The sequence below is a fragment of the Balaenoptera musculus genome, chromosome 16 (assembly GCF_009873245.2).
Source record: "Balaenoptera musculus isolate JJ_BM4_2016_0621 chromosome 16, mBalMus1.pri.v3, whole genome shotgun sequence".
In the NCBI taxonomy this organism is placed as follows: domain Eukaryota; kingdom Metazoa; phylum Chordata; class Mammalia; order Artiodactyla; family Balaenopteridae; genus Balaenoptera; species Balaenoptera musculus.
Window position 1 is genome coordinate 47,962,410 of NC_045800.1, and position 142,639 is coordinate 48,105,048.

Genomic DNA, 142,639 nt, shown 5'->3' on the forward strand with positions numbered 1-142,639 from the left:
TGCTCAGAGATTCCCAGTCTTGGCCCAGAGCTGCATTAAGTGAGCTCTTGTAGCCTTTTGACGTGTTCCCATAATTTTTGGCTACTTCCTTCCCTCCTGGCACAGCAAGATACTTCAGGCTCACAGTGTACTGTCTCTTCTTGAGTTGGAATCAGCCATTCCTCTGAGTCGTGTTCCCCCCCACCTCTCTCTCTTTTTATTCTGAAACAATTCCAAACATACATAGCATTTGCGAGCCTGACTCCTGTTTTAGTGGGCAATGGTACTGAAAAACCAAACACTGTATGTGCTCATTGCTATTGGCGTATCATTTGTATTCCATATTTATTTTCAGTCTATCCTCAGGAACACAAAGATACTGGGTTTATAATAGTGCTTTAAAGTGATTATTTAAAATAAATTTTGGGTTACCAAAGTGATGTGATGTATAGAAAAATATGAAGTCAATATTATGCACTGAATTTGTTGTATCACATTGCGAAGGTGGGAAATAAATGAATGAACTCAGGAAAACCCCAGACCACATTGTACTGGACTTGGTTTTGAACACCAAGGGGCACTTTGGCGTCCCCCCAAAACACTGAATGCTGGGAATGCCCAGCTTGTGGGGAAGTTGGCTTGGGCTAAGAAAAATAGCTCATTCATATCAAGTCAAAGGAATTTAATATTCTCAGCAAGCCTATGAGATTTATACCATTCTTGTTGCCATTGTACAGATGGGGAAACTGAGGCACAAAAGGCCATTTGGTGGGGCAGGGCTCTTTGGTGCTGCAGTAACTCAAGTCTGTGATGGTGACCAGGGATGCTGATCTCTACTTTCTTAATCTGGGGTGTGGGTTGTGGCACTGAATGAAATGTAAGGTCTCTTCCATTGCTAATATTCAAAGATAAAATGTTTATTGGGATTGTCTTTCCATTAAAAACATGCACTGGCTTGGGTCTGCTTAGGCAGTAAAACATGACTTGCTCATCTGGTTTGTCTTAAGGAGAACTGGTGCATATTAAAGAAATTTACTTATCTCAACACATCTTATTTCTATCTCAACACATCTTATTTCTAAGTCTCAGATTCTTTATATGTAAAACGGGGATAAATATAGCGCCTACTTCATGAAACTACTGTGAAGATTGGTTTCAGATAATGCAAAATATCAAGTGCCTGGCACATAGAAAGTTCCCATTAAATGCTAACCATTGGGGGAAAAAAACCATTCAGCTAATAAGACCCAGAGTTTGGACCCAGGTGGTGCGGTCGCAGGGCCATCCTGTTTGATTCCTACCTGTTGGGACCCTGCTGTCTCCGGGTGTCTGTCTGGATCCAGAGGAAGGCCTTGGCCAGGAGCTTTCTGGTCCTGACCACAAAGAACGTGGGTATGCCGCAGAAGGACAGCTATGGCAAGATCGACGGAAAGCGGACAGGAAAGAGAACGGGAACGCCTTGCTTGTCATCTACACCAACAGCAGGGCAAGGAGCCCCCGGGGGTCTAGCCAGCCCTGCCCAATGGTGAGGACAGCTTCACGCTCCGCCTGAGTGGGTGAGGGCTTGGTTGACAGTGCGCCGGGTGTCACGGGCCCCTCTGACGGGCACGGGAGGCATCAGAGAGGAAAGCAGTCAGGTCCCAGCCCTTTGCACGCTGAGAATATAGTCAAAGTCCCAGATGAGCAGGACCAAAGCATGGGTGTGCTGGCCACTGGCCCAGAGGGAGTAGAGGCTGCATTCAGAGTCCTTCCCCAGCCCTCCCTGGGCTCGGCCGCACCCCTCTCTCCCAATCACTTTTCCCCGCAGGGTCCTGCCTGCCCAGCCAGCACGAAGCTGCTCAGGCTCCACTCGTGGCATGACTCCTGAGCCCACGGACCCGGGTTCCCGTCCTGGCTGTTTTTTCCATCAGTCCATCGTGATGGAGCTGGCGCGGACTGACACTGCCTCGTCCTGCCCCAGCTCAGTCCCTCCACGGCTCTGTGGTTTCACCCTCCTCTCATACCTTCTGTGGGGCTGGGGCCTGCAGAGTGGCTTGGCAATCAGAGACCCTGGCCCATGGGCCCCCCAGCTCCCAACCATCAGTATCCCCATCGCAGACAGAAGCTTATCATTTTGCAGGAAAAACCCAACTGCAGAGGCATGCATGAGTCTATGGGAACACTGGCTGTCTGCAGAGCAAAATGGGAACAGATTCTGTAGATCTGCAGAGCCTTCTGCTGCTTTACTGTGGAGGTGCCCTGACAGCAGGACGCCTCTGGGCGTGTCTGGGCCCCTCTAGCCTGGCAACAGTTTGTTGATTGAATAGATGAAAGCACCCCCAATACTCATTTTCTGCAAATAATCCTCTGGCTGTAGTGGGGGACCAGACAAGGCTCCTCGTGCCCCTGTACCCCTCCAGGTTTTTGTGTGCCAAGGACCAGGGTCAGGCTGAGCCAGGAAATCCTGTGCAAGGGGGCAGCTGTGCCTTGTTCCCAGCGCCCCGGCTCTCTGAACGGTCGGGGGCAGCTTGTGGGTGATGGGCTGTGGCTCTGCAGAGCTGAGTGTTGCCTGAGGCCTTGGCTGTTTCCAAGGTCCCCCCACCTTCTCTGCAGCTGACACTGCCTCCCCAAATTCCTCCATCAAACACTCCTTTGAGGGAGGGCAGATGCTGAAAGCAGCGCTTACTCTTCCTGCTCCTAGACTGGCCCCTAGTTTAGAAAGCTTTCCGTGAACACGACAAGGAAGACAAGCTGTCGTGCAGGGAGCCTTCAGGCTCATCTGTGTGGTTTTCTGGATAGTTCCTTTCCCCTGAATTCTCTCACGGGTGTCCCAGGGCTGTCTTTTCCTTCTCTAGTCCCCTCCTAAGCAGAAACAAAGATTCGACGGATCCAGGATCCTAAATGTAAGACTAGAATAGAGGAAGTGTCTGGAAAAACAGGGATGTGGGCGTGCAGGATGGAGGGGAAGTGATGGGGCTGATGTAGGCAAGATTGGGGTCCTCCTGGGGGCTGGGGAGGAGGGGTTTCCCTTTCTGGGAAACCAGACAACCAGCGCCCGACTGAGGAATGAGGGCTCTGCCTCCGCCTGACTCATCACGAGGGCAGTGGGGGGACAACCCCGCCTCATCCAGGCGAAAGCCCAGAGGGGGTGGGATTGTCCTGGGTAGACACACAGACACTGCCACACAATAAACTAAGAAAAACATTTGCAACACAGATGACAAACAGAAGAGTGAACTCTTTTTGCATTTAAAGCTCTTACAAATCATTGATCCTCCAGTAGGAATCATGAACCCTCCAACAGGAAAATAAACAAGCCCCCACCCCCAAAACCCCAAAGAAATACAGTACAGTAGAAGCAATATATGTACAGTAAACTGTTTAACCCCATAAAAATGAAAAAAAAAAAAAGCAAGATGCCTTTTTTGTGTGTGGCTTATCAGACTGTCAGAAATGATTTTAAAAGTTGCCTGCTGGGCTTCCCTGGTGGTGCAGTGGTTAAGAATCCACCTGCCAATGCAGGGGACACGGGTTCGAGCCCTGGTCTGGGAAGATCCCACATGCCGCGGAGCAACTAAGCCCGTGCGCCACAGCTACTGAGCCTGAGCTCTAGAGTCCGCGAGCCACAACTACTGAGCCCACGTGCCTAGAGCCCATGCTCCGCAACAAGAGAAGCCACCACAATGAGAAGCCCGCGCACCACAACAAAGAGTAGAGTAGCCAGAAGCAGGGAGGGATGAGTGAGTGATGGGTTTCTGGGCACAGAGAGGCAGCCGGCTGACAGCAGATGAGAGCAGGTAAGACTCTCACTCACCAGCAGCTCCGCACTGGTGCCTCCCCTAAATGATCTCCTTTCATGCACCCTCACCATAGTTTAGTTATGGCTCATTAAACAACGATAATTAAAACAAAATATATTAGATTTGTTTATCTTGGACTTCATAAGGGAATGAGGTTTGCAATGGTGGTGGTGCAGATCTAGGACTTCAAGACTTACAATCAGCAGAGTAATTAAGGGGAAGTTGCCTTTGTCGTGCAAAGATGCACTTCTCAGGGGTAATGAACCCTCCCTGGTGGTGGGAGTCCTGGCTGGGGTGGGGGAGGGGACCAGGGGCTGCCAGAAACTGGTCCAGCTAGGGGAGGAGCTGGAGTTTGTTGGGTCAGCAGAATGCTGTGTTCCAGGTGCTGTTCTGGACACTGGCTTGCTCCACTGAGCTTGCATGGTAGCAGGGAGGTGGACCAATAAAACACGCGAGAAGGTGTTGACAGCTAAAAAGGAAATTAAAGCAGGAGAAGAGCAGAGAGTTGGGGGGTGTGGGAAGAGTGGGGCTGTGGTAGCCCTGGGAGTCTTCTCTTGAAGAGATGACTTGGAGGTGGGAATAGATGATGTGAGGGCCAGAGGCTTGAAGGTGTCGACTTGAAAAAAATGCACAGCGTGGGAGTTGCCAGTTAAGTTTTATTTGTGGCAAAATGAGGACTGCAGCCCAGAGACAGCATCCCAGATAGCTCTTAGAAACTGCTCCAAAGAGGCAAGGGGGGAAGGTCAGCATATATGTGATTTTGGTGAAGGGGGAATACATGTAATCAAGCACATATTTTTTGTGAAATTTTCTGCTAGTCTAGTGAAGGTTACTGCTAGTCACGAGGAGCAGTTGTCACCATGAAGGATTTTAGTGCTTTTCTAGATATGAGGAGATACAAGAATTGGGCTCATAAAAGTGGCTCCTGAAAATATCTAACTATCTGAAGACCTGTTCTGCCAGTTTTTCCCAGAGCACAGAGTACCTCATTTCTGCTCTCCACCTGAGCTCCTTTCAGGGGGTGTTGAAAGTCAGCAGCTGCAGCAGCGCATGATTTAATCCTTGTAGAGGTAGATGGCAAGTGTCAGTGGAAAATACCAATTTGTAGTTGACAAAGACTTCCCAGGCAGAGAGAAGAGCCAGGAAGAGGGTGGTAAGATGGCTGGCCAGGCTGGGGTGGGGACTGGGTACAGGAGGGGCTTCTCTGATCGTCCCAGGTGAGATGCCCCATTAGGACACCCCCAGCGACCTCTTGCTCTTCACCCCCTGGCATGGAGGTAGACCACCAGTTTGTATAATAAAGACCCTCTCTCCAGGCTGTGGACCCAGATGGAGCCAGAGGCAGAGGCAGCTGGGAAGTCCTGTTCTTGAGCTGGAGCTACGTGTGAGGCCCGGGGTGCACCCGCAGCTTCATCTGCAGTGCCCACTTGAAGGAGAAGATGTGTCCAGCTCCTGCAGTGGGAATCAGCTCCATCCTTCCACCTGTCCATCCTGAAACCAGAAGACATTCACATATTCTGAGCCCTCACTCTGTGCCAGGGCCTCGGTGGGAGCAGGCAACATACAGATAAATCAGCCGGGGCTCCAGTTGTGCACGTGAAGCTGTCTGTACAGGATTTTGAGCTGAAGAGGAAGGAGCTACTGTCTTTGCAGTTTGGTGCCACCTGGTGGCAGTTTTTGGCTCCGGCTTAAATCAATGGGGGCGACTCTGGGTTGGGGGGCTCCATGGGACATCAGGATAACAGCAGCAATCTCAGAAGTTGCATAGTCGGTTGGTAACACTTTGCCAGCCCAGTCTGAGGAAATTGGGCTGGGAGAACTGGGGACACACACAGAGCCATCCCCCATCCCCTTTTCTGCTCCCCAAGATGGGGTTGCCTAGGGTTTTCCCTTCCTGCCTTCCTCCCACTCCCTGTGTTCTCCTCTTAATCTGGGCTTACATTTTCATGGAGTCTGCAGTACTGACCTGTGAACCAGGATGTATGGCCACTCTGTAGGGGTGTAAGCAGAGTGCCCCGTCTGCTGGTGGCAGCCCCCGGTGGTGGAGGAGTGGTGAGTGGGTTCAGGGAGTCCTGAGGACCGCTGCCAGATGTCCCTGCCTTAGGGAGAAATCAGCCAGCGGCCTAGCGTATTGACTCCCCTGGTGTTTGACCTCCTGACCATCTTCCTCCTCAGCCTGGGAAAGAAAGCCCTGATCTCATGCCTGTCCCAGGAGCTGCCCCCACCGCCTTCCTGTCCCCACCCCAGTGTCCTCTGGCTTCGGGTTTCCTGATTGTGACCTCTCTCCCCAGCCAGCCTCGCAAGGGTCTGTTTGGGGGATCAGGGGCTTCCATCCAGACCTTTGTCCCATGGTCCGTGGGTTCTCACCGGCAGTATCTGACTTTCTGGACTGTCCCTGAGACCCTGATTGGCTCCAATGTGGCCACCCGCGACTAGAGGGGGCTGACGCTGGCCTGTGGGATTTGCGTTACAGATGTGGTTTTCATTTGGGGGTTATGCCCACTGACGTCTACTACCCGTGCAGGCTGGTCCCCTTGTTAAAGAATGGAGAGCTGAATGTTGTTCAAAGTGGAAGGGAAGCCAAAAAGAAAAATATGCACGTGGGCATGGGCTTTCACAGAATTGGGAAGAAGTACAAATGACTCTCGGGAATCTTCAGTATGCTTATTGTTTGATCAATAAGAGAATACTGAAAATGTATCTTAAGAGAATAACAACGGCTGTATGAATGTTCCACAAGAGTCCCCCAAATGAAACAGCACTGTGACAGATACTGACAGTTGTCTCCCAATATCCACTCTCCTTTCTCCAGTGATAACAGACCCTGCGATATTTCTCTGGGCACACGGATGCCTCCCTAACAGCTGGGTGTAGCCACAGTCTTGGCCAAGGGGACGAGAGCAGAGGTAACATGTGCACCTTCCAGATGCTGGAAGGGCTGTGCCCTCCAGTGAAGGGTGTGCCACCCACCCTCCTTCTCTACTCTCCCTGGTGGCTGTAAGGCAGACGTGGAGAGGGGTCCTCTTGGGCCATGAGGACAGGGCCTCATCGAGGGATGGTGGAGAAAGCAGACTGAAGGGAGCCCTGCCACCTCACGGAGCAGGGCCACCATACTAGAGTGCACATCCTCATGTTCTCTTAGGTTGTGAGATTGTGGATGTTTTTAATTTCATTGCTCTGTGTGCTTTTTAGAAATATCTTAACATTTAATTCATTGATTGATTGATTTTTCCTTTAGACAACTTTTTCTGAGGAGCAGAAAAAAAGCAACGTCAGCCATAAACCTACCACTTTAAAAAAATCTGTCCAGGGTTTGTAAATTCAGATGCCTTCAGATGTCAGATAGAAATCATCATTGTGTGAGGTACCCAGTGTTACAAAGGGGCAGGACATGGACCTTGATCAGTTGTGTTCCATACAATCGTTTTCACATTTTAAAGAAAATGAAACAAAGCCAATATCAATTCTGATTGAGCAAAAAAATTTTCACCGCAATAGCCAGGTGGCCACCCCTTCAGAAAGTAAAAAATGAGGGTCTCCTCCTCTTCCCCCATTCTTCACTCATACCTCCCCACATCCAAACACTATTTCTTGGTTAAAAGGGTGAAGGTGGTGAGAGGTCAGAGCCCGAGCCCACGCAGACACTCTTGGGAGAGTTACAGCAGAGAGGGAAGGAGATAGGCATCCCTTGGATAGGACAGAATTTAGCATAGGGAGAGGGACAGAGAGAGAGAGAGAGAGAGAGAATGCGAAAGTGGAAGGGCTATTACCCATTCCCCACCCTCACCCCTCTTTAGTTTTATGAAAGGGAGCTCACGCAGGCTAACCTCCACCACCAAATCTGCGGAGCCTTTTACCATTTCATAAGGTACTTCTTCTGAGATGGGAATCATTTCTCTGTTGCAGATGGGGAAGATAATGTTCAAAAAGCTGAGAGGACCCAGGAGCTGGAAAGAACCACCAGGGATTTCGGACATGAAACACCATGTGCATTCTATACTGCAGGCTGTGGAGTGGGCAGAGAGAAGGCTCTAGAATGGTTTGTGAGTAGAGTCAGGCAAAACAGCCCAGGAGAGTGCTTTCATCCTGTAAGACTGGACAAAACAGCCCAGGAGAGTGCTTTCATCCTGTAAGACTGGACAGAGTGTCTGATTTGCTTGTGACCATCTTGGAGGTGACTGCTTGTAACTGTTCGAAGGCCCTCAGCAACATTTAGTAAGAGATACAGGAGAGAGGAGACGATTGATTGCCCCTTGATTCATGTACTTATTTTTGTCCTGACTTGTCCCAGGGAGCATCGAAGGACACGGCCCAGCACTTGAAGGGAGAGGCGTTGATTGCCAAATGCTCTGTTCATGCCTATGTCCTCCTGGACTTGAGCCCCTAGATCTCGTTTTATTCTTATGCGTTCTTTCTTTCATGTCTATTAGGTGCCAGGCATTGGGCTAAGGGCTTAAGAATATCATGATGAACCCACTCTGACCTGTTCTCTAACTTTGTGGCATTTAGTCTACTTGGGGAGATAATGTTAGTAAAAAAAAAATCACACAAATAAACGATATTAAAAGGTTTAAGCACAGGGAAAGAAAAGACATCTCTTTTCTCTTGCCCACAGTGTAAGGCTGGCACAAACATGGTTCTCTGTGAGCATCTGTTGGAGGAGTAAGAGGTGAAGGAGAAGAGGAATGTTGGAGCTACAGGATGGCATCAGGGAAGCTCTGCTGGGGCCCTCCACCTCCCCGGCAAAGCTGAGGCCTCATCCATCCCTGCTTCAGCTGCCCTTCTGCAGCAGCTGGGCTCAGTCTCTCTGGCTGGGATTCTGGGCCACACGGCTGTGGGACTGGGGGGCAGCCTTGGGCAGCAGGGATCCTCTCCAGGGGTACAGCCTGTCGCTGGAGACTGGGCTTTAGCAAGCTCTGCTATAATGTTTATGAGAGGCTTTCCTGACACACCTACCTTCTCTATCCCTGGATCTTGTGTATAAGTGCATCCCCTGAATGCAGCTGGCACGAAACTGGTACTCCACAGCTACTTGGGGAATGAATGAAGAAGCGGATGGATAGACAGGTACATGGAGGATGCCCCCAGTTGTATCAACATGTCAAGCTGAGCCTTGCCCATCACCAGGCTGGCCTGTGGGGCACTGTGGGCTGATTGGTGACTGGACTGAGAGGTGGGAAATGCCTGCAACAGCCTTGCTCAGACACCAGTCAATGTCATTCAATAAATATTTATGTTGGGATTTAAATGTGCTCTGAGTCTGCCGTTGAGTGAGGCTGAAGCCAGCAGGAGGGAAGGGAGGCAATAGGACCGTACCCTTGGAGTGTGCTGAGAATTTCTGCTGTATATACACATGGTCTCTCCGTGCTGGGCAAGGCCATGGTGAACTGAGTCACAAAAGGAGAACCAGACAATATGAGCAGAGCTGTGGACTGGGTGTGGGGCTGGGGGCAGCATCCTGGAGAAGGAGGGGAGGGTGTAACCATGCACAGGAGTGGGCTGGTCAGAGGGAGCGGGAGGTTCCTAAAAATCCAGGTTGGCAAGGGTGTCACGGAGAAGTCACAGTTTTAAAGTGCCTACTCTGTGTGTGTGTGTGTGTGTGTGTGTGTGTGCGCGTGTGTGCGTGTGTGTGTGTGAGAGAGAGGGAGAGAGGGAAAGAGAGAGAGGGAGAGAGGGAGAGAGAGAGAGAGAGAGAATAAGGTACTGATGTTCTGATGTACTGATGGCTGGCCAGATACTGAAAGGCAGGCATTGTCAATCCTGCTTTGCAGACAAGGAAAGGGGGGTTTAAGAAGCCAAAGTTAACCCCAAGTCTGCTTGATTGCAAACCTACCCCCCTCCCACCGTAGATGTTTACAGAATTCAAGTCTATTAAAAATTAGAAGGCTTTCATTGTGCTTACTAATATTCATGTTGTAAACCTATTTCATTTCTTTAATAGTCATTTCAATTAAATTCTGCACATTTATTAAACATTTAGCATGGGCAAACGACTGTGTATTTTCTTTCAGGAGAAACACATCTCATTAAAGAGGGCACAGCCAAGAGCACCGGGCTTGGGGCTGGGGGATGGATTCCAGTCCTGCTTCTGTTGATAACCGGTTCCTCCAGTTGCCATCTCCCCACTCCTCCTCTTAACATTCTGCACCTCTGTTATTTTATTCTTACAGACAACTGTTTTACACCAAAGAGCTGACCTTGAAAGTTATTTGTCCTAAAGGTTTACTGGTGAAATAATTTAGATTTGGAGACAGATCTTTCTTCTATTTTTGGCTGGATCCTATTTGAGATTTCCTTGGATTGACTTCGTTTTCTTATCAGCAACTTATTATGACGTCTTTAATAATAGTGGGCTGGAATTAACAACTAAATGTTCCTAAAATGATTTTGCTCCAAGTCAGTGACTCCAGTAAATCCTGCAGAATAGTCCTGGATGTTGGGATCTTAGAAACTGAATCCTGCAGGTGCACCTGTAGGATATATCCCAGACTGTGGTCCAGCTCCCTGAGATTTTTCACTGTAGCTGAAACTGGGAAGCAGGAGGCTGAAGGCTGTTGTTGAGCCTTGTCAAGACTCTTGGATTCTGGTGTGATGGCCTGAACACTGGGGACCGAGGGGAGACTGGGTCTGTGGGCTCTGGGGAGAGAGGCCGCTTCTCCACTTGAAGCTGCATAAGGATGCAGGAATATGGGAGCCCCTCCTTCAGCTGGGGGTGGGATGTATTCTGAGAGCTGCCCTTCCAAAAAGCTCTCGAGGGCAGAGGAGGGAAGACACAGTGAATCCAGTGCCTTTCGGTGTGGTACCAGAGGTGTCAGTTTCCCTTCTCCCTGCTACCCAATCTCATTTCCTAGCCAGAATCTCTAGTGGCTGGCTCCTGAGGCCAAGAAATCAGTTCTGTATCTCCTGTGCCTAGCACAGAGGGGGTGCTAAATAAGTGTTTATAGAAGTGGACTGAACTAGACTCTGAAACTCCAGGGGCTGTGAACTTAGTCTCCCGCAATACACCCCTTTCCCATCCTAACATTTGATAAGAAGGCATTATCAGTTGGGAAATTGTGCTAGACTCACACAGAATTTATGTCAGGGGTAGGAAAGTCAGATGTCTGCAGGAACCAAGTGTGTCACACAGATGTGAGAGGTGACCTGGAGGAAAGTAGTGTGGAATAGTGGGGCCTGTGGCTAAGTAGAGTTGACATGCCCAGTCTAAAGGCACTCAATTTGAATTTCTAAAAAACTTCTGTTGGCCAAATAACATACCTCTGATACAGCTTAAAGGCCCTTGGTTTAGGTTTTCTAGTCAAATAGTTGTGTGCTGTGTAAAACTCAACAAACCAAGCAATGAAGCATGAAGGGAAAAATGTAAGGAAATAAGCATGGCAGACTGGCAGACGAGTAGGAGGAAGAGCCACAGAGGAGCTCTCCGCATGGTGGTACTGCTTTGGCCCAAGGTGGGCTCATCTTGGAGACAGCCAGAAGAGGCAGATGCCATCTTGTAAGTACCCAAAGCAGCTCAGGGTAGCATCTCTCCAGGAATGTGGCCCCCTAGTGGGCCATAGTAGTGACAAGACAATAATAACAATAATGGTAGTAGAACAGTTGTAGCTAATGAGTGGTTGTTACGTGCTGGGCATTATTTTCAGTTCCCCCCCCCTCCCTTAATTAAAAGAAAATAGACTATTTTTTTTAGAGCAGTTTTTTAAAAAAAATTTTTATTTATTTATTTATTTATTTATGGCTGTGCTGGGTCTTCCTTTCTGCGCGAGGGCTTTCTCCAGTTGCGGCAAGCGGGGGTCACTCTTCATCGCGGTGCGCGGGCCTCTCACTATCGCGGCCTCTCCTGTTGGAGCACAGGCTCCAGACGCGCAGGCTCAGTAATTGTGGCTCACGGGCCTAGTCGCTCTGTGGCATGTGGGGTCCTCCCGGACCAGGGCTCGAACCCGTGTCCCCTGCACTGGCAGGCAGACTCTCAACCACTGTGCCACCAGGGAAGCCCTTCAGAGCAGTTTTTGATGCACAGTCTCCCCATTACCAACATCCCCCATCAGATGTTACAGTCAATGAATCTACATTGACACATCATAATCAGCCAGAGCCCAGAGTCTACATTAGGGTTTATCCTTGGTGTTGTACCGTCTATGGGTTTTAACAAAAGTATAATGACATGTCTCCACTACTGTAACATACAGAATATTTTCTCTGCCCTAAACCCTCTAGCACTCTTCTTAATCTGCCAACCAGCACTTGATGTAAGCATTTTTATCCCCCCTTCATAGAGAAAGTCACGGGGGTCCTGAAGGAGTACATGACCTGCTCAAGCTCACCTTTCTCATGAGGGCTGGAGCCCGCTTGAGCGAAGACGAGTATGCACAGACTCTTCAGGAAGCGGGCCTGCCTCAGGTGCAATGCTTTCTTACCTCGTGAGGATTAGGCAGACTGGAGCCAGCTGTGCGATTCCCTGAGAGCCACATGAGAATACACTTTGTCCTGTGGCCACTGCAGGTGAGATTATTAGAAGTTGGCTTGTATTTAAGTAGCTGCTGTTACTTTTACATGACAGTAAAACTAATGAATGATAGGACATTTCCAAGATAAAATGCATATTTATCCCTTGCTATATATATATGTTTTTTTTTCTTCCGTTCATAGTCCCCTGTTCATCTGGAATTTCAATTCGCTGCTTTTTTTTTTCTCTCACATATTCCATTGTGTTTAGCAATTGTAAACTTTCTTGGCAATTTCCAAAACTACAAAATGACAATAGATTTGCAGACAAATAGAGGATGTGTGGGGTCCATACTGAACATGCATATGCTGCACCTTCTGTCTTGGGAGAGCTGTGTGGCCACTGAGTATTACACCAGAGAGGCTTTAAAAAATTTAATAACGGGGCTTCCCTGGTGGCGCAGTGGTTGAGAGTCTGCCTGCCAATGCAGGGGACACGGGTTCGAGCCCTGGTCTGGGAGGATCCCACATGCCGCGGAGCAACTGGGCCCGTGAGGCACAATTACTGAGCCTGTGCGTCTGGAGCTTGTGCTCCGCAACAAGAGAGGCCACGATGGTGAGAGGCCTGCGCACCGCGATGAAGAGTGGCCCCCGCTTGTCGCAACTAGAGAAAGCCCTCGCACAGAAACGAAGACCCAACACAGCCATAAATATATAAATAAATAAATTAAAAAACCCACACATTAAAAAAAATATTTAATAATGAAACAATATTACAAAACACCCAGACACTTTAAAAACACATAATTAGAAATTCAGTGTGTTTTTTTTCTCCCTGAAAATGGAAGTATTTTATCTGCTTTAGTCCACTGTTATGGTTTTAAACCGTGTTTACTAAAACTGTTTCTGCTAAAGAAAGTTTTAAAAGGGAGGTTGGAAAAATCTCTTCTGAGCACAGTCGAGATGTCAGTTCCAACATATGTTCATGCATTCAGGCTCAGAAGATGTTGACAGTGGTGTTTCCAAATGTTTCTCTGTTTTCCTAAAACAGAGCAAATGGTAAGAAATAAATACCATGTGTGGTGTTTGAGACACTGACCTGGAGCCTCAGCTCCCTACATTTTCTAAGGATTTGGGATTCTTTTCAGGAATCAATTAAAAATAACTCATAATTCAAATGAAAGACAATTTAGGGCTTCCAGGTATAGATGCTCCAATTTCCAGCATTTTATTGTTGCTCTCAGTGTTTTTGAGGTGACAGTTCTCCCTTCATAGAACAAGCTTAAAATTAGAAAAATCAAACACCCATTAGAGAAAGCAGATTTACTCTCATTAATTGATACAGAGATGGAAAGCTACCATCACCCAGATGGGAGCCCAGTGCATCCCCTGCAGACATTCTCAGGGGCCAGAGCCTGGGTCAGCAGCAGCCCACTTGGCTCAAGCCGGAGCTGTCTGTCTAAAAGCAGAGGCTTGGGTTTTCAGTGGTAGGGATGAGCTGCACGGGCGAGCCTCTCTGCAACATCCGCACACAAATCTTAGGGTGTGTGTTACTCTCTTCCCACTTGGTTTTATTATTCTTTTAAAGTGAACAACCTTGAAAGTTGAACTCCCCACTCTGTTCCGGCTTCTCTCTGCTCTGCTGGACAGGAGGTAACGTAGCATGCCTGTTTAGTAACCAGAAAGTGATTGTTAGAGGGAATGGAGACTGTGACTGCTCTGCATTAAATATGGAGAGAAGGAGCCTTTGAGGACCAACCACAGAATTGTCTCCTTCCAGAGGCTGGAAGCAACCCAGGTGGGGGTAGGGAGGGCAGCGGTGGGTGTGAGAATCTGTTGAAATATGACCCGTGGTTTTAACTTTAAATAAGCATTTCCGTCCTAATAGAAGCCCCCTCTAATGTCTCCTGCAGCTTTGATTTTGGAACACGTCACATTCCTCATTAAAGCAATCACTGTTAAAACATAAAGCAACACAGGATTTATTTCTTCATTAAACTGATGATCCGTATATGAAGCCAATTAACATTATGAGTCTGGTGAACATCAAGTGTAAAGAGGTTAGAGAAAATTAAAAGCAGTCACCTTGGTCTTTAGATAAAGAAAGTACATTTTTAGTTTGTAAATTATCAGAGTGTCCAAGCAGGACAGATCGGTGAATTTGGTTAATTGGAAAATACATTTTACCGCACAAGAATTTAGGAAAAACAACCTTTTCGTTGCCAACACTCTTTTTTAGAGGGGAGGGAGATGGTAGCGAATACACACATGTTAGTCGCCTCTCTCCGGCCCCGAGGGTCAGAGACAATCCGAGGAAAAAAAGGGGCCCGCGTTGTCATCAAAGTTTGCTGTAGCCTTTCCTCTCTGCAATTGCTTGGTTGGTTGTTTATTCGCTGTTTTGCCAACAGGAACGAGCCCGGCCTCGCTGCTGGGGGAGAGGAACTTTGGGGGAGACGAGGCCGAGGGTCCCGCTGGCTCTGAGCCCCGCGCCAGGTGGGTGTTTTGCGGGAGGCTGGCTAAGTGTCCCATCAGGGAGACAACCAGGCTCGCGTCGGGGACGCTGGGAAAGCCGGGACCAGGCGGCGACCGGCAGCGGGAAGTTTCCCGGCCGTAGCCGCGGGGCAGGAGCGGGGCGTGGGTCTGCGGAGCCGAGAGTTTGGTCCTTGCTGCGAGCACGGAGCGCGCGTCCCAAGTAACTTTCTCAGGTTTGGACCAGGAGAGGATTGGGATCGGGCCCCCAACACCCAGAATCCGGCGGGGCGCGTCCGGCCGCGGCGCAGCGCAGGGCCACAGAGCGGCCCTTGTGACTGGTCGCTTCCCTTGCAGCCCAGGAGGAACAGGTGCCGCTGTCCAGGGTCCTGACTGACTGGGAGGCTCTGGGAGCGCGTTGCCCGCAGACCCAGAACAAGCCTGTCCAGCCCCCGGGACATCTCTGGGCCTTGCCAGGAAACTGCTTCGGCGAATGTCAGGGATGGGGAGCTGAAACTGGGGTTTGGACCTCGTTGGTTTCTGGGGCCAACGCGGCGCTGGGCGCCTGGTGCCTTGAGTTCCCGTACAGATACTCAGGTGCTCCTTGGAGCATCTTGGCCGGGTCCGCCCGGATGTCTTCCTCACCCTGCTTCACAGGCACTAGGCTCCGGAGCGCGCGGGGCTCTTGCAGGAGAGGGGATGCCGCCTAGGGCAGGTGGGAGTTTGAGGGGGCTTTTGGCAAACCCAAGCGCGCAAGGGGAGACTCGGGCTCTTGAAAAGAGATCCAGAGAGCAAGGGTGCTCTGAGGGAGACAGGGAGAGAGAGCGCGCCGAGCTTCCTGGCCTGGGTTGAAATAGGGTCGGTTCTCAGGGCTCCATCCCTTTCTGGATGAAGTGGAAATGGCCCGCCGGCCCTGCCTGTTACCGCGCCCGCCGCCCAGACATGCATGCGTGCTCCCCGCCGGCGGGTCACCTGGACTCGCGGAGTCGGTGGCCCTGGCGGAGCTGGCGCAGCGGGCTCTCTCCGCTCTGAACCCAGCCGGCGTTTCCAGCGGTTTCTTCCGCGTGACTGGGTCGACTTTCCGCGCCTGGGCGGGCTGAGCCCAGGAGGGGACGCTGAAGTGCACCAGCCCCGACTTGCCTCTGCAGGAGCCGTGCTGCATCTTCCTCCTGGCGGTTTTCGGAGGGGCGTCCACGGGCCGGTCAGGGCCTCAGTAATCTGCCCTCCGGCTCTATGCGCCTCGCTCGGGGCGGGTGTCCACGTGTGGCCCCGCCAGGCCTTTTGTTTCCAACTCACTGTATCTTTAAGATCAAGGCTGGATCCCAGGCAGTGCAGGGACCCGACCCACCGCCTCTCCAGGGCTCCTGAACGCAGCATTAGAATGTTTATAAAATATTCAATTTATGCAGTCTGTCCAAGAAGCCATCGTCCCAAAATAAAATCAGCAGTCTAGACGGAACACAGACACCAGAACTTATCAACAGTTGTCTGACTTGCATCTTCTGATGCATCTTGAGTGGGTCATAATACCAACTTTATTTTCAGTGGTGCATAAATTAATTACACGCATTTAATAACCAAAATATCATTATATTCCCCCTTTAATATCATAAAGGCTTTCCGCCAGGGAAGCACTTAATAGTGCAGGGGGCCGTAACGGGCTATTATCCTGGTGTAATGCTATTACAGAACCAATTATGTGCCATTAGACTTGCTTTTTTTGCAGTTTATGTGATTTGATCCAATCCCGCGCCCCTGACTTGAAAATTTCAGCCCGGTACTTCAGAGTTTAATTTTCACCCAGGCAGAGGGAAGGGCGGTCTCTCTCCGCTGAGTGTCTGCCTCGGATGCATTTTAAAAGTAATTGCGAAGGGTCCCACTGCATATCATTTGCATGGAGAAGCGAACATAAATTCTGGGACCCCTTGCTGAGAAGAAAATCAAACTTTCCTTTTGTACGGTCGCTTGGAAAGGAAAGCCGTGTGCAAAGAGTCCCCCCAAAACCCATCCGGTGGTGACAATTAGCAGCGCTTTGTCAGTTTGCAGCCCAGGAGTCACCAGGCCTGACAAGGGGAGCTTAAAACCAAGCTCTCCCCGAGAAAGAAGGTTTGAGTCAGAGGGAACTTGGGGTGGGGGTGGGGTGGAGTGTTCAGAAAATAATGCTTTTTGGGGGATGGTGGTGGTGCTGATTGTTTCAACCTTCTTTTAAAAGAAAAGAGGAAAAACATTCCTGATGTTTGCTGAGAAATGACGGATTTTTTTTTTTTTTTTTTTTTTTTTTTTTTTTTACACCACGTGGGCCATTTGTAAGGCCCAGTAGACCTATCCAAGTTACTCGCTGTAGACAGCGCTGGAAATAATCAGATTAAGGCCAATTACGCGTGAGATTATAAAGGCGAGTGCTGAGCGGCGGCGCGCGCTGTAGACAGACAGCAAGACATCTGGCCACTTCCCGAGTCACTTTTCTGGTCCTGCGGGCGCCAGCCGCACGGAGCCCCGCCCGTATCCAGTCGAGCCGGGCGAGCGGACCAGAGGCGGTCACGCTCCGGCCTTCCTCGCCCGCCGCCCGCCGAGGTACGCGCGGCTCCCGACCCACACACCGAGCCCTGCGCGCCTGGCCTTGGGGCTCGGCTGCCTTCCTGGAGGGGGCTGCCTTTCGCGCAGATGGCCTGGCGCGCTCGCCGGACTCGGCTGCATTGGCTTGGGTGCAGGATTGTGGCAGGGACCCCTGAGAGCCGGGTACCAGACTGTGTGGGCTTGGTGTTGGGGCCGAGGTGGGGGGGACGTCTGTTCGGGTGGTGGACCCGAATGGAAGGGCTGTCCCACGGGGTCTCCGGCTTGCGACGGCGCTGCCACCTCCCCTCCAGTCCCCAGAGTGGGCTGAAGGCGTTGGGAGGGTCTTTCCAAGAAAGGAGCGCCCGAGGCGCTCCAGGGCCGGGCGGGGGGCGAAGGCAGAGGGAGACTGAGGCTCTGTCGCTGTTTGCTTTGCAGCCAGGCCAGATCTACGCGTGCCTTGTCGGTCCCGCAGTCACCCTCCCGAGTCCTGGCCGTCCGGTCGATCCGGCCGTCGGCGATGTTTTATTTCCACTGTCCGCCACAGCTAGAGGGTGAGTAAGCGCCGAGCCAGGAGCTGCTCCAAAAGGCCGGCGCCGGCCAGAAAGGGCCATAGCAGCAGCTGGGGCTGGTTGGTGGTTGGGTCCCTGCTCAGCGAGGGGCGCAGCCGCCGGAGGTGGATAGAGGCGCCCTTGGCCCTCTCCCCACATCCGGCTCCAGCCTTCCATCCCGTCGCCACCTGCCTCCTACCTCGCCCCCCCCCCCGCCCCCCCGACCGGGCCTGGGCGGGTTGGCCCCCGGGCTATGAGCGCTGCCAGGACCGGCGGATCCTCCCAGCACAGATGCTGGTGTCACGCCTCTAATCCGGGCTCCCCTGCCCAGGGGGCCGCATCAATCTTTCACGGTGTTTTGCAAACATCCCGATAAGCGGAGGTGGACTAGGTAGCCCGCATGGTCCTGGGCCGGACGTGAGCAGGAACCCCCGCTGCCAGGCTGCTCTCACTCCCTGCCCAAGGCGATCTTGCTCGGCCAGGCCAATGTGGCCCTCAGGAGCAGGGTGGCCCTGCTCACCACTGCCAGAAGGGCCCTGGCATGGCTCCTCCTCTGTGACTCACTGGGTTTCTGACCTCAGATGCTAACCACTTCCCGCTCCCAGGGCCAGCCCACGACCAGGGTTTGGGTCTTTGAGGGTCTCCAGTTCTTAGAAGAAATTTTGCTTCAGGATCCTTGGTATGGTCTCTGCACTGGGTTGTTAGGCGGGGGTAGGTTGGTGAGAAGGAAGTAGCTTGGATTTCTGGTCTTGGGGGCTCCCCAGGGGTGGGCCCTCCACACAAGAAGGGGATTATTATGTATCAGGCAAATGCAAAGCCACACACTCTGGCCCTTTAACAGCGCCTTCCTCAGACCAGTAGTCTCAGCCATGGGCTACTGGGACTTACATAACTGGGAGCAGTACCAGGACTTGGCTTTGGCAACCTACTCCTCTGCGGGGGGGGGGGTGGTGGGCAGTGAGTGAATTTTGGAGGGGAAGAAATCGAGAAAGGCACGGGGCAGGGCAAAAAGTGGTGAGACACTGGGGGGACCTGAAACCTCAGAGCATGCTCCTTCACCTTGCCCTGGTTACCTTGAGCAGTAGCTGGCCTCAGCTGGCCAGTGTACACAGGGATTTCAGAAAGTTTGTTTTGTTTTTCCCATGGAAGCTTTTAAGAGTTCAGTAGGATTTTCTAAAGGAGGCTAATGAGCACCAGGGTTCAAGCCCTGCCAGCCTGGTCAGCATTCCTAAGAAGGGAAGGCCAGGCACTTGGCTGCATTTCACCTCCTTTTACTTCCAATGACCCATGTGGATGGGCTTTATAAAGGTCTGAGAGGTTCATCCCCTGACACCTAGGACTGCAGGGAGATCCTCTGCTTGTGCAGTGGACACACCTTTTCTGCATCTCTGAGCCTCAGGTTTGGACTGACTGATACTCGGCAGCCCACCCTTCCAGTTAAAGTGGGAAGGTTGAGGTTTGGGCATTTAGCAGATGGTGGGCTGCCTGGGTGACTGAAGGGGAAAGCTCTGTCTGCGGGGTGGGTTGCAGAAGTCACCTGGGGAGAGCCCTGGCCAGCCTGTCGTGACCCCAGCACACTGAGCTGCTTGCTGCCCTCAGCTCAGCTTAGCTCACCTTTCCTTCCCACACCTGGGGCACATCCCACCTCAACGCTTATTCTGATTGCTGTGACCAGAAGAAAAGAAGATGGGTCTTTAAGAACTTTTTTATTCCTCTGCAGATGTGTTTCAAAGGCAGTTTTACAGAATCGGGTGTTTTATTTTAGTTTAATATAGCTGGGGGGGAGGTGACCTGCTGCCGATGGAAAGGCTGAGGACAGACCCTTGGAATCTGACTTCTCATTATTGCCTATCAGCTTTTTAATTGTAATTTCTTATGAATCTAGAGAGGCATATAGGAGAAAGCAAAGCATGGCTCATAATCTCACTTCTCAGATAATTTTGCTGATATTAAATTAAAAAGTATTACATCTACCTGCTTAGGAAATTCAAATAGAACAGAAACTTATACACTGAAAAGTGAAATCCTCCTTCTCTACCTCTTTTTCTAAAGATATTCCCTGTTGTTGGTTTCTTGTGATTCCTTCAAGAAAAACATGCTATCACCTGCGTTTACCCTCATTTATGTATTTTTCCTCTATATGTTATGCCTTATTTGTGCTGAGATCATACTGCCACATCATTCAGGACTTTCCTTTTTTCACTTCATAATACAGATTTTGGTGATTTTTCCATGTCAATGTATGCAGATCTACTGGCTTCTTTTATTATTTTTTAAATTTATTTTTAAAATAAATTTATTTACTTATCTGGTTTTATTTTTGGCTGTGTTGGGTCTTCGTTGCTGCACGTGGGCTTTCTCTAGTTGCGGTGAGTGGGGACTACTCTTCGTTGTGGTGCGCGGGCTTCTCCTTGTGGTGGCTTCTCTTGTTGCGGAGCCTGGTGCACGGGCTCAGTAGTTGTGACACGTGGGCTTAGTTGCTCCGTGGCATGTGGGATCTTCCCCGGGCCAGGGATCAAACCCGTGTCCCCTGCACTGGCAGGTGGATTCTTGACCACTGCGCCACCAGGGAAGCCTGACTGGCTTCTTTTAAATAGCTGTGTAGTATTCCATTATATATTGTTCAGAAGATGCCTACAATTGTGCACTTTGGTTGTTTCCATTTTTTTTTTTTCTGTTACCATGTTACCAGGAACAATATTCTCACTCCATTTTGGCATACTTTTAAAGTATATTCATAGACTACATACCTGTATGTGCACTTAAAATTTTTGATGGATATTGTCAAATTACCCTCTAATAAGGCTGCACAAATTCATGCTCCTACAAATGGTGAATAGTGTGTACAATTCATTATGCTTTTAATTGTACTGGGTATAATTGTGCAGCTTATTTTTTTGGCAAAAATGTTTTGTTTAATTATTGCAAGGTTTAACATTTTCATAACATTATCAACCATTCTATTTATTTTTAAGTAAGAAGGCTGTTCTCAAAATTTCCTCTTTTCTATTACGTTGTCAATCGTTGTTCTTATTAATTTGATGAACTGTCAGCTTTTTTTAGGATCCAGTTTGACATGCAGTGTTTCACTTAAAGATATTATATGTACACTTTGTGAAACAATTTGGGACAAGCAGGTAGAAGTTTGTGAGGCTGATTGTGATTTGAGAGCCTCAGAGATTGCATTTCATCCTCACCAGTCAAGTGCTTTGTTTTAAAAGGAAACTGTTTGGTTTCCCACAAAATAATGGAAATAAGACCGCTTTGAGGCTGTCCCTTTGAAGTTCCCAATGAGCTGGAGAGAAATATTTGTAACTAGGATTTTGAGGAAGAAAGCAATTTGGATGGGATGGTGGAGGGAGAAGTCTTCACCAGAGAGTGGAGGTCTTGTGACAAAGGATGTGCACTGGGGAGTTGAATAATAAGTAGGAGGGACTCCCTTTAGTAGATAGAATTTTAAAAAGCCGAAGGACCTTGCTTCTTTGGGACTGAGGTCCTTCGGAGGGATGACGCCTGGGCAGTGTCGCTTGCCAGCTCCTAATGGCGAACGTGCAGTGATTCTGAGACCGGAGCCCATGGCAGGTACAGCGTTCACTGGCTAATGGGAACTAGCTCATTTGTTTTCCTAAGAAGCCAAGTAAATGGTGGACTGTCAAGTAAATGGTGCACATTTGGAAAATGATCTGAATGCACATTTGGGGCCAAACTCTGTTGTGGCTTAATCCGAGCTTTAGAGGCTGGCAGGGAGGACTGTGGAAAGGATGGCTTTCTTTGCACAGAAGTGGGAGTAGTGGGTCTTTTATGAGCCTGGCCAGAGGCTCCTGTTTAAGTCTGCTTGGAATTCAGGACAGTCACTATTGGTGCAGATTTCTTGTTAATTGACATCTATATAACAGATCCACTAGAGTGCTGATGAGCTGTGACCAACGGTATTAATATTCATTTATAAACTTCTTACCTCCTCGTGTCCTGAAGTTCTAGGAGAAAAGTGCTGGGAAAAGCTCTTGGTGATTTCTTTCCTCCCCTATCCCCAGCCTTTAATTCTTATTGTTGTAGAAACAAGGGAAAGTAAAATAACAAGTGAGCAAAAGGGAAACGTAGAGGCTTTTATTAAAGGATCAGAGGTAGAAGGGATGAGCTGAAGGCACATTGGACAGAGGTGCAGGCAGCTGGGAGCCACAGGGCCGATGAAGGCTCCATCTCAAGTTAGTGACCCTTCCTGGCTCAGAGTCTAGAATTTCACAGGTGGACTTGGCTGTCTAGGGGAGTAAGGTCTCCACTCACCCTGTGAAATAGGCATAGCTAGGCCTAAAGTCAGAGGTTACTGGGAGAGAGAGAGAGCGTGAGAGAGTGAAAAAGAGGGAGCCTTAATTACAGGAGCAGAGAAAGATGCTTTAGGACAGACAGGGCTCCGTCTGGGTGGGATGGGTCACTGAGTGAGTGTGCATGGCAGGGGCTCAGTGTGAAGACTGGGGGGCCCTGTGCTCAGGCTGATCCAGTTTGCTCCCTGTAGGCACTGCGCCCTTTGGCAACCACTCTACAGGAGATTTCGACGATGGGTTTCTGCGGAGAAAGCAGCGCCGGAACCGGACCACGTTCACTCTTCAGCAGGTAATGATGCTCCCCTTCTGAGAGCCAGCCACTTCCTGCCTCCAAAATAATCAGAGTTTGAGCAGCAATTCTTTGTCTTTTAAAATAAAGCCAACGGATCATGTTAACTGGATCTTTCTGTTTTCTTGAACAATTTATGTGTCAAGGAATCTGTCTGGGGAGAGGGCAGAGGACTGTGACGTTATGATCCCAGATAGTCAGTGAAGAGGCAATGATGACGGCTCCCTTTTGTCTCAAGTTGAGAGTTTGGGGAACATTTCCACGTCAGCAATACAGCAACATCATTTCAACTTTGAAATAACCTTTTGAGGAAGGCAGGTCAGGTATTCTCATCCCCAGTAGATAAATGAGAAAACCGGGGCCCAAGAGGTTGACTGATTTGTAGAAGGTATTGTCGTCCATAAGTGGAAGGGCTAAAACTGGAACCTAGATATTGTGTTTCCAGGGCCGGGGCTCCTTCCCTTAGATCCGTTTGTCTCCCAGAGCACACTGGAGCAGAAACCCTAGGTGGTTTCTGTGGGACTGACCCAATGAGGGCTTCTGCAAGTTGATTCTGTTCTTCCAAGCCCTATAATGAAAGCTGCGTGGGTTGCACTTTAAATGTAAATGCATTCAGATGTTTGTGCCTCTCTTATTTCTACCTCTTGGGGTAGCACTGAGGTTGTTAGTAAGTCTTAGCTCCCAAGTCTTCCGCGGTTGAAATTTTAATACTGTGGGATCTTTTCAAAGAGCATTTTTCTCCCTCTTCTTCCCCTACTTGATCTGTGAAACTACTTCCTCACCACACATAGCAAATTTGAAATATGCATCTGCTTCCTCTCACCTAGCCACATCCTCTCACCAGTAAATATTTTTTTTCCTTTTACCAGCTGGAAGCTCTGGAGGCAGTTTTTGCCCAAACACACTACCCTGATGTCTTCACCAGAGAAGAGCTAGCCATGAAAATCAACCTCACAGAAGCCAGAGTGCAGGTAAACCTTCTTTTTAATTATTTAACTCTCTAATATTAAAACTGGCAAACTTTTTTTTTTTTTTTTCTTGACATCATGACTGCAGAGTGCACATTTGGCCAAAGAAAGCAAATGAAGACTATCTGTCATTTTCATGATGCACTTTAATAACATCAACATAATGTGGAATATTAGATTAGGTTGATTAATCGGTCATTCATAATTAACTAGTGATAATGTTCTACACTAATTTGTCCGCGTCTCTAAGGTACTAAATTACATCAATGCACATCCATTTCCTTGCTTTGAAAAAAAAAAAAAAAAAAAAAAGAGCTGAGATGCTATTCTCAAAGCAGCTCTGACCGCTCTGGGGTAAGGCCGGTCAATTGCAGAGAACTGTGTTTTCATATGGGAACAGAGTAGGATCTGCTTTCCAGAAATTGCATCATGTCCAACTTTTCCCCAGCACGCGGACTCTTTCAGCGAAGTGGTCCGAAGAACATGGGCAATTTAAAAGTCTTTAAACGGCAGCAGCAAAAGGGCTGCCTCAGAGCCGAGTGTGGCCCGTGATGACTGCCTCTAAGCAGGATTTCTTTTTAGAAGCTACACGGTGATTACGTTTAAGTGCACAAACCCGTCGAGCCCAGCAGATGTGCCCGAACGCAGGAGGAACAGATTCGCAGCAGCGCCTCTCCGGGCGAGCTATTCTTTGAGCACAATTATATATTCATTTTATTTATGGGGTTTCCTCCATGCTGTTTCTGTTCTTTTTTATGTAGGGGCTTGGGGTTAAGACTATGCAAAGATCTAATTGTAGGAAATATAATAGTTTGCTTTCGGTTCCCCTGGGTCATGTTAGTATCTCTTAAAAACCTATGGCTGAAGAGAGATAATGGAATTCTGAACAGTAAATTGGGGGTTGTAAACAAATTATTTCCCCTATAATCAGATTATGTGATCCTGATTATTAAATCTGAACATGAATCATTGGTCATATGCGGGCAAATTAAACTGATTATTATTTGGAAATGAAAATCTCCTTTGGCCAGGATGCCGTTTATCCTTTCTTTTTTTAATGCCAGCTTGCCAATAGCTGCCTAAAGACTGAACTGCAAATTGAGATAAATGGCACAATTATTGAGCATTCAGAAGTGGAAGATCATAACTTCTCCCTGAAAGGTGCAAGGGTGAGATAGGGGTGGTGACAATTAAAGCTGGGAATTGTTGTTCGGGCTATTGTTGGCTATTATGCAAACAGACAATGGCTGTGAAGCATTTGTTTAGTGAGACTCCATGTGGGGACACGGCTTTGGTGGCGGGAAGGGAGATGTGTTTACATTTATACCCCTTGCTCATTCAAATATGATTAATGTTCTATAAAGCAGGGTCTTAATCGAAGCTGATGTTGTCAAACAATAACTAAATAGGGAAATAAACGACTCCATCATGCTCTTTCCTCAGAAGCAGGCGAACTGTCAGTGCAAAGTCATTAAAATATGATAATGAAAAATAGCTCAATTAAATGTTGTTATAGCTGTGACCTTCATTCAATTAAGACGCCAGAAAGTGTCTGCATTTTGCTTTGCATTTAACTGCCCTAAATTTAGAATATAGATAAAATCATTATTCAGTGGTTGCTGATATGTGCAATTAAAAATCAACTAGATTAAAAAGAAAGAAAGAAACCCAGTTAAAGGAGAATGAAAATTTGGAGATGGGGTGAGCCTGGAGACCGAGGCTCTCTCCTGGGCCAGTCTGCTGACAGGCAAGGAGGAGAGGATGCCCAGGGGAATAGGAGGGAGGTCTAGCCAAGCCCCCCCCCCTTTTTTTTTTTTCAAAAGCCAGGAATTATCTTCCAGGAGAGAGGGGGAAGAGGTTTAGCTGCACACAGAGTAAAGGGCAGCAGGATTTCACTGACCTCTGGGAACACCTTGGGCCCAGGCTGCCTGACTGCCCTGAGGCTGTCCTGCAAATGCAATCTTGGTTTCTAAGGCTTAAAGAATTCCACACCCGCCTCTAAGAAGGCACTCAGAGCAGGTGAATCACAAGCCACCTCCTAACCTGAGGATGGTGGAGATAATAACACTAGCTAATGTTCACCGAGTGATTGATTGCTGTGTGCCAGGCACTGTGCTTAGTATTTTGCATGCATCTCCATTAAATTTCCTAACAATGCTTGCGGGTGGCTGTTATTATTACTCTCAGACAATTTGGATCATGGTACCCAGCCAAGCCACTGGGCTTCAAATTGTGGATCTGCCACTTAGCACTTGGATGACCTCAGGCAAGTTAATTAAACTGTCTGTGCTTAGTTTTCTCATCTGTAAAGTGGGGGTAGTAGAACTATCTGCCTTAAAGGATTGCAGTGGATTCTAAACCAGATTCACCGGGGTCCAGAATTCTCAACCAGGACTGACTCCAGAGTCAGTGTTTCTAGTGGATGCACTAGGCTGATGGTCACGAGCTTGCCGTGATGTGTCAGTGTTAAATCACACGTGTGAGGCCAGACACACTCCGGCCAAACCTGCTGGATGAGAGAATGAGTATTTTTTGATGAGGAAACCCCAGGACAGTGTTTCACAAACTGCTTTGATGATGAATCCCCCCTCTCCCCCTAGGAAACACATTTCACATCAAATAAGTGTACTTGCATACACTGAGAATTTCCACAAGATAGTGCTTTTACCCTTACTGTGGGCAGTGCATTTGGATACTTTCTATGATTTCACACTCATTAAAAAATGCCTGTCACACCTTCGAGTCTGATTTTCTGAGCCACCCGTGAGTCTGAAGCTGCAGTTCGGAGGGCACTGCTTGGCTAGATCTTTAGAGAGAGGAGGCTGTGCTCCCGCACACCTGCTGCAGGGGAGCCGTGAGCCGGGGGCATGGGGACCAGGCACTTGGGTTTAGGTTCTGGTTGCCTCCTTCTGTCTGATTTTCTGCCTCTGTTGGGTGTGTGCTTCCTTCGGGGACTCAGGTTTGGTTCCAGAACCGAAGAGCCAAATGGAGGAAAACGGAGAGAGGGGCCTCGGACCAGGAGCCAGGAGCCAAAGAGCCCATGGCAGAGGTGACGCCACCGCCTGTGAGAAATATGAACTCCCCGCCCCCTGGGGACCAGGCCCGGAGCAAGAAGGAGGTCCTGGAGGCCCAGCAGAGGTGAGGCTGGCTGAACCCAGGGCCTGGAGGGCTGGCGGGCACCCAGGATTGGGAACTCAGTGTGTCATTTTCCTTCTCTGCCAGCCTGGGGCGAACTGTCGGTCCCACAGGGCCTTTCTTCCCCTCTTGCTTGCCGGGGACCCTCCTGAATACAGCCACGTACGCCCAGGCCCTGTCACACGTTGCTTCCCTGAAAGGTGAGTTTGGGCTCTGCTGCCTGCTGGTGCGGGGCAGGGGCTCTGCCTGCCTGTGCCACCTCCAAGGGCATCATGGAGATGGTTTGCCTCTTCTGTTTTCTTGGGCGGGCCCATCCTTGCACCGGGGGCTGGTGTAGCTCCTTTCTCCTTCTGTCAATCACAGCCAGGGTCATGAACAGCATCTGTTTCCACACATGCTATCTTGTTTGATTTCTACATGGCCTGAGAACGTAGGTGAATGTCGTATCACTGCACCAGCTGCGGAATTGGTTGAGAGGTGGCTATTTCAGAAGGGGCCGCTGCATGTTCACAGACTGCTGCCTCCTGTCGGTACCAGTTTTAGGTGCTAGCTTGCAGCTCGTGGGTGAGGCCTGCAATGGACTGTTGTCCCAGCTCGTGAGGACCCTCCCCATACGTGCAGGCTCCCCACCTGCCTTCCCTGGGGCCTCCTGATGTCAGGGGTTAGGATTTGTGGTTTTCTAAGATTTGCTGTCTTCTCAAAGGCTGTGGCTGTCTGAAGGATGGAAACCATTTGGGGCATTTTTGTCAGGCCCAGAGAGAAGGACTCTGGTGGGGCTGTCCTTTGGGGGTTTCTGGGTCAACCCCACTGGATGAATGGGTCCATCCAGTGTCTTTCAATTCTTGGCCCCAAACTCACTCCTCCTGTGAGGAGACCAAGCAGCTGTGCTGGCCGGGAGCAGGGCTGGGCCCCAGAGTTCGTCTGGGGCAGTGAGTGTTAGTGTTGGGGTTTGTCTGTCACAGCGGGTCTGGGAGATGGGGGTGCAGGTGCGGGCTGTAGGCTTTTTCCCCATAATAGGCAGAGGGAGAGGCTCCCCTAGGATGTTTCCTGTGTGCTCTGTTTTAGGGTCTGGGGTCTCCTGCCCTCGAGAGGTTCTCCCTCCTGCAGGTTGGTCTTGCATGTGCGTGTGCACACGGGCGTGCGCACACACACACACACACGCACACGCACACGGGCAATCTGCATTGCAAATGTAGTTTCTGGAGCCTGAATAAGGGCATGATGGAGCCTCTCTAGGGGATCTCTGAAGGGAGAGAAGGGTGTTCTACGCACAGGGAAAAACACGTGCAGAGTGCCAGGAGCAGGGAGAAGAACAAGGCTTGTCTGGAGAACGGCTGGTATGTTGGGTGCCCACAGGAGAGTGCCCAGAGATAAGGTGGAGGGGCCAGAGCTTGCAGGCCTTGGATGCCACACTCCTGCATTTGGATTTTCCACTGTAGGAGGTGGGCCCCTGAGGCCTGGAGCCACTTCTGAGCGGTCCGGGCAGCTGGGCAAGTCACCGTGCTCAGGTGGCCGGCATGGGTTGATGAGGTTCAATCCATGAACCCATGGTCCAGCTCTGCACCCCGTGCCCTCCTAGTGCTTCCTTCAGCTCCAGGGTCTGTGTGCTCCAGGGGCTAAGTAGAGCCCCCTGCCGCAGAGTGGCCTTGGGACATATTCACAGACACAATAGGCTGATAGGGCACTGTGAAGATGGGGTCCCAATTGGAAGGGGCTTCCAGAAGGAGATTACCAATGGGACTTGGGTGTCATTCAAGGAGCTGCTCTGGGCAGAAGAGCAATCCTGTGTCCATCTATGAAATCCTCTCTGCTTCGGTGAGGCCCAGCTCAGCTCCTGAGAGTAACCATCTCTTTTACCAATGTTTTCTGCTTGCCTCACTCCAGCCTCACGAGTTGAAGGTGAATCCCACGTCTCTTCACTGGGGCAGCTGGGAGGGGTCTGGGGCAAAGCCCAGGCCCTGGTGTAGGCCTGAGGTGGCTGAACGAGTGGAGAGAGGGCCAGGCTGCTGGCAGGGAGGGTGGGAGTGCCCGCCTGCCACTGAGAGGCTGAAGGCACTGATAAGAGGGAGACAGAGGACAGAGCAGAACGAAGCAGGGCTGGTGGGAGGGGCAGGTAAATCTGTCATTCTCCTCTTCTTCCTTTACTCATATGTACTCCCCCAACCCCAGCACTTCCCTTGGGGCCTGACCTGTGCCTGCTTCGCTGGAAACAGACTTTCCTTTGATGGAGGGATGGGGCGTTGGGGTGTCAGGATTCGGCAGAAGTGATGGAAATCACAGTGTGCTCACCAAACCAGGGCACATCTTTGTGCCTTGTGGTGGCACTTGCTCGGGAAGCTTGCACATCCCCACTGGAAGGTCTTCCTGGCTACGATCAGGGACACGAGGTGTGCTGGGGCAGGTGACACACTCTGATAGTTCCAGCGCCAGGCAGGCGATGAGCGAAGCGAGTATGTGCAGGCTTTGTCTTTGCTCCCCCGGAGACAAATGAGCTCTTGCTCATCTGGGACACGCAGCCGTCTTGGTCTATACGTCATTCTCCCACTTGTGAGAAAGGGGTGGGGAAAAGGCACGTTTCTCTACGTCAGAAGCAGCTATGTGAGGAGCACGCTAAAGGGCTCCCTGAGATACGGCAGAGGTGGGCTGGGGAGCATTTGTCCACTCAAGGGTCAGCTACTGCTCACGTCAGCCGATGGTGGCCAAGTGGGTCTGTGGACCCAACATTGCCAGAACTATTGAATTTCAGGAGAAGCTGGAAATCTGGATTTTTATTTGAAATAGTCCCATCTTTTAAATGTGACCTCCAAGTCTTTGGGCCAAATGGGCGCATCATTGGTCAGACCAGCCTGCGGACTCCCTTTCCGTGGGGGGCACTTCTTCTCCTCCACCCCTCCCATCTCTGCTTTCTGTGTTCTTCTCCCTGCATTCGTAGCTCCTCCTCAGGCCTGCCCCTGGCAAAGGTCCCCTCCTGTAGCTCATCCTGACCCCTTTACCCACCAAGGCCCTTGCTCTCTGGCCCCTCTGAGCAGCTGGCTTTTTAGTCTCTGGCAAGCTAAGTGGTGTTGGAAAGGGAGGGAAATGAGTGATAATTGAAAACCTTTTCTGTCCTCTGCCCGGTGGTCTCACGTGTAGTCCCATTTAATTCTCACGGTAGAGGAGCGTAGCAAACGACGTATCAGGGAGGCTCCAGGGCTGCACAGCGGGTCAGTGGAGCTGGGATGGCTCTGAGGTAACAGCTGGCATTGGTTGGGGTATCTTTGCATTCTAAGAGTGCCTGACCCTGTGAGGTGGCAGCACAGCCTCGCTCCAGCCCAGGTGGGCTCGGCCGTCCTTGGAGATGTGCTTGGGGGACCTGCCTCTGCCTCAGAACCTGGGGTAACAAGCGTGTACCTGCAAGTCAGGTTCTGGATGCCCCGGGATTCAACTCTCGATTGTTTTCCGGAACATTTGTTAAGTGGTTTGAGGCCTACATCTTCCAGACTCTTGCAGCCTATGTCTTCTTCTCCCAGGGTTCCCCAGCTACAGAAGTTAAGTGCATGGCCCAGTTTAGGCCCAAGAGAGGAGCAATCCCAATTTTCTAGGCCTGGCTCAGTGCCCGGACCTCTGGGCTGTGACCTGGCCTCCCTTTCCTGAGTTCACCCCCAGAGGTGGCTGGGCTGCCAGGTGCTGGCAGAGCTGGTGGCCTGAGCTCTGCTTCCAGGGGCCTCTGGCCAACAAGGGGGCCCCCTCAGCAAGCTGCGAGGAGCTTCATGCACGTGTGTGCTAGAAGGCACACACCTGGGATTCCATGCCCATCCCTCTTTTTACAAATGAGAAACTGAGGTTCCTGGAGGGAAAGCCACTTGCTTACAGGTCACTCATATCAGCGAGGTCTCCCCTTTGAGATCTAGGCTGATCTCCACAGGATCCTGGTGTGCTCTTTCCTCCAGGCATGATTTATTCATTCATTCCTCTGGGTGGGCACCTGTTGGTAGGGGCTTTTGACCCCCACCCTGCTTCTGCCTGGCAAGTGAGGACAGCTGGCAGTCCACTGGGCATGAGCCCTGGGGGAAGAATCTGGACTCACCCAGAGACCAGAACCATTGTGAGCTGAGCACCGCAGCCCCTTCCAGCCCAGAGATCCCAACCCACTTCTCCAGGCCTGAGGCGACTTGCAAATCATCCCCAAGAAAGAAACAAAGTGAATTTCAGCTTCTGGACTCAAACCAGTGTTCAGGTTTCCTTCCCCAGGCTTTGTGGTCCTAGTGGGATCATATGGCTCTGGGCTAAAGACAGCAGGTGTCCTGGAGAGGCCACCACTATTCTGGCCCTGCCCCAGACAGCACTCTCGGTGTCGATCCCGAGACTCCAGACCTGAGACTCCAGACCAGGGCTTGAGGATCCAAGCCAAGGCTGAGCTGTTCTACACCAGCACACCGTGCTACACCGGCCTGGGTGTGAGGGGAATCCGGGCTCCCAGTGCCCAGGCAGGATCCGTTCTCCCTGGGGGCACATGGAGCACCCCAGCGAGTGGTCCCAGAGCTAACTGCCTGCAGAGCATTTTATAGAGTTACAAGTCAAAGGACTCTGAGTTGGGGGTCCTGGTCTTTCGGTTCTAGGTGTTGTTGTGACAGATGTGAAGTCTCTTCCGGGGAAACATTGAGAGAGCCTCCAGGTATGATTGTAGGGGAGCCTGGGGGTTGCTGAATTCCTTTAAGTACCGGTCCTTGAAGTCCTTAGGTCCTTTAAGTAGTTGTTGAATTCACTTCCCTGGAAACAGTTTGGCTTTGAATGTGCTCTGAAAACAAGGGCCTTCTTGGAATATTGGCTATCAGCTCCTGGAGCAGGTGGCACTGGGGGGAGGAAAAGGGCAAGCAGGGGCAGATGGGGGTGCTGGCTATAGAGGGAATGTGCTGGCGGGGGAGAGATGCCCAAGAAACTGACTCCCAGAGCACAGAGCTCTGGGGTGTCGTCAAGCCCTGCCTCCAATGTGAATGGCTGGGTGGGCTGGGCCCTGGCAGCTCCATGACTGTGGCCCAGAACATGCTGGTGGATCTAGACTCTGCTTTTTTATTTTTAGATTATGCGGGAAGTGGCCCAGAAAAGGTGACGAGGAACAGGTCACTCAGCCGCTTTGCTGAGCTTTAGCACCCAGACTGAGAAGTCAGTGGCAGATTATGGTTTTCTTAGGAAATTAGAGGCCCTAATTTTCATTCACTGGAGACACCTGTTGAAGGCAGGGGCCTGGGGTTCGGAAGAAGCTCGAGAGCTAGGGAAACCAAGATGAGGCTGGAAATGACCCCTGGCTTTGGAAAATCTGCACAGCTCAGAGCTGCCACAGCGCACACTGAGCTGGCTTGGCGGTTCTGCCTCGGGCCAAGGGGTGAGGGCAGAGACCTTCCGGAGCTTCGCCCTCTGCCACATCCTGTGCTGGGGGACTGTGCTCTGCTGCCAGGTCCCCAGGCTTGGGCAGGTAGCTGAGATGCAGCTCTGGGGCTGGAGCCCTGGGGACACCTATTCAGCAGGTTCAGTGTTGCGGCGTGTGGATGGGGGTGTTCACAGAGGGATGGGTCTGGCTAGGTCAGCAAGGCTGCTCAAGCGATCGGGAGCCTGGGAAGGGTGGGAGGTGGGGCCGGCGCCCTTGAAGGACAGGAGGTTATGGCCCCTTCGGGGTGGCTGGATAAGCAGAGTGTCTCTATGTAAAGGTGTGGCAGACTTGCCTCCACGCTCTGCTGGGCAGGGAGATGTGGATGGGCATTGGGCTGTGCCCATCAGAGGGGGCCAGAAAACTGCCCACCAGCGACAAAGCCAGGTAACTGAAAACCAGGCACTTGTGGAAGTTTCCTCCGTTAATTATCCTTTAATTATCAAGCAGTCAACTAGCACAGCAGCGTTGAGCAAGGGCTCTGGACGGCCTGCCTGGTGTGAAGCCTCATTCTTCCATTCTCTGGCCATGTAAGTCTTGAGTTAAGTACTGGGAATCTCTACCTCTGCTTCTTCATCTGTAAATTGGGGATCTTGACCATCACAGGACTGGATTTATAGGACCAAATGGGGAGAGTGTGAGTCGGACCAGTGGGAGGTGTGAGTTAACACCGTTATTATTAATCAGATTCCTCCATTCTCATCTTCAAGTCACTGGGTCCCACTCATCTTTAAAAGACCAACTGCAATGTCTTTTCTCCCACACTTCTCCCATTTTTCTGAACTGTATCGCTGCTGACATTCACCTTTTCCTCGTAACCCCTCGTTGTTCTGATTTTTGGCTGTGATGGGAGCTCCTTCCCGTCCCTGGTAGGATTTGCTGGTCAGGGCACCCATTCCCTCCCTGGGGCTTCATGCAGCCAGTGATGTGCTTTGTACTCTGGGGTGGTCAGAGAGGGCCCATCCTGGCCAGGCACGCAGTCAGTGTGTTTCCGGATTGAGTGTTCCACGGAAACTTAAAAATTAAAAGGCAGCGGGACCCTACCCCATGAAGTCAGGGTTTGCATAACAATAATGGGTGTCCAGAGAAAAAGCCTTTGCAACACAAAGAGCTTTCCTGCACTGTCTTAATGGCCAGCCTCCTGTTCACAATTCATTAATGCAGAGGAGGTTATTAATGGCCGAGGGAAGCGCTTGGGTTTGTTCCGGGGAAGTGCTGGCCACAGAACGGGCCACAGTCAGAGGAGGCCTTCTCCCTGGTGCACTTAGCCCGGCTGCCTCTAACCTGTGATTCGGAGAGCTGGGTGTGAGGTGGAAACTCATTACGGCTGCCAGGGGAGAGCTTTCATAACTCAGTCCGCGCTCATGCCCGGGAGTCACAGCCACTCTCCCTGGCTGGGCGGGGCATCACGGCTGACCTTTCATCGGCTCCTGGCGAGGCCAGATGGCTCCTGTGGTCCCACATGCGGCCCGGGCAGGGAGGAGTCTGGAGGCAGACAGACCTGGTCCCACCTCCGTAGCTGAGCTCCATCCATCCAGGCCTCGGAAGCCGTGAGGACTGACGGAGATGTCCTGACACGCAGTGGGTGCTCAGTCAATGCTAGCGATCAGAGTAGCAGTCCTGGGCCTGCATCATGTGTGTGAGGACGAGCAGGCAGGCGAGGGGCAGGGTGTCCAGTGCTGGGAAGGGGTCTGGCCATGTCCTTCTTGAGAGCAGGGCCCCTTAGTTACCCAAGAATGTGCCTTCCCTGCTTCACGCTGGCATGGGCCCTTGGGCTTCCAGGCCAGGGTAAAGTGTCCAGAGTCTGAGACTGGAAGGGCTTTATTGGCCAATGAACGTTTGCCCACCAGGGCTAAACTCAGAGCCGGAGGCAGCCTCTCCCTCCTTCAAGTCCCCTGAAAACATTTTCCCCCTAATTCTCTTAATCACTTTTTCCTGTGCTGTGATTAAAGAAAAAAAATCACAATCTTAATAAACTATTAAAACTGTTTTATTATGAAATATGATAATCAAAAACTTAGAAAACATGCATCTAGAACTTAATGAATGATTTTAAGCACCCATGTGCTACCCTTCCTTTGGAACTATGCCTGCACCCCAGAAGCCCCCGAATCCCTGTGCCCCTTTCTACTAATGTCACTTTTCTTCCCCCTAAAGGAAACCACTATGCTGACTTTTATGGTAATGCAGCTTTGCCGACCACCTGCGTAGGCATTCAGAAACGCTACTGTCTAGTCTGAACTTTTTTGAACTGTACATGTATATACATATAAATGGAATCATACACGTTGTATTTTTCGTGCCTGGCTACTTTGACTCGGCATTATGTTTGGGAGATTTATCCATGTAATTAGATTTAGCTGTCAATTCTTAATGATATTCTGTGTACATGCTCAGATCATCTGCAGATAAAGACGGTTTGTCTCTCCCTTTCCAATCCTTATACAGTCATCCCTGGGTATCCGTGGGGGATTGGTTCCAGGGCAACCACCCCGACCCCCCATACCAAAACGCACCCATCCTTGAGTCCTTTATATAAAATGTTGTAGTATAATGAATGCAGTTGGCCCTCCATATCCGTGGGTTTCATATCCCTGGATTCAACCAACTGGCGGATTGATTTCAACTGGTCGGTTGAATCTGGGGATGCGAAACCTGCGGATACAGAAGGGCAGACTATAGTTTTTATTTCTCTTTATTTTTGTCTGGCTGTGCTGGCCATAACGTCTAGTACAGTATTGAATAGAAGTGGTGATAATAGGCATCCTTGCCTTGTTCTTTTTTTCTGTCAATAACAGATTTATTGAAATACAATTCACATACCATACCATTCATCCATTAAAATGTACAACTCAGTGATTTTTAGTATAGTCAAGAGTTGGGAAACCATCACTACAATCGACCTTAGAAAATTTTCATCACCCCAGACCTATTAGCAGTCAGTCCCCATTTCCTCCAACCCTCCCTGCCCCAGGTTACCACTAATATTTCTGTCTCTATAGATTGTGGACATTCTGCTATTGCCATTGTGGATATCTCATTGAATGGAATCCTACAATATCTGGTCTTTGTGACTGATCCTTGGCTTATGCCCTTATTCTTGATCTCAGGGGGAAGCTCTCACAGTTTTACAATCATGTTTGTTGTCTGCCTTTTTATTTTTAAGATACCCTTTATCAAGTAAAGATATTTTTCTCTTGCCCTAGTTTTCTAAGAGTTGTATTTTAATTATTATTTTAAAAAATCATGAATATAAGTGGATGTTGAATTTCATCGAATACTTTTTCTGCTGCTGTTGAGACAATCACATGATTTTTCTTTCTCAATATATTAATACAGTAAATTACACTGATTGATTGTTTAATGTTAAACCAACTGGGCATTCCTGGAATAAACCCAAATTAGATGTGACATGTTATCCTTTCTATATATAGCTGGATTGGCTGCTATTTTGTTTAGGGTTTTTTCATCTATGATCATGAAGAAATTGGCTCATGATTTTTTTTTTCTTATAATCTCCATTCCAGGCTTCAGTATTGTTTTACTTTACCTCCCAACTTAGTATAATAAAAGCAGCAGCAGAACTGCCCAGCTGTTTTATTATCTCTCCTGATTCCAAGGACTGGCTGGGCTCAGCCGGGCAGTTCTGCTGCTGCTTTTGCCTGGGGCGTCTCATGAGGTTGCAGTCAGATGGCAGCTGGGGCTGATACATACAAGATGGCATCACTTCTGTGCCTGGTGCCTTGGCAGGGATGCTGGGAGGCTGGGAACACTCTCTCTCTTTCTCTCTCTCTCCCCATGGTGGGAGTTGGATGGCAGTTGGATCCTGAGAATGTAAAAGCAGAAGATGCCAGGTCTTGTTAAGAGTTACACTTAGAACAGGCACAGTGTCACTTCTGCTGTATTCTATTGATTAAAGCTGCTCACAGAGCCAGCCCAGACTTAGGTGGAGGGAACTGCGCACCGGTGTGAATACTGGGAGGGTGGTTCATTGAAGGCCCTCTGTAGAGACTGACTCTATAGGTAATGAGGATATTCTGGCCTCGTGACATGAGTTGGGATGTTTATTTTTGAACCCACCCAACTTCCCAATCCTGACTATAAGTACTTTAAGGGCACTGGCCTTATCTGACTCACCTCTAGATCTTTCCAAGCCACTTACCTCTGCCCCTTACACAGGGTCTGGTCTGGTGCCGAGTAAAAGGTAGTGACGTTTGGGGAAAGAAGGAAAGAAAGTCGTGCTGCTCTGGGCCTGCGAGACCCGCCTCACTTAGGAGACCCCAGTCTACTGGCCTTGGCCCTGTACTGTGGGCCACTTGCTGGGCCCTTCTGTTCTTCATTCAGTACCCACTGAGCACCCTAGTTTGCCAGTCTCTGAATGGGGGGCTGAGCATCCTTTGATGAATTAGATACAACCCTACCCTAAGGGGCTCAAGGCTGGGCGTGGGCTTGGAGAGAGAGACACTTGTGACACTGTCACGTGCCCTCATACAGGCCAACAAGGGCATGCAATGTGTGGGGGAAGCCCAGAGGAGGGAGGAACTCTTTCTCTGTAGGAATGAAGAAGGTTTTCCAGAGGAAATGCTTGAGTTGGGCCTGAAGGAGCTGTAGGAGCTGACCAGTGGGTGTGGGCACTCCAGGCATCTGACAGAAGAGCATGAGCAAAGGCACTGAGGCTGGCTGGTTGAGGAAAGGACAAAGTGTGAGGTTGGATGGAGCCACGGTCCTTGGAGGGGATGGTGTGGCCTCAAGATGAGCCCAGGCTCTGGAGTCAGACCAGCCGTGGCCCTTTACTGCCTCCTTCCCTTTATAAGGCCAACTTAGGGGAGACCCCAGTCTCCTCACCTGTAAAATGAGGGTCGTCATGGCCATACCCAATATTGCCTGTGGTCTCTCGGGAGTGTATCTGTGCCTGGCACATCCAAGTGCCCGGTAGGCGCTGGTGATTGTTGTTAGGGTTATGAGGATGAGGCCAAGGGGACACTTGGGATCTGATTAGGGTTTGGGTTTGGGTTTCTGGGGCAGAGGATTCCGCTTCCTGCAGGCGTTCACTCCTCAATGGGAGAGGCTCTCAGCCTGAGGTCCACAGTGTGTGCAGCTTTAGGAAAGCAGCACAGCCTTGCAGGGGCTCCCGGCTTGTTTCTGAAGGTGCAGGTGTTTGGGGAACAGGGCACCTGAGGGCCAGGACATGGTCTGTCCTCATGGGGGAGGTGGTTTGGTCAGCCCTAGCCTCTCGGTGCCTAGCCGATGTCAGGAAGGCAGGGGTGGAGAACCCCAGCACTTAACATTTGGAAGGAATCTCCTTGATGAGTATATGCTACCAGCACTTCTCCAGGATACAGTGGGGGAAACTGAGGCTCAGAGAGGGGCTAGGACTGCCCAAGGTCACACGGTGCCTCTGCCAGAGGTAAGACAAGCCAGACACCCAAGTGTCCCACCTGCCAGCTCCCCACACCCGGTATTGATTCCGTTCCTTTTACAGGCCCCTGCTGTCATTCTCTGGCTTTAAAAACTGCAACTCACTTTCCAGAAGCCATTTCCTATGGGTGCTGATGGGTTTGCCCTTCCTGCTAATCAATGGGGCCCTGGAGTGCAGGGAGCTGAGCGGAGGGCTCCTGGCTTGTGCCCAGAGGCAGCGGGGAAGCAGGCTGCCCGTCCAGAGTTCTGGCAGCCGCCGGAAGGAGGGAGGGTGACGCTCACTGGCATCGGATCACCTAGAACGCGTGTCCCTGCTGCTCCTCTGGCTGTGCCAGGGTCCTTGAATCTGGGTGCTGTCATCATTTGCTTGCCCCTTCAGAGGTATCCAAGCAGAAATGGGACATTGGCGCTGGCCCCGAGACTGGGTCACAGCATGAGGGACGGTCGAATGAGCCGACTCCTGTCAGGGAGCATTTGCTGAGTGAATAAGCAGATGTTGGGACAGTGCGTGCACACGTGGAATTAAGACAGGGAGGGATTTAGAGTCCACTCCTCCTGCGTAACCTGCTGAATTAACCTGGGGATTTTGGCATTAATCAGATTGGGTAACTCTGTGATGACCATAGTTTTTCTTTCCATGGGGTATTGAGGAAGCTTAGAACCTGGGAGTTGGCAACCTTTGAGGAATTAAAATATGCCCCCTCAGTCAGGAAAGATAGACTCTCCCTCCTTTTCTCCCTCCCCCAAATATTCAAGTGCTTACTTTGTACCCAAATTGGAAAGTTTAGCTCTGGAATCAGGGCTGTGTGGGTGAGGGTAGGTGAAAGCTCTTACTCTGCATGTTTGGGAGGTGTGGTGGGTACAAAAATAAACACAACTCATGGTAAAGAGGCAATAAAAACCATAACACAGGTACAGGAGAAAGCACTTTGGGGGTTCTGTGGTAGTAGTCACCCAGGAGTGAATTGGACCCTGTTGTGTATTTGATTACTGGTGAATACACTTAGCCACTGCATCTAAAAATCTCTGCCTAAATACTGTAGGCGTCTACTAACACTGCCACCCAAATATTCCTTGTAAACTGTAAGGAACTGGTATTAGGAATCACAGAATATGTTTATTCATTTATTTACTTTGCTATAAAGCAAAAAAAAAAAAAAGAAATGAACTGTAGTATTTATGTGAAAGGTCTCATAAATCCACTTACTCATTTCCTTGCTCCATACTCCTACCTTTAACCTGAACGTTCAACAAGAAATCGATGTGTGAGAGCTCTACTTGTAACCAAAATTATCATTCATGTGCCTTTCTATGGTGAAAATGTGCTTTCGGCAGAGAGGAGACAGAACGGACTTAATTTTTCCTGTCAGTCTCTGTAGTAGATCAATTAAATTGCCAAGGAGATCAAATATTTCAGACTGTATTTATTACATTAAGTATTTATGTTCAGGCCAAGCCTTTAAAGCATGATGTCATATAGGAATGTAGGCCGATTCGACCAATTCAGCAGAATTTGCTGTAACTTAATGGAAATCTAACTGTGTGTTTTAATTTAGTGTCCAAGAGGTAGCAAGTTCTTCAAACAAAATAATTTTCAGGCTGCATTTGGGGGCTTGGAGGCTCTTGTACAGGCTTTGGTGATGGCACACAAGGTAGGGTGAGAGGGAAGAAATTGTGGCCTTTTAGGGACTTTGCTGGCTAATGGTTGGTCGCATCCCATGCCAGGGATCACTGACTTCGATCCCGGCCGAATGGGAGATAGACAGAAAGTTCCTGGTGGGTCTTCCATGGTCAGCCCTCAGCTCCATGTTCACCAGTCAGTAACTCTAGTGCAGACTGAGGCCATTAGCAGTCGTGGAGTCTCAGCTGGGTGCTGAGGGTACAGTTCTTATTCCTTAGAAACCTCAGTGGAGCTCTGTCCTAAAGGAGAACGTCTATCCCATCATTTGAATGAAAGGAGGCGGGAAATCATGAGTCACAAAAAAGACAGTCTTATTGTCAGAGTAATACTTGGTCAGTTTAGAAAAAGTGGAAAGTACAGCAAAACCCAAAGAAAAATATAAAAATCATTCATAATCTTAGCATCCAGAATCAACCACTATGAATGTTTGTTACTGGTACGTTTGCTTTCTTCCCATTTATAAATATATATCGCCAATAAATTTATGTATTTTAGAGAATTCCCTGGTGGTCCAGTGGTTAGAACTCGGTGCTTCCGCTGCCAGAGGCCTGGGTTCAATCCCTGGTCGGGGAACTAAGATCCTGCAAGCCATGCAGCCAAAAGAAAAAAAAATTTATTTATTTTAGAACTTAGTTAGAATTTTAAAATTTTAATTAAAAAGTTTAAATTTATAGATATTTTCTGTTACTAAATAAAATTATATATTATACATACTTGTGACCACATATGGATATGGTATATGGCTGTATGTATGCATATATATGTATGTACTATGCAAATATATGTATGTATTGTGTATACATGTATATGTATGTATATAAATATACATACATACACCAAAATGGGATCATTTTGACTTACTGTTTCTTAACCTACTTTTTAAACCTAATGTTTTATTATTACTATTTTTTATGGCACCAAATATCCTCCTACAACATCATTTTGTCATAGCTTCAGTGCGTTCAATATGGCGATTATAACTTATTCAGTCAACTCTCTAGTATTGGGAGGCTAGGTTATTCATAGTTTTTTGGTGCTATGTGCCACATGGGGATGACTTCCTTTGTAGCTAATTTAATTTTTAGCCCATTGGTGATTGTAGCTTTTTGATAGATTAAAAAAAGAAAAGAAAAGAAAAGAACTAGAGCCCCAAGTCTGGAAATCTGGTCATTAATAGATGAGACTTTTAAAGTTTGTTTGGCTTACTCCTCAAGGTTCTATTGGCAGAATAAATTTTTCTACTTTCTGGTCTCATGGAAAAGACTTCGCCAATGAACCCACACAGCTGTGAAAACAGTGTAGGGATACGCAGGGTGAAGGACGCTCACAGCACAGTCACGCATCTCGAGGCACTGTTCATTCTTCGCGTCCTCCCGGGGATGTTCAGAGCAAGTGAGTTCTTCGTTGGCCGCTGAATTGAATGGGTAACTTGAATAAGCTGTGAACTGTGACTTATTCTTGCCCTTTATTTTGTACGCGGTCATGGAAATAATAATTGTTGGAGGACTTAGCGCTAGGTGCTTTATAGAATTTCTCCTAAGGTAGGTGTATGACCTCCTCTTACAGATGAGGAAGCTGGAGCTTGGAAAGATGGTGAGAAGTCCCATGACTAGTTAATGGTGGAGTCAGGAGCCAAACTTCAAAGCCCACTTTCTTCCTCCTCAGCAGGCTTTCAGACCCCAGAGATGTCTTATCGCCACTCTCATTTTATAGGATTTCGATAATTATGACTTGGTTTTGGGGTAGACATTTTCTAAAGTGTCTGTCACCACCCTGACCTAATAAAGAGGAGGACAGAGCCTCTCTCACGGCCGACTCTGTGTCGCCCCATCATTAATAGACACAAGCTTTGTTCGGTTTTCAAAGCCCTTTCAAACGTCATCTCTCGTGATGGTTCCTGTGGTTGTCCGGTGACGGACGGCTTCCGGCCATGCTGAGGCGTGCTACTTTGCTTGCCTTGTACTAAATGGCCCCAGGTTACTGTGCATGTTAATTTTTGGGGCTGTTTTATAATTTTTTGTCTCTTTTCTCAATATTACCCATTAATGTTTCTGCTATTACCTTTCAAGCTCACTTTCAAGCTTGTGGCAGCCTTGTAAGACAAACAACTTATGTTAGCAGTGCACTTGGAAGAGTCTTTAAGCACGTGGTGAGGGCTTTGAGACTGCTTTTCATGGGAAAAGCGCATGCGTTGTGGAGTCTGGATTTTTTCTCGGTAACTATCTGTTCATCTGCTGCCCTGAGCATTGCACAGGATGCATCCCTATTTTGCTACTACTGGTTTTCAGTGGTGCTCCAGGTTGATGAAGTTGTTTAGGCAGGGGCACGTGGAGAAATCTTGTATTGCTGTTGGTACTGTGAAATCATGGAGAAATCAAGAGTTAGGTCTAAAAGGATCCTATTTGTAGAAATCACTTTTTTTTTCCTGTGTTAAAAAATGGTTAAGGGAGATGCTGGTTGTTGGACAATTTAAGTTCAACTGAAATCAATTGAAATTCTGAACACATGTTAAAGTTGGAAGGAAAACTTAGCTTTGTAATTCACATCCCCTTCTAAAACCACTCATTTTTTTGTTGAAAGGGATTAAAAAACTTGTCCAATAGCCCATATTGTGCATGAAGATTTTCTACAACATCCTGTCAAGGGAGCTTCAGGATATTATGACCAGAAACCCATCACCCCCCCAGAGAGAGCCCACCACACATGCATAGCATGCTGACGGTAAAGAAAAGAAAATCCTTCTTTTTCTCACTCCACCCACTGCTTCTATTCAACCCACACCCAGAGAGAGGCAGTTACCTCATATCCACTGTACCTAAATGGCCCCGGTTCTTTCACTTTTCCCTCCTCCCCCCAACTCCCTCCCTCTGGCCTGACGGTCTGACCATGACTTTACCCTCCCTTTTTCTGCAGCTTCTGCCTCGGCAACCCACATAATACGGCGTCACAGTGAACTTACTGTGAAGTCATATGGACCACATGCTCTGCTGCTGAGACACATGCCCCTCTCGACAGTCGGTTCCTTGGGTGCAGAGCACAGACTTCACACGTTTCCCTGATAAATATCATCAAATTAGATTTGTCTCCTTGTTCGCCTTTGATCTTGTCTGCTGTCCAGATGGCCTCTCTTAGTCTTGCCTGCATCTGCCTTCTGGATTGGCACGTCTTCCATGTTCTCCTCCAGGGAGGGCAGGGCAGTGTGGAGAGGAGGCGACTCCCAGTGGTTCATGTTTTCAGCATTCCTCCAGGTAGCTGTTCAGAGGTTTCTGAGTCCACCTATGAGTATTGCCCCCCTTTGATGGACACTCAGCTGTTGTTCAGACTTGGGGTGGTGATGAGGAAAGAGGGTGACGTCTGTGAGGGGCTTCATGCCAAAGACTTTTGTTGGCCTGCGTGCACCTCTCAGGGTCTGTTGCCCTGCTTTAGGAATGCCCACCCAAAGGGCACAGTGCAGCCATGAGACAGAGGCAGGGCTCAAGGGAGGTGTACAAACCGCGTGATGCTTCCTCAGCCGGAGATGGGCTGGGTGGGGTCAGCTGAGGGTGCCTCTCACGGATGTGTGTGGGTGGCCTGAGGCACTTTGGGGGTCCTCAACCACTGGAGGGGCAAGAAGGAGTTCCAGCCTTGAGCAGTCCTCATTTTCCCGATGACCTTGACCTGAACTCTCTTTTAGCTCTTACAGTTTTGTTTTTAAGAATTTATTTTATTTTATTTTGTTTTAGTTTTAATTGTGGTTAAATACACATATGATAAAATTTTCTGTCTTAACCATGTCTAAGCATATAGTTCAGAAGTGTTGAATATGTCCTTATTATTTTACATGTCCTTGATATTATACATATTATACATTATTAGCCATCACCACCATCCATCTCCAGAACTCTGTCATCTTCCCAAACTGAACTGTATACCCATTACCCCTTAACTCCTCACTCCCATACCCTCAGCCTCTGGCAACCACCATTCAACTTTCTGTCTCTGAATTTGATTACTCTAGGTACCTCATACAAATGGAATCATACAGAATTTGTCTTTTTCTGACTGGCTTAGTTCACCTAGCATAATGTCCCTGAGGTCATCCACGTTGTAGCCTGTGTCATAATTTCCTTCCTTTTTAAGGCCGAATAATATTCCACTGTATGCATAGCCCTTACAGTTTTAAACCAGGGTTTCCCAGAGTCGTTGGGTTCATCTGGTCCTTGGTTTCCCCGTGTCTAGTGTAGGGGGTGAACTAGGCGAGCCACACAGACTCTCTCCCTCCTGCAGCCTCCATTCTGTGAGTTAACTTCTTTCTTTACCTCTGAATCTGGGTTTTGTGGGCCAGGAATACACTGACAGTTACTGGTGGCTTTCGCGGGGACTTGCCTGCTGCAGCTGTGACCTAGCAGGTGTAGGCTGTGGATCCAGGAGGCTCTGTCTTGTCCAAGGGGCACTTCTTCATCTTGCAGGTGACATGTTCATCACTGAGTCACAGACCAGTTAACTCCCTCTTTGATGTTACATCAGAGCAAGGCCTTGCTGGGGACAAGAACAGCCCGAGACATGCACGTTGAGTCTGCACCCCTCTCGGGCTGGCCTGACTTAGGGTCAGCTGCTCAGGCCTGGGTCTGGAGACGGTGGCCCCTCCAGGTCCCCCAAAGCCCATAGCCTCAGTCAAGCGCCCACTGCTGAGGGGGTTCACTGGGCTCTGTATTCTGTTCTCTTCCCACATGAGCTCCCCTTGGGAGGGACTTGGAGGGGAGGAAGGCCTCCCCTGAGGGGAGGGTCCTCGCCCTCGGGATGACTCCCCAGGCTCAGGGCACAGGCACTGTTCCCAGCCAAGACCGAGCCCACCCAGGGACTGAGACTGCTGTCAGCATGCAGCTGTCTGTTTGAGCCACTGGGAGAAGGGGAACCGTCAGGATAACGGGGTTTGACCCCATGTAACTTTGTGTTTGTTTCCTGCTATCTCTGGAAACATGACCAGGCTAGAGCCAGCCAGGGGTGTGGGTTGTGGAACGGGCTCTCGGAATTTCCTGTGTGAACTGGGCACTTGTGATTCGTCTCACGCTCGTCTTGCCATCTGCCGCCTGCTGTACTGGACCCTCCATCAAAACTGAGGCAGGAAGTGATGGCTGCATGTTAACCTCCTATGACACTAGAGGAGAAGGGAAAGGCCACCAGAAGGTTCTGGTCCCACTTCTGTCACGAACTGTGAGAACTTGGGCAGTTACTGGAGTCTCGTTTCCTTACGTGGAACATGGGGCTGAGTGATGCCCAGCCCTCAGGGCGGCCAGAATGGTGACGAGAGGCCACACTAGGTGCTGGTAAGGGTGAGCTTCCTTTTGCCTCTGAGCAGGCTTGGAAAGGAAGAGAAAGATGCCCAAATGTGCTTCAAGAGAGAGAAAGGAGGCTGGCTCTGGCACAGGGAATCCTGTCCCCGGGAAAGGAGGGTGGTAACGTCCCAGCTGCTGGCGTAGCTGAAGGCTGATTCTACACGTGGGCCCCGGGGCTGGGCGGCCCTCCCTTGCCTCCCTCCTTCCTGCCACAGATGTTTCCCATAGGCCTGGCCCGTCCCAGGCACTGTGCTAGGTGTTGGGGACAAAGCAGTGAATGAAGCAGAAGATACTCGCCCCCTTGGGGGTTTGCAGGGGCAGGCAGACAAGAAACCAGTCACAAGCCATTGAGGATCCACTTACGGCTCGTGGCCAGTGCCTGAAGAGGTGAGTGTGGTGTTCTGATGGAGCATAACCGGGAATCCCGCCCTGGAGGAGGAGGTCCCGAAGGGCTCCCTGAGGACATGGTGGTCCAGTGGAGCCCTAAAGAGAGAGAGGGAGCCCCAAGCCGGAGGGAGGGTATCTTCACTCCCAGGCAGAGCTCGGCGAAGGGCCCAAGGGAGGGAGAGGAATGTGTCCTCTTTCCAGACGGAGGGACACACTGGTTAAGGAGCCAGCCCTCTGCCTGGTGTGACGTCCAGCTCTGCCACTTACTATTCAACCTCAGTCTCCTCATCTGCAAAAGGGGATAATCACAGAGCCACCTTCCTAGGATTGTTCCAAAGCTGAGATGCGTGAAGTCATGATGTGCTTACAAGCGCGGTGCCTGGTACTTATGCGTGTTTGCTCTAGTGAGTACAGCTCCTGTGTAGGGCTCCGCTGTGACGGTGGTTTGAGCATCTGAAAGGAGGCCTGGGTGGCACATGAGAAGGAGGACGAGAGGGCGGTGGGGGCCCCAGCACTCAAGGGCTTGAAGGCCACAGGGAGGAATTTGGATTCATTCAACAAATACGGATTTTGGTCCAAAAATACTCCCCATTTGCAATGCTGCTTCTTCCAAAGCTGGTGTGCACTTTCAGAAGAGCCGAGGGGTGGGTGGAGCCTGGAGGGGCTGGCTTTGCTGGCCCCTCCCAGGTCTTAGGCCTCCGGGACAGGCAGTGACTCCCAACTGTCCTTGGCAGGGCCACGGTGCACCATCTCCTGCTACCCTGGTGGGATGGGGCTCCGGAGCCGGCTGGGGGCGGAGGCTGTGGCAATGCTCGTCTTCTGCAGGAATCACACGTGGTGCGTGGGGCACGGTTTGACCTGTCCAGAGGCTCAGGAAGCCTCTCAAATTATGTCATGCCAGCAGCCGTGTCCACCCACCCAGTCTGGGTGCAGGTCTGTGTGACTCCTGCCACCACACCTGCACTTTTGGTGGTGACAGCATTGCTCAACTGTCCCCTCAGAACTTGGATGGCCATCAGGACCTCAGGATTCCACGGCCAGACTCTCCATATCCCCTCACACACACACACACACACACACACACTCACCACACACACACCCCTTTCTCTCTGTTTGCCCCCATCTTGGAAATGGCACCTCCATTCATTCATTCCGGTGCTCAGGCCCAAACCTAGGTGTCGTCTGTGAATCCTTCTTTTCCATCAGCCTCCACCTGCAGTCCAAGGACAATTTGCACAGGCGCTAACCTTCAGCATAAACCCAGCATCTGGCTACCTCTCATCACCTCCCCTCTAGCCACGTTGGGCCCAGCCGCCATCAGCTGGGACTGCGTTATTGCGGTAGCCTCCCCATCCTCTCCCCAATGCAGTGAAGCTCCAGGCACTCTCTACTCAAACTCACTGGGGCTTCCCCTCCCTGCGTCTCGCCTGGCCCTGGCGGCCCCCGACTCATCTGCTGTCCTCCTCCCCCGTAGCCTCTGGCTTTGGTCACTCTGAATGCCCTGCTGCTCTCTGAGCCGTGCTCTCCCCACTCCGGTGCCATTGCACTGGTCTTCTCCCCAACTGTCGTGCTCTCTCCTGGGCCTTCACGTGTCTGTTTCTCTGACGTTGCACTCACGTATCTACCAAACATCACACTCCATTCCCGTTTTAAATAGCACTCACTGCCGCCTGCCTTTGCATGAGGGATGCCTGGGCTATGGTGTGCCTCTCCACTGGAACTGCTCCATGAGGCCGGGGATCTTGCTGCCTTATTCCTGCTGAGTGGTCCCTACGGTCGAGACCAGTGCCAGGTGTTCATGGGCCAGTCATTGAATAAATGCACAGTTGAGAGTGACCTGTGAAAAGGGAGGCTCCTCAAACCCGGCCGGCAGAGGGCCCTCCCGGCTCTGTCCCTGGAGTGGTTTATGCAGTGCTGGCCGGCAGGCTTGGGGCCAGGCGATTGTTCCTAAGTCCCATTTCACACATCGGACTTGTGCTGAGTGCTTTCCAAACTGAGGACGTCAGAGCTTCTCAAACCTTAGTTCACGGTGCCCTGAGGGTTCCTTGAACCTCAGGTTAATGTTTCGTGACTCTCCTGGGCCATAAAAAATACCTACTAGTTCTGTTCATTAAATGGTTAGGTCCAAGTAACTCAGTGAGTGTTTATGTCCCAACAACTTAGTAGCCATTTGAAAAATATCACTTATAAATTGAAAGAAAAGCAATATTTTTCTTTTATTCTTAAATAGCTACCACTACTTTCTAATGGGACGTACACCAATGGGCTCTGCACGGCTTCTCTAAACTTGGAATCACGTGGGATGCCACCACCCCTCATTTTATGTTCCGTGTGGATTTTTGTGTGGTACTTGCAAAATCCAGCTTCACAAATGTATGACGTCCTTGAAGGGAGTGCAGTGAGATCTCCTGCTGAAGCCGTGAGCTGCCTCGTCCAGCAGCTTCACGGTGTCCGACAGATGTGGCTGGCTTCCCCTTGCCTTTGAAAATTTAAAACACCCCTGCAGGGCCCTTATGAGTTCTTAGGGGTGCTTTGACACATAGTTTGGGGTGTGTGGCATTACTTCACTGGATCCTCATAATGATCCTGTGAGGTGGGGATCATTTCATTTTACAGAAGGAAAAGCCCGGGCTCAGAGAAGTCAAGATATTGGTCTAAGGCCACACAGCTGGTTGGTAAGGGAACCAAGACTGGTCGGTTCTCCCTGATACTCTGGTAAACCCTTGGACTATCAACTGGATCTCTTGAGTTGTGCATCTTTGGGGTCCTGAGCACTTGTCACCTGTCCCTTTAGCGTTTGGAACCAAACAGGATCAATCAGCCCCTTGCCCGCACCCAAGTCTGAGAGACCGAAATGTGGACAGTGATGGCAGCCTGTTGTTTCTCCTTCTTCCAGGGGGCCCACTGTGCTCTTGCTGTGTCCCAGACCCCATGGGGCTCTCCTTCCTCCCCCCCTACGGCTGCCAGACTAACCGCACGGCCAGCGTGGCAGCCCTGCGCATGAAAGCTCGCGAGCACTCGGAGGCCGTCCTGCAGTCGGCCAACCTCCTGCCGTCCACCAGCAGCAGCCCCAGCCCTGCGGCCAAGCCGGCGCCCCCCGACGGCAGCCAGGACAAGGCCCCTCCCAGCAAGGAACAGAGCGAGGGTGAGAAGAGTGTATGAGGGTCCCGAGTGCCCAAGCCCGCCGTGCCCTCCCCCCTTGCTTCTCCCAGCCTCAGCCCCCATGGAAAACTCTCCAAAGAGCAAGGAAGAAGCCTGCTGTCCAGGGCCTCCTCTCGGACTCAGGAAAGGAAGCGAGACCCACAGCTCCCCGGTCTCTGGAGAGTGCCTCTGGAGTCCTGCCAGCGGGGCTGTTTTGTCCTGGCTTCTCTGGCGACAGGTACCGATGGTACTCATGGGTACCAGAGTCTGCTCCGTGGTGAGACCCCTGGGGTTTCCATCTTGGCCCAGAAGTCTGGAGGGAAGGAGAGTTATTCACCCCATCACCTTCCTGTCCCTCTCCTGGGCCACCTTTGAAGGTCTTGTCAACCCAAAGAACCATGGCATGGGTCATCTTTGAGAGACGCCCAGAGCTAAGTCTCATGCTATGAAATGGGACTGTCCCCCCTTACATTAAGAACCAGGAAACTGGTGTGATCCCAACCAACTCTCTTCCCTCCGCCAAGACTAGCAGCAATGCCCTCCTTACTCATGCTGGAGGATGCTGGTTGTGGGCTTGGTTAGGTTAGAAGGTGAGAAGACGTGGAGTAGGGAGGGGCTGGCAGGACACAGCCTGCCCCGGGGGTACATGGTAGCTCTGCCATTGGGCACCTCTGGCCAGGGAGGCCCGGCCGGTCAGACAGACTGTCAGCTCCAAGACCTGGGGCCACCATCTTGACGCTGCAGGCCCAGGGCGAGTGTGGTCCCCACAGCAGCAGCGCCCACCTGCAGCCCTTGCCTCTCCGGACTAAATCTCTAGGTGGGTGGGAGTGGACCAACTGGAAAGCAGCGCTTTGCTCCAGGGGATGCTGAGAGCCCTCAGAGGAGGAAGAGAGCCCTCAGAGGAGGAAGAAACCCCCCAGGAACGCCTCTGAAATAAGCACGTGTCTGGATGAACTACGTGTCCACGGGTCCCTGGCACATGGAGGGGGCTCTCTAGTTGTGGTTTTTTGGTTTGTTTTTATTTTTTTTTAAGTGGAAGAAAAAAAAAGTAGGAAATGAGACAAGAATGGCGTACATGCAGAAATGGAGCATGGGGAAGAGGGCTTCCTCGTGGTGTGAAGAGAATTAATTCTAAAGGGCCAAATTTCATAAGAGGTTTCAGTTTCAGTCAAATGTGTCTGTTCTCTCTCGTGTGGATAGTGAACTTGAAGCGATCAAAGGGGAAATGTGCAATAGCGTGATAGTTTGCAGTGTCTGCTGGCTTGCTGATGGTGTTTCCATGCAAACTGTTATTGCTTTTATGATTATTTTCCTTTCAGTTATTATAATCAAAGGTTCTACCTTCAGGTCACCCTGCCCCCTTTTTTTACCCTCCCTCCAGAACCCCCTCAAATAATACTCTTAAGTGTATTGTGCCTCGTCTCTGATTACTGCAAAGCATTTGATAAAATACACTGTCTCCTTAAAAAAAAAAAAAAAAAATCAAGTCCTTCTTCCTGCTGTATTTTGCTTGTTGAGTACAGAGATGAAACGATTTGCCAAAAAGCGGCAAAGTCGCTTCCGTTTCCCTGTAATTATGAATGTTCTGTTGAACGATGTAAGCTCAAGCCCTTATGTACACTAACTCTTCAATCTAATTGTTTGATTAAACTCGTATTTCCTCCAGAAAGGTACATAAATAAGTGAACTGTTGAGCAAATTAAGAATACTTAACAGCATTGCATCTGAAAAGTAGTTACGCTGATTAAATTTTGTGTCCTTGAGGACTTTCAGGAAATTACTTTTGATCGTCAATAACACAATTAAGTAAACTACACACACATTAGCATGAATAATTGATAAGAAATTATGTATTACCACGAAGCACTGATTTAATAATTCATGATGCGACACTCTAGTGACTGTGCAAAACTGGATAACATCGAAAAGTCTGCCTGATGTTACTGAAAGAAAGGAAAAAAAAACAAGCACCAAGCCTCTTCAGAGATATGGAGGACTTAGTTTTGTTGTACAAAGGCGAAAAGTCACTGTGCATGATGTAGTTTCTGTTTGTTTAAATACCCGAATAAATTTAGAAGAGTTAAAAAGAAAGATATAAAGAGTTCAGGTTCTCTCTGTTTCTCCTGGCCCCCCGGCTGCAGGCCTGGGAGGGGCGTGCTTCTCCACTTTGGCCAGCATGCAAATGGAATCTTTCTGAAACTTCCGGGGGGGTGGGGTGGGGTGGGGTGGTTGGAGGCCTTGGCTCGGGAACCTTTTAGCAGATGCTGGGACAAGACAGGCCTCTGTGCAGGTCAGAACCTCCCCCAGTGCCGGCGCATGTAGGAGCCAGCCTTCTGTCCTGGGACAGACGGATGGATGGATGGACGGACACGGCCTCACTGGATCCCCTCGCTGGCTGTCCTTGGTGAGAACTGTCCTTTCGGGCAGTGAGAACAGCCGTTGATGGAGCCCCTATAGGTTGTCCCATCTGCAGAATTTCATAATGTGACTCTAAAGAGGCAGCCAGGCTTCAGTCTGGGAAGGAGGCGCAGGCCCCAGGGATTGAGTGATTGAGTAATTATTATTATCCATCTATTGGTTGAAGCCCTCTGAAGAGCTTTCTTTAATGCACTCCAGGTTATAGGAAAGGAATCTGGAGTCATGATGGGGTCAGCGGTCCAGTCTCGTTGGGGGTGACGACCTACGGGGACTGGAACATCAGTGGGGGTGGCAGGGAATCAGAGGTGGGTGGCCCTGGCATAAGACATTGGGCGGGGGCTCCCTTTTCCATCCCTCAGTTGGTGCTTGATTTAGGAATACCCAGAGCTTGGTCTCTCAATTGAGGATCTCCCTTAATAAATAATCCCCTTTATTAAGACTCTGCCACTGTCTCATTGTCTGGGAACTTTATAGAGGTTAGTTCAATTAATCCGAATGATCAACTCACAAGGTAAGTATTACTACCCCATTTCACAGATAAGGAAACTGAGGCACAGTAACTTCTCCAAAGTTACATGGATGGTAGCCTCCAATGGGAAGAAGGAGAGCTGGGCCTCGTTACCTGTCACACAGAGAGTGCTGAATACATGAATTCATGAGAGTAACTAGGCTCAGTCTTTAGGCCCCAAGAGGGCAATGGAGGCATAGCTAGGGCCGGTTTGTCCTGGCAGGTTTGACAGGTGGAGAGTTCGGGTAACTCTGCTTTGCCTTTGCTCACTGTCTGTGGGCTCTGTCTGGGGCTGGGCTGGCCTGTGAAGGGGAGGACATGCCATCCCAGCATCTCCCTCTCCTGGGTCCAGCCTGGCAAGGACAGAGGTCAGCCTGAACCCATTTTATCCGCCCCTGGGCTAGCACACCTGGCCTTTGCATCGTGCCTACCTGTCCAAGGGCCCACCCACCCAGCAGGGATTGCCAGTGTTGATGGTGCCAAGAGCTACGGGGCCCCTCCAATGGCTTTTCCAGCAAGAGGAGCACCAAGAAGGGGCCAACCACTCCACATCATGGACCCTCACTCTCTCTCCTTAATTTTCTGGCTTCACTGGGAAAAGTAGAACTTTGATGAATTTAGAACCTGACTAAAGTGGTCAAAAGCTCATTCTACCTGTCCAAAATCCCAGCTCTTACTGGCTGTGTGACTCTGGGCAAGTCACTTAACCTCTCTGTGCTTTGGTTCTCTCCTGTAAAGTGGTACCAGCCTCGTACGGTAGGGGACAATAATGGTACCAGCCTCGTAGGGTTCTTTGAAGGTTACACGAATCGATCCCTAAGTGCTGCCTGGCACAGAGGAAATGCAGTATAAATGCTAGTTCTTCTTCCACCAAGCCTCACACATATCAAGGGCTTGAAGACCTTTTTCGGGTAAAAACCTCGTATTCTCAAGAAGGAAACAGGGTGGTTTGGCTCTCAGAGCCTGAGGACGTGCCTTCTCCTGGAAGTCATGCCCCCTTCCACAGCCCACATAATTTGCTTAGGAAGTGGGTGTGGCAACCCCCAAATCCTCTGCAGACTCATCCGTGGCTGAGAGCCTGGCATCTTGCCAGCTGGGTCTTGGGACCCGAGAGCTTGGATGGGAACCTGCAGTGCTGGGAGGCATGTGTGTGGGATGTCGGGTGAGAGGCAAAGAGAATGTCTTACTTAAGACTCTTTTAGTGGCCAGTAATGGGAACCGCCGGAGTCAGTTTAAGTCAAAAAAGTGACTTTGAGAGAAGGAAAGGAGATACACCATGGAGCTCAGGACGGCAGGGACTCTGGTCCTGGGTCTCTAGTAGGACAGGCACTAAGGACCAGGGGCTGTGGGGCCGTCCCTCCTTTCTGCTCCTCTCTGGTTGTGCGTTCTGTTTTCCTCCCTGCAGCCTGCTTTATCCCTCACAGAGCGCCTCACTCAGGTTCTCCACCAGGCAGAGGTTCCCTGTAGTTTTGGAACCCCTGCCAGACACCTGGGAGAGTGGATCTGCTTGGCCCAGCTTGGCCTGGCTGTTCACCTCTGGTCCTATCAGCTGTGGCCAATTGTGGCGGCCCCAGTCCTGCCCTGGGGCATGCCATCTGGGCGGACACTGGAAATATGCCCACTTCTGGGAGAGCACACCAGAGGCAGAGCAGGGCACAGATGTGAAAAAACCAACCCGTTTAGGCACATCAAACCCAAGGAGGATATTTATTTTCTTTAGAGACAAGGGCTATAAGGGACTTATAATATTCATTAAAAAAAAATGATAGCTCCATTTCTGGGCTCCACTCTTGGACACAGCCAGGCTTCAGTGAATCCAACATTTGGTGTTTTCTCTCCAGGACTTGGCTAAACACCTTGGCAGTGAGCTTGTGTACAAACATAAATCATGGGGGTGTGCCTGGGCTCTGCACCCAAGAAGCTCATGGATCCTGGGGCTGTGCAACACCCCAGAGATCCCCTTGAGCCATCCTCGGCGCCTGTCCTTGTCTAGAACCCCCTCCCAGTGACAATAAGGCTCGATTCAGAATTTGGACCCCCAGGGCCCCAGCACCACCAACTGCTGTCCGAGGTGGGTAGTGAGCTAAGTGCTGGGGAGTTAGGCTCAGGGGTCTGCCATCTTTGTGTGGAGAGCAGGATCCTTTCCCCCAGCATGAGCTGTTCTCCTGGCCAAGCCAGGCCCATATGCTCCCTCAGTCCCGCGGCAGGAGGCAGGGTGATCGATTTGGATAAACCAAGATCTATCCCCTAATCCACCAGGAAGGACATTCTAGAGAAGAGGGCTGCCCCCTACCTGTATGTGTACTATCTTTTTTTTTTTTAATTTTATATATTTATTTATTTCTGGCTGTGTTGGGTCTTCGTTTCTGTGCGAGGGCTTTCTCTAGTTGCAGCAAGCGGGGGCCACTCTTCATTGCGGTGTGTGGGCCTCTCACTATCGCGGCCTCGCTTGTTGCGGAGCACAGGCTCCAGACGCGCAGGCTCAGTAGTTGTGGCTCATGGGCCTAGTCACTCCACGGCATGTGGGATCTTCCCAGACCAGGACTCGAACCCGTGTCCCCTGCATTGGCGGGCAGATTCTCAACCACTGCGCCACCAGGGAAGCCCCTGTATGTGTACTTTTAAGTCACCTTTCTCTGAGTCACTTTGAGGCAAAGCGGGGTATTGCAGTGGAGAGCAGCAGCATCTGGGTACCCTAGGAACATCTTGGGTGTTATCTTCGTGCTTTCTCGGACAGGTCACTGGAGGCTGGGCTTTAGGGTTGAGCCTTCCCTTGCTGCTGCTGTCTGCCTTCTGTTCTCCGGCTTCCGAGCTGGAAGGGCTGCCGCTGCTGTGCAAAGCTGCTTGTTTTCTGAGCCTGGCTCTGTGCAGGAGATGGGCCATTGCGCTTCAGTGCTCTTCCTCAGGACGTGGGCACTGCCCCTTCCCACCAGCCCCTGGTTCCCTTGACTCTGCTGGATGCATCCTGGCTGCTATGCAGGGCCGGGGACCCGGGCACATCGTCAGACAGTGCTGGGGCTGCGGCTGTGGAGCCCTGGCCTGGATCAGTTGGGTGCCCCAGATGTCCCAGCAACCTCTATGCTGAGATGCCTGTGCTGCTGGTGGGGAGAGGAGGTTTGCCAGCTGGTGAATGGCTGTGAAGCCCTGCCTGAGGCACACGGGTGGTAGAGGCACTCATCCAGCTTGAGTAAAGGGTCCAGAGAGCATGGGAGGTGTAGGATGAAATGACCCAAGCTGGGGCCTCCAGGTCAAGGGCTGCCCAGGCTCTGCCAATGGGAAGTTGCTGCTAGGGGGCAAGGCTGCAGACTCTGGCGCCTGATGCCTCTACTTGGCAGACAGGAGCAGCCCTTACCCTTCCCCTGGCCCTGGAGACCCTGCTTTGAGGCTGTTTGAGTTCCCAGCACAAGGTAACATCCCAACAGGGTGATGGCAGCATGGGGTGGGCGAAACACCACAGACCTGGGAATCAGAGGCCTGAGGTCAACCCCTTCTATTGGCTGGGTGACCTTGGGCAAGCTGTTTAACCTTCCTGCACCTCATTTCTTAACTGTACAGTGGAAGTAATTATCCTGATTTTGACTTCATAGGGTTCTCGCGAGGATCAAGGGAGATGATGCATGTGAAGGCAGTTTGTGAACAACTCTCAGGGTGACAAGGTCATTGGCAGCACACTGCAACCACGTTGTCTGAAGCCGCTTCCTGCTGCAGCAACGTGGGCCAGGAGAAGTGCAGCCTAAGGGCAGAAAGGAGGCGGGTGGCCGGGAAGTGAATTGTGTGGACCCTCCCCAGGGCTTTGCACGCCTCGAGGCCCCTCCCCCTCCAAAGGTCTGGATGGGGCAGGGAGAGGGGCTAAGTGATTGTGTAATGGCCACATCTGTCAGCCCTGGCCAAATGGTTTTTCCAGGAGTCAGCCAGCTAATGGCCCTGCAGCCGGGAGAGAGCTTCTCCTAAGTAGAGCACTTTATCTACCCGAGAACATAAGAGCAGCGTGGCCCCAGGCCACCAGGACTCAAAGAACAGCTGCTCTGCCTGCAACCTTGAATTAGCACACTGTCCCCATTGGCTTGCCTCGCACCTGCTGCCAGAGGCCAGTCTGCAGGTGGCAGCTGAGGTAGCCAGTAAGGGGGCACAGGAGGCCAGCTGAGGGTGTCACCAGATCTGGCCTTGAATCCAGGACCCTGTACCACCCGCTGTCAGTGGGACCTTGGCAAGTCCCTTGTTGTCTCCAAGCCTCAGTGTCCACATCTGTACAATGGAAGCAGTGAGGCTTAGCTGTCGGGGCACTGTGCCTAGCACATGAGGGTGACTGCTGCCCAGGAGGGCCGTGAGCTCTCCCAGGTGATGATGATGACAAAGAGGGAGGAACAACCCTATGGGCCGAGGGAGAAGCCCCTGTAGGTTGAGGGGACCCAAGAGTGCGGTGAAATGGTGCACCCAGCGTGCAGTGCAGACAGGCCTTGTTTTCACCTGAGTCTTGTGGGAAGGCATGAAAGTCCTGTGTACAGAGGTCCAGCTGCAACTTATACCTTATAAAGTGGGTTCTGTCTCTGGAGAGCTACAAAATATCACCAGTTCTCCAAATATTGGATACATAATTTTTAAAGTCTTTTTATTTTGGAATACTTTTAGACTCATATGCAAGTTGCAAAAATAGTACAAAGTTTCCTTGTCCATGTCACCATTTCCTCCAAAGATAATGTTGACATAACCCTAGTACTATGATCAAAACCAGGAAATTGACATTGGGACAATACTATTAACTAAACTACAGACCTGATTTGGGTTTTACCAGTTTTTACATGTGTTCATTTTTTTATGTAGGAGGATAGAGACATTTTATCACTTGCATGTTTTCGTGTAACCATCTCCCACAATCAGGATACAGAACTCACCATCACCTCTAAGAGACTCTCCCCCAACCCTAAGCCTGGCAACCACTGGTCTGTTCGCCATCGTTTCAAGGATGTTATATACCTGGGATCATAGAGTGACTACATGCTTTTTAAACATCAAGGGTTCAACATGATGTGCTAGTCATCATGATTTAAAACATTAACTACAGAGAGTAAACATTAACTATATACAACATAACTTCTAAGGGGCTCTGTCAGATAACCATCAGTACAGTGACATTTATGAGCCAGAGGAAATTTATTTTTATTTTTTATTGTGGTTAAGTACACACAACATAAAATTTATCATCTTAACCATTTTAAGTGTACAGTTCAGTAGTGTTAAGTATATTCACATATTCTTAACATATACTGTGCAAACAGCCTGCAGAAGTTTTTCATTTTGCACAACTGAGACTCTACCCATTCATCAACCCCCCATTTCCCTCTCCACCCAGCCCCTGGCAACCACCATTCTACTTTCTGTTTCTATGAGTTTGACTACTCTAAGTATCTCTTACAAGTGGAATCATGCAGTAGTTATCCTTTTGTAACTGGCTTATTTTACTTAGCATAATTTCTTCAAAGTTCATCCACGTTATAGGTCAGTTCTTTCCTTTTTAAGGCTGAATATTATTCCATTGTATGTATACACATACCATATCTTGTTTATCCATTCATCCATCAATGGTCACTTGGGTTGCTTCCACTTTTTGGCTATTGTGAATATTGCTGCTATGAACATGGGTGTGAAAATGTCTCTTCGAGACCCTGCTTTCAGTTCTTTTGAGTACATACACAGAAGTGGGATTGTTGTATCATATGGTAGTTTTAACTTTTTGAAGAGCCACCATATCGTTTCCCACAGTGGCTACACCATATTACATTCCCACCAACAATGCACTGGGCTTCCAATTTCTCCACATCCTCACCAGCATTTGTTTTGTTTAATTGATAGTGGCCATCCTAATGGGTGTGAGGTGGTATCTCATTGTGGTTTTGATTTACATTTCCCTAATGATTAGTGATGTTGAATATCTTTTCATGTGTCTGTTGAACATCTTTTAATGTGAAAAAGCCTTGCTGATGGGGGTTCTGGAAAGCACTGAGTAGGAGAATGTAAAGTTGACTTTGGTGATGTTTTATTCACTTTTTGGAATAACTTGTCAAGAGGAGATGAAATGCCAGCCTGTTTGTCTTGGCCAAGAAATCTGTGGCAAGGTATAAGCATAACATATGGGTGCATGAATTTTCTCTGCATTTGGATCATTGTATTACAACCTACAATCACACGGTAAGAAAAAAACAGAAACGGGGTAAATTATATCTTCTCCCCATTTCCAACCTTCCCTCCTCTGGTTTCTCTGTGTAGAGATGCCCTCTAATATTTGGTTCTTCATATCTGTCCAGAGATATTAATATGTACATATCTCTCTTGTCATATAAATAGTAGCATATCACACACACTGTTTGGTCTTTGCTTTTTTCTCTTAAATACGTATTTTGGGGAGCATTCCATATTAGTGTGTGTGGTTCTGCTTCTGGAATGTTCTTCTGAAGCTAATTCTCAATCCACATGCCTGCATTTCCTCCACCGGTGCACTTAGCCTCTAGAAGCTTCCCTCCATGTTTTCTCCCAGCATTTGGCCAATGCACTTCAACTGGCTTATTCCTTACACAGAGGAACACCCAGCGCCCAGACTGGTCCAATGAACATCAGTGTGAAAACAGAGTGTTGGTGGTGGCAGTGTGCCTAATTATTTTGATCATTTCCTGCTTTAGTTCCACTTAGCGACTGACGTCCTCCATTACACTTTATTTTTTTTTTTTAAAAAGATAATAAAAACCAATAGTCCATATAACACAAACACTGCTGTATGGATAAATATGTGGATACTAAATTCTTGACTATTTAGCTTAAAATGTCCATTCATCAGCTGATGTTCCAAAGTCTTACCTTGGGCACAAGAAATTTGATTTAGAGGCTGCAGTATAATGGATAGAAATTCTGCCTGTGGGAAAGTTGATGTCTTCATGGCAAGAGTTAATGTAGTCCCAAGTGAGAAGAGCAAAGCCGGGGAGGACTGGGGTGGAGGGAGAGGAGTGGGGAACACAGGCTGAGGGCAGGCAGGAGGGCCCTTGTGAGCCAGGGTGAGCTCTACCCCATAGGTGATGCAGGGCAGTATCGGAATATCAAGGGCTGTTGGGTTGACTTTGTCTTTTACTGTAAAAGTAATGATCATTAATGGATACCGTCTATGTGCCAGGCATTCTATAAGATGCTTCTCACATATTATTTCTTTTTTTCTTTTTTTTATAAATTTATTTATTTTATTTTTGGCTGCATTGGGTCTTCATTGCTGTGTGCAGGCTTTCTCTACTTGTGGTGAGTGGGGTCTACTCTTCGTTGCGGTGTGCGGCCTTCTCATTGTGGTGGTTTCTCTTGCTGCGGAGCACGGGCTCTAGGCACGTGGGCTTCAGTAGTTGTGGCTCGTGGGCCCTAGAGCGCAGGCTCAGTAGTTGTGGCACACGGGCTTAGTTGCTCTGAGGCATGTGGGATCTTCCCGGACCAGGGCTCAAACCCATGTCCCCTGCATTCTTAACCACTTCCCTGGTGGCAGGTGGATTCTTAACCACTGTGCCACCAGGGAAGTCCCTCACATATTATTTCTGATGCTAACATAAATTTACTATTGTTTTTCCCACTTTCCATCTGAAAAAAGTGAGGCTCAGAAGGTTTAAGTGACTTATCCAGAGTGAAACAGCTAGTTGTTTTAAGCTGATAAATTTGGGGATAATTTATTATATAATAATAGGAGGGGAGACAATAAAACATGGAATGGAGGAGCTGGACCCAGATGTGAGTTGGCAGTAGGAATTGAGTGAGTTGTACCTGTCCCCAGGAGTGGGAGAAACAGAGAGCATGACTTCCCTTGCATCATGTGACAGCCTCACCAGTCTCAGGGAGCGGATATCAGTTAGAGCTCAATGCCAAGGTTGAAGGATGGCAGGAGACTTTATTGGGGTGGGGGAGGCCGGGGTCCCCTTTCCTTTCATTATCTACTGAGCTCAATGTCTATTTTATTAATAATACATGCCTGGTGGTGATGTCTGTGAACGAATGTTTGTCTCCCAAGTCTAATTGTTCTGTCGGGCAGCCCTCCTGTAGATTTATCATTCTGTCTCTCCTCTTTATGTAGTAGCTTTATGGCCAGTGATTAGTAATGGCATCAGTTGGAGTCACTCTTTATGGGGAAGATTCCTCTCGTTTACTGGTGGGATGAACTTGCAATGAGGGGGTTGGTGTGTGCAGGAGCCTATCCCCCGCTTGGCTCTCCTCACCCAGCAGCCCAGGTCCCCTGGTGCCCCTACCACCTTGGGCTGCCTCCCCTCCTGGCTGGGCCTCAGACACCCCCGCAGACTGAGCTCTGCCTCATCGTCCTCCAGAGGGCCCAGGGAAGCGAGTGTGTGAACTCTTCATGCTTTATTCTCTCCCTTCCCCCACTTAGGGAAACTTAGGATCCTGCCACCCTCTGAGCATCCCTCTCTGCCCTTCCCCCGGCACCATCTCCTGACCCCACATTCTTAGGAGACTTCTGAAGTTGGAGAGAGGTGCTATAGCAGACCTGGGGCTGAGGGTCGTTCGCTGACGCAGCCCCACACTCTAAGGTTGCTCACTGCCTGACCCACAATTGCTGCCCGCCCAACCTGGGTCCCAGCAATGGAGCTTTCTAACTTTGAGTGAACCTGACCTTCTGTTGCAGTGTCCCTTAATGACAGCTCTGCCTCTGGGCATTGCCTGAAGCCTACAGAACCCAAGGCTAGGGCCCAAGTTGTGGGGCTCTCACCCCCAGTATAACTCGCCTAGGCGCAGTGTATCTTTCCGGAGGTACCTGTTCCCTGTCTGACTGCTGAGAGCTAAACGGGCCATCAGTTGAGCCCCTCCTGTTCTTATGAAGGTGTGTGGGGAGCTGCAGGGGTGAGGCAGGTTGGCAGCGAGTGGTGTGTGGCGAGGAGCTCGTTTCTGTGGGTGGATGGAACTACGTCTGCGTGTGAGGCGAGTTGAGGAGCCAGGCAAGGATGCCCCAGGCTGGCTTCCGAGCTGGTTTCAAGTGACCCTTTCAGGACCCCTCCCCACCCCTCCCACACCCGTGCAAGCTGGACAGCATGGCTGGGCTCTCCCTTGAGGATCCAAGGCGTTGGCGAAGCAGCTCTTGTAGTGGGCTTCGCAGGTGCACAGACCTGGGGTTCGGATCCCAGCTCCACTCCGTATGTGCCCTGAGCTGTTTGGCCTTGGGTTTTTCTTCGGCACAATGGAGATAATAATAACCTACCTGAAAGGGGCTCACCAGGCTTCTGAACAGTGAGCCCAGCCCTTCGAAATAAGGAGGGCTGGCTGGCCGGATCTTGGCACCCGCGAGGTTTCCCTTGCTGCTTGACCAGCCGCTTCCTCCACTCTGAGCCTGAGGGATACTTCTCCTTTAACCCAAACAGAGATACTCCCATCTTCCTCTGTTCTCTCTAGCACAATGGAGCACAGAGGAGACCAGCTGGAAGGTTCCACTGTTTTGGTGATCTCTTGCTGAGTGACAAATTACCTTAAAATTAGTGGCTTAAGACCCTGATGCTTTATTACATCTCATGGATTCAGTGGGTCAGGAAGTTGAGGACAGCTTGGCTGGTGGCTCTGGCTCTGGATTTTTCATGCAGTTGCCCTGGGACAGGGGCTGGGGCCGGAAGGACCTGCCTCTTTCCCCGTGATTGACGTCAGGCAAACCCCTTGGCTTAGGAAGACCTGCTCTCGCCACAGGCGTTCCGAATGACTGCGTGGCCTGACTGCGTGGCCTCCACCAGCCGGCCGGGGGCCGGGTGCCAGCAGGCACACAGCTTCATCCTGGGGCCCTACAGAGGGTACTGAACCTCCTCTCTGGCCGGTCCATGGGCAGGAGCAGTGACGAGAAGCTCTTATTCCTCTGTCCTTCTGACAGTTCCCCCACAGAAGTCCTGGCCTTCCTTTTTCCACCTGGCTCTGACCGAGACCTTCCCACCTTGCCCAGGCCTGGCTGGCTGCAGGTCCTGCTGGCCTGTGAAGCTGCCCTGGTCTCTTCTTGGGTTGCAAGGGGCCTAGGACCTTGCTTTGTGGTTGGAGGTCTACCTCCTGATGCTAAGCCACACTCCTGTCTGTTACTTCCTGTGTGCATTTGGGAGCCTTATCATTTCCCTCAGCCCTGTCCCTCCTGGTGTGAAGGCTTGGGACAGGCTCTGACAGCTCTCTCCTCTCCAGTCATCCTAACTGGGTCCATGCGGCCAGGCCAGGGGTCCAAGCATCCATGACTTTCCACCCTCCCTCTCTCCCTCCCTCCCTCCCTTCCTTCCTTCCTTCTCTTTTCAACACATGTTCACTGAGCACCTATTATGTTCTAGGTGCTTTGAATACAGCAGAGATTAAAATAGACAGAGATCCCTGCCCTGTGGCTTATATTATCATAGGGGAAAGAGACAATAAATATTATACATGATTTAATCCTAAATTACACGGTGTGTTAGCAGGTGACAAAACTGTGGAAAAAGTAACAAAGAAGAATAGAGGAGGGGGCTGGCATGGGGGGGGAGGTAGGCACATTTCAGCACTAAGTGGGGTAATCAGAGTAGGCTTGGGCCAGAAGTTGCAATAGGAGAGAAGCCTTGAAGGAGGGGAATGAAGGAGCCAAGTGGATGTCTGGTGAAGAACATTCTCAGCAAAAGAAACAGCCAGTGCAGCCAGTGCAAATGCCCTGAGGTCGCAGCATCAGAGGAACAGCAGGAGGCCAGTGTGCCAGGTAGGATGTAGGAGTAACTGGAGACAAAGCCAGAGAGTGACAGTGAGGGCTGGGAGGCCTCGTGGATGGGAGAGAGGGCTGGGTAGGAGCCTGAATCCCTCTGGTCCTCAGCTTTTCTCACACCAGGTGCCTCAAAGTCCACGGCCTGTTCCGGGAGCCTGGGCAGAGCATCAGCCCCCATCCCTCAGTGGGCACTTCTCACAGAGAGAGTGGGGAGGTTCGCCCCACGGCCCGTGCTCGAGCCCTGGACCCTGTCCCTGACGCAGGGCTCTCTGGCCGGGCCACCAGTTGGGCAGCATCTCCGGTCCTGCCTCAGGAGCAAGGGCACCCCGCCAGGCTTGCTTCTAGGATTCTGGTCTTGGACACGGCACAAGGAGGGAGGGAGCAAACTTTTTCCAATGACGCTGCATTCGCTTTGTCAACCAAATTCAATTCCCCTTCAGTCCCTCAGTCTAGGAATGACCCTTTTGTAAACTTGGGCCTGAACTGCAGCTGCAGCAGAATCAGGGGTTGTCCCCCAGGGGCCGCGAGGCCCGGCATTCCTGGAGGGTTTCCTCTCGAAGCTTTTTCAGGCCCGCTTGGGGAGAGGAAGCCCGCCAGCAGTGACATCCTCAGCGCTCAGGAATGGAAGCTGTGGGTGCGGTGAGCAGGACCTCTCAGCCAGCCTCGAGCTGTTTGTTGCCAAGCTCTCTGAGTCTGCGGCGAGACCACCCCCAGACCTCTGCCAAACACTGAGGGACTGTGGTCGAGGGAACCAGGCTGATGAGCACGGAGTGGGTGCTGGGCAGTGGGCTAAGTGCTTTCTGCATACTAAAGCACCTAATCTTCATTACCATCATAGGAGGCTGGGATTAGAATGATGTCCATTTTACAGATGAAGATACTGAAGCTCAGAGTGGCCTGCTCAATCACTGAATGTGAAACGGCACCCCCATGGCCACAAAATAAAAATGAGAGATGATCACCCATGATCTCTAAAGCTTGTTTTTCAGTACGCCTAAGAAGCCCCAGATGAGGAAGCAGCTTGCTAACGACTTTCCTCCAGCCCACTCGCGCAGAAGCACTGAGGGACTAGACAACCCACCAGTGGACTTTGGACGTCACAGGCCACAAATCCATGGCATGTGACACACAGAACCTCCCGAATGTGCACATGCGGCCCTTGAAGAGACGGGAAAGACAGTCACGCCTGCGCAGAGGACTCTTGAAACTTCCCTTTACCCCTCCACCAAGCATTTCTTAGCTCGGACACCCTCCTATTCCCTACTTCCTCAATATGTACCCCACTCAAAAAGCTGATCGGAGACACAGATCTGAGCTTCGCCTCTTGTCTCCTTGCTTGGCCTCCCTGCAATAAAGCCTCTTCTCTCTGCAAAAGACTGTTGCCTCAGTGTTTGGTCTTTCTGTTGTACAGCGGGCCATGAACCCACTTGTTCAGTTACCAGTGGACCAGTGGGCATGTGAATCCAGGCAGCCTGATTCCGGGCCTGGGCCTTAGCTCCGGACGGGCGAGGGCCTTTTCTCAGCAATGCCTGTGAGGTGCCTCTGTGGGGTTGGGGAGAGGAGGTGGTTTACTCCTCTGACATGCCTGGGTGGCAGGTCTTTAGGGCTCCCTTTCCTGGGGAGGGGGTGGAAGCAGGTGGCCTCTACCTTCTCTCAGATCCCTTGACTGAGGAAGGCCAGATAAATACAGCCCCACATGACATCTTGACTCGATCTCATGAGGGACGTTAAGCCATTCCCACAGTCCTGACCCACGATATCATGAGAAGATAAAGTTTTGTTTTGTTAAGCCATTAAGTTTTTTTTTTTTTAAAGTTATTAAGTTTTGTGGTATTTGGTTACACAGTAATAGATAACTAATACAGTGTTTGTACCAAGTTATATTCTCACAAGTAGTGTATGAGAATTTCCATTGCTCTGTATCCTTGTTAACACTTGGGATTGTCAGAATTTATAATTTTGCCAATCTGTTGGGTAGGTAATGCTACCCATTATCCATTTCATTGTGACTTTAATTTGCTCCCTGTACTCTCGAGCTCTGTTATTAGATACATACACATTTAGGATTGTTATGTCTTCTTGATTAATTGGCTCCTTCATCATAATGAAATGTTTCTATTTATTCCTTGTTCTAATTTGATATCAGTTACTATTTTCTAAAAAAATTATTTTTATTCTTCTATGACTTGATTTTAGTCCTGTGAACATTTAGCCAGTAAGAGTCATCTGTGTTTCTATGCATAAAGTTTATTCACGCTTCTTGCCATATGATATTCAATTGTAGGAATAGTCCATATTTTATATTCCAATTACTCTACTGACTTATAATTTATTTTGTTTTACCTTAATTTTTGCAATTATGATCAGCTTCTGAAAACTTCTTTTGTACTAAGAGAATACAGTGTTTTCCAATGTCCTTGGAGGGACACATCCAATGTTTCCAATGTCCTTGGAAGGACACATCTCTTCTGGTTTGCTGGAGTAGCTGCTCAAGCAGCAGAGAGAAGGGAGTTGCACTGAGAGTTATTTTAGACCAGGGCCATCAACATGAGCTCAGATTTACTCAGAAAAACCCTTTCTCTTAGCATCTTCTGCCAACAGCCTGGAGGATTCAGATTAGATTCAAGTATGTGGTAGACATTTTTGGAGGGGATAGCATATGACTTCTTCCTTCCTCCCTCCTGGCTTCTGGTGGCTTCTGCCCTGCCCCCTCTCCCCCTTGCCATGCAGAGTATAAGAGGGAAAGGTCTCCCCTGGGGCTGGACATGTTATCAGAAAAGATAACATGGTCAGTGTTCCTTTAACAAATGTGCTTAGCTGGGGTCAACTACTTTTAAGTTTTTGAAGCCTCAAGAACATAGTCAGAGGAAACTGTTGGAACTTTTGGCAACATGAAAATCTTAGTGGCTGATTTGACTTCCCAACAACCTTCAGAGTCACCCTGTTTCAAAAACTCATAGAGAAATTAACTGAGATGTGAAGATGTCAAACAGTGTCTCCTCTAGAATTTTCTAAAGCTCTTCCATGCTTGATAATATTCAAATCCTACTTAGAGAGTTAAACCTGGATGTGTGGACACCTTAGGTGGTGATGTTATTTACCTTTTAGAGCCATTTTTTTTCTTGTGATAATATTTATTTCTCCATCTATGGAACTGTAGACACTTTGAGGGGAGATGAGAAGAGAGATAACCGGCTCAATTTATCCTCCTTGTCCTAAAGGAGAGCACCCTTGATTTTTCTTAGGTGACTTAAGGGTTAAAACCCCATCAGTACTAACCTGGCCTTACCACTTGGCAGTCAAACATGATGAAATACTTCAGAAGACTGTGGTCTGATGCCGAGTCCTCCCTGTGTCAGTAAATAGAATTCAGGTACACTCACCACTTTCACTTAATACAACTTGTCTAATGTCCTCATCATTTTATCATCACAAGACCAAATAATAATTTGGTTCTAACTTGGGTTTTGGATATTATTGTGAGTCCTGGGTAACCCTTTTGGCCTCCTTCTGTTGGCAGGCCTGGAATTTCTCATCAAAGAACATTAGTTAAGTGTGAATGTTGACTTATGGGTTACATCGTGGAACATCTGTTCCTGGGCCTTGGGTGCCTGAGACCCCATTTGTGGGGCTACAGCCTCCGCAGCTGCACACCTCACAGGATCAGGGGAGCAGAGTGCCTGCTCTGGTGTGGGACTGGCTTAACTCATCTAGTTAGTATTAACAACTAGTTTGGAAAGTGAGGAAATAAGGTCAAAACGACATCGATTTCTTCTCCCAAAAGATTCTTTTTAGAATTTAGAATACGAATTCCATGGAATTCAGTGATGTTTACCTATGGCCTACCTTGGGCCTGGCACCATATTAGCTGCTGGGGATGCAGTGAGGACAGGCAAGATCCCTCCCTCCGAAAGTGAGCATTGAGGGGGCGAGGAAGACAAACAGTTAAACAGACAATTACAACACGGGCTGGGATGGGAGAAACACAGCATGCTGGTGGACTTGGAAAGTGAGGTGCATGGCCAGGAGTTAGGGCATCAGGGGTGTCCTTCTAGAGAAGATGGGGTCTAAGGTAGAGCACCTTAAGGCACGCAGGAGTGGGCAGGAGCAGGCTGGTGGGGAGGGGAGGGCCCAGAGGGTCCAGGGAGAAGGTGAGCGTGGAGAGGGTAGGGAGGCTGGGGGAAGGAGAGGGCTGCAGTCACCTGTTGCTGGGTAAGTTTGAAACTTAGTGGCTTAAAATGACAGCAATCACTTTGTTATCTGTCACGGCTTTGTGGGTCAGGAATCTGGGAATGGCTTGGTAGGTGGCTCTGTCTTGGGCAGCCAGAAGCTGGAGCTGGAACAGGAGGGGGCGGATCTCTTCCCCTCTCTCTGTATCGTCTCAGGGCCTCTCCAGGCCATCTCCACGTGGGCCAGGGTGGGCTTCTCCATAGCAGAGTGAACCAGGGTACGTGGACTGCCCTGTGGTAGCTGAGGACTCCCAGGGCACTCGTTCCAGGGGACCGATGGAAGTGGCATGGCGCCTTCTGACTTGACCTTGGACTTGCACACCGACTCCACTCTGCGGGGCACAGCCGGTGGGTGAGAGGACACAGACCCCGTCTCTTGTGGAGGAGTCAAAGAGCGTGCAGAGGGGCTGGAAATGGCCCACTTGGTCAACTCAAAGAAGCTTGAGTTGGTGGGAGTCCAAAGGAGCTGTAGGAACAGGCAGGAGATGAGGCCGGAGAGGATGGGGGTCCCCAGCATGTGGCAGCCTTGCACGCCCTTCTCTGGAGCCTGACTCTTTGCTGGGGTGAGCAGGGAGCCCTGGGGTGTTAGGTGGGGCCTTGGGCTACCCTGAGGGGAGTGGTGTTTTGGAATCACGAGAGTGTGGATCTGAGCAGGCCCACCGACCATGATCCCGAACCCTGCACCTCTGTCTCCAGGAGAAGACGGAGACCAGTCTGTGCTTGGCCACACCAGGGGCAGCGTTTTCTTTAACCTCCAACCCTGTGCTGGGGCCTCAGGGTGAATGGGATGTCTGTGCTGGTCAAAAGGCTTTTTTTGTTCTGTTTTTTAAATTGTGCCAAAATTTGCACACCGTAAGATTTACCATTTTAACCATTTAAAGTGTACATTAAGTACATTCACCACCATCCAACTCTAGACGTTTTTGACCTTCCCCAACTGGAACTCTGCACCCATTAAATATCAACTCCCCACCCCCTCTGCCCTCAGTTCCTGGCAACCAGCATTCTACTTTCTGTCTCTATGAGTTTGGCTACTCAGTGCCTCATAAAAGTGGGATCATACAGTACTTATCCTTCTGTGACTGGCTCACTGCACTCAGCATAATGTCCTCAAGGTTAATCCATGTCGTAGCATGTGTCAGAATTTTCTTCCTTTTAAAGGCTGAATGATATTCAATTGCGTGCATATACCACATTTTGTTTGTTCATTTGTTGATTGACATTTGAGTTGCTTCCACCTTGTGGATAATGTGAATAATGCTGCTATGAATGTGGGTATGCAAATATCTCTTTGAACTCTGGCTTTCAGTTCTTTTGTATATATACCTAGGAATGGAATTTTCAGATTACATGGTAATTCTGTTTAACTTTTTGAGGACCTGCCATCCCGTTTTTCACAGCAGCTGCACTATTTTACATTCTCACCAGTAATGCATAAAGATTCCACTTTCTCCACATCCTCACCAACACCTGTTTTCTGTTTTTTTTTTTTTTTTTTAATTTGTATAGTAGCCATCCTAATGGGTATGAGGTGACACCTCATTATGGTTTTTTTGATTTGAACATCTCTAGTGATATTGAACATTGGTCAAAAGGTTTCCATCAGAAGGTATCCACCCTCTGGGAAGTCAGCAAACTTGGCAGGGGAGGGGTGGTTAACATGTGTGGATCAGGACAGATGGGGAGGCCCCTTGAAATCACACTGCCCCATACAGTGGGTCACCTGGCTGGACGGAGGGCCCTCAGATATATACCTAACACAGGTACACGACAGGCTACCAGTGCAAGGAAGAGCAGAGATGGGGGCTCCACTTATGGCAATGATGTGGAAGGACCACACAAGATAATTGTGTCCAGTGTCAGGGTGTTTGTTATCTGGGCCAAAATGCTTTCCACATATATAGAATTTGGGTTTTGCCCAGAGCTCCTCTTATACATGAAATCATTTCCCTCATATGTTTCACTCACATGGCCATCCCCTGTGTAGACTTTGGATTCATGACATTGGCATGCTGGAGCCCCACATAGAGCCTGGGGTCCCAAAAGCTGGCATTAGGCCCCTTTTGACATCGGCATCCATCCCTACCTTGGGAGAGGGGTCATTGGCTTCTATTGAACATCTCCAGTGACAGGGAGCTTAGCTCTCCCCAAGCCACTTGCGCCACGTGGAGACAGCTGTAGTCATTAGAGATGCATTTCTCATAGTCAGTGTGAATCAGCATCCCTGCAACTCTCCCACCCAGACGTGTAAGTTTCTCTTCCCTCCCATGGTGATATTGAGAGACATGAAGATATCGATTTGTTTCCCCTAAATCTTCTCCTTTCCAGGCCAAACAGGAGCTGCTAGTACTTCTCAAAGTTTAATGTGCAAACAAATCACTGGGGAATCTTTTGAAAATGCAGATGGAGATTCTGGATTTCTAACAAGTTCCCTGGTGATGTGGAGGTTGCTGGTTTATGGACCACACTTAGAGATGCATGACTGGGGGCTCAAGTGCCCGCCTGGAAGTGAGAGAGACCTGAGTTCCTGTGTGGGCCCCTCACTCGGTGACTGTTGACTGTGGGAAGTTACTCCACATCTCAGTGCCTTTGCTTATTTACAGTAACATGAAGCTAATGAGGGTACCTCTCATAGGTTTGTAGTGAGGTCTGAGATCAGGCTCAAATCTCCCCATTCAGGGGCTGGCACAGCCTGTGTGATGGACAGTGTAAGCTCTTGGCCATTTTCCGTTGAGCAGCCCCAGGACCTTTGATCGTTCCCTCGAGGTGTTCTGTGTTTATGTCCCCTCCCCAGGAGACACTTGGAAGGGCCATAGCTCATAGTAAAGGGCCAGTCCACTAAACAGAAGGTGTAGGCGTGGTCTTTACCTACAGTTTCCACAAACAATATGTTCGCAATTCTTACCACTATCCTACTAAACACAATGACAGAAACAGTGGTTTTTCTGGGCAACTCAGATGAGTGAAATTTCAATTCAGAAGTTGAAGGACATATCAGCAAAGGTCTATCCTGCCAGGCTACACTGGTTCTATGCTCGTGATGATTAGAACTGCTAAAGAACAATTAGCTAAACCAATACACTTTGATATGGCAAGACAGATCTATTAGTATTTAATACATGTCACTTTTGTTTGATAGACAGATTAAAGGTGGGGAAATTCTTGTTTCTTCACAAGCTGATGCACCACTTTGTGTTTCCTGGCTCAGCTCAGGTGTCATTCCTGCAGGAAAGCCCTTTTTCCCTCCAGGATATGAGTCAGATGCTCTTCAGACCACCCTATTACATCCCTTACCATGTGGGACTGTAATTGTCTTTCTTTGTTAGATTTTAATTCCCTGGGTACAGAGATCAGATCTTATTATCATGGTATCTTTGGTGCCCAGTGTAGCGCCTGGCACAGCGCAGGGACTCTGAAAATGTTTGTGAAGGGAGGGAGGAAAGAAGAGAGAAAAAAAGAGGGTAGGAGGGAGGAAGTGGGGTCGGGGGGAGGAGGAAGGAAGGAGGCAGAAATGACTCCCCCCAACCCCAAACAGAAAGAAACAGAAAGAAACTCATTTGCAAATGAGTTGGTCTTCAGTGACTTTTGTCCCCTGGAGGCATTATCTGCTTTTTAGGGATTTAGGTACTTTGCTGTAAGTGATGGAAGCCTTCCCTCTAGCTGACTTGCTGGAGAGCCAGGTGTCCAAGGAATCCTTACTCTAGATTTGTGGGTGGATGCTGCATTCTGCCAGATGCCCTGTTCCTCTTTTACACTCACAGGAGCAAAGAGGACTGGGGAGTTGATCTTGATCTCCAAATATCTACCTTTATGCTTTTAGCTCCTTCAATATCCTTGCTCATATTGCTTCTAAGACAGAAGATGACTGGTCCCCAAACATAAACTCCTCTTATGTAAAGTATATTTTTCCTTGTGGTTACTGTAACTATGGTTATTTTTTAACTGGGGGACTCTTTTTTTGTTAGGTAATTCTTTTCCTGGGCCCTGAGAATTTTGAAATGAGATATTATCTTTCTTATTTGAGTAAGATGAAAACAGGTGAAAGGATGCTTGGTGATTTGGTGGCAGAGCCAAGGTCCCAACTCGCTTCACTGTCATCCCAGTGAGTGACTCGTGCGAACCAGATCTCTCAGACAATGGCCTCCCTGAATTCTTGGCTAACTATCCAGCTGACTCACCAGGTGTAGACAAGCTATGCCAAGGCTGGGGGACTTGTGTAGCATTTTCAGAATGAAATTAAGGTGTGGCTGCACTTTTGGGAAAAACAAACAGGTGTAAAATTCTGAATCCAAATTACGACCCAGAATATCTTCAAAACCCCAGTATTTGCACGAGTCTGGGACATGGTGAGCTGGGTGCCTCCCCATCTTCCTAGCCTGGAAATGGCATGTTGGCCAAAAGGACCAGGGTGATACATTTTGTGTGGTCTCCTGGGACGTGAGCAGTGCAGTCCTGACAGCTGCCTTGACAGCTGCCCCTTCTAAACAAGGATGAAGGCACTCTAGCCCCAGTCTTTCCCACAGCACGAGAATTAAGAGGCTTCAGCGGAAGCCCCGGGTGGAGGCCCACAAGGCCGGTCTGTTTCCTTCCTAGCACATTGCCCACAGTGGGCATTGCTCACAGACCCTCACTGCTCTCAGAGGTGCAGAGGTGGTGACTGCACTCTGTTCCCCTCAGTTGATTCAGATACTTCCCTCCAACTCCCAGAGGGACTTGGGGGAAACACGATTTCCTTTTGAGCATAGGGCACAAGTACCGGTCATTAAATTGGGACCGTCAGGGCCTGACTCAGGTCCCAGGTCATCCTTGATGGCGGACGTGGGTCCTCCTCATCTCTGCCGCCCCAGCACTGGTGGAGAGCCTGGCCCGAGAAGGCTCGGACAGGTGTTAAAGGATCAAGCAGGGACACTGGGACCGCGGTGGGTGTCGAGGCCACTCTGTTCAGAGTGGAGACCCTGGGTGGCTGCCAAGTCGTGATGGGAGGCCTAGAAGGCACGACACTTTACTCACCAGCACAGACACACCACTGCCCACAGAAGAAAGACAGGAGTCCACGGACAGAACCGCATCTGCAAACTTGTTTCACTTTTTACAAGGTGATCAGAAAATAGCCTTCAGAGGAAAGTTTCCTCAGTAAAGAAAACCCATTCTATTCAAATAAACATTTCTGCAAGATTGCCTTGGCTCAGCCCTCAGCCATTTCCCCCCTAAGGCGAGCTGGAAAGGGCTGCTGTGTCTGAGCGAGGGTGGGGGGGCCACCGTGTGTCACACCTGACCTAGGAGGGGGTGTACTGGGCGGTCTGCTGGCCGGGCAGGGCTCAGCGCGGCGCAGTGCTTCTGGGGGCTCTGGGGTTTGCTCACTGTGGGAGCCGACCCTTGAGGAGGAGTGGGTGGAATGCTGGGGGGAACAGCTTGTGAGGGAGTCAGTCTGGACCCACCCTGGTGGCAGGGCCAGGGGAGAACCGGGAGCAGGGAGGGGAGGAGAAAAGAAGTGGAGCAGATCCTGGATCCAGGAAGGGGCTCAGAAGGGACTTGTTACGAGAGCAGAGTAGCGCCCTCCCAGGGAGGGGAGCCCTGCGGAGCCCTGCAGGTTGGGTTTTCTGAGGATCCCCACTTCCTTTGAAACTTTAGGGATCTCAAATGGCTGAGTATGAGTTGATGTGTGTGTGTGTGTGTGTGTGTGTGTGTGTGTGTGTGTGTGTGTGTTTGATTGTTCTGGGGGAGGGAGAAGTAAGCTCTTCTGGGTTTATCGGGGGGTCGGTTAGGCTGCTGTGATTCTCAAGAAATGCCTTCCATGGCAAAGTCCTCTAGGTCGTTAGTGGAGATGATATCCAGGCTTGGAGCATCTCCCACCTCCTCCCCTGGGCTCTGGGGGCGCCCCTCGGAGTGCTGGGCGGGGTCACTGGGAGGCTCACAGGCCAGCTGCAGGCCAGCATCTTGGGCGCTCTGGGGCCTGGGGCCAGCTGCCTCGGCGGTGTGAGGGTGCTGCCTTAGGAAGGTGGGGGCAGAGAGCTGAGAGGAGCAGCGCAGGGGCATCAAGGCTGTCACGGGCAGGGGCCGGAAGCCCGGGTACAGCACGTAGGGAGCAGCAAGGGCATCCGGCGGGCTTGGCTCAGGGGAACCCCCCTCAGAGGATGGGATGGAGACCTTGACGTATTTGCCCGTCTCTGGGTCATAGAAGGTCTTGATTTTCACCTGGAGCGGCAGATCGAAGACAAAGTACTCTCCAGATTGGGGGTCTTGGAGGACCTTCTGGGTGGCAGGGTAAGGGGACAGGGGTGTAAGGGACTGGGACCCCCCAGGCTGCCTCCGGATCGGCTCTGAGAAGGCGGACACCGAGTGGCGGCGCACGGGAGGGGGCAGGGAACGGACCATGGGGAACCTGGCTGGGGGCTTCTCTCCGGGGGACGGTGGCCTACGCTCCGAGTCCTCGGGGTACAGCTTTTCCTCCCGGCGTTCACCATGCTTTTCCTGTGGCTGGTCGGTCTTTCTCCTCTTGCTTGCCAGCTTCTTCGCCCGCCGCAGGGCCTTCTCTGTTTTGGGTGGGACTGCTGGTGGCTTGCCAGCCGCCCTCTCCAGCTGAGCAGGAGGCTCTGGCTTCTCCAGGAGGCCAGCTGAGCTGGTGGCCACGTCCAACAACGAGCCTCTTGGAGAAAGTGTCCTGAGGTCTTCTGCTGATGGCTCCAGTTGGGGGTCGGAGCCAGGCCCCCACGTGAGGGCATGTGTCAGGTCCTCCCTCTGGGCCACCCTGCCAGGGCGGGGGCTGGCCCAGGGGCTGCTGCGGGGAGGCTCCCCTGGCAGCAGGCTGGGATCACTGGGGGCCTGGTAAGCATCACCCCAAATGCTGCTGGTGGCAGGGGAGCATGCACTGTTCTCTTCCAGGGAGCTGGCGTTGGGGGAAGCTGCTAGCTCACCAGGGACCAGTCTTCTCCCCGGGGGCCGTGCTCTGGGTGTAGACAAAAAGTGACTTTTGAAGCCTTGCACCTGCTCTTCCCAACACGTTCCAAGCTTCTGTAGGGGTGGCTGGTCTTCTAGGTCGCCTTCTGGCAAAGCAATCGTGGGGATGCACCTTGGAGCATCCAGCTTCCCCTGGTCTATGGAACTGCTCTTGCCATTGTTTGCCACGACTTTATGTATGGCCTCTCGGGGTGGCTTCAACCCTTGGCCCTCTCCTGTGAGTGGAGGAAATGGGACATACCCCTTTGGGGCTGCCTGGGAGGTCTCTGACCTGGCTGCGCTGGGACCCCACCCATGGTCCTCCATATCCTCACAGGCCGCCCCCTTCAAGTGTGTGCCTTGCACGCTGGCGGGTGTCAGAGTGCTGGGCATTTCCTGGCTCTCGGGGGCACAAAGACCAGCATCCTTGCCCCAGCCTGGCCTTGGCAGCTCCTCCTCTTTGTGGCCATTGCCCAGCAGGGACTCTGAGGACATGGATCTCAGGAGGGGCAGCATGATGGGTTTTATCATGGGGGTGGCCCTGAGGGTGTTGTCTTTAACTGCAAAGAGTGTGTGCTTGTTTGAAGTGGAACATGGGGAAGGGATTAGGTCTTTGGCATCTGAAAGAGCTGTATCCTTACTTCCCCCAATGCCAGTGCCTCTGAAATTAGCTTCCTCCCTCGGCGCCTTCCCGGGGTCCCCGGGGCTACCTTCTGGCAAACTTTCCTCTTCTCCTTGCGAGGATTCCCGCTTGCTGTGCTCCTCCACGCATGCGTGCCCATTACTCAAGGTGCAGTATTGTAATTCACCTTCCTCCATCACTTTCTCCTTCTCATCCTTCTGACCGTCACCTACACTCATGTCACTCCTCCTGTCTTCCTGGTGGCTCTCGGCGAACCACGTCTTCTGCTGATCCTCGAACGAGGCAAAGGACTGATCTGAAGAGCTGGTGCTGAATTTGGCCTTACTTTTGAGGGCTGGCATAAAATCAGACTGGCTGTCGCTGTAAAACACATCTTCCTCCTCGGGAGAAAGGGGCCCTGGGGAGAATTTCTGGTTGAAGTTTGGATTCTGAAGTCTTGCCTCTCTCTCAGGTTCTGTATCTTGAGAGACAGATCTCAAGAATCCATTCTCTAGGCCGGAGGTCTTTGGGGTCTCCGCAGCCTTCCCTGCCTCAGGGTCTCCACTGCAAAACTTCAGGGACAGATGTTTCCTGGGGCAGTGCTCCCTGGGGTCTGGACGCCAGCTGGGCCTGGCACCACCCATCTCCGATTCTCCATTGGCATCGTCCTTCTCATAGCTGTTCCTGTCGTCGGCCTCGCCGTTGACACAGAAGGGGGCTTTGGTGTTAGGTGATGGTGAGGTGAGAGTTAGGTAGTTGTCTGCAGAGGCTGCACCGGGGTCAGCTTTGGGGTCCTTCTGGGTACTGGTGAGTGACACAGGAGGGGCATCAGCGGGTGTCTCCTTAGAAAGCTCATCTGGAGGGCCTTCCTCGAGCCCGTTGGGAAGGAGGCCGCCATTGCTCAGGGATTCTTGCTTGCCTCTGGTTTTCTCATCAGGGCCTTTCAAGAGAGGCGAGGGACTGTACGTGCTCTTCACACGCTTCCGCACATCTTTGAGGTTGAACAGCAGGCTGGGGGCTTTGGATTTGTAACTGTCCCGGGACTGACATTCACTGGGCTCCTTCTCTTGGTATCCGTTTAGCTGTCCTGTGGGTGACGGGGTTATCTCTGCTGGCTGGCTGTGGCATGACTCCAGCACATGCTTGCTGGGTATGACGGGGGTCAGAAGCTTACTGATGTTGAAAGGAGGATCGTAATGCTCATGGGGGTCCACAGGCATGTCAAGAGCATCCTTTTCTGGAAATTGCCCCTGGGGATCGTGCTTTGCATACAAGGCTGGGCCTCTCCAGTTGGTCTGCTTCTTCTCTTCTGAAGCATCTTGTAGACTTTCTTTCGCTCCCTTGCCAGACTTTGGTTTCCTCCAGGGGGCATGGGTCGGTTTCAATGGAGGCTCAGGCTGTGAGCTGGAAGCTTTTCCCTCCGTAGCAGATACCTGGGCTCCCAGATCCCTAGATTCCCAGGTTCCAGATGTGGAGAGAGTCCCTGCGGCCAGCCTGTTCTCTTCCTGACCGCAGCCGGCCCGGATGTGGCGGGGGGAGGCTTTGTGCTCACAGGCCGGGGGCTCTCTTAACAAGGGCGAGTCCTCGTAATGCTTGGGAGCCTTGCTTTCTGCGACTGTGTCAGCGGCATCCTTCCTCTCGGGCAGCCTGGGTTGGTGGGCGTTCCATGACTCAAAAGCACTGTTTTCACTATGAAGAAAGGTCCCTTTGCGAGCCCACTCCTGGCCCCTTCCAGTCTCGCTGGTGTCTGCCTTGTGGGCCGGAGAGGGGAACTTTGACTCAAATGAGTTGGCCGCGTTTTCGGGCGTTGGGAGGAAGCTGTTGGGGCCATGACAGGCCATTTCAGGATTCTTGGGGGACTCCTGCTCTCCGTGCTTCCTGCCAGGCTGGTGGCTAGTCTTATGGGTGCTGGAGACTTCGGCAGGCACCCTCCTGACCGTCAAAAAGGCAGAATCGAAGCAGAAGTTGACACTGCTTTCTGGAAGAGGAGCAAATTTGGGGGGATTTTTGAGAGCTGGAGGCTTGCTGGTAGGAGGCCTGCTGTCACAATGCTGGCTTTCAGTCCTGTCAAAAGATTTAATCAGTGACGACACTTTGGAAACAGGCTTGTTGCTGCTCCTCAGGCCGGAAACTGGCACTTCCAGTCTCCCCTGGGCTGGTGTCAGTGGGGGGCTGCTCTTGGGATACTTCTCCTCCCCTTGAACGTACTTGGGCAGCTGTTGGAACGTGGCCGCCCAGCCGGCATGCTCCGTGCCTTGGGATGGTAACTGGCTCCAAATGCCGCTTTTCCTGTGGGTATGGCTCACCGTTCTCTGGTGAAAATTCCCGAACACCTGGCGGGTGATATCTGGGGACAGGGCCAGGTCGGAGTCATGGAAGGATGCGTCCTCTGAGATGCACAGGCTCCGGAACGCCCGGTCCGTGAGGCTACTCACCTCCCTGTCTGCATCGTCCAGCACGCTGCCAATGCTCGAGGAGTCGCTGAAGCCGTCCATGCACTTCTTACTCCCCTGCATCCTCTGCCAGCCAGGAAGACCGTCCCTGTCAGTCAGCGGGCGCCTCTGGGTGATGATTTAGGAAGGGTTGGATGCAGCTCTCTCCCCACAAAACTAGAGCTTCCCGTTGACCAGATGCAATTACAAAGTGGGAATTTTTTTTCTCTGCAAAAGGAAAAAGTGCAGGGTATGAATATGATATTCAACTTAGCGGGTCCATATAAGAATGACACGCTGGTCTGGATGGTCGATTTTACGTGTCAACCTGGCTGGGCCATGGTGCCCAGTTTTTGGTCAAATGCCAGTAAAGCGGTTTACTCTCCACAGCGTGGGTGGGCCTCATCCACAAGGCTGAGATCAATTCTACCTCCAGTCTTTGTACTGGAGCTGCAACTTCAACTCCCCCTTGGGTGTCCAGCCTGCTGGCCTGCCCTGAGGATATTAGACTTGCTAGTCCCACTGTTACATGAGCCAGTTCCTTACAATAAATCTCCTCCTCCCTCCGTGTATGTATACATACATCCTATTGGTTCTGTTCCTCTGGAGAACCCTGACTAATACAGTGCCTAAAGTCCAGATGTGTCATTTTTGCAGAGTGAACTTCCCTGACATTCCACGGGGTGTTCCCTCCTCACTGTCTCTCACAGGGCCTGGTTTATTTTCTTTGGGGTACTGAGCACAATCTAAAACTAAATGTACTTCTTTGTTGCTTATCCCCTCCTTAGGCTGTAAGGACCAGGAGCTCAGGAGCCACTAGGCTGTCTGCTCGCTGACTGCCCTTGTCCCAGAGCCACCCCAAGAGGGCACAGTCCCCCAGGGCCTGCCTCACCAGGGATCCTTCACTCTGACTTGCCCTTGGGTGTGGCCAGTGGGAGGTGCTGGTGGGAGCTTGGATCAAGGGGGAGCCAGCCTTCCTGGCATTTCTGTCCCCCCACTTCCTGCTTCTGACTGTGGAGTGCGGTCCTGGCAACACCACAGTCCTCTCTAACTACAGCCCCTCCCCTGGGCTCTGACTCTCACTGGGCCCAGCAACACTGCTGCCCTTGCCCCCTGGGGCTGCCGGAAGAGTGGCTGTCACTTCCTCAGTGACTCCACATCCTGGGGTCTCCCTAATTCTGCCTACACCTCTGTGATAGTCCCTTCATTGCATTCTTTTCTTCTTCTTTTTTAAAATTGTGGTGAAATACACATGACATAAAATTTACTATCTTAACCATTTTAAGTGTACAGTTCAGTAGTATTAAGTGCATTCATCTTGCAAAACTGAACTCTGTATCCATTAAACAACAACTCCCCATTCTCTCCTCCCCAAGCCCCTAGAAATCACCATTCTACTTTCCGTCTCTATGAATTTGACTATTCTAGGTATCTCATATGAGGGGAATCAGTGTTTGTCTTTTTATGACTGGTTTATTCACTTAGCATAATGTCCTCAAGGATCATCCACGCTGGAACATGTGTCAGAATTTCCTTCCTTTTTAAGGCTAAATAGTATTGCATTGTATGTATACACCATATTTTGTTTATTCATTCATCTGTCAATGGATACTTAGGCTGCTTCTACCCTTTGGCTATTGTGAATAATGCTGCTATGAACATGGGTGTCCAAATATCTGTTCAAGATCCTGCTTTCAATTCTTTTGGGCACATACCCAGAGGTGGAATTGATGGATCATGTGGTAGTTCTATTTTTAATTTTTTGAGGAGTTGCCATATTGTTTTCCTCTTTGTCTGTTGCATTTTACACACCTGCCAACCATGCACAGAATTCCAATTTCTGCTTTTTTTTTTGATAGTAGCCATCCTAATAGGTATGAGGTGGTTCATTGCATTCCCTTCTGGATTCTGTCTCAGGATGCTACTTCCTGCTGGGACCCTGATTACTACCACTGGGTACACACCTCCAAGGCCTAGAACAGGCCTGGCCAGGGCAGGGGACGAGCACATGACTACACGGAAAGTTAGATAAAATAGCAAGTATAGACCCTAGAGTGGGCTCAAGGTGGGGGCATTTGGCACAGTGAACATTCTAGCAGGGTGCTGTGAGTCCTCAGCTGACAGATGAAACACTATCACACGGTGGCCCCATTCAGCCACATCAGCAGAGGAAACTGGCAAGCCCGCACGTTCCCCTGCTTGCCTGGCTGGCCTGAGCAGTAAGCTTAGGGGCCTGAACAAGACTGTAAGGGATGGAAGATGAAGATGTGCCACCAGGGTGGTAGGGCCTGCACAGCAGGGGTCCTGATGCTATCCTGGCTCCTCATAGAGGGTCGCCCACCAGGTGCCCCACAGGGCCTGATGCCGCTGTGCTAGCACTGCTGTGTTTTGGTCCTGGAGGCCAGCCTTCCTTGGGATTTTCTGTTTCCTGTCTCTTGACCACAGCACTCCGGTGGGTTTCTGATGCTGATTCATTGGGAGGCCGACTCATTTTTATGAATGAAAGGGCTGAGCTGGGGCTGCCAGAGAAAGCAGAGGACCCCACGTTCTAGTAAACTGGATGATCTGATGAGGCACCACTGACGGCCCTGGGAAAGCCTGTATTTACATACTCCTCAGCCCTGCCTTGAAAATCAGGCCACTTGCTCCCCAGAAAGCACAGTAGGTGCCTCTTAGAAGGTACCCGCACGGGGAGAGCATCAGCCCCGCCCCTGCACTGGGCCAACCTCGCCCCTGTCCCCACCCCCTTCTCTCTCTTCTACTTCCTCTCAAAAAACTGCAGAGGCTAAATGCTCCTGGTCCCAGACTCCCACACAGCTAGTTCTGGCCACAGGGGTGGAAGCATTCCGACGTCTGGGAAAACTCTTGCCTTTCTGATCAAGGGAATGATCCCCATCGTCTCCATTCTCTTGGTGCCCTTTTTCTCACTTTAGTGCAGACATGGAGCCTGAAACTGTATTTGTTCGCTAGTGCTGTTGTAACAAAGTACCACGGACTGATGGCTCAAACTACAGAAATTCATTATCTTACAGTTCTGGAGGCTGGGGGTGTCCCAGATCAAGGTGTGGGCAGGGTTGGTTCTTTCTGAGGGCAGAGGCAGACCCGTGAGGGACGGGTCTCTTCCAGGCCTCCCTCCTCGGCTTGCAGGTGGTTGCCTTCTTCCCGTGTACCTTCACGTTGCCTTTCCTCTGTGTATCAGGACACTAGCCCTATTGGGTTAGAACTCACTCTAATGACCTTATCTTAACTACTTACATCTGCAATGACTCTGTTTCCCAACAAATCACATTCTGAGGTCATGAGGTGTTAGGACTTCAACATATGAATTTGGGGGGGGATACGATTCAACTCATAACACTGAGGCATTCATTTTGCAACTCTGAGGGACAAACAATGACGACTCAAGACCAATTTGCTGAGGATGGCCTGGTGGACAGAAGGACATTCCTGAGTCCTTGTGGCCCTGCTGGGCTGTGAGCCTGGGCCAGAATCACCCCCCGTCTGGAATCTGTGCTATTGGGCTGAATTGGGGGCCCTCCATGACTTTGGACATTTTAAGTCAAGTTTTCTGTTCTTGAGGTCTTACGGATACAGTCAGGGAGTCTTCTGGTCTCCTGAATGCTGGGGTTTTGACCTCGGCAATGACTGAACTCAGTAACACTGGGGTTTCTCTACTTCCACGTTCAGATGGAAATAGTGTACTTAGACATCTAAATTAGAATCTTATAGTTAACACCCCCAGTCAATTAAATACCACCTACTATTAGCAGATATTTGTTATTTTTTAAACACTCCGCTTCCATCCCTTCCTTCGAGTAAGAACACTTGGTACCCTTTGGGGAATTTCCTCTCCCCTTGGCGTTCAGTCTTGGTGGGGCTGAAAGTCAAGGAGCCTGCAGAGACCTCTCAGGGCCAAGTGCAGACGTGAGACCCAGGCCAGCCCACTGGACTGTTTCTCCTGGAGTGACGCAAGGAGGGCGTCTGCTTTCCAGCAGCAGCAGGCACCCTGTTTGTCCTTTCCCAGCCTGGAGCTTCAGCCTTCACCTTGAGTCCACGAGGGTTCCCCTTTCCTCGTAATACGTATCCTTTTCTGCTTCACTTGTGCAGTTTTTGTTTCTGTTGCGTGTGACCAAAAAACCCAACCTGATCTTGGGCTCGTGTCATACTTCCAAACAGTAACAAAAGATGGTCACTGATGTTTGGAGTATTCAGAAGATAACCACATTGCTTCTGCCTCAGGAAAAAGAGAGACCTCCCTCTTGCTAACTTCATTCAGATAATTTCTTCCATTCTGATTTGATTTACCTGGGTTCAGATGGGACGATATAAAGTTGGCTTCATCCCCCCACTCCCATCCCCTAGTCTCCTGATACCCAATGGAACCTTCGGCAGGGTAGCCCAAACTGAAGGTTTTTCCAGGGGCCGACTATTGAGTTGATACATACCTGTTACAGGAGTTGGGGTAGTGGGTGCCTGCCTTCCTGGGTTTTAGGATCTGTAGTTTTAAAACTTCTTTTCATAATTACATTCGCTGTCATTGCTGCCCATCTAGAAAGAAGAAGAAAAATAATTTCATTAGACCCTAAGGACAAAAAGCCAAGCACGAGTTCAGTACAAAAGCTATCTTTAAATGTCAGTAATACAATTGGCTTTCAAATTTTTTTGGGGGGGGATCTCATACTTGAACTCAAGAAAATTCCAAACGCAGGCATTTTGGGGGAAACCAAGATAGATTTATATCCCTTCCAATATTCATTAATTTGTCTCTGGTCCAAGAAGTCTTTAGGGACCTGTTTTAAGTCTTTGGGATTTCTAATATGAATGGCCCAGTTGTGAATCATTTTTTGCTAGTCAAATTGGACCAAAGGCCCTTTTCCCATGTGAATTAATAATGCAGGTTTTGCAGCAAAGAGAACTAGAGTGGGCTGAACTTGAATCCACTCGGCAGGCAGTACTGTTCGATTTACTGTTGGCAGGAGGCTTGAACATCTATTTTGACAGCTAAAAGAACCAAAAAGCTGCCCAAGAGAATTTTAAGAGTGCTCAGAATGAAGTGTGAAGTAATTAAAATAAATCCACTATGCAAATTATAAATGCAGACCATTGGGGTTCCCAGAAGACTGTCCTCATCTTGTAACTCCTGGATATTAATCCAGTCCATGGTGGTTTATTAGTAATATTAATAATCATAGTAACTCACATTTGTGGAGTGCATTTCTTTGGAGATGCACAGAGGCACTTTGTGTTGCTCACTATCCGGTTAGCCCCGTCCCTGACCCTTGAGGCGGTCCTTTGTGTCCCCACCGCACGCTGGGTTCACCTTTTCCATAGCTCATGCCGTATTGCCACACATTATAACCCACGTGTCTTAGGAATTGCTGATTGCTTCATTCTCTCCTCAATTAGAAAGAAAATTCCATGAGTCCAGGAAGGGAGTCTTATTTGCCCTTGTGTACTGAACACACCAACACAGAAGCCAAATAAATGTTCGTGGCAATGCTCTGAACTGGGTGTCTTCATCCTGAATTTTAATGGAGGGCAAAACAGGCACAGAAAAGAAGGAGCAAGAAAGATGGAGAAGTTCTACTGAGAAGGACCCCTGGTCTTGGGTTTTAAGACGATCTGGAAAATTCAGATTTGTGTCACTAACTAGAGAGCCCATTCTGCTGCCTGCAGCACCACTGGGGTACAATTTAGGGATGAGGATGAAATCAGTTCATGTCACACATGGATGAGGCAGAGGTGCAGAAGGACATGGTGCATTTATTTCGTGGACATTTAGGGAGCCCATCACTCTGTGCTGGGGGTCACGGACTCACTGTCATGGCGGCTGAAACACGTTTTCCAGAGGCCAGCACAAAACCATCCTGCTCCCTGCTTTGGGCTGTTTGATGGAAGGCAACCCGAATTGCTGAAAAGTCTGGCTCATAAGAGCACTTTTCAGGTGAAAGGGTGCAGTTCCCCTCAGGTAACATGAGTGAGAAAGAATGGCATATTGTTAAATCATGCTATAAAAAAGGTCTTGGAATCTGCCCTGATGAATATATAGAAATAAGAATGAATATTTATTCATGGCACGGTAAGATCCTATTTATGTCTATGGCCTTCAAAATCAGTTTGCTCTCTTAAATGCTTCCTGACTCCTCACCCCCATTATTTCCTTGACTCATTTACTCTGCCTTTAGTTTCCCCTCCCCCAGTGGATCGCCCAAGGGGTAACTTTGTTTCTCATCTGACTTAACTTCTAAGCTGCAATCAAGACCGTTGGCCGCTATCTTCCTGGGAAGCTCTCCCACCTTGATTTGTGGGACGCACACACTTTACATCTCCCTGCCTGGCCTAACGGTTCATCTCTTATCTTCCTCTCCTGGATGGTTGGATTTCCTCTGCGCCAGGCCCTGGGGCTTCTTCTCTTCTCCCTTGATAGTCTCGCTGGGCGATTTTACCCACACCCAGTGTCGCCATGAGCAGACACGCGCTGACGGCACGTCCAGGCCAGGCAGCTTGTCTGGGCTCCAGCGTCTGTTTCCATCTGCCCCGGACAGCTCCACAAACCCACACATTTAACATGGAACCCGTGACCTTCCTACAAGCCAGTTCTTCCTCTGAGGATCCCAGAAATCTGAGTCACTTGTGACTGCTCCCTCTCCCTCCTCCATGCCTCCCCGAAACTGATCCCTTTCCACGTCCCACGAGTCTCATCTTTGAAAGGTCTCTTGCCCCCTCCGCACATTGATCTTAATCTCCACGGCCACTGTGTGGCCCCAGCTGCTGTCATGTCTACCTCGGGCTACCGCAGGAGCCCATAGTCATTCTCTGCACTATACCCAGAAGCAGCTTTTAAAAACCAAATCTGTCCATGTCATCCTCTTACTTAGAATCCCTCAATGGCTTTCCAGTTTGAAAGAATGACAATCAATCTCTCTTAACAAAGCCTCCCTTTTCATCCTCATCTTGGACTATTTTCCCCCACATGCTTGGCTTTCCAGCTACCCTGGCCTTTTACCAGCTTCTTCAATATGCCGTCTACCTTCTGCCTCAGGACTTTTGCACATATTTCCCCCTCTGCCTGGAGTTCTTTAATTCTACCTTTCTCCTGTTACCTGCTTAACTCCTATGTATACTTCAGAACCCACTTCACATGCCCCTTCAATAAGGCAGCTTCCTCAGGTTGTTTTAAATCTCTCTGCTATCTGTTTTTACAGCACACTATACTCCTCTCCTTTGAAGTACTTATTATAATTGTAATTAAGTATTTAACTGGGTGATTATTGTTGAATTCTTGTCTCTCCTGCCAGCCTGGGTGCTTCACTGTGGCAGGGTCCGTGTCTGTCTGGCTCTCCAGGCTGTCTCCTCTTGTGGCATAGTGCACAGCACAAGAAATATCTGTTTAAAAATGAGCAAATCCCTCCACCTCTGTCATGATATTATTCACACTATTGACTGGCTTAGTGGGACTGTACTGAAAGTCAGTTATAATCCAGTAGTTCCAGAATTATCATAAATTTCAAATTAGTGAATTTGAATCCAGGTGGATTTAATTTCCTTTTTGATTCCTAGCCCTAAAACATATAAAATCTGCCTGTGGTGGGAGGTGGAAGCAGGCAGAGCAGTTATCCTTAGAGCCAGCTCACAGGATGGCAGAAGGTGTTCACTCACACCATGGCGTGTACCAGTTAAGTTAGGGTTGAGTTTCAGGGTGAATATAGGCTAGCATTTACATCAGGGAGAAATAAGTGACTTCATGACTTTGCCATTTTCCTGTTTGTCTCTCTAATGGCACTCAGTGTTCCAAGCTGGGGAATGGTTTTGAATCTCTCTGGAGGGCTAGCGTCCAGCAAATAATAGTGGTGTACGTTAACTGGGGTGTTGGTTACAGCCACATCGCAAATGGCCATTAACTGATACGATACCTAAATTATAGGTGTCAGCAGGTGAAGTGCTGGCATCTGCCCTGTGTTGTACAGGCAACCCTGGAGGCTCAACAGCCCTCTGAGAACTGGTCTTTCAACACTCCATCCACGGATGCTGGATGCTGGGCACAGGTTCTGCAAAGCACCGGAGCACACAAGGGGAAACGGGGTCCCCAACAGGAATGAATGGACAAGGTTTTCCAGTTCAGCCATCAGGGAGGGGCCAAAGGCTCTGGTGACACAACCATAGTGAAGACATGCTTGGGGAAAACTGGGGGCGTGTATGTGCCCCAGTAGCCAGAGGCTGGGAGAATTACCCTTGAGGATGTGTTTTGTCTTCTCCTCATTGCCAGGGTCATCTTTTTGATTCAGAATATGTCAAACAAACCAAATCTGAGTGAGCATCCCCATGAGTCAGCTTTTTGTCACCATGAGAAATGAAATAGCCTTTGCACGGTCGTTACTAAATTCGGACTCTTCCAAAACGTTTTCTCACGTGGTGCTTTTTTCCATGTCATCCTGCACAACGCTGTTGAATTATCATGGACTGGAATAGGCTGCTTTGTGCAGATTCAGTTTTTTCTCTCTCTTCTGATCTCTTGCGTATGGCTGTGCATGACCCTCAAGGCTCTCTCTTGGCGGGGAAGCTGGAAGTCTCCCCATACCCGCCTCCCGCCAGGCCTGCGGTGCCCTGGATGAGGGACCTGCAGGCCCAGGTGGGTCCTGGCTTGCCTCCTTGGAGTGGCAGTCCCTCTGCCTGGAATGTCTCTCTCTGTTCCCAGGTCACCAGCTTCTGACGACTTCCTCCTCTGTTCTCCTATTCCTTATAGAGTTCTAAAAGAATCACTTGCGCTGCTTTATTCCACTTTATCTGCTATGAATCCAACTTTCCAAGAAGGCTTTGAGCTCCTTGGGGGTGAGGTCCCTAGCCTGGTTCGTCTCTGACTGACAGGATGCCTGGGGCATGGTGGCCACTTGTCAAAGCTTTCAGCTGCCATTGCTGGGTACGCTTCTTGGGCCACAAGGATGTGATGACAGAGGTTTGCCGCGAGTGTGTGGTGTGGGAATGCAGGACCAAAAGCTCTGCTGCCTCACGTTCTCCTTGTCTCCCACGGGACTCCTGGCTGGCAGCCAGCCCAGGCCCGACAGGTCAAGCAACCCAACCTTTGCTGGCCTGCCCCAGGCTGTGACGACAGGAAGTGGCCGGGGGACCCTGATCCAGATTGCCACACACAGCTACTCATCTGAGCCCCGGGGCTGAGGAAGTGTGATGGGCTCACAGAACCAGAGACCTGACTAGTGCCCCAGGGAGGCCCCAGCTCCTTATTCCTCTATGCAGCTGCGCACTATCAGCTTCAGTTCTGAGACAAGATAATGGAGCCTCAGAATGTTTCATGTCACACGGCTGCTGAGTGACGGAGCTGGGCTGGGGACCCCGGCCTGGGTGGTCCTGGAGTCAGGACACAGCAAGGGAGGTAGCAGTTGGTGGCCTGGCATGGCCGGGTTGCCAGATTGAGTAAATTAAAAAACAGGACATTTAGGGAAATGTGAGTTTCAGATAGAACAATGAACATTTTTTAGTATAAGTATGTCCCATATTTGGGCTATACTTTGTATTAGTCAAATTTCTCTATCAAATTAATCATCCCATACTTATACTAAAAATAGGTACTCACTGTTTATCTGAACTTCAAATTGTACTGGAAATCTTGTTTTTTATCTGGCAAGCTGAGGTCCTCACCAACTTTTAGGACCCAAAGTGGATCACAGTCAGAGGAGGCCAATCCAGCAAGTCAATCCTGGGATGACTCGTATCTGCATGTTACCCTGCGGTTCAAGACACACTCTGGGATCCATTATCTTGTTTGATTCTCATAACCCTTATGGGATGGGTTCAACAGGTCTCATTGTCACTATTTTCTAGGTGGAGAAAAAAAGGCACGGAGAGGTGCAGAATATTGCTCAGCGTCACACAGCATGTAGAAAAGAGAACTGGGGCTGGGATTCAGCTCGGGTTCACCACTTGACCACCCCACACTTTCTCCAGGATGAAACCCTCACCCCGCTGGTCCTTGGGCTCAGGCACAGAAGGGTGTGTCCTGGGCTCCTGGGCTGGGGTTCAAGGGAGAATTGACGATTGATGGAGAAAAGGAGGGTTTATCATTCTATTCACCTCCCAAGAATCTTCTCAGCTCAGCTTTTTCACGACAACCACAGGGGTAGAACTAACAATGCAACCAGGCAGCACAGGGTCCCTCCTGTCTGGGGAGGCTCAGGTGGCCGGTCCTTGCACAGCTGGGAGGGATGCTCTCTGGCTGCTAAGCAGGCCCTTCCTTTCTCCTCGCATCCCACAGGAAGCTGTTGAGATTTGCTTTGTTGCTGGGTTTGACCACTTGCCTGCAGTGTGGTTTTTGAGCTCTAGCTCTTTGGGTGGATTTAATTACCTTAATTGAATGGTGTTTTCACTTTTCAGTAAGGGCGAAGCAGGAAGCTGGTGGAGATGACAGGGGTTGGCTTTATCACACCCAGAAGGCCCTGACAAATTGGAACTGATTCTTTTCGCTCCTCTTTCTGGGTGGTTTTTTGAGACATTGACTTGGGGTTGCCTTGAGGAGTGGTTTGGTGCAGTGAAACCAAACACAGCCAGCTTGTTCCAGCCTGTGAACGCACACACGTTGGACGCACAGCTTCTGCCACCCACCCCACACCGGGCAGGTGCCTTGCTCTGGACGTGTGCCCTGCTGGTCCATCGTGGGCCAAGCTCTTGACCTCTTTGTGCAATTTCCAACAGCCTTCCCGCTTGCTGTTTCAGAGGGAACGTCTTTGTCTATGTCCTACATTTTACATGGCAAAATCAACGTCCTCAGTTGGAGACGGGCGCAGACTCGTGTCAAGTGTCCAGGGCCACTGCTGCATGTGACTGTCCTCATTCATTCCTCGCTAACACTTACACCTCATGGCTGGGAAACTGGAGCTACCTGGGCAGCTTGTCCCTTATAGAGTGCTGGAGGTGGGATCACACCTGCCTTTGGCTCCAGGACCCCACTGTCCGGCCCGTGATGATTCCTTCCCAGCTCTCTCCCAATGCGATGATTGCTCTGTCCTTGTAATTCCTTTGGACTTTTGGAAATCAGAAATTTCAGGTTCATTTATATTCTAATAGAGGTAAACGTGGGCTCTCAGAAGCCACGCTTGAAGCTCTTTTATGCATCCATCCACTCAACAGCTGTTCACGACTATGTGCCACCCCGTTCTAGTGCTGGAGATACAGCCGAGGCAGGGCTGACCTGGGCCTTCTCCCTGTGGAGCTGGAATGAACTGGATGGCATTGCGCCACGCTCATATTGCCTTAGACAGGTTTCCATTGGGTAGTGCCTCTTATAAACGTAAAACGCACCTTTGATTTGTGCACAGGTCATCACACATCTGGTTTGGCCATTTTGGCTCCACTGGTCTGGTTCTTGGCACTCCAGGGTGGGGGGTTCTGCTTGCATCCTGGCTTGGCCTCGCTTAAATGGCCCTAACCTACGGGCTAGACTGGGCAAGGCAGGGGTTCTCAGATGGACCCCGAGGCTTCCATGCACTGGGAGAGGACAAGGCTGCCTTCATCCAACCCCAGGAACGTGGTTGGTTAGCATGGCAGCAGTGCTGGCTTGGCATGTGTCTGAATCCCCCCTGAATCCCATCACGTGTACAGGGGGCCTCAAAACCCTGCAGCATGTAGGAGTCCAGGACATCCCAGGGATGTGGCTGAAGAAATCAGCTTACCTGGGCTTGCCAGGCTCACAGAGCTGGCTGTGAGCTGTAGCTGCAGCTGCTGTTGGTGTTCTGCTGCCCTTGGGAGAGAGCTCGGGGGCAGAGATGCTTTCTCTCTGGAGCTCAGCCCAGCCTGACTCCCACTTCCTGCCTGGGTCCCTGGTCCACTGTGTCTGGATGGGATGTTTCCTCAGGAGCCTCTGAGCATTGCCCAGATCTGGGGCTGTGTCTGGAATTAGAGGCCAGGGAGCCTGGCACAAAGAAAGTTGGGCCTGACCCAGCCAGTGCTCCCCAGGACAGGAAGATGCCAGCACCTGGCATCACACAGTCAAGGGGGAACCAAGTTGTGGGAGGAAAGCAGAGAAACAAGGCATGGAGGCAAGGAGAGGAGGAGAGGGATGAAGAGATGGGCTGGGTTCCAAGACCCAGCAACCTGCTTCTTCTGGGTCCCGTTCCTGTTTCATAACTGTGTGACCAGGAAGACAGAACAATGTTTTGTTCTCTGGGGCCAAAGCCCTGCTTTGTAGCACTGACCGATTTCCATGGCTGATTTCTGTTATGACCCAGCGTCTGAAGCAGAGTTGGGACGAGGCATGCACATGAGCTCCTGGAGCCTCAGAATCCTGCAGGCTCCCATCGAATTTGCAGTTGCTTCTATAAGGATCCTTGGACAAGGGTCTCACTCCACAAAAGATAACAGCAGCATTGTTTTTGACCATTCCTGATGGCTGGGCATTGCTGAGGATCACTCCTTAAAGCTCCTGGTGGCCAGATGGGCTGGACTTGGTCAATGCCGTCTCTGGACGCTCCCTTCCACCGGAAGGAGCTCAGGCCCAACACTGCCCAGCTTCTTAGCACTGCTCCACTGGGAGCTCTCTGCAGATGCTGGGGGACCAGCCTCAGGGACCAGATGCCCCCCTGGACAAGGGGCACTGGATCCTCTTGTGGGCTTAGAGGTGCCCCGATTTACTTTTATAAGAGCATCTATGCTGCCATCAAAGGTAAAATAGGAGCAGAAGAGATCTGACCACAAACAACTCTGCCCTCGCCTCCCTCGTGCCTTCCTGGAGCTGGGGTGAGTGCCGGTCACGCTCCACTGCCCAGGGAGGGTCATAGGGAAGTTGATGGAGAGGTGAGAGGCTGGGAAATGAGAAGGGGCCAAACTGGAAGAAATGGTTTCGATGCTCAGCCCTATGACCTTTCGGCCTCCTTGTTAGACACAACCCAAAGTCCACACCGCTGCCAGGCCAGGACAGGGCAGCTGCCAGAAGGGGGACATGCAGCTCTTTCAGAAACACAGGGGCCATTGAAATGATGAGTGCACTGGGATCTGGGCCAGGTCCCAGCGCTACTCTGCATTCGCTGAGTAAAACCTTGGCTAACTTACAGCAAGTCTGTGAGCCTCAGGTTTCTCATCCGTAAAATGGAGCTAAAGATCTGCCCCTGTGTATTAATGACAGGGCTTCTTAGCCTCGGCACCATTGACTTTGCCATGACCCCCAGGGCAAAATCACCCCTGGCTGAGAACTGCTTTACAGAAGCAAGGAGAGAGTCTCTGGAGCATCCTTTGTTCATTCACTCATTCATTCATCCCTTCCACCTTTCCCAGGAACATCCTGCCCTGGATCCTGGAAACAGTAGGAACTGACATGAGATAGGAATCAACCAGGCAGTTCTGGGCAGTAGAAAGAGCTGGAGACCTGGGTGAAGCCCTGTTCCAAGGCAGTGTCATTTTGGGCAAGTCACTTCACCTCTACCTACACCTGCGAAACTGGGACAATAAAAATCAACTCCAGCTCTGCCACCCCAACCACCTGGGGCTGCTCCCCATGCTGGAGCAGCCTGAGCAAAGGAATGGTCATGACACTGGTCCCCGAAGCAGCCACTGCTTGAAAGTCTCCAGGTGCTTGGAGCCATTGGGCTCACCAGGTCCTGGGTTCTCCCCCAGCCAGGGCGCCACCCGCACCAGAAGGAGGCCCAGCGAGCCCAGTGAGCCCTGGCCATCCTGAGCCTGAATTTTACCCGCACGCAGGCCCCTGGGCAGCAAGGGAATTATGTGCACGCTCTTTCTCTACATATCTCACAGGAGCAGAGGTTCCACACTTGTTTTTCCCTCAACACACAGTAAGAAATACATCTACATCACAGCGTACAATGAACTCAGAGACATATATTTATATAAAACAAGGAAAATTCACGAAACAAAACTTACTCTGCTTAAATGTACCACTCTGATATTTTCATCTTATTCTGTTGTAGTCTTTCATTTAAAAAAAAACCATTTGCAATGTAGTGAGTGATTTCAGGACCCAATAATGAGTTGGAGTCTGCAGTGTGTGTTTTTTTTTTTTTTAACTGTCCTAGACCAGAATCTCCAGGCATTCCTGATCAGGCTCTGTTTGCTGCTGCCCTATTTTTAGTGATACTGGGTTCTCATCTGGATGGAGAAATGGAGACCCAAGGCCCAAACGCAGTGACTGGCAGGGTCTGACCAGATTCACGTTGTGGGGAAGGGAGGAGACCGCCCAGGGGTTGGGTCCACGGGCCAGGCCTTGCCTTTCTGCTTCAGTGCTGTGTCCCCAGTCCCCGTACAGTACCTGGGCCTAACAGAGGGCCATTCATCTGTTGAATGAATGAGCAAAAGAAATCCCCTTTTACGGAGCACCTGGCATAAGAGACACTTTATAGACTCCAGTATTATTGATTCCTATTTTTTATTATGTAATCAGTACTCGAAACAACATTGTGAGGTAGAAATCACTCTTGCTCTTCACAGAGGAAGACCTTGAGTCCAGAGGTGTTTAATACTTGGCGATGTAGGGCTTGAACCTGAGGCTGCTGCAGAGGGAGAGGGTCCCTGCGACCTGCATTTAAAGAGGTGCCTCCAGGAGCTTCTGAAATACCTGCTGCAGGCTGAGAACCTCTGCTCGGCACCACCCCACCCCTGGGCGCCCGCAGGCCCCCTCACTCCTGGTTCTCTCCCTCAGGGCTCCCCAGCACTCATTTTAAGACCCACGGCTACAGGGGGTCTTCTATCCCCTGCATCCCATTCCACCCGGGAGTCCACTTTTGATGGGCCAAGCCCTTGAAAGCCTGCCCTGCCCCTCACTGATGGACACCTGACTCTCCATTTAAGAGCTGTGGAATCAGTTAGACTTCGGGCAAATCACGCAATCCATCTGAGCCTCAGTCTTGTTTTTGTAACCTGGGGCTGATAGGAAGGCATATCCAGCAGCCTGGTCCTCGAGGAAGCCCCTGTGGATTATGAAGTGGGTGTAGCAGGGACAATTGTAACCGATGGCCCAGACACTGCTTTGGAGAGCCTTGTCCAGAGAGGGCTTTCTCAGAGGCTCCCAGAGGAAGAGGCACTTGGGTTTGCTGGGAGTGGGGTGTCCCTTAGTAACCATCCTTTCTCTAGCCCCTGGGAGGAGAGCCAGGCCATATGGGAAGGGGTATCCCTGCAAAGCAGCCCTGGGGTGTCCCAGGCTTGGGCAGATAGAGGAGGTTCCAGGGAGGGCTCCCAGAACCACGAGAAGGCAGAGGGGCTGCAGAGCTCCCTCGCCATCTACGGACCCCATTTCCCCACCTGTAAACTGGTACCACAGGGCTGGGTGGCAAAGGGGGAGAAGCAGAGCTGGAGGAGCCAGCACTGCTTACCCAGCTCCTGCTAACTGCCATGAACTTCACACGTGCGATCTCGCTCAGTGGTCACAACCACTGGGCAAGTTAGATAGGGCCCGTGCCAAAGGAATCTGAGGTGGAGAAATTGAGGGGCAGAGAGGCTGAGGAACTCACTCAAGGTCACACAGCCAGGGAGTGGCAGAGCTGGGATTCAGACCCAAATCTCTGTGCCAAACGGTTTTGCCCTCCTTGTGCAGCCAAAGTAGAGAGAATTATGGGGCGGGCGTTTCCCTCTGCCATGGTGTCCCCGCAGGGTAAGGAGGGGTGGAGACGTCTCTCCTAGCACCTTCTCTTCCATCTCCCACACCCTCCTCTTCCCACCAAGGAGCATTTGCTTTAGTAAAGCTAGAGAAGGCAACCGCTGGAAGTGACCGTCCCGTGGGAGCATCCAGCAGGGCGCCCTCTTCCCAGTCCCTGGACTACCAGGAAGGCACGTGTATCTGGGCTGGAGGAGGACATCCCATGGAGCCACTGGGAATCTCTAACACCACCCCAACCCCGCATACACAGCAGAGCCCTGCTCTCTCTGGCCTTCTCCTCACTTCCTGCTGGAGGCTGGGATGTAGAAGGGAGATGGCTGGTTGGTACATGACAGCTGTCGTTTCTCCAAACCATGTGGCAGCTGTGAGCCCAACTCTTCCAGGGAAGGAAAGAGAGAACTTCCCTGCTTTGGGGACACAGTCATGGAACCGACAAATATCCCTCCTTTTTCATGAATTCCTCGTGGAGTGCTTACAGCAGAAAGAAAAGGAATTCAGACGTGGCCATCCAGGCTATCCTTCTAAAAATTAAAACTGAAAAATGCTTTCAACAGGCAATGTTATTTAAAACAATGGCTTCAACAATGAGTTGAAGTGGAAAAATTATCAGCTTCTTAGAGCATCTTCTACTGTTTTTGAGAACAACAAGAAGTCTTGTCTCCCCTTTCTTTCCTAGGTCAGTGGTCCTTGCTTTTCAGAATGCCTTGGAGGGCTTGTTAAACAGAGTTCTGGGCCTCACCCCAGAAATGTTCACTCAGGAAATCGGGGCTGGACCACAGCATCTGGGTTACAGGTGCTGCTGGTCTTGGGGCCACACACTTGGATCACCACTGCCCTAGGTTTTGAGCAATTGGAGGTTGGACCCATTTCCGGGAGGTTGTACTGACAAGTCATAGGCACTTGGGCCACTTGGGGCTCATAGCTGTCAACGACGGTGGTTTGGGCTGTGCCTGCCTGGCTCTAGGCCTGGCTCTGGGCAGGCCATGCATGTGTGAGGTGCAGAGATCAATCAGAAATGTGCCCTCTCCAAGGGACAGTCATCTGTGTGGGGAGAACGGGCAGAGGTCAGTGCGAGCTGCAGTGTCCAGGAGGCGGGAAGAGGGTGATCTCACCGGCAGGGCTTGCTTGAAGTCAGCTGGGAGGGAGTTTGCTGCCAGTCTGTGCACAGGCACCCAGCTGGCTCCAGCCTGGGCACCAAGCAGAGGGGGGTGGAAAGTTTAGGGTCAGACCATGCTCCCGTTTCCTAGCCCTGTGCAACCTGGGCAAGTTCCCTCACCTCTCTGAGCCTCCCTTCCCTCATCTGTAACTATCCCTACCTCTCTGGGTGGTTGTGAAGGGTAGAGGTAAAAAATATCAAGAGCCCAGAAGAGACACAGAGTAAGGACTCAATAAATGGAAGCTTCCACTGCTAGAGACCTTGAGTTTTTGAAACAGACCATGCTGGGAAGGAATTCCATATCTACCACTGTGGTACTAACACCGGCCAACAGAATTGCAGAGTGAGCCATGTATGTAAAGCATATAGTAGGTGCTCACTAAATGTCACTTGCCTCATTTCTAATCTCCAGACGGGGGCGCTATAACATAGTGGGAAATGCCAGACCTCCTTGGGCATCGTTCTTTGCTGTACCAGCTGTGAGCGGGCCCCCGGCAAATTACAAAACCTCTCTGTGCTTTGGCTTCCTCACCTGTAAAATGAGACTAAAGTAGTACCTGCCTCCTGGTGTCCTTGGGAGGACTCAGTGAATTCATGTCTGTGAGGTGACTGACACCTAGCAACTGTCGACCTGGGGTTACCATCCCCACCACACAACCTGCTCAAGCCAGGGCCAGGGCACGGGGTCACAAGGACGACTGCCTTTCCCCAACACAAAAGAGAGAGAGAGAAGCGAGGCAGCGGCTGCCCAGAACCCCTGAGGCTTCCCTGTCCTCGGAACCACCTTGTACCTTTGCCCTCTCTGTCTGGTTTCTGTGCCTGAGCAAACCACTCAGTTCCCTCATTCTGAATGGGCATCAGCTGACCTTTAGCAGCCTCGGTGTTTGTATGGCGGGCATTCCCCTCGAAAACCATGCCTGCATCTCCTAGGCCATCACTGGAACTAATCTGGGGAAACCTTGCATGCTGGATGTGAGAATAAAACCAGAGATCTACATAAGTGTTTTGTATACAGGAGTAACGCAGCCAGATTGCCGTGATGAACTTGGTGGGACACTGAGGGTGAGAAATGGCTCTGAACCCGTGGGTTTAGCCCAGTGGGTCTGAATTTTGACCCCTTGATCGCTGCAGCCTTTGGGGCTAACCTGCTTCAGAGAGGGGCAGACAGGGCCAGGGGAAGGGACGAGCTGGTGGTGCTACATGTGGCCAGGCTGCCCCAGGCCAGGGTAAGCCAAGGGGCAGCTCCAGCATGACTTGTCCATCGCAGGCAGGGCTCAGAGGCTTGAAACCAGCCTCTAGACTGGGCAGGGAGTAGGGAAAGCCCTGGGTTGCTCAAGCAAATCTCACTTTCCTCTCTCCCCTTGCCTTCCTTAAGCTTCAGGTGAAGGCTTTAAGGTGGGTCATGGCTGAGATGAAATCCCTCTCTTAGCTCAGCCTTGAAGTTCCTCAGCAGCTCAAGCCCACCTGGGAAGGGGCCACTCAGGGACAAAAGGGACCCACTGAGGCCAGGGAACAGCATCCAGAGTGCAGAGGCCCAAAGGAACCAAGGATTCCCACTGATATCGAAAGCCCTTTGCTGTGCAATCTTCAGGGAGGGCCAAGCCTGGAACCTCCAGGGAGGGCCAAGCAGAGCATGGAGGATATAGGGAAGGCCTTCTCCCCACTTTCATGGACTGTGGTCCAGAAGGGTCCCTTTCCCCTTCCTATGAGAAAGAGAGGTCTACCAAGTCCTGGGGAGAAAGCCATTCATGGTCCATTGACTCTTTGGCCCCTCTTGCACTCAGTTTCCCAAACACTCTGGCGTCCGCAGCTCAGACGGGAAAACGCTTCGCACCAAGCCTCCTTCTGCCTTCAGCCTAGGGACCTAGGCCAGCTGTGAACCCACTCTGTCTCAACCTTGACATCCGCTGTCACGTAGTACTCACACATGCAGCCCCCTCCAGGGAGTGTTCCAGAATGATAGCGATGACTTACGTTGGGGGGGGACACATCTCAGCAGTGCTCCACATGTTCCATTTTGGGGCCTTGATCCAAGGCTTTGAATGATCCCTTGTCCTCCCCCTCCCCCCGCACCCCCAGCTCAGGTCCTGCAACCCCTGGGATCAAGTAGAAACTAAGAGGTGTTTCGGGTTTTCCCAACTAATGAAATGAGACATAAGATTGAGTTATAGGGCTCTGGATTGGCTGGATCTGGTGAAATGTGATTTAAACCCTCATATGGAGAAAAAACCAAGACCACTGCAGCCTGTTGGGAAATGTCAGCACTGGGTGTCTCCACAAGGCAGCCTTCTCTGAAAGCCCTTTTCGTCTCTCCAGTAATCCTGGGCAGATGGAGTGAAGGCCTGAAAGCCAAGGAGGACGATGGCCCAGGCCTGGCTCCACTGGCCAGCGGGTTTCAGTTACTGAGATTTCTGGCACAGGATGGAGGAATAGGGCTTATTCTAGATGTGGAGCTTCCCCTTTCTGTAAGGGTCTCCGGGGCTTCCTTAGGGTCAGGAGCAAAAAGCAGAAAACACCAGGTCACTCGCTGGAGTCCCAGTGAAAAGACATCGGGGTGGACATACTCTTCCTAGGAGAACTCGGGGTCATCGGGCCTTCCCTACCTCCTCCGCACACCTCTGTCTCCTGGGTTCCCAGGGGATCCAAGTCCCTCTGTTTCCAGGACCCAGCATTCGGCTTTCCTCCCAGGGGGCACAGGTGCTCCCATCCCAACGAGCTTCTGGTCACCAGTGAGCAGGCACAAATTTTCTCCCCCTGAAGACCAAGGGGCAGACGCATGCTGGACTTGGGTCACCCAGAGACGTCTATTTATAAAGCATTCCGATAAGCACAATCTGCCCTGCTCAGCCCAGGCCACACTCCACAGCAAAGCTAATCCTCCCAGGGGCAAACTGAACATTTCCTGTACCAGCTAGACTGGAAAAACAGGCCCAGCGAAGGGGCAGGGAGCTCCAGAGCCAGCCACGGGCCCTGAAGGGTCCAGCTCACAGGCTGCTGTACAAGCTAGAACGTTCACTGCTGTTTGTGTGTGCACCAGATTGACCCATCTCAAGGAGTGTTCATGTACAACAGGGGTCAGCAAACATTTTCTGTAAAGGGCTGCATAGTAAATGTTTTGTTTTTGCCGGCCACACAGCCTGGACAGTTGTGTGAAAGCCGCCGTAGACATTATGTAAATGAACGAGCGTGGCCGTGTGCCAATAAAACTTTATTTACAAAACCAGGAGCTCAGCCCACGGCCCTGGTTTACCTACCACTGTAGTAAAGGGAACGCAAATGCAGGAAAATCAGACTTCATTTAATGTGAACATTTGCTTAATCTACTCTCCAGGACTCCTATAATTTTGGGTTTTAAAAATATTACTTCAAATATTGTTTGTTATAATTGGATTAGATATGTTCAAAGAAATGATCCATAAATTTAGGTTTTTTTTTTTTTTTTTTTAAATAACCTTTATTTTCTAGAGCAGTTTTAGCTTTGCAGCGAAATTGGGCAATTGAGTAAAAGTTACAGAGATTTCCCATATAGTCCCTGCCCCTGCCCCCCGAATGCATAGCCTCCTCCATTATCAATATCCATGGGGGTGTTATAAAGTCCTAAATAATAATTTTTTAAAGGCTATTTAGATTTCCACACATATTCAATATTGCTCTTCTCAATGATCAGTTCTCCTCCACGAGGAAAAGAAGATATGATTTTAGATTTGGCTAAGCCCACCCTGCAGGAGTCTGGTTGGGGACCCCCGGGATGTGGGAGAACACACAGTCTGTGGGCGGGTTCCCTGTTGAGGCCACACATGCTCTCAGAGTTCATGGACCAGAATGTCCTGATGACCAATTGTCCTCTTTGTTACAGCTGGTAGGACCCTGCCTGGCGCAGCATTGGGGGACACAAGAGAGCCAGTCTCCTGCCATAGAACAGAACCTGTGGGGTTGCCCCCATTTGACAACACAGTGCCCTGGGCACACCCAAGGCTTGTACCCATTCAGCCATGTGCGAGCAGAGCGCCCTGACAGATGCACGGAAGGACAAAGTCACACACGTCTATACCATGTACCCTGTTCCCTCATAGCCCACACGGCAATCCAGCACCACGGCACACCCAGCACTGAAGAAGCTCAGCCCCCGACATGCCCCTGGCCACTCACACCGCCCTGCACAGCGCCCTGGCACAGAGCAACATCCCAACCCCGCCGGTGCAAGAGTGCACATCCCTCTGGGCCGGCCGGAGCTTGAGCCTCCCAGCCTGCACGAGGCACCCAGACAAGCGTCCGACCCTACCTTCCGCTCTCCGCTAGTCCCGGCGGCTTGCTCTTCAGGCCTCCCAGGAACCGGACAGAACCCTAACTCTTCCAGCAGCCCGGCTCTGCCCAGCAGCCAAAACTTCTTCCCTTGTCAGCCAGACTGCCCAAAGATAGAGGGGAACGGACTCAAGACCCAGACCTCTTATTGTTCACAAACCTGCCCACCTGAGGAAAATCAGTGACCAGAAGCTGGCCAGACACTGGAAGTTCGGGAAGCGCACCTAAATAGAGACCCAGCCGGGGGAAACCAAATGGTGTTCTTGGTGGGGAAGAGGCAAACAGTCCCCACTGCAACACCCGCGTGGTGTCAAGTAACAGTCAGATTAAACAAACAGCCTCAGCAGCTATTTTTACATCCAGATCGGCCACCGGGTAATAGATAACTTGGGGAGTGAGAAATTGCTTGCCTCTTAGCCGGACCCTAACCACGAGTCCAACTTCAATCCAGAATGCTTTTTAAAACTATTCCAGCACTGAGATTCAAATAAAAATATCCCGAGGTGCAAAGGAAAACATTTGTTTAGGGAAACATTAAAAACACGATATTGTGTGCCTTGGAGCCAGCGCCTGGGGGCCTGCTGATGCCCCGGGGCAGAAATAGCCCGTTTCATCATCGGCTCAGAGGACCGCAGCCTGCATTCCTCGAGTAAGGAGCCGTACTGGGCTGTGCTTTTGGAGCAAAATAACACGCCCAGCTGCAGGCTGGGGGAAGGCCAGCCTGGGGTTTCAGGGTGACAGTTGCAGAAGGATATGAAATAATCAGAGAAGAGGCAAGGTAAGTAGCCACTTGATGAGCCTGGCCGTGGCAGGTCTGGTTGTTTGCAAGGTCCAAGTGCCAGTGGATCGACCCCTTTCTGCCAGATTAGAGCTCCCCTCTCCATCTCTGGGAGGGGCTGGTCCCTCCACAGCTCCAAGGTGGGCTTACATCGGCCTTTCCAATGGCCACTTCCTGTCTTGGCCTGGGGTCACCTGCTCCCCAAACTGCCTGCAGACCCCCAGACATTTGCCAACCCCTTTGCCTTTGCTTATGCCGGGCCAGCTCCTGGGTGCCCTCTTTACCCTCTCCAAGTTGACCCTGGAAGAGTCCGCTCACTACCAGGAGCACAAGAGTTTTAATGCAGGAGGTTTTTTTTTCTTTCTTTTCAAGATCCTTTCTCATGCTCCCCTGCCCCATGGCCTGGGAAGGCAGAGGTGCCCAGTCCCAGACAGGTGCTCTGCTCTTTGAGATGCCCAAAGCCCTTGGAAGTCTGTATCGTACAGTACCTCCGTACCTATTTGTGGACTGCCCTGCCTACCCCCAGGGGCTCCTCACAGCCAACAACCTCAGTTCTAGCCCCAACGCAAGGCCTGGCACCACCTCCAGCCTTGAACACACCAGTGGCCAGGGTCCCAGGGAGCTGGGTCTATGCACTTCAGTTCAAACAAGTTAGAAAGAACAGCTCCTTGTTGCCCTGTAGATGGAGGGTTCAGACCCCCAACCAGCAAGACCATCCCGCCCCTCCTCCTCCTGGAAGCCTCAAAACTTACCTTTTGCCCTAAGAACTTAGGACCTGGCTGTGGGGACACCTGCTCACTGATCAGCACTCAGAGGTGGTTTGAGGGAGACCCAAAGTGAACCCCTTGATTCTACCCACCCCACCTACCTCCCCTGCTTGTCAAAATCAACACTAGCCAAACTGGTAGATCAATCTGAGACATGAGCCAGCATTAAACAAAACAAAACAAAACAAAACAAAAACAAAACAGGATTTGGAGCCCTGGCCCCTTGTATTTCCTAGCTATTTGACACCAGCCAACTCACTTAACCTCTCTGTGCCTCAGTTTACTCGTCTCTAAGATGGACAGATTGCCTGTGTTCTGTGGGGTTGAAGATCAAATGAGCTCATGTACACGGATATGCTTCTATATTGCAAAGCTTCTCAAATGGTAGTTATTTACTTGTTATTTTTTTCATGATTTTTGCCACATCTTCAACCATCTGTACTATTTTTAACTTATCTTTCTATAAAGAGAATTTAAATTGACCTACTTTTTTAAAAAACAGAGCTTTCTGGTCAACAGCAATACCTGAGAAATCATGGATTTGATGCTCTAATTCTTTTTCTGATTACATGTTGAAATAAATTTATAGCCAGCTCATATGTTATCTGCTTTGACCCAAGTCATTTTGTTCCAGATTTTAGGAATAGTTGCATTACTAAATCCCATTTTATGCAGGAGTTTGCTTTGGGGAGCAGGTAACCTGAGCTGAAATGATTCAGCAGGGCCCCTGATTTTCCTCACTTCCTTTCCTCCCGCTCCTCACAACATTTCTTCCCCAGCTTACTTTTAATTCTTCACAGGTGGTGAACATGACCTCATGTCTGGCTTAGGATCCTAGAAGCGGTGAGCTTTGCTGTGTGTCAGGCGCTGATGGTGTTTGCTTCAAGTGACTGATTGAGAAAAGAAAACCATAAGGATGGTCCAGAGAACATTCAGGGGGCAGGGCTGTGGCTGGCAGCTTTGTCAACGACGTCAGCAGGAGGGGTCGGGAGAGAACAATAAAACACAGTTGACCTGGCAAGAGGCTGTCCTGGGAGCAGGAGCCCTCAGAGCTTGGTCCATGACTATCCAGCTAGCCTGACCACAGCTGACCGCGGCAGAATCTGATTTCTCCCAGAATATGCCTCCACCCGCCCCGTGCCACGGACACCACGTGTGGCTCGCTCCTGGCGGGGCACTGGCATGGACCACCCCAGGCACAAAACACAGCCAGCGAACTCAGCCCAAGCTCCACCAGGAGCTCAGGGTCTGCATGAGCCAGAGCTGGCATCTTTCTGGGGGATGGGCCCAGGCAAAGTGACCACTCTCTTCCAGTCCAGGAGCTGTGAGCTGCATGGAAAGAATGTGAATGAAGACACAATTCTAAATGTAGAATCACGAACGCTATGTGAGCCGGCTCCCTCACCATCCAGAAAAACAAGACCCGCTTGTACATTCTGCAAGAGCATAAATAAAGCTGTCCTCAGGCGGCGTGCTACAGTGTCCCCCCCACCTTGCAGTGACTTCACTGGCTCTGACTCTCCGCCAAACCTCTGGAGCATCATGAGAGCTGCCCAGCTGCCTGACGGCATGGGTGAAAATGGCCTCGCTCTTCCTTGGACATGCGTGATGCTGGCTAATTTAATTCTGTGACAGATCTGCTCCGTTCTGCATCTGTACTAATTAGAAACATTCAAAAGCTGGTAAGGAGGGCAATGTAGCATGGGTCCTTCAGGCCAATTTCTGGTGCTGGTGTTTGAAGTTCACATCCCTGCAAATAACATGAGGCAACTCCCCTGATTCTTCCACGCTTGAGACGTGGTTTTGTCGAGCTGCTTGTCAGAGGTCTCTTCGCCACTGCTCGGCCTTCTTTAGGAGTTGTTTCCATAAACGTCTTCAGGAGGTTGGTGCATTTCCCAGGCTTAATAATAATAATAACAACAAAATAGTCATGCCAGTAAACACATATAAAACCTTTACTCTGTGCCCTACTCTGTTCTGAGCCCTTACGTAAATTAACCTACACACCGTACACTCTATCTTAGGGGCCAGTACCATTTTGCTCTATCCCCATGAATTGCTCCCCGTCGGGGAGCTAGGGAAAGATAAGATAGGGGCAACCGATATTTCCTGAGCACCCATTATGTTGCTGTCTGATTTCTTTTCTCACTATACGTGATGACTGTTCATGCCCCCTCTTTCCAGATGAGAAAACGGAGGCTTGCAGAGGTTCTGGATGTCATGCAGCTCATGCTGGCACTGAGGATACAGATGAGGGTTTGTTCTCCAGCCTGTCTGGACTATATGTCTCTGTTTCACCCTCCTTAACAAAACACTCTCCCAGACTAAGTCCAGGGAACATGGCCTCCTTCCATCCACCTGTTCTCCTGTGTCTTTCTGGGGAGAGAGTAAAGTCTGGCCAGGGCACCTCTTTAGCTACTGCTTTGTTATGGGAACTGAGGAGATTCTGTACCTGTCAGCACAGTAAAAGGTTGTCCTCAGGGCTGATGGCAGAATGGGGTGTCACTGCAGGAGGACACTTCTCACCTGCTGAGGGGCCTGATTAATCGGACCCCTCCTTCAGATGGATCCCCTTACCAGGAGCTCTGAGTTAGTGCCTTTGTGAAGGGATGTGCATGATAATGCACATCCAGTGCCTAGCTCAGAGGGGCTGGATTTATTTGGGGGACCCTGTTTGCAACTCGCAGCTAGGAAACCGCCCACTGGCCCAGGTCACTGAGGCCCCTTCCTTAGGGCTGCTGCTCACCCCATCTGACCAACCTGGTACCAGATTGGTGGCTGTCAAAGTCAGCTGAGGGCTACCCAGTCTGGAGGCTCTCCTTGAAGCCTTTCCTTCAGGACTCTTGGCTTAGGACTTTATAATGACAGATTTAAATGAAAGAAACAGAACCTGTGCTGGGAAATGAAGTAAATCCACCTTATTAAAATACTCCCAAACACCAACAAAATCACGGTGACCAGCTGGGACGATGGCCACCAGGGCATCTGGAGTGTCCGTGAGTCATCTCTGCCCACGGAGGGATCTGGAAATGAGTCAGGAGGGGCTGGGGTAGGTGTGCTCTACTCCCTGCAGCACGGGCCAGGAAACTTTTTCTGTAAAAGGCTAGAGAGTACATGTTTTTCGCTTCGTGGGTCAGATTGTCTTTGTCAGGACCGCTCCACTCAGCTGTGAAAAGCAGTCATAGATGTTCTGTAGATGAAGAGGTGGGGCTGTGTTCCAATCAAACCTTATTTATGGACACAGAGATTTGAATTTCGTATCATTTTCACATATCACAAAATGTTCTGGTTTTGATTCTCCCCCACCCCCAATTATTTAAATATGTAAAGACCATTCTTAGCTCACATGGCTGTACAAAGTCAGGGGCGGGATGGATTTGGCTCAGGGGTCGTCGTGTGCAGACTCCTGAGCCACTCCTTCCATTTCCATCACCACCAACGTGTCGCTAATGAGCGCTGGAGACCTAGCTTGTCTGAACTGAGACATGTTGTAAGTGTAAAATACACGCTGGATTTCAAAGACTTAGTACAAAAAAAAAAGAATATAAAATATCTTCTTAGTAATATTCTGTATTGAGTATTGTATTGAATCTGTGTTGAAATGGTAACACACTGAATATTTCGGCTTTAATAAAATATACTGTTAAGATCGTTCTCACAAGTTTCTTGTTACTTTTTTCATGTGGCTACTGGCAAATTTTAAATGACACATGTATTTCTCTAGGACAGTGCTGGGCTAGCTCTTCTCCTGGTCACGGGCCCTCTCCCTCACTGCCATGAGGCCTCAGTGTCCCGTGAGGGTGGTCTGTTCCTGGGGTCAGGGCTGATGTGCTCATGATGGAAATGTCTCAGCTTCTCCATCATCAACTGCTCTGAGTTCAGACAGGAACTTTGTATTCTTAGATCACTAGTATTATTGCTCCTACTTGCTTCCACTATTATCTGTAAAATACTGGATCTGAAGAAATTAAACCTTCTGCTAATGAAGAAGAAAATGGTGTTAGCTGCTCTTTTTCAAGCACCCACTGGATGCTGGGCTAGCTGTCTTGTACACTCTGTGTATTTTGATCCCTACAACCACCCTGGGAGGAAGCCATGCCCATCTCTATTTCCAGATGCAGAACAAGGTCAAAGAGGTGAAATCCCTTGCCCAAAATTATGTAACTGGTTGCAGAGCTGGTCTCAAAGTCCAGTGTCCCAGTCTCCCCAGACTGCGTTTTTTCTTCCCCTGGTGCCATAATCATTAAAATGCCATGGAAACAGGGCCTTCCTGGAAGAACTGCTTCTCCCTACGGTGCAGAGAGGTAACGGAGGGATCGCGCAGAGCAGCCTGGCTCTGGGGGAGGAGGATCTTGAGGCAGGGCTGGAGTACAAAGCCCACTCAAGTGAGCCCTCTTGCTGTTCTGCACACCCAGGCATTGCCTGCTCCCTTCCCCCCAGCAGCACCTGGAGAAGAAGGCTCTCGTTTGTCCTGCCTTCGCTTCTGGCACAGGGGTAGTGTGACTGTTTTGACCTCAGAAAAGGAACAAGGTAAGAATCACTACTTACACTGGCTCCAGCCACACTTGCCTCCTTGCTCCTCTTCATGTATGCAGTTCTGTCCTGCCCCAGGGCCTTTGCAGCTGCTGACCCTGTGTTTGGAGCACTCTGCCCCTATCTTTACACGCTGCTTCCTTCTCCCCATTCAAATGGCAGCTCAGGGGTCACTTCCTCAGAGAGAGCTGACCATCCCATCTAAAGACCCTCAGCCTCTGTCATGCCACCTTGTTTATATCCTTCATGGCACTGATCATTAACAGACACCATCTCAGTTCTTTGGTCCTGGGTTTACGCTCTCTCTACATCTTCCCCAGAATGCAAGCTCCAATAAGACTTTCAAACTTTATCTTCCTTGTTCTCCTCTGCACCCACTATGTGCTAGTGAATGAAGGGGGTAACTCTGGAGGTTAGGCTCCTTACTGCCTCACCCCTCTCCCTGTCATTATGGACTCAGGTTGCTGAGCTTTTCTCTGAGCGGTGGTTCTCGAATCACCTGGAGGTCTGGTGAAAACACAGATTGCTGGGGCCTTCCCTCAGAATGTGCATTTCTAACAAGTTTCCAGATGATGCTTATGCAGCTGGTCCAAGGACCACACTTGGAGAAGAAAACACACCTGCTGTGGATGAGCTGGGTTGGCTCTGCCCTTCCACTGTTGCTATAGATGATTCCCTGGGAGCGGCTGCTCAAGAGCTGCTTCCTATTCAAGTTGATTCAACAAATATCTACTGAGCACTCACTGTGCCTCAGGCGCTACTGGGTGCCTTCTCACTCATCCTCCCCCTTCATCCTCATTGCACCTCTGAGTTAGCTTTACAGGTAAGAGAGCTGTGCCACAAGGAGGTAAATAAATGGCCCAAGGTCACAGAACCAGGAGAAGGTGAGGCTGGGGCTTGGATTCAGGGATTCGCTTAGCCCAAGCAGGCTCCCATCCTGTCCTGCTGCCTCTCTGAGGTCTTGCCTCCCAGAAGCGTTTGGTGTGGGTCACAGATGCCAGGTAGATCCATTTCTACTCCTTCTCTGTTTGGCACTTGGCAGAGCCACACAGAACTTCTGGAGGCACAGCCAGGAGGGTCTGAGAAGCGAAACAGCCAAGAATGTAGATTTTGGCCTCAGAGATGTAAGGGTTCTGTTCCCAGATCAGCAGCTGTGTGACCTTGGGCATGTGATTTGATTTCTTCAAACTTGCATTTGCTACTTACTTCAGATGACTGATGCAAATGTTAAAGGGGATGAGGCAAGTGCCTAGCACAGGGAGCTACACATGAATGGGCACAACAGGCCGATGAAGCTATTCTGTTATAATTCTGATTGCCTTGCCTATATCAGGGTTGGTAGGTGAGCAAGAGCAGGTCTGCAGTGATTGTAAAATCTGGGAGCTTGGGGCTGAGGAGGTGGTGAGAGGAGACACCCCAGTGGAGTACTACACAGCTGTAGAAAGGGACGAAGGGCATCTCTCCATACTTGTAAGGAGCAATTCCCAGGACAAGAGGGAGAAACATGGTATCTCATGTTATGTTACCATTTACTCAAGCAGTAGAAGATACAAATGTATGTGCATTTATATGCATTTTCTTATATTAAAGGAAAACAATAAAAGAATAAACCCCAAACTGAAACAGTTACCTCTGGGGACAGGAGTGCACAGGTGTGGGAATGGGAGAAGGAGCTAGACTTCGCAGATTCTGCCTTGTTTGGTAGACTTGACGTGGAGTCATGTCAGCCCCTTACCTAATTATCAAACTAAACCAAACTAAAAGTGAAAAAAAGGCAGTCCCTAAAAATTGACAGCGAAATGAAACAAATGAACCTAATATGTAGGGGGCATAATTTCACAAAGGGGAATTATTTCAAATGACTTTAAAATACATTAGTTTGTCTTAACATTCATAAGGAGGATATACCTGAACATAAAATTAACTGTAAAGTAAAATCTTAAGTCGTTCTCAGAAATGTAGATAGATATAGATAAAGTGAACTAGGAAGTATGTTAATGTCATAAGAAAGCAAGATTTTTTTTTAGTGTTAGAGAAAAGAGCTGCAGATATAAAATCAAAATGGTAAGTAAAACTCAGTACCTGTATATTTGATATCAATATAAAGTAAAGAGATTGTATAAAATCAAATATACAAAAGTGTAAAATCAAATATACAAAATTGTAAAATCAAGATATACTTTCTTTTAAAAAAAGAAAAGTATTTCCTACTGAAAAGACCTAAAAACAGTAACATCATAACAATGACTCTCCTTTGTACCAAGATTTTTGTCTCTGAATATGAACTCTAGTTAAAAAGAACAAACATTCTCTTATCTGGAGCAGAAAATGTGTAAGAAGAGTCTGAAACCTCTTGTCACACCAAAGGCAGGCAGCCTAAGTAAGATGGCTGGGTTGATATCAAAACAACTAAGGAGCTGACTTTGAAGAGTTTCCACCAGCAACAGATGGAGCAGTTTACATCAGTACAAATAAAATCCACAATAGATTGAAACACTGAATATATTTGAACTCATGAGTTCATAATGATTCTGAAACAAAACAAAACAAAACAACTTAAACAACCCTCTGTGGTCTCCTTGGAGGATGTAGGGAGCAGCTTCATCCTTCTGAAAAGTTGAACAGGGTCAAGTACCTCACCTGACTTTCTGGTATGAACTATACCAAATAGTCCAAAGAGCCAAGTGATGAATGAAGGAGAGTTTCTCTAATAAAGAAGGAAGGGTAGAACTAGAATATTATCATTTTTCAAACCCCTGACAAATAATGACCAAGACAATGATCCCCAAGGGGCCTCCTGTAAAAACACACAACACTCATGAAGTGTTCTTGCAAAAAACCAAACCTAAATCAGAACAAGCCTCTAACTCTGGATTTAACTACCAGATTATAGGAATAAAAGGGACAGAGGAAACTGTTAAATGACACCATGAGGAAGCAATCAGCAAAATCTGGGGTGTGGAAAACTCTATAGGACAAGTGACCAATCTCTTTAACAAATAAGCCATTGAAATCAAAGTAGGTGGGACCGATTGATTAAAAGACACTGAAGAGACACAGTGATTAAATGCCATACGCAGACCCTCATTCGATCTTAATTCCAACAAACCATCCATAGCAAATATTTATAAGACAACTTGGCCAATATGACTGCTGCCTGTGTATTTGATGATATTCAGGGATTACTGCTAATGTTTTAGATGTGATAATGGTATTTGAAAAAAGCAGCTTTAATATTTAGCAAGACCTACACTAATATTTATGAATGAAATATGACATCTGGGACTTATTTCTGAGTAATGCAGTATCTGGGGAAATGGATTGGAGTATATGAAACCAGATTTTTGAAGTTAGGCATTTGTTACACTATCTTCTGAACCTTTGTATGCATTTGAAATGTTCCATAATTTAAAAAAATAGAAAATTCCCTGCGGCAGGAAGGAGAGAATGAGGGTCAGAGTGAGCTGATGGGGAGATGGGAGCTCCCGGGAAGGAGAGAGACTCAGCAGGGAGCCAGAGGACACTGGCAGGCTCTGCTGGAGCTAGAGCAAGACCTGAGACTGTCCCTAGGGACACATGGCCGAGGAGGTGGCACCTGGGCCTGCCTGGCCCATCCCTCAGACTCCAGTCTGTCTCGTAACCTCACTTAGGGTTATCTGATATAAAGTGGCTTCAGAGAGGCCAACAACTCTACAAATATTGGCAGGTACACAAAGCATCAGAAACAAATGTCCAATTTTAGAGTTTGGTTGACTAAGGCTACCCTTAAACATTAAGACATTAAAATAGAAGAAATATTGATGGAAGAGTGTTAAGTAACCAAGTGAAAAATGGAGTTTATATATTAATGTAAAAATGTGTACATAGTCGTGGAAAAATTTTTTAAAAACTGTAAAAATGTAGTTGTGGGAAAAAAAGTTCTCAGATAATATATCACCAAGCATTAGGTAAAAAGATACCTAAAACCAACAAATATTGTTTCGTAAGCAGAATACATGCATGTGTTGATTTTTCCTTTTTTTTTTTTAATGATAGTGCATTTTTCATGGAGATGATTTGCATCAGGGTGAAGAAACCTGTTTCTACTTTTGACAAGAGATTATCGTTGGACCAACTTGCAGGGAAACCTGAGTCCAGAGTTTTAGTGAGACACTTTCCATTCCCTCGCCCCACACACCCTGCTGGAGCCACCTTCGCCTGGCCAAGGTGGGTGGTTAATTTCACCAGTGATGTTAACACCCCTGGAATGGATGTATGGGATGGGGGCTAAAAATAACTCAGTGCAGGGGAAGTTTCTCTAGAAAGCCCGGAGCTGTCTACTCTCTCCCAAGGGCTGGGGAGTCACTCTCCAGTGGCCAGTGCTGTGACGTGATGACCGTGTCTGGGGCAAAAGCTGCTTCTTGGACCCTTGCGCATGTGAAGGTCCCTTTATAGGCATTGCTTTTGCTGCAGAGGGTCACCTCGGGCCTCCAGAGGGAAGGGGGAGGAGGGTGAGCTCACAACCACGGATAGGGGGTACTGCCCAGCTCATGTACCTTCAATCCCTTCAGAGCTCTGGCTTCCTTAGGGGGAATGGAGGGTGTCAAGACCCCTCCCTGCCCCTCGGCTCCATCAGAGGAGGTTCTTTTGCATTCTCCTGTCCGGTTTTAGAGCACAGAGCGGGAAGCAGATACCCACAGTGGGACCGGGACTGGCTCAGGAGCTTTGGGAGGCTGGGACAGAGCCAGACTGTACACTCTGAGATGAGCAGCTCTGCAAGTCACCATCTCCCCTCCAGGTTCACTATCTGACGTTTGGGTTCCAACTCCCAAGACTAGCTCTGCTTCCAGAGGCTTCCAGAGGCTTCCAGAAACCCGGATTCATAGAGCTGTGAGGCTTTTGCACGACTTCATGGGTATCTACTAGTTGGAGTTCTGTTGGCATGAATGGTACCGCCTGACATGCAGAGGGCTCGCCACCCCTTTATGGGGCGTTGGCTCTCCGTGCAGCCCTCGGAGGAGGGTTCAGCAGGCTTGTCATTCTCCACTTTCCTGCAGAGGGAGTGGGGTCTTGGCGACTTATGGAAGGCACATGGCGAGTCCAGCAGATAACAGAGCTGGTGTCAGACCTGGGGTGCCCAACAATTCCACCAGGGGCTTTCTGGCTCTTTCCTGGCTTTCTTGGAGGAACCAGCACACTCCTTTCCTTGAACATCCCTTGCTCTCAGCTCCAGAGCCCAGTCACCTAGTGCCGTCTGTGGTCCGATGGGACCCAAAAGGCTGCAGGAGGCTTTTGCTCTAAAAGAATTTGGATTGGTTAGCAGCCTTTAAAATTTGGGAGATTTGGGGGTGACAACGGCATTTCTGGCTCTTTTTAATGGAAGGTCGGGCACCACTGGGTTGCAGGAGCTGGGGCCGAGCGGGGCTGCCCCTTTAGACAGGGCACACGCCATCCTGCTGGCCACCAGCTAACCTTATCATTTACATAACCCGTCAGGACTGTTTGCAACTCCATTCTGAGCAGGGGATGGCTTAGGCTGTGTTGGAGAGGGATAGCTGAGGCGTCTCAACATCTCCCCTAAAGCCAGCTGGGGTGCTGGACCCCGAACACCCTGGCCACCACCCTCCTTGCCACCAGACACCCTCGCACACTCACAGAACTGGGTGCCACGTGGAGTTGAATTAAACCTTGAAGAGCACATAAACTAGGAAACCAGGAAGTGTTCTGCCGGCATTAATACTAAATAAGGCTTATCTTCAGAAACATTTACCTGCTGTGAGCAGATATGTCTTCATGAAATATGGAATCCACCCAAATTTATTAAAACTGCCTGCATAGAAGTGGGAACTCAAACTGAGCAGCCCTCTGTTAGAGCCTCATTATTATTATGGCATTATTTATTTATATCCTACCTTAAGACAGACATGATGTAATCCAGTAATTAAGATTATTATGATTGAATATTTATTAAGCACCTACAATAAGCCAGTCACTGATCCACATAAAATGAGTCTCTACCCTCCAGAGCTGCCATCTTGCTGCCATGGGGAGCTCAGCGCTCCTCATAGGGGAGCAGGCGGGAGTTGAATGGATTTTGTCTTCCCTGAGCAAGCCTGAGAGAAATGATGCTGATGAGAAATTGGGCCCAGTTTAGTCTCGCGGTTCAATCGGAATGAAATGAAAACCATCCATCGCTGGCTTAGAAGAGAGATGGGAGTGCAGAGGGGCTGTCCACCCCAAATGCCTCCTCCTAGGAGTGAGGCATCTCAGAACCCAGTGGTGGGCAGGGCTGTGGCCTCCTCTGGGCCCCCCAGGGCAGTAGGTGTGGACAGCTTCCTCTGCATTTGTAACTCACTCCCAAGCCCAGACTGTGCTGTTCTTTTGTACTTCCTGCAAAATTAGCCCCTACTCTGACATGTCACAGGGCAACTTAGGCTGGGTCTCTGTGCCAGCGCAGGGGCTGCAGAGGGAAGCAGACACAGCCTCAGGCTTCCCGGAAGCCAGTCCCTAGACAAGGTCCCGCAGGGAGCTTCCTCCCTCTGCCCGGTCCCACTGCTCCAGAACAGCCTGTGGAAGGTCTGGGCCTCTCCTCTCCCTGGTTCCCCCTTCCCATCTTCTTCTGTCTTACCCCACACTGGGCTGCTTCTCCCTAAAAGGACCTCCTGGGTTGGGAGCTTGCCAAGGTAGAGCCTGTAGGTTGGGCTCTCAGGCTTCTCCTTGCCCCCCGTGCCTGGGCGCCATTTACACAGTGAAAGAGAAAATGAATGAATGAAAGCACTAAGGGGTCGATGAATGCAACACCACTGTAAATGTGTACCCAGCGTTGATACATGGACTTCTGTGACCAACGTTCTTCACTTACACGTTCTCCCTAGCAGATTATTTCTGTGTTTGGGAGGGGAGTGGCATGTTCCTTGGGTTCTCTGGTGCCTTTGGTAGGAGATGTTTTGAAAACTGACACATGCCTGTCCTGCTTCCCTTAGCAAGAGCCCTGACTCTTACATTTGGTTCAGAAACAATCTACTTTATTGTGGAGGAGACCCTACTTGTTTCTACAAAACGGCAGTTTTGTTTTTTTTTAATGTTGTGATTTTAAAAAATTGTGGCAAAATATATATAACATAGAAGGTACTATCTTAACCATTGGTAAGTGTACAATTCTGTGGCATTAAGCACATTCACATTATTGTGCAACTATCATCACTATCCATCTCCAAAACATTTTCATCATCCCAAACTGAAACTCTATACTTATTAAACAATATCCCATTCCCTTCCCCCCAGCCCCTGGCAACCACCATTCTACTTTTTGTCTCTATGAATTTGTCCACTCTAGGTACCTCATGTAAGTGGAATCATCCAGTCTTTTTGTGACTGGCTTATTTCACTTAGCATCATGTCCTTGAGGTTCATCCACGTTGGAGCATGTCTCAGAATTTCCTTCCTTTTTAAGGCTGAATATTATTCCATTTTATCACATTTTGTTTATCCATTCATCCATCAGTGTACACTTGGGTTGTTTCTACCTTTTGGCTATTGTGAATAGTGCTGCTGTAAACATGGATGTCCAAATATCTGTTCAAGATCCTGGGAAGGTGTGCAAACTGTGGTGGTGTCTTCCCTTTAATACAGCACCAGCTGTGCACTACGATAATCTGTGGAACATTAAACATTGCGAGGCTGCATCCTACCCCGCACACTTCTGAGTTAATTGGTCTGGGGCAAAGCTCAGCCATACATAGGGGAGGGTTACAAAACTTCCCATGTAAATCTGATGTGCAACCAGGCTGGGAACCACTACTTCAAGTTGTGCTATTGTTTCCTTGGTCCGGGATCCTTAGGGGCCAGAGATGGGACATAGCTGCCTGCGTAGAAGTGGATGAGTGCCTTGCTTTGGGCAGGTTTCTCCTGGTGCTGGAGATGAGGACCACACTGAAGTCCACTTCAAGTCTTCTTTGTCACTTGCCCTGATGCCATCAGAAACCCCTGAAGTCTGGTTTCCAGGCCTTACCGTGTATTCATTACTAGGCTCGGGGATACCTCTTCCTTGTGGAAAAGAACCTGTCACTGATTATCCACATCTCCATTCGGAGGGGACATGGACCATTTGCCTTCACATAACATTTTTGCAATCTGGAACTAGCTGCAGAGTTTCCCAATCACCTCTGATGGTAAGACCAGTATGGAGGCTGGTTCCAATAAAGATTACCAGGCCTCTCCCTTGGAACTTCTAATTCAGTAAGTCTGGGTTGGGGGCCAAAGCATCTGTTTTGTTTTGAAACAAGCAACCGCAGACGATCTTTATCTGGAGTTAGGAAAAACACTGCCGTGTAGTGTAGTGTGCAGAGTGGTGGGGAGGGGAGCAGCTTCCTTTGGCTGTAGACCCCTGTCCGGCACCATGATAACGCGCTTCTCACCGCACACCCCTTCACTCTCAGCCAGACGTTCTCCAAGTGTGGACCCTGGACCAGCAGCATCAGCGTCTCAGAGCTTGTGCAAAATGCAGATTCTCAGGCTATAATGAATCAGAGACTCTTAGGCGTGGGCCCAGAAAGGTCTGTTTTTACAAGTCCTCCGAGGGATTCTCCTGCAACCGTGGGTCTTAACAAAGCATTTTTACACACCACCTCATTCAGCCCCATGTTTGACAGTTGGGAAACCAAGGCCCAGAGGGACAGCATACCTTGTCCAATATCAGTCAGTGAAACGAGGGGCAGAACTGGAACTCAAGACCAGGGTTCCAGACTCTGGATCCAGGGACCCCTGTCTATAAAGACGGACCCCACAGTAGCGGGAGTTCAGAAGGTTCTTACGCCGGATTCTCACTTTTCTGCAAGGGATGTGGAGAGCCAAGAATGGAAGGAGTGAAATATGTGCCACCCAGACACGCCTTTCACCTAAATTAGAGTATATTTGGCCAATAAACACACAAATCATTCCTCATCTAAAGATAGCCCTCCCCACTCCCTAAACAAAATGCTCCACCAATTAGATTCTAGGATTCTGAATTACACTAAAGAGGAAGAACTCTTTAAACAAAGGATTGCATAAGTAGGCAAGTCAGACATGAAAATGATGTCACCACCCAGGGCATCAGGGAGAACCATGGATGCCATAAAGTGGGATTGCCACTAATCATAGCTTTAATTTGGAGTGAGATCAAACCACCAGACACAGGCCACGCCCTTCAGGAACTATTTTAAAAGAGATTGCTGTCGAAATGCCAGGTCAGCCCAGAATGGTGAGGAAACCTCCAGAGTGGCTGGGCTTGAAAGAGGAATGAGATTTCAAGGCAGAGCTATGACCTCAGAGAATGTTTTCCACCTCCTCCAAGGAATGTTGGCCAACCCTGCACACCCCTCCCAACCCTTCCACATGAAAAGGGACTTCGAGGCAGTCAAAGAAGGGAAAATACCTGGCATCTGGCTTTAGAGTCCAGCTGGGCCTCTTACGAGATCTGTGGGTGTGCGCATGTTATTGATCCACCCTCTGCCTCGTGTTCTTATCTATAAAGTGGGCTTCATGATATCGACCTGGAAGTTTTTGTACAGATTAAGTGAAACAATGCATACTCAATCCTTGGTTCCATACTTTTTTTTAAAACGTCTTTATTGAAGTATAATTGCTTTACAATGGTGTGTTAGTTTCTGCTGTATAACAAAGTGAATCAGCTATACGTACACATATATCCCCATATCCCCTCCCTCTTGTGTCTCCCTCCCACCCTCCCTATGCCACCCCTCTAGGTGGTCACAAAGCACCAAGCTGATCTCCCTGTGCTATGCGGCTGCTTCCCACTAGCTCTCTATTTTACATTTGGTAGCGGATATATGTCAGTGACACTCTCTCACTTCGTCCCAGCTTACCTGGCCCCCTCCCCATGTCCTCAAGTCCATTCTCTACGTCTGTGTCTTTATTCCTGTCCTGCCCCTAGGTTCATCAGAACCATCTTTTTTTTAGATTCCATATATATGTATTAGCATATTGTATTTGTTTTTCTCTTTCTGACTTACTTCACTCTGTATGACAGACTCTAGGTCCATCCACCTCACTACAAGTAACTCAGTTTCGTTTCTTTTTATGGCTGAGTAATAGTCCATTGTATATATGTGCCACATCTTCTTTATCCATTCATCTGTCGATGGACACTTAGGTTGCTTCCATGTCCTGGTTATTGTAAATAGTGCTGCAATAAGCATTGTGGTACATGACTCTTTTTGAATTATGGTTTTCTCAGGGTATATGCCCAGTAGTGGGATTGCTGGGTTGTATGGTAGTTCAATTTTTAGTTTTTTAAGGAACCTCCATATTGTTCTCCATAGTGGCTGTATCAATTTACATTCCCACCAACAGTGCAAGAGGCTTCCCTTTTCTCCACACCCTCTCCAGCATTTATTGCTTGTAGATTTTTTTATGATGGCCATTCTGACCGGTGTGAGGTGATACCTCATTGCAGTTTTGATTTGCATTTCTCTAATGATTAGTGATGTTGAGCATCCTTTCATGTGTTTGTAGGCAACCTGTATATCTTCTTTGGAGAAATGTCTATTTAGATCTTCTGCCCATTTTTGGATTGGGTTGTTTGTTTTGTTGATATTGAGCTGCATGAGCTGCCTGTATATTTTGGAGATTAATCCTTTGTCAGTTGCTTCATTTGCAAATATTTTCTCCCATTCTGAGAGTTGTCTTTTCATCTTCTTTATGGTCTCCTTCGCTGTGCACAAGCTTTTAAGTTTCATTAGGTCCCATTCATTTATTTTTGTTTGTATTTCCATTTCTCTAGGAGGTGGGTCAAAAAGGATCTTGCTGTGATTTATGTCAGAGTGTTCTTCCTATGTTTTCCTCTAAGAGTTTTATAATGTCTGGTCTTATATTTAGGTCTTTAATCCATTTTGAGTTTATTTTTGTGTATGGTGTTAGGAAGTGTTCTAATTTCACATGTAGCTGTCCAGTTTTCCCAGCATCACTTATTGAAGAAGCTCTCTTTTCTCCATTGTATATTCTTGCCTCCTTTATCAAAGATAAGGTGACCATATGTGCATGGGTTTATCTCTGGGCTTTCTATCCTGTTCCATTGATCTATATTTCTGTTTTTGTTCCAGTATCATGCTGTCTTGATTACTGTAGCTTTGTAGTATAGTCTGAAGTCAGGGAGGCTGATTCCTCCAGCTCCATTTTTCTTTCTCAAGATTGCTTTGGTTATTCGGGGTTTTCTTTGTGTTTCCATACAAATTGTGAATTTTTTTGTTCTAGTTCTGTGAAAAATGCCAATGGTAGTTTGATAGGGATTGCATTGAATCTGTAGATTGCTTTGGGTAGTAGAGTCATGTTCACAATGTTGATTCTTCCAATCCAAGAACATGGTATATCTCTCCATCTGTTTATATCATCTTTAATTTCTTTCATCAGTGTCTTATAGTTTTCTGCATACAGGTCTTTTGTCTCCTTAGGTAGGTTTATTCCTAGGTATTTTATTCTTTTTGTTGCAATGGGAAATGGGAGTGTTTCCTTAATTTCTCTTTCAGATTTTTCATCATTAGTATATAGGAATGCAAGAGATTTCTGTGCATTAATTTTGTATCCTGCTACTCTACCAAATTCATTGATTAGCTCTAGTAGTTTTCTGGTAGTATCTTTAGGATTCTGTATGTATAGTATCATGTCATCTGCAAACAGTGACAGTTTTACTTCTTCTTTTCTGATTTGGATTCCTTTTATTTCTTTTTCTTCTCTGATTCCTATGGCTAAAACTTCCAAAACTATGTTGAATAATAGTGGTGAGAGTGGGCATCCTTGTCTTGTTACTGATTTTAGAGGAAATGGTTTCAGTTTTTCACCATTGAGGACAATGTTGGCTGTGTCTTTGTCATATATAGCCTATATTATTTTGAGGTAAGTTCCCTCTATGCCTACTTCCTGGAGAGTTTTTATCATAAATTGGTGTTGAATTATGTTGAAACCTTTTTTTGCATCTATTGAGATTATCATATAGTTTTTATCCTTCAGTTTGTTAATATGGTGTATCACATTGATTGATTTGCGTATATTGAAGAATCCTTGCATTCCTGGGATAAACCCCACTTGATCATGGTGTATGATCCTTTTAATGTGCTGGTGGATTCTGTTTGCTAGTATTTTGTTGAGGACTTTTGCATCTATGTTCATCAGTGATATTGGTCTGTAGTTTTCTTTTTTTGTGACATCTTTGTGTGGTTTTTGTATCAGGATGATGGTGGCCTCACCCTGATACCAAGAATGAGAATGAGTAGAATGAGTTTGGGAGTGTTGCTCCCTCTGTTATATTTTGGAAGAGCTTGAGAAGGATAGGTGTTAGCTCTTCTCTAAATGTTTGATAGAATTTGCCTGTGAAGCCATCTGGTCCTGGGCTTTTGTTTGTTGGAAGATTTTTAATCACAATTTCAATTTCAGTTCTTGTGATTTGTCTGTTTATATTTTCTATTTCTTCCTGGTTTGGTCTTGGAAGGTTGTGCTTTTCTAAGAATTTGTCCATTTCTTCCAGGTTGTCCATTTTATTGGCATATAGTTGCTTGTAGTAATCCCTTATGATTCTTTGTATTTCTGCAGGGTCAGTTGTTACTTCTCCTTTTTCATTTCTAATTCTGTTGATTTGAGTCTTCTCCCTTTTTTTCTTGACTAGTCTGGCTAGTGGTTTATCAGTTTTGTTTATCTTCTTAAAGAACTAACTTTTAGTTTTATTGATCTTTGTTATTGTTTCCTTCATTTCTTTTTCATTTATTTCTGATCTGATCTTTATGATTAGTTTCTTTCTGCTAACTTTGGGGTTTTTTTGTTCTTCTTTGTCTAATTGCTTTAGGCGTAAGGGTAGGTTGTTTATTTGAGATTTATCTTGTTTCTTGAGGTAGGATTGTATTGCTATAAACTTCCCTCTTAGAACTGCTTTTGCTGCATCCCATAGGTTTTGGGTCATTGTGTTTTCATTGTCATTTGTTTCTAGGTATTTTTTGATTTCCTCTTTGATTTCTTCAGTGATCTCTTGGATATTTAGTAGCATATTGTTTAGCCTCCATGTGTTTATATTTTTTACAGTTTTTTTCCTGTAACTGATATCTAGTCTCATAATGTTGTTGTCAGAAAAGATACTTCATATGATTTCAATTTTCTTAAATTTACCAAGGCTTGATTTGTGACCCAAGATATGCTCTATCCTGGAGAATGTTCCATGAGCACTTGAGAAGAAAGTGTATTCTGTTGTTTTTGGATGGAATGTCCTGTAAATATCAATTAAGTCCCTCTTGTTTAATGTATAATTTAAAGCTTGTGTTTCCTTATTTAGTTTCATTTTGGATGATCTGTCCATTGGTGAAAGCGGGGTGTTAAAGTCCCCAACTTTGATTGTGTTACTGTCGATTTCCCCTTTTATGGCTGTTAGAATTTGCCTTATGTATTGAGGTGCTCCTATGTTGGGTGCATAAACATTTATAGTTATTATATCTTCTTCTTGGATTGATTCCTTGATCATTATGTAGTGTCCTTCTTTGTCTCTTGTAACAGCCTTTATTTGAAAGTATGTTTTGCCTGATAAGAGAATTGCTACTCCAGCTTTCTCTTGATTTCCATTTGCATGGAATATCTTTTTCCATCCCCTCACTTTCAGTCTGTATGTGTCCCTAGGTCTGAAGTGGGGCTCTTGTAGACAGCATATGTACAGGTCTTGGTTTTGTATCCATTCAGCCAGTCTATGTCATTTGGTTGGAGCATTTAATCCATTTACATTTAAGGTAATTATTGATTATGTTCCTATTACCATTTTCTTAATTGTTTTGGGTTTGTTTTTGTGGGTCTTTTCCTTCTCTTGTGTTTCCTGCCTAGAGAAGTTCCTTTAGCATTTGTTGTAAAGCTGGTTTGGTGGTGTTGAATTCTCTTAGCTTTTGCTTGTCTGTAAAGGTTTTAATTTCTCCATTGAATCTGAATGAGATCTTTGCTGGGTAGAATAATCTTGGTTGTAGGTTTTTCCCTTTCATCACTTTAAATATGTCCTACCACTCCCTTCTGGCTTGCAGAGTTTCTGCTGAAAGATCAGTTGTTAATCTTATGGGGATTCCTTTGTGTGTTATTTGTGGCTCTTCCCTTGATGCTTTTAATATTTTTTCTTTGTATTTAATTTTTGATAGTTTGATTAATATGTGTCTTGGCATGTTTCTCCTTGGGTTTATCCTGTATGGGACTCTCTGCTCTTCCTGGACTTGATTAACTATTTCCTTTCCCATGTTAGGGAAGTTTTCAACTATAACCTCTTCAAATATTTTCTCAGACCCTTTCTTTTTCTCTTCTTCTTCTGGAACCCCTAAAATTTGAATGTTGGTGCATTTAATATTGTCCCAGAGGTCTCTGAGACTGTCCTCAATTCTTTTCATTCTTTTTTCTTTATTCTCCTCTGCAGTAGTTATTTCCACGGTTTTATCTTCCAGGTCACTTATCCGTTCTTCTGCCTCAGTTATCCTGCTATTGATTCCTTCTAGAGAATTTTTAATTTCATTTATTGTGTTGTTCATCATTGTTTGTTTGCTCTTTAGCTCTTCTAGGTCCTTGTTAAACATTTCTTGTATTTTCTCCATTCTATTTCCAAGATTTTGGATCATCTTTACTATCATTACTCTGAATTCTTTTTCAAGTAGACTGCCTATTTCCTCTTCATTTGTTTGGTCTGGTGAGTTTTTACCTTGCTCCTTCATCTGCTGCATATTTCTCTGTCTTCTCTTTTTGCTTAACTTACTGTGTTTGGGGTCTCCTTTTCATGGGTTGCATGTTCGTTGTTCCTGTTGTTTTTGGTGTCTGCCCCCAGTGGGTGAGGTTGGTTCAGTGGCTTGTGTAGGCTTCCTGGTGGAGGGGACTGGTGCCTGTGTTTTGGTGGGTGGGGCTGGATCTTGTCTTTGTGGTGGGTAGGGCTGCATCCGGTGGTGTGTTTTAGGGTGCCTGCGAATTTAGTATGGTCTTAGGCATCCTCTCTGCTAATGGGTGGGGTTGTGTTCCTGTCTTGCTAGTTGTTTGGCATGGGGCATCCAGCACTGGAGCTTGCTAGCCTTTGGGTGGAGCTGGGTCTTAGCATTGAGACGGAGATCTCTGGGAGATCTCCTGCCGATTGATTTTACGTTGGGCCGGGAGGTCTCTGGTGGACCAATGTCCTGAACTCAGCTCTCCCACCTCAGAGGCTCAGGCCTGACACCAGGCCAGAGCACCAAGACCCTGTCAGCCACACAGCTCGGGCAGCTGTCCTGTCACAGAGTCACCTGAGGGCCGGGTATCCTGTGGGGGGCTCCTCTCCTCGAGTCCTGGAGACGTCTGAGGGGCGGCCTCCTGTCAGGGGCTTCCCGGTCAGGTGCAGTCGCCTGAGGGCCGGGCGTAGGGTCTGAGTCATGCGGGGTGCTGGGCGCTCGCCTTCTCTGCTCTGGAGCGCAGCGTCGGGGGGTTCGGCCGGCGTCTGAACTGGTTCCATACTTAATCCCAGGCTGGCACTCAGTGAGAAGCAGCTCAGACTCCGAGAGTGCTCTGTTATTTGCGGTCCTAGAAAGAGGCCCCCTGGGCAAACCTTGCCTCTTTTTTTGGCGAGGCCACCTGTTTAAGCAACAGAAAGCAGTGCCCGGATGCCTCGTTGCTGTTAGTAATTGTACTGGGGAAAAAGTCAATCCTCTCACCCCTCAGTTCTTCCCTCCCCAGAAAGACAACAATAGCCAGTCCTTCCTCTATTTTAAGTCCCAATCGAGAGCTTATTGCCTCCATTTCCCTGGTGTCATTTCCTCCTAATTCACATCCAAGTTGCATCCTTTCCTTTTGAAGTTCCATTGGGTGGTCCCATTCCTAGAAATTTTCCATGTGTACTTACCGTACAGTCATTTGGGGGCTGGTGGTGATTATGGGAAATGTGTATGAGTGTGTGTGTGTATGTGTGAATATGTGTGTGTGTGTGTATGGCTAAGTGTGTGTGTGTGAGGTCGGTGCAGACAGTTTTGTGGATCAGACTCTGTATTACCATCTAACCAAAAAGAGAACAAGAAACTGATTTCTACTGCTTTGGGATCTAATTTTTCTAAGAATCTCACCTTGAATTCTTTGTAGATGTTACTATGTATGACATAAAAAATAAAATGTATCCCCTGAAATGTCTCATGTTTTGGAAATGCTTCAATATGAAGAGTTTGTTATATAGTCAAGCAATCCTTAATGGGGTCATAGAACAGCATCATGGGAAGGCCCTGGAGGGCATCCCACTTCTTCATCCTATAACTGGGGAAACAAGGCCCCTAGGGGGAAAGGAGCCTTGTGGTGTGTGGACGGCAATCCCCAGTCCTGACCTCTTTCCTCTGACACACAAGTGGGTGGAAATGGCCCTTAGAATGACCTATTAGAGACCAAAGCAGGCTAGATATTAACCATTCTTCCTGTGGGGTGATCTAACGCATGTAAACTCCACCATCACTGCCCAGAAAAACCCATTCCCAATTTAAAGTTCCAAAGAGTGCCAAAAAACGGGTTGCTGAAGCATCCACTCATTCATTCAACGTGCCTGTGCCTCTCTGGTTCTGGGTACTGGGGACCCTGAGATGCACACACAGGGCTGGCCCCCACCCACTCTGCCCCCTGCTTGCCGGAGGCCCGCATTGCAGGTCATATTTTCCCCGTCACCACGGAGGCGTGTGTGAGTGTGCGTGTGCGTGTGGTAAAGCCAGAGAATCTGCCCAGGCTCCAAGGCTGCAGGTTAGGGGGTGCTCAACATCAATAGGAAAACTTGTCCAAGGTACAGGGAGGCACAGAGTGAGCTAAAGAGGCTTCCCTCAAAGGCCGGCTTGAATTTGGTGTTTGAGGGATGGTTTTAGGGTTGAGAAAGCATTAAAATTGTCTTTGCTCCCTGAGAAAAAGTATGTGGATGTGGGAAATGATGTCACAAACTTTAAATGGTGAGGAATTCCAACAGCTGGTGAAATAAAAAGGTGTATCGGAAACCGAAAGGGCTAAGAGCCGTTTGTGTTCTCCCTTTGGGATGAGGGCTCCCTCTTCTTGCCTTTCCTCTTGCCTTTCCTCCCCCTCCCCCACACTTCCTCCCATCTTTCCTTCCTCCCTAACAAAATTTATTTTTCTCATTATAGACAATTTGACAATTTGGGGAGGGTGAAAGAAAGTAGGAAAAAAACCCCACCCAGGGAGGTTGACGTGGAGGAGGCTATGCTTGTGTGGGGTAGGGGTATATGGGAGATCTCTGGACTTTCTACTCGATCTTGGTGTGAACCTAAAACTGCTATAAAAAATAAAGTCTGTAAATTAAAAACAAAAACAAACCTCCACCCATAAGTCCTATGTGCAATTTATTCATTCACTCTTTTTTTTTTTTAACATAGTTGTTTTGACACCATCTGGACAATTTCATAACTTTCTTTTGCCATTAAACTTTATAACAAAAGAGTTTCCATGTTATTATGAATTTTTCTGAAACTTTTTTTTTTATTGAAGTATAGTTGATTTACAATGTTGTGTTCGATTCTGGTGTACAGCAAAGTGATTCAGTTATACATATATATTCTTTTTCATTATAGTTTATTACAAGATATTGAATATAGTTCTCTGTGCTATACGGTAGGACCTTGTTGTTTATATATTTTACAAATAGTAGTTTGTATCTGCTAATCTCAAACTCCTAATTTATCCCTCCCCCCCTTTCCCCTTTGGTAACCATAAGTTTGCTTTCTATGTCTGTGAGTCTGTTTCTGTTTTGTAAATAACTCCATTTGTATCATATTTTAGATTCCACATATAAGTGATGTCATATGGTATTTGTCTTTCACTGTCTGACTGCTTCACTTAGTATGATAATCTCTAGGTCCATCCATGTTGCTGCAAATGGTATTATTTCATTCTTTTTTTTATGGTTGAGTAGGATTCCATTGTATATATGTACCACGTCTTCTTTATCCATTTATCTGTCGAGGGACATTTAGGTTGCTTACATGTCTTGGCTATTGTAAATAGTGCTACTATGAAAAATGGGGTGCATGTATCTTTTCAAATTAATGTCTTCTCCAGATGTTTGCCCAGGAGTGGGATTGCTGGATCATATGGTAACTCTATTTTTAGTTTTTTAAGGAAACATACCATTTTCCGTAGTGGCTGCACCAATTTACATTCCCACCAACAGTGTAGGGGAGGGGTTCCCTCTTCTCCACACCTTCTCCAGCATTTATTGTTTATGGACTTTTTAATGATTGCCATTCTGGCTGGTGTGAGGTGCTACCTCACTGTAGTTCTGATTTGCATTTCTCTAATAATTAGTGATGTTGAGCATCTTTTCATGTGCCTGTTTGCCATCTGTATGTCTTCTTTCGAGAAATGTCTATCTAGGTCTTCTGCCCACTTTTTGATTTGGGTTTTTTTGTTTGCTTTTGTTTGTTATTGAGTTGTATGAGCTGTTTGTGTCTTTTGGAAATTAAGCCCTTGCGGGTCACATCATTTGAAAATATTTTCTCTCAGTTCGTAGGTTGTCTTTTCATTTTGTTTATGGTTTCCTTTGCTGTGCAAAAGCTTATAAGTTTGATAAGGTCCCATTTGTTTATTTTTGCTTTTATTTCTATTGTCTTGGGAGACTGACCTAAGGAAGCATTGCTATGATTTAGGTCAGAGATATTTGCTTACGTTCTCTTCTAGGAGTTTTATGGTGTCCTGTCTTATTTTTGTCTTTAAGCCATTTTGAGTTTATTTTTATGTTTGGTGTGAGGGTGTGTTCTAACTTCATTGATTTACATGCAGCTGTCCAGCTTTCCCAACACCACTTGCTGAAGATACTGTCTTTTCTCCATTGTGTATTCTTGCTTCCTCTGTTGAAGATTAATTGACCATAGATGTGTGGGTTTATTTCTGGGCTCTCTATTCTGCTCCGTTGAGCCATATGTCTGCTTTTGTGCCAATACCATGCTGTTTTGATTACTGTAGCTTTGTAGTATTGTCTGAAATCTGGGAGGATTATGCCTCCTGCTTTGTTCTTTTTCCTCAGGATTGCTTTGGCAATTCTGGGTCTTTTCTGACTCCATATAAATTTTGTGATTATTTGTTCTAGTTATATGAAAAATGTAATGGGTAATTTGATAGGGATTGCATTAAATCTATAGATTGCTTTGGGTTCTATGGCGATTTTAACAACATTAATTCTTCCAATCCAAGATCAAACGTTATTTTTAATGGCTTAACATTCCACATTATAGAATTTCAATGTATTTGGCTCCTTAGGAAATGCTACGATGAAGATGTTTGTAGGTAAGATTTTTTAATTTGGACTTATTGCCTTAAGATATATTTGCAATGTTCTTGGATTGGAAGAATCAACATTGTGAAAATGACTATACTACCCAAAACAATCTACAGATTCAATGCAATCCCTATCAAACTACCAATGGCATTTTTCACAGAACTAGAGCAAAAAATTTCACAATTTGTATGGAAAAACAAAAAACCCCAAATAGCCAAAGCAATCTGAGAAAGAAAAATGGAGCTGGAGGAATCAGCCTCCCTGACTTCAGACTATACTACAAAGCTAAGGTAATCAAGACAGCATGATACTGGAACAAAAACAGAAATATAGATCAATGGAACAGGATAGAAAGCCCAGAGATAAACCCATGCACATATGGTCACCTTATCTTTTATAAAGGAGGCAAGAATATACAATGGAGAAAAGAGAGCTTCTTCAATAAGTGATGCTGGGAAAACTGGACAGCTACATGTGAAATTAGAACACTTCCTAATACCATACACAAAAATAAACTCAAAATGGATTAAAGACCTAAATATAAGACCAGACACTATAAAACTCTTAGAGGAAAACATAGGAAGAACACTCTGACATAAATCACAGCAAGATCCTTTTTGACCCACCTCCTAGAGAAATGGAAATAAAAACACAAATAAACAAATGGGACCTAATGAAACTTAAAAGCTTGTGCACAGCAAAGGAAACCATAAACAAGATGAAAGGACAACCCTCAGAATGGGAGAAAATATTTGCAAACGAAGCAACTGACAAAGGATTAATCTCCAAAATATACAGGCAGATCATGCAGCTCAATATAAGCAAAACAAACAACCCAATCCAAAAATGGGCAGAAGATCTAAATAGACATTTCTCCAAAGAAGATATACAGATTGCCTACAAACACATGAAAGGACGCTCAACATCACTAATCATTAGAGAAATGCAAATCAAAACTGCAATGAGGTATCACTTCACACCAGTCACAATGGCCATCATCAGAAAACCAACAAACAATAAATGCTGGAGAGGGTGTGGAGAAAAGGGAAGCCTCCTGCACTGTTGGTGGGAATGTAAATTGATACAGCTACTATGGAGAACAGTATGGAGGTTCCTTAAAAAACTAAAAATTGAACTACCATACGACCCAGCAATCCTACTACTGTGCATATACCCTGAGAAAACCATAATGCAAAAAGAGTCAGGTACCACAGTGTTCACTGCAGCACTATTTACAATAGCCAGGACATGGAAGCAACCTAAGTGTCCACTGACAGATGAATGGATAAAGAAGATGTGGCACATGTATACAATGGAATATTACTCAGCCATAAATAGAAACGAAATTGAGTTATTTGTAGTGAGATGGATGGACCTAGAGACTGTCATACAGAGTGAAGTAAGTCAGAAAGAGAAAAACAAATACTGTATGCTAACACATATATATGGAATCTGAAAACAAAAAATGGTTCTGAAGAACCTAGGGGTAGGACAGGAATAAAGACGCAGACGTAGAGAATGGACTTGAGGACATGGGGAGGGGGACAGGTAAGCTGGGACAAAGTGAGAGAGTAGCATTTACATATATACACTACCAAATATAAAATAGATAGCTAGTGGGAAGCAGCTGCATCGCAGGGGGAGATCAGCTCAGTGCTTTGTGACCAACTACAGGGGTGGGATAGGGAGGGTGGGAGAAAGACGCAAGAGGGAGAGGATATGGGGATATATGTATACATACAGCTGATTCACTTTGCTATACAGCAGAAACTAACACACCATTGTAAAGCAGTTATACTCCAATAAAGATGTTTAAAAAAAGATATATTTGCAGATGTGTGATTAGTGGATCAAAGAGATTCACATTATGCATACATCTTGCCAAATTGCTGTCCAGTGCTACCAGCAATGAGTAAGCCTGCCTGTTTGACCACATCTTTGGCAGCACTGGGTATTTCCTTTTTATGGCTCCTTGCTACTATGAGCTCTAAGAGACAGCCCTGGTTATGACTGAGATCAGGTGTGGAGTGCCCTTGGGGTGACACAATTACAGGACAAATGGGGGCAGGAGTCTTCAGCCATGCCCAGGGTGGGGCACCCTTCCTGTTACCCACTGTGGGACCAGAGGGAGCAAGCCCAGGTGAACACAAGCCCCTAGCTACTCATAAAGGCAGCCCAGGGACGCTACAGGGCAGCATGGTGTAATGCAGTGTGCTGTTTAGGGCTCTGCCTGGGTTTGAATCCTTTTTTGCTAAACTCCTGGCTGTGTAGTTTGGGGCAGGAAGTTATCTCCTGAGGAGTCTCTGTTTCCTTTAATAAGCCTTGAGGCTAAAATGCTCCCAGGAAGAGCTGTTTTGGGAAATGAAAGGGATGACCTCCCCACAGGAGGATTTCAAATCAGCCTAGTTCCTTTCTTCCTTTCGCTTCATTCCCAAATCCCCCAGGAGCCAGGTCACGGCCGGATGCAGGCCAGAGCAGGATCTCCATCGGAGCTGGAAAGGATATAACCTACCTCCATGGCGAGCACTATTTGCTGCCCTGCAGCTCTGACTGCCGCAGCCCAAGCCGTGCCTGGTACATCCCACACACGAGTGAGGCCAGGCCATTCAGTGTTCTGAGGGGGGAGCATCCGGAGGCCAGCCTTCCATCGTTTTTCTTCCTTGTCTTTGGGATGAGATCATGAGAGGCAGGCTGGTAATTGCTCAGGAAAATAAGGCTCCTTTTTAATCAGGTGCTAAAAGTGCTTTCAGCAGCCTAGTGCAGTGCTGCTGACGGGAGCAGTCTCCAGCCAATTTCATGACACTTCAAAGAGCAGAGGTAAGATTGCTTCTGGGAAATTAGCACCATCACCCCTGCCCCCAACCTTGATTTTCTTGGACCATTGAACACACATGTCAGACTCAGAGATGGGAAATATTGATGTATCTGCAACACAAATATTGCTCAACCCCTGTTGAGAATTTAGGGAAATCACCTTCTCTGAGTGTTGCATTCAGTTTCTTCGTCTGTAGAATGGGGATAAATTGGCTAAATCCTACCTCATCGGGTTATGAGGATCTAGGGAAGAGGAGAGAAAGGCACGGTGTTTATTGTGCTGCATACTTTTCATGTTATGCTTCATTAGATCTTTTCAAAAGCTCCATGAGGTGGGGAGCGTCATTACCTGGGATGTGGATCCACCTCCTTACAGCCCAGGTCCCCTCCCCAGAGCCCACGCGCTGCTTGCACAGACGCCCTCCTATCGTTGTGAGCACCCAGGGGTGCGGAAGGAAATCTTGGGTTTGTGACCCACGGCCAACATGCTTCTTAACTCCCTTGTGCTGAAGTTCTTCCTGCTACAAACAGAGATGGTTGGTTTTGTCCTCTACCTCCAGGCCGAAAGCACTGGGCAGGTCACAGAAGCTCCCTAACATTGGGAAAAAAGATGTGGTCAGAAAGTGGAAATTTTCCGGAGCAGCTCCTCAAGGCTGCATGGCTGGGGGGGCGAGGGGTGGAGGTTCTCTCTGCCATCTCCCTTCAGCTCCCCAACCTTTTGGTTCTGCTCTCGATAACATGGTAGGTCAAGCATGTTGCTAAATATAGCCGCCCTTCCACATGGGCTGTCATTTAGATTGTCAGCAGTGTGTCCCAGGTTTTCAGACTGGGACTTGACAGTTAAGCTCAGTTATGGGACAGGGATTTTGTTTTCAGACGTCCCACCTTCCTCCCCTGGAACTGTAGGTCCAGGGACAGACCCCACAGAGCCAACTGGAAGGCAGGTGGGAAGTAGGGTGGGGCTGGAGAGAGCCTGGACCTGCAGACCTGAGCATGACAGTGAGCTGAGTCCTCAAGATCAAAGTCTCTGACTCCTATGCTCTATGGCCTTGGGAACACGGCTGCCTCACAGGAGCTGTAGGGTCCATCCGTAGGGCCAGGGTGAGTCACTGTCTCACCACCAGCAGTGTGGGAACTCGGGCAACCATTGAACTTCTGAGCCACAGTGGCCCCATGTGCAAGAAGGAGTCATGGTAACTTCATGCTCACCATTACAGTGAATAAAGGAAAGCAAGGATGTGCTGACTTTGGGTCCTGTTGAAGCTCTCACACTGGTGGAACTGGAGTCTGCCACGTGGTATGGACTTTGCCATCTCTCCATCAGCCCTGCCATGCAGGTGTCCGGTTCAGCCCAGACAAAGTGCTCTGAGCATCTCTGTGTGCTGGGAGCTTGAGGCTCAGAAAAACGATGAGTTCAAGGGCACGCAGACAGGAAGCAGCAGAGACAGGGTGATACCCATCTGATACTCCATCCTCCCTCTTCACCCAGTGATGATCATTTGTATTGTTCTCTGGTTTATTGGTCTGAGAATTCTTAAGCAGGAAACCAACTGAGGACAGAGGGGCACAGCTGGGTCTGGGCAGGGCTGAGGGAGGGGACTCAAGGGGGCTCACCCCCGATGGAGCAGGTTGGGGGGGTCCAGGGCTGCTGTACTGACCCATCTGAAAACTCTAGGGGCATTGTTCTATGTCAGTGTCATCCCTGGATTTGTGCAGCTGAATACAGTGGTCCCTCTAGGGCCACTTTCCCCCGAAGCCATCTTGGCACATTGGAGATACAGGCTGGGTGTGTACAAATTCTTTCCTCAGCCCTCTGAGCCCCACAGGCTCCCAGTTTAGGAGGAGGGATTGAAATTTGCTTAGCTGAAGGGATTTATTTTCCTTAACGTCTATTCCCCTGTCCAGTGGTACAATGCAGTATAGCTTGTCTGGCTTTGAATCCTTCGTTGACTCTAGAAGCATTTGTTTTGTAAATACCATGGGCCAGGCAATGGAATACAGCCATGAACAAGACAGGCAGAGTCACTGCTTTCATGGAACTTTGGGGTTTGGGGGTGGGAGTTTCAGGATGAGAGCAGAGAGCAGACAGGGCCAGGCCACGTGGAGCCTTGGTGGCCAGGCCATCGAGTTTACATTTTATTCAGTGTTATAGGAAGCCAATGGTGGGCTTAGTTACAGGGCCAATAGGATCTGATGAACATTTTAAAAAGATTTCATAGCAACATTATTTATAATTGCCAAGATATGGAAGCAAGCTAAGTGCCCAACAACAGATGAATGTATAAAGAAGATGTGGTATATATACTACAATGGAATATTACTCAGCAATAAAAAGAACGACCTTTTGCCATTTGCAGCAATATGGATGCACTTGGAGGGTATTACGCTAAGTGAAATAAGTCAGACAGAGAAAGACAAATCCTGTATGATATCACTTATATGTGGAATCTAAAAAATATAACAAACTAGTGAATATAACAAAAAAAGAAGCAAACTCACAGATATAGAGAATAAACTAGTGGTTACCAATGGGGAGAGGGAAGGGAGGAGAGGCAATATAGGGGTAGGGGATTAAGAGGTACAAACTGTTAGGTATAAAATAAGCTACAAGGATATATTATACAACATGGGGAAATATAGCCAGTATTTTATAATAACTATAAATGGAGTACAACCTTTAAAAATTGTGAATTACTATATTGTAAACCTGTAATGTATGTAATGTTATATATCAACTATATTTCAATAAAAAAATAAAGATTTCTCTGGCTGCTGCATGGAAAATAGAATGTTGTAGGATGAGATGGGGGGCAGGGCCAGTCAGAAGGACATTGCAGGGGTTCAGGGGAGACAGCCGGTGGCCTAGAGGCTCAGGGAGGGGAGGGAGAGGTCATTTGGGATTGAATTTGGCTCTGGAGGCTTGGATGTGATGGACGAGGAAGAGGAGACCCAAGCAGGACTCCCAGCACTGAGTACATACTCACACTGCCTGCCACAAACGGGTAGCTTCAGTTTTAGGAAACAACCGTGCAGCTGGCTGGTTTCCACAGCTAACAGGTAGTGAGCGCATCTGTGTGACTGATCGCCATTATTGATTCATTTTAATAATCACAACAATCTTACAAGAAAGCTGCTATTGTTCTCTAAATAATTCGCTCAAGTCACTTGTCTGGTTGCCCAAGCATCCAGAAAATTTGTCTCAGCAGTAGGTGTCGTCTCTCCCTCGGGCCACCAGCTCTGTGTATCGGATGGAGCTTGGTTCATGCCCGTTGCTAAGGGATCAGGTCCACATTTGAGAATTTCACATTTGCCTTCCCCTCCAGACATAGGTTTGCAATTATTCTCCTTATGAGTTTGCTGAAAGCTAAATGAACTATCCCAACTCCCTGTCCCTGAAACAGACAAGCCTTACCCTGTAGAGGACACAGGGCTGCCTTGAGCCTCCCAGGGGGCTGGGCGCCCTGCTGAGGGTCCCATGGAAAGACCTGAAGTCCCTGAACCCAGAGACCCCAGCAGTGTCTTTGAGCCCATTTGGAGGTTTCTGCAGAACACGAGGGCTCTCATTCAAGTAGCCCCATCCAGGTGCTCACATGAAGTGGCTGTTCCGAGTGCCAGCAGGGAGGACTCCTGAGGTCAGTTGACAGTAGCACACGGTCTCCCTGTCAGCATCACATGGCCACGGGAGAGAAGAGAGGTGTACAAGATGATGAACACGGGCCTAGAAGCCCCCAGACCCCTGTCCTTTATCTTGCTTTGAAACTCTGCCCCAGTGTATCTTTGCATGGCTCATTGGGCAGTTCCCTGCTCATAAAGGGCTGCTTTTCAAAGTACAATGGGATGTGCCTGCTCAAAGCCTTAAGATGAATTGCCCCATGTGTGAGCCTGTGCACACATGCTAAGCACTGGTATGCATGTGGAAACATTCACAGCTCTCCTGTGGACCACGAGAGAACCAGAATAAAGAGAACGGCATCTGGGGCATTCTTGGCAGAGAATGAGATGGTGGTGCACCTGGAGATCCAGGTACGGATCCAAACCTGGCACCTTGCACCTGTGAATGAGGTACCATAATCTCCACCTTCCAGAGGAAGAAACTGGGAATCCGGCTCATGGTAGCGCTCCATGGCAGAGCCAGCTGTGCCCCCCACCCACGTGGCCTACCCCTCAATATGACCCCTCTGGCTCCCGCATGGCCATCCATTGTGTTAAATGAGCGCTTCGACAACATGTGAAGGCCAGGTTTGGTGCTTGAATATATTGCCACATTAATAACTTCAGAACATTTCAGGCAGCATCAAAATAGTAAATTAGGACATGACGGGCCATATATTCAGGGCAGAGAGCTGAAGTACCATTTTATTACATGTGCCATGGAATTAAAGGCTTAATTTTCTTTTAAAAGATGGTGATGCATCATTTCCTGCAGCCGGGTAAAAACAGTTAGCAGAAATGATTTATTTTTCATTCCATTTAAAAATAGGAAACCAGAATCCCAGGATCTAGCTCTCTGCTATTTATCTCTGCCTGGAGGGCACTTGAGACTTTGATCAGTCATTCTGACTTGAAGGACAGGCCAAGTCCTGGGCATGGTCAGGAGAGGGAGGCGAGGACAGAGCAGCGGCTGTCTCTGTGGGTTAGGGGAGTGTGGTTTCCCACACAAGGCTCAGAAGGCAGGCAGGCTGAGTTCCTTTCCCATCCTTGGCCCCAGGCTGGCTCTGTGGTCACCATTCACCTCTTGAAGCATGATTTTCTCACCTACAAAATGGAATCACAGCTGAGCTTCTGGTGGGACTTTTGTAAGGATCTCATGAGGTTATATGTGGAAAGAAAGTGGGCCTCCAGTGGCTCTTGCACAATTACGTGACATGGTAGGCAGAAGATTTTAGAACAGCTCTTTTATTTTCTGATAATAAAAGTTATACCCATTGAGAGGAAATTTGGAAAATATAGGAAATAGCAAAGAAGAAAATAAAGAACATGGTATCACATGGCCCGGAGATGGTCAAAGTTATTTTTTTCCCTTTTTCTTGGCATACTTTTAAAACCAAAATTAGATTCATATACATTTACAAATTAATATTCTGGTACTCTGTTTTTCCGGCTTGATATCATAATGTGAATATCTGCCTCATCATTAATGACTGTCCACGAACTTCTTTGCATGGCTGCATACTATTCTTTTGTAGAAATGCAAGTGACCTGTAATGATTCCTTCTTGTTGGATCTTTACATTCTTTCTTTTATGAATGCTTCCTGTGGTTGCTATAACATGTTAGTGCTGACAGAGGGGTTTAAAACAACAGACATTTATTCTCTCACAGTTCTGGAGGCCAGAAATCTGAGATCAAGGTGTTGGCAGGGCCGAGCTGCCTTTGAGTGCTGGTCCAGCCTCTGGTGGCACCAGGTGTTTCTGGGCTTGTGGCCACATCACTCCAGTCTCTGCTTCCATCTTCACATGGCCTTCTTTTTTTCTGTAAGTCTCTCTCCTCTGAGTGCTTCTAAAAGGAGACTTTGTCACTGGATTTAGGGCTCACCTGGATAATTAAGCTGACCTCCTCATCTCTAGATCCTTGATTATATTTGCAGAGACTCTTCCCAAATAAGGTCACATTCACAAGTTCTGGGGGTTAGGATGTTGACATATCTTTTGGGGGCCACCATTCAGCCCACTGCAACCAGGGAACCAGGGCTTAAAGAAGTCCAGCTCTTTGCCCAGGGTCACAAGCTTTCAGGTAGTAGAGCTGGGATTCTATCCCAGGCATTTGGCCTAAATACATTTAATTTGTCTGAACATCTTTTTATCTACATGGAAGTCACGTTTTAAACTTTTTGTTTTAATGACCTCTTTGTGTCTGATGACAATGGCTCTCTCCTGTCTGTTCTTCCCAGGCCCAGTCACCCTCACAGACAGGCCCCCCAAGACCCTATCCTCATATCTGGCCCTACCAGTTGGGTGGGAGGGAAGGGAGCCAACACTTGCAGTATGGCAGGTGTGAGTCCTCTGCCCCCGGGGATTCCTGCTGTCTGAACCCACCGTCCCCTCCATCAGATGCCACGGGTATCAACAGCACCAGCTGGATCCAGACCACTGTCCCCAGCTTCTCTCCTTTCCCCAGGAGACCCCCGAGCAGGTTTGCCCTGCCCCCTCACTGAGGTCTGTGGGACAAAACCCTCCGCAGCACCCTTGACCTCTCCTTGTGGCCAGAGCCACAAGTGAGGTTCTTGAGTGATGTTGCCCTGTCCGCTGCTTTGCAAATCTGATTAATACACGAGAACAGTTTGTGGGTTTCCCGGGGATGGATGTGCACCATTGAGGGATGTGCACCAGAGAAGGCACCTCTGAGGGGGCCTGGCTAGCTGACTTGCCTCCATTTCCTGCTGTAAGCCTGAGTGTTCGCCCTTGTCATCCCCCTCTTGGGGGTGAGATCCCTCTGGTGAGCCCCTGCTGGGACTGTCGGCACCCAGGAAGGGGACGTAGCGCCGCTCATGCTTCCTCAGGTCTCCTGGGTCTTGGGCCCGCCCTGAGTCAGCTTGCTTCTGTGTCAGGGGCCTGAGCCACACCACTGTACTCATGCAAAGTGGGGCTCGGGGCAAGACGAGGGGGAGCACCTAATACATGGCAGGGGCCAGGCCAGGTGATTAATGATCAACCTACAGTCACTCTGAGACTTAGATAAAATTATACCCATTTTAAAGATGAAGAAACTGAAAGCAAAAAAATGCCTTGTCCAAAGCCACATAAGCAGCAGGGAACAGCGCCCCTTGGCTCCATAGCGGAGGTGCTAAGTCCTTTCCCATAGACGATCCCTACCATTGCAGATTCTGCTTCTACTTCAATATAGGCTTAACCCTGAGGAGGTCATAGCCAGGTTTCTGCAGGAAAGACAGGGCTTGACAAGTGAGTGATAAAGATACAGGTTTGGTTTCAGGCTTGGAATCTGGGTCTTCCGATCATGAGCAGCTGGGCCAGAGCCCAGAGTCAGGGGAGGAGGTTGGAGGAGGGGTCTGTGGGCTACAGGCACCTGAGCCCTGTAAGTCCCATGTGGATTGCATGAATGTCCCCATGACAGCACAGGGCTATGCTGAGCATTCCACGTGACCAGGTGCCTGACCAGGGTGGATGGGGCCTCTGCAGCTCCAGCGGACTTTCTCAAGGATAAAGGTTAAACAGAAAAGAAGTTGTCCAAAGACCTGGGAAATGAGCCCAGGTTCTATGGATGGAGACTGGAGCTTTGGTTACACATACTGTCTCATCTAACCTCCCCAGCAGCTCAGCAAGTAGGCCGTATTATCCCCTTATTACAAACTGGGAAATGAGGCTCAGAGAGGTTAAGTGACTTGTGCAGGGTCACACAGCAAGAAGGAGATGGAGCTGAGATTCAACGCTTACTGAAACTTGTGCCTCTGAACCCAAGCAGGTGAAAAATCTGCCCCCATTCTTCTTCCTGCTGTAGCTACTCAGTCAGAAATTTACTCTTGCAGGGAGAAGTGCTTAAAGACATACAAGATTCAGAGACATGATATGGTCACAGATGTGACTGAGGTAGGCCTCCTAGCTGGGTCAGAAGCCACTCCTGCGGTGGAGGACAGCCTTCTGCTAGCTCCTAAGAACCCTGGTGCAGGAGAGCCGGGCATCTCCCAGGCACAGGCCCGCTGGAGGGGCTGGGTAAGGCAGCCTGTGTGCTATGACTTCCTCTGAACAGCGGTGCCCAGCACCAGCCGTGCTGGGAGTAGACCCTAGTCCCACTCAGCCACTAATCAGCAGTCCCTTCCATCTACATCCTTGGCACTGCCGCCCAGCTTCGCGCCCTCCATGAGACAACCTGGGGCTGAAATATCGCCCAGTAAGTCCCTCCAACCTGGCCCTGCCGGGAAAGTGGTCTTTACGGTGAGAAATGAGGGGAGCACAGAGGCTCACTCACCATGGCGGCGTTCCCCTCGAGCAGCAGGAGCGTGAAGGGCACAAGATGGGCATGGGCTGCATGCAGGGCTCCCGCCCTGGGCACTCACACTTCCTTTCTCGGAGCGACAATGAGGCAGTGGGAAAGAATCCGCTCCCACCCAGCTGGGCCTGCCCTTTGCCTGAGACACCAGATCTGACTTGGAAGCCAGCTGGACATTCCTGCATTAGGCTGCTCAGAAATGGACCACGGCCCCACCGCTCAGAGAGGCCCAAGTGCTCCCCCGCTCCCTGCTTCCTTTGGAGACTGGCCCTTCTCTGCAACGTCCCCATCCCAAGGGACTGGATCTCTGACCTTGGTGAAGCCCTCGGCCGACCCCGAACCTGCTCTCTGGCTCTGTTCGTTTATAAATAGGCCCATTTCTCATCCTGCTCCAGCCCAGAGCTCCACACCCAAGAGGCAGATGCAACCTCGGGATTCCCTTTCCAGCCAAGGGCAGAGCAGGACCCGTCGGACTCGTGGGCCTGAGGGATGAGATCACAAATTCTCCTGCAAATAGCAACTCATGCTGGACAGTCAGAAGCACAAGTCTGCCTACGGGCTACTCTCCTGCGGCTTCCCGAACAAACGACCACACACAGAGTGGCTTAAACAACAGACGTTTATTGTCTCACAGTCCTGGAGGCCAGAAGTCTGAAATCAAGGGGTCGACAGGGTTGCTCTCTCTGAAGGCTCTAGGGGAGGCTCCTTCCTTGCCTCTTCCAGCTTCTAGAGGCCCCATTCATTCCTTGGTTTGTGGACACATCACTCCAACCCATATGGTCACATATGCCATTGGATTTAAGGACCACCAGGATAATCCAGGACTCATCACACCATCCTTAAGTCTATCTGCAGAGACCGTTTTTTAAAAATAAGGTCACATTCATAGGTCCCAGGAATTAAGACACAGACATATATTTTGGGGGCCAGCATTCAGCCACTGCAGCTCCTTGTTACAAATGAAATTTACTCAGATGGCCGTTGACGGGGGGGTCAAATGAGGAAGCCTGAGAAAAGGGATTTGTAACAGAGATGCAAGCATTTGGTGTGCCTGATGCTTGCGCCCCTGGGGCCGGGTAAATCCTGCTGCTTCTGACGGAGACTCTTTAATGGTGGACTCTCCCTGGCAAAGCTGAGGGCTCGGGTACAGGCTGTGTGTCGTCTCCGGCTCGGCTGAGTTTGTGGGTCAGTGCCCAGCTATTGGCTGGATTAGTGAATCGTCAATAGATCCGACTGAGCTGAGACATCTGGAGTAAGCAGACCACAGATAGGCACTGGTTATTTTGGCTTTCGTGGTGACGTGGTGTGATTTGTAGCTTGGCTCACGGCCACTATGACACTCACAGAGCCTGGTCAGCTGTCACAGTGTCATGCTCTTTGCCGAGTGAAATGACCTGAGTGTAATTTCATGGCTCATGGAAAGAACATGGGCTCTGGAGTCACACAGACCCCGTGGGTCTGTCCCTGCCATCGCTCGCTGCCCACGGGAACTTCTCGAGGCTTCCTCTTAGTAAAATGAGGAGGGACAAACCCATCTGGAGGCATTGTTGTAATTATGAAGCTAGATTCTATCTCAAGGGCCTGGTCCAGGGCCTGGCATGTAGTAGGCACTCATTAAATGGCTGTTTCGATTTGGGGGTGGGAAGGCCACCATCCACCATCCGCAGAAGCCTGGACGTTTCCACTGCCTCCTTCCTCCCATCTCCCTCTATCTGAGTTCTACCATGTCTTGAACTCTCCCTTGTGTCCCCTGGTTTGGGCCATGCATTTGCTCCCCTGGGTCCCTGCAGCAGTTTCCTGACCACTCTCACTGCCTCAGGCTCCCTGCTGTAGGCCTGCTTCACACAGCAGCCAATGCCAGCGACAGCTCTGGTTTTGTCACACTCTCTGCCTCTGTGTGTTGATGATTTCTCACCCCTGCTGGATCCTGGATCAGAGCCCCTCCGAATCAGCCCTGCCCTCATGGCAGCCCCAGGGATCGCTGCTCCTCTTTCACGCCCTGCGTTCCAGCGCCTGTGAGCCCTGCTCCAGCTGCTTCTCCTCCTGCCTCCTCTCACTCAGTCCTGCCTGCTTCCCTCATCCCTCCTCCTCCTGCATCTCTCTCGTGTCTCTCTTCTTTCCTCTCCCTCTCACCCTCTTCTCTTTTCCTCTCCCCTCCTCCCCTCCCTCCCCATGGTCCCCATTGCCCTTCTCTGTGTTCCTGTAGCACCTTGAACTTCCCATAAACACACCGCACTGCACTGAGCCTCTTCTGGAACCTTGCAGTGTACACAGCACTCCCAGACTGCTCTCGCAGGGGATGAGGAGGGTCATGGTCCAGAGCCCAAGCTCTGGAGCCAGGGTCTGGGACTGAACTGCCCGTGTGCCCTTGGGCAAATCACTTCACTTCTCTGGGCCTTGTTTTCCTCAGCTGTGAAGCTTCTGTGAGTGGCTCCATGCACTCACAGAAGGGTTCCCACTTAGACTAGCACACACTCACCTCCGAGGATGGCGGTGTGTGCTAGTCTAAGTGGGAGCCCTTTCCGTCATGGAGTTGACAGCCTGGGGGATGTCAGAAAAGGTGAGCAATCATGATGCCGTGTGATAAGGGGAGTGTGGTGCAGTCAGAGGACAGGAGGGGTTCCTCACCCGCTAGAGACACAGATGCGGCTACGGCCTCCCTCCAGAGGCCTCGATCTGTGCAAAGACGGGGAGGACTACGTCATGGCTGTCGATACCTTCCAGGGCCTGGCACCTCCACCTTCCATGCTGTTGGACACCTTCGGAGCACCATGTCAATCTGTCTGTCCACCACTCTCATTCTAGTTACTGCTGCCTCCACCTGCAACAAACGAGCCCTGCAGGAAACCCCCCCCAATCCGCCCCCTCTCCTGGCCTCCACACCACGTGCCTCTCGCTTCTTGTCTCAGACTTCCTGAGGCCAGGGCATGTGGCAGTGCCTGTGGGCACCCACTGAGCACTCACACAGGTATGGGCCCAAAGTGCAGGGCTCTGTGTACCGGGTCCACTCTTGACCTGTGGAGGTGGACAGCCAAAAGGTAAGCTGCTCTCCACCCGAGTCCCAGGAGGGCAATTCTGAAAGGCGTTTCAAAAAGTCCTTCAGAAGTTTCTGGTCAGGTGGAGTACCAGTCCCCCTCAGCAGTGGGTAGCCCACAACGCATCTTCCAGTTACCTCTCATGTTTTCTCTGCTCACTTCCCTGGTCCTACACTCCACATCCCGGGGATGCTCCCCAAATACAACTATCTACATCAGCCCTTCATCTTCGTCTCTATAGGGACTGCTTAACATAAGATCTCCAACAAGGGTTTAACTTGAGCTGACTGAATACCTCAGCCAGAGAAGCCTGCCACGTCCTCCAATGCTTCTTAGTAGGTGAGTCCCCTTTACTGCAATGGTGCCAAAGTAAAGAAACAAGGATGGAGCAGATCAGGCAGTGAGAGAGAGAGACCAGGCACTGGGTCCAACTAAGGTGGATCTGAGGCCAGAATCCAGATCACTGTGTTGAGCCTTCCAACCCATAAACATAGTATGTCACCCTTATTTAGGTCTTCTTTGATTTCTTTCCTTAGCATTTTATAATTTTTGGTATACAGGTCCTGTACATGCTTTGTCAAGTTTATACCTAAGTGTTTCATTTTCTTTGGAGCAATAATCAATGGTATTGCATTTTAAATTTTGGCTTCAAGGTGTTCATTTGTGCATGTAGAAATGCAGTGTGCTTTTGTGTGTTGACCTTATATTCTGCAATCTTGCTGAACTCACTTATTAGTTCTAATTTATGTGTGTGTGTGTGTGTGTGTGTATGTGTGTGTATTTCTTGGGATTTTCTATGTAGACAATCATGTCATATGCAAATAAGGACAGTTTTATTTCTTCATTTTCAATCTGTAGGCATTTTGTTTCTTTTTCTTACCTTATTGCAGTGGCTAGAACTTCAATTATGTTGAAAAGGAGTGATGAGAGCAGATATCCTTCCCTCGTTCAATTTTTCACTATTAAGTATGATGTAGTCATAGGCTTTTTGTAAATGCTCTTTATCGTGTGAAGTGGTTCCCCTCTATTCCTAGCTTACTGGGAGGTTTTTCTTTCTTTAATTATCATACATGGGTGTTGGATTTTGTCAAATGTTTTTCCTGTGTCAATTGGTATGACCATATGATTTTTCTTCTTTAGCCTATTGATGGATTACATTGATTGATTACATTGATTGAATGTTGAATAAGCCTTGTATACTTGGAATATATTCCACTTGGTTATGGTGTATAATCCTATTTACACCATCATTGAATTAGATTTTCTAGCACTTTGCTGAGGGTTTTTACCTCTAAGTTCATGAAAGATATTGGTCTGTAGTTTTCTTTTCTTGTGATATCTTTGTCTGGTTTGGTATCAAGGTAATACTGGTCTCATAAAATGAGTTGAGGATTGTTCTTTCTTTTACTTTTTTGCTGACATTATATAAACCTCATGTAATTCTTTAAGTATTTGGCAAAATTCTGTGGTAAATCTATTGGGCCTGGAGATTTATTCTGAGGGAACTTTTTAATTGCACATCTTTATAGGACTATTCAGGCTATCTATTTCTTCTTGGTTGAGTTTTATCGTTGTAGTTTTTGAGGACTTGGTTCATTTCTTCTGTTATCAAATTCATGAGTGTAAAGTTGTTTGTAGCCTTCCCTTCTTATCTTTTTAATGGCTGCAAGGTAGGTTTGTGGTGAAATCTCCTGTTTCCTTCCTGATATTGGTGATTTGTGTCTTCTCTCTTTTTTATCTTTGTCAGTCTTGCTAGAGGTTTACCAATTTTATTGATTTTTTGAAGAAGTAGCTCTTTGATTTCATTGATTTTCTCTATTGATTTCCTGTTTCAAATTCTTTGATTCTCTTGTTTTTATTAGTTCCCTGCTTCTACCTGCTTTGGATTTATTTTGTTTTTATTTTTCTAGCTTCTTGAGATAGGACTTAGATTATTGATTTGAGACTGTTCCTCTTTTCTAATGTAAGCATTTAGTGCTATGAATTTTCCTGAAGGATAGTTTCATTGGATATAGAATTCAAGGTTGACAGCCCTTTTCTTTAAGCACATGAAAAATGGCGTGCCACTTCCTCCTGGACTCTATATCTTCATTAGAGAAATCTGCTGTCACTCGAATTGGTGTTTCCCTATAAGAAAAGTATCACTTCTTTTGGGCTGCTTTTAAGATTTTTTCTTTGTCTTTAATTTACAGAAGTTTACTTATAATGTATGTTGGTGTGGATCTCTTTTGGTTTTTCCTGTTTGGGACATGCTCAGCTATTTGAGTCTCTCAGTTTATGTTTTTCATTATATTTAAGAAGTTTTTAGCTATCGTTTCTTTGAAAACTTTTCAGCCTACATTCTTTCTCTCCTTCTGAGACTATACTGATGCAAATGCTAGATCTTTTGTTGTTGTCCAACAGGTCCCTGAGGTCTGTTGGTTGATTCCCTTGTTTGGCTGGAGTGCATTCTCAAGTAACACATAAGAGTGTGAGGCAAATCTTGGCATCTGTAAAAAATGTCTTTATTCTCTCACACTTCACTGTTAGTATGAAATTTCAGGTTGAAAATTAATTTTCTATCAGAATTCTTTTTTTTTTAATAAATTTATTTTTATTTTTGGCTGCAATGGGTCTTCGTTGCTGCACAGGGGCTTTCTCTGGTTGCAGTGAGCAGGGGCTACTCTCCGTTGTGGTGCGTGGGCTTCTCATTGCGGTGGCTTCTCTTGTTGCAGAGCACGGGCTCTAGGCACACGGGCTTCAGTAGTTGTGGCTCACTGGCTCCAGAGCGCAGGCTCAGTAGTTGTGGCGCACGGGCTTAGTTTCTCCGCAGCATGTGGGATCTTCCCGGACCAGGGCTTGAACCCGTGTCCTCTGCACTGGCAGGTGGATTCTTAACCACTGTGCCACCAGGGAAGCCCTCTATCAGAATTCTTAAGGCATTGCTTCATAATCTTTTAGCACCCAGTGTGGTTGATGCACAGTCAGAAGCATGGATGGTTTTCCTTCCTTTGTAGGCAACTCAATCTTATATTTTCTTTCTGAAAACTTTAAGGTATTCTTATTTATCTTGATGCCAAAACCACACAGTATTGATTACTATAGCTTCATAATAAGTTTTGAAATCTGGTAGTGTAAGGCCTTAAACTTTGTTCTTTTTCTTTGAAGATTGACCTGTCTACTCCAGGTCTTTGCATTTCTATGTAAATTTAGAATCATTTGTCAATTTCCACAAAAATAAAACCTCCTGGGATTTTACTTGGGATTGAAATAAATATATAGATCAATTTGGAGAGAATTGATGTATTAAAATGATTAAGACTTTCCTTCCAGTAAAAAGGCATATTCCTTTACTTCTCAGGTTGTTCTTTCTTCCTTCATTAATATTTAATAGTTTTAAAAAATATAGATCTTACACATTCATGTTCAGGTTATTTATAAACATTTTATAGCTGTGGATGTGCATGGGGATTTCTATCCTTTTCCATTTTCTGACTGGTTACTGAGTTCTCACAAGGGCATTAGGGGCTCTGCGACCACTTTGAAGTCCTGGACAGTGAAATAGACAGGTCTTATGAGGACCTCTGGGACCTGGGTTCCCTTCACTCAAAGTAGCTGACAGCACTTATGAATTTTGAGAGGTTGTGAACAGGAGAGAGACATTGTCCAATCTGAGTTTAATGAAGGGTCTTCTGGCTGTAGTGTGTGCGTGTGCAGGGGCCTGGGGGAATGGGACCATGCCAGAGGCAAGGACACTGGTTTGGAGAGCGTTGTCACAGGAGGGGTTCCAGCCTGGCTGACTTTGTAGTGGGGGTAGGTGCCTCTCCCTAAGGAGGCTAGGCCAGTGACCCTGACTGAAGCTGTTCCCCCAGCTATGGGCACTAAAGGCCTTCACTGTCTAAGTGCTGGAAGAACAGGCAGAGCTCCTTCCCCACTAGAGAACAGAATATGGAATCGTTTGCTCTCCATCCCCAGTGTGAACTCCATGACTGTTGCCTTTTCTTGCTCCATCTCTCTGGCCAGTTTACCTCCCTGTTCCTTGTTCCTTCCCTGGTGTCTGCAGGAACCAAGTCACATTGGCTGTATCTCTGAGCTTGGACCCTCACCACAAGCTCAGCACTGCTGCCCCACATAGCATGGCCACTGGGTGCTGGTGCTGGTTGAGCTGAACTCGAGTTCATTGTGTGTTCTTGGACTTGCAGCACAGGCTGCTAGCCTTTCTTTGGAGAAGCCCACTGGGGGACTTCACTCAGTTTCTATCAGTCATCACCCAGCAGTTCCACCCAAATCCAAGTCTCTGGCTGGAAGAACACTGTACCAAAAATCCAGTGGATTCCCTTATAAATCCAGATCAATTTCCATTAAGGCTGGGCTAGAGAATTTCTGGAAGCAGGCGGGACATAGTTCCATCACATGTCAGTTTGCTGTTGCTTCTCTCTTGCTTTGGAAAGGCAGAGAAAATACAACCATTGGAATCCACCAGCAAATGCCTCATTGCTCAGCCATGCAGTCAGACCTGTCCTCAACACAACCAATATGAACTGGTAAACACGTTTAATCATTTTTCATAGTCACTAATGAAAACAGTGCTGCTTCTGGCTGGGTAGTTCAAAGTGCCCAACAAATGAATTCTGAGTCCCAGGCAAGAACTCCAGATCTAAAAGGTGTTGGATCAACTAATGACATACCTTGTGCAAATTTTAAGCCTCCTAATAATGTCCGTGCCTGTGGCCTAATGGTACTATAGAGATTTTAGGATTTGTACATATATTAGTCACAGTAATTAAAATCCTGGAGTTATATTATATGCTATTTGTATGGCAGTTTATGATGTGTTTAATGCTCCCAGTTTCAAAATTATTAAAGCTACTGTCCCTGGACTGGCCAAAGTGATAAGGAAAGTAAGATTGTGATCATATTCCCTCTTGATGGGGCAGGCGGGGAGGAGGGTGCGTGTGGGATTTTCTTGTAAAGAGAACAAATGCCAAATAAAAGAATTCCAGCTGTGCAACAGGAAAGTTGAAATGGTTTGTTAGGATCATTAATATTGCAATGAAAACTAATTAAACCTGGAGCTAGAAAGAGTTCATTAGTGGTTTGGAGCTGAGGATTCTGCTTCTGCAGAGTCGGTTATAGCACTGGGGAACTTGGAAAGTTGTCAGCTGGGCTTGGGGTCAGGCAGCTCTCTCCTTTGTGTGGCTTCTGGAATTGGGCTTCGTTAATGATAGGCACTTGACAGACATGAATCAAGAGATTTCCTTGGAATACCTGAAGTACCCCCAGTCCCTGCCTCTGGAGGGGACCTGGATGATGCCACACCTGTCTGGGTGGGTCACCCCTTGCAGGCTACTGAGAATGAGCCTTTGAAGATGGGGATGCGGGGTGGAATTGGCAGATTTTCTTCCCAAGAAAATGAGAGAGGTTTTCACATTGCAACTCAGCTCACTTCAAGCCACGAAAAAGAAAAGAAACCCACAGCTTCGACGGTAGTTTTGGGCTACTAAAGTGCTTTCACACACATCTCATTTTCTTTTCTCAACAGTCCTCATAAAATTGCTTTATCATTTCTTTCTCCAAGTTGGTTGCCTGAGAGAGGGGAAGTTGTTTTTTTGCAGGTTGGGTTTGCCGAGCCGCAGACTCTGAAACGGGGTTTAACTGACAGGATGCCCATTAAGGAGGGGTCTTGGGACCAACCCTGTTAAAGGGAAGGGCTAGCAGCAGTTGTGGGTGGAGGGAGAATCAAGCTTTGATCTTGTCCGACACCTCTGGGAGCTTTGGGACTGGAGTGGCCCTTCAGAGGTGTCCTGAGATGGCTTGAGATGTCCAGGTCTTCATCTTTTGGCTTCGGTCAGTCATTGGATGGCAGCCACCCTGGGAAAGGCGGGACCTAGTGCCGGCTGGCTCTGTGCTGACACGAAGGGACCCCTGCCCACAGCACTCCCAGCAGCTGGGGCAGCAAGGCCGCCTTCACTGGGGGTCTGAGCAGCACATGGCAACATCCTCTGCTGTTTTGTTCATCATATTCTCCCTTGAACTTAGCACGGTTCCCGGCACATGGTAGGTTTAGTAATGTATTCAATAGATGGAATAGTCCCCTTTCACACAGAAAAAACTAAGGCTTTGGAAAGTGAAGTAAATGGTGTAACTAGAGTTAGAAGGAAGGTCCCTAACTCCAGAATCCCAGCCCTGGCCACTCTCTCTTACCTCTACTCATAAACAATGAAGTACACGAAGGGGGTCATTGGGTGATGGTCATCTGGCCCCAGGTACAAAAAAAATCAAGTTCATCTTTCAACATCCAAAGAAAATAGCTAGGTTTTCTCTCTTTTGAGGTCCTTTCCTAGGCTTGCCTTTGGGTGGAGGATTGCCACTGGTCTCAAGAGGAAGAACAGGGGCTTTTCCAGCAGGCCAGACTAACTTGGCCTCGAGTTTGAGGACTGCCAGAATGAAAGGTGGGCCTTGCTGTCCACCCTGTGGCTTGGCAGCTTTGGCCAGCCCAAGGGGCTGCCTGGTTCTGGGGTCCAGGCAAAGAGGACAGAGCCTGTGGACACGTAGGCTGAGAGTTCCAAGCAAACTGCCCTGAAATAGCTTTGGATAGTTTGTTACAAGGTCTCAGCCCCTGTGTTTGCATTGGAGGCAAAACCAAAGCAAAACGTAAATCTGATAACCAGACAAATATGGCAAAAAGATTTACTTTTCTTGATTTTCTGGTCCTTGAATTCAGCACTTCTAGTGTGCCATGAGTGGGTTACAGAAGTGCCAACATCTTGCTCCCCTTGGC

General features: G+C 48.8%; 2 protein-coding genes across 7 annotated transcripts; one reads left to right on the top strand and one right to left on the bottom strand.

The window, feature by feature from the left end:
* The first annotated feature begins 17,709 nt into the window (after positions 1–17,709).
* On the top strand, positions 17,710–47,854 carry DRGX (dorsal root ganglia homeobox). Its single transcript, XM_036829593.1, has 6 exons — positions 17,710–17,776; positions 22,287–22,384; positions 23,254–23,355; positions 26,312–26,490; positions 26,575–26,687; positions 47,589–47,854. The coding sequence occupies exons 1-6, from the start codon at positions 17,743–17,745 to the stop codon at positions 47,852–47,854; spliced, it is 792 nt and encodes a 263-aa protein (XP_036685488.1). The 5' UTR covers positions 17,710–17,742.
* Positions 47,855–70,833: 22,979 nt separating this feature from the next.
* C16H10orf71 (chromosome 16 C10orf71 homolog) lies at positions 70,834–99,180 on the bottom strand. 6 transcript variants are annotated; one of them, XM_036829244.1, is made up of 4 exons: positions 96,741–97,021; positions 80,138–80,240; positions 75,696–75,920; positions 70,834–75,324 (listed from the first exon to the last, which is right to left on the bottom strand). In XM_036829244.1, the coding sequence occupies exons 3-4, from the start codon at positions 75,707–75,709 to the stop codon at positions 71,481–71,483; spliced, it is 3,858 nt and encodes a 1,285-aa protein (XP_036685139.1). In that variant the 5' UTR covers positions 75,710–75,920; positions 80,138–80,240; positions 96,741–97,021; the 3' UTR covers positions 70,834–71,480. The 6 variants fall into 6 exon arrangements, with proteins under 6 accessions (XP_036685139.1, XP_036685135.1, XP_036685136.1 ...); XM_036829240.1 differs by adding an exon at positions 79,279–79,402 and having other exon boundaries at positions 70,834–75,920; XM_036829241.1 differs by lacking the exon at positions 96,741–97,021 and adding an exon at positions 99,090–99,180 and having other exon boundaries at positions 70,834–75,920.
* Positions 99,181–142,639: the final 43,459 nt, after the last annotated feature.

Excerpts from the sequence above, each read along its gene's own strand:
- DRGX (XM_036829593.1), top strand. The coding sequence starts at position 17,743 with ATGTTTTATTTCCACTGTCCGCCACAGCTAGAGG. Across the intron at positions 22,385-23,253 it reads CCACGTTCACTCTTCAGCAG|CTGGAAGCTCTGGAGGCAGT; the intron begins GTAATGATGCTC and ends TCCTTTTACCAG. Across the intron at positions 23,356-26,311 it reads TCACAGAAGCCAGAGTGCAG|GTTTGGTTCCAGAACCGAAG; the intron begins GTAAACCTTCTT and ends TCGGGGACTCAG.
- C16H10orf71 (XM_036829241.1), bottom strand. The coding sequence starts at position 75,776 with ATGCAGGGGAGTAAGAAGTGCATGGACGGCTTCAGCGACTCCTCGAGC.